The sequence below is a fragment of the Thamnophis elegans genome, chromosome 1 (genome assembly GCF_009769535.1).
Source record: "Thamnophis elegans isolate rThaEle1 chromosome 1, rThaEle1.pri, whole genome shotgun sequence".
Lineage (NCBI taxonomy): Eukaryota > Metazoa > Chordata > Lepidosauria > Squamata > Colubridae > Thamnophis > Thamnophis elegans.
This window is the reverse complement of record NC_045541.1, coordinates 68,404,197-68,517,449: the sequence shown is the minus strand read 5'-3', so window position 1 is coordinate 68,517,449 and position 113,253 is coordinate 68,404,197. Positions and strand designations below refer to the sequence as shown.

The following is a 113,253-nucleotide window of genomic DNA, read 5'->3' as shown; positions in this document are numbered from 1 at the left end:
TCCTTCACATCCCCTTGTTTAATTAAAGAACTACCGGTAGATTTAATTTTTGCTAGGAGGAAGGAGAAATATGTTGGGAGATTTAAATTGAATATATAAAGCCATTTCTAGGAATCTCATTTTTCTTTCCTTCTGTTAACATCCTTTGCTCTCTTTGACCTCACTACCTCATTACAAATATGCTGGCAAAATTTGTGATTTAAAACCATCTAATTTTCTTCTTTGTTGGTTCTAAACATCATAGAGAATTATAATCTGGCTTTTTTTGGAAACAATGGGGAAAAATAAGCAAAAGGATCATGGTTGGGAAAGATTTGCTCTTTGTTGCCTCGTCTTGCTTGCAAAAGAATAGTAAGGCTTTCAGCAATGTCTCTTGATCAATTTAGTGTAATATGGGAGAACCCTACTAAAATGACCCTGTAATTTCCTTCAAATAAAATTTGTGAGTGGGCATTTAACAGGGACAGAACAGTGTATGGGCAACTAGGCAGCAGCTTTTCATAGGATTCTGTTTTGAGCAAAAAGACAGGTGGGCATTTTCATCTCTTTCCACATCTATAGCTGATTTTGTTTTAGAGAAATCACAAAACTATCATAAAAATAGCTGGGATGAACTTCCCCCAATATTGTGGCCTTGATTTAAAAAAAAAACTATTTTTAACCAAAGAAAAGGGTTAGAAAATACTTTCAGGGACCTTCCCTATCATATTTGGTTATTGAAAAATTGATCGTTGAAAAAGTTTCTTTTATAGCACTTGAAAAGCAGATGGAGATGCTTGGGTTTACAATATTTAAAAGTTTTCTAATGGTTGATTCTATATTCTAAGAGACTTTTATGCTCCTAGCTTGTACAGAGCAGCTTGCTTCATCCCAAAATAAATATGTTCCATGAAGTAGAGAAATTGTTACACCAATTCCATGTGCAAACTGTTCTTCCTTGACTAATTGACTTAAAGGGTCAAAGAAGGTAGATTTAGCAACTGATGTATCTTATTCAACAGCCTTAAACATGGTTATTTATGCTCATTCTTGTATCCTTCATTAATTCAGATAGGAAGGGAGGAAGTAAAATAATAGAAATATAGTTTATTGCTGGATATAAGAGGAGAAAGAAGGAGTTGAGTTCCTTCCTGTTCCCTCTTGAGCAAGCTATTTAAGCAACTAGAAGGTTAATTCAAATTTATAATGACAAAACCAGTGATAGCCAATTGTGAACAGCAGTTGCTATACTTTTTGTAACAACTGTTGTAAATTGTTGAGAGTCTGCTTGGGCAGGGAGGGGTTTGTGCTAGGTGAACTATAAAAGCTGAATGAAAAGTAGTGCCTTCAGTGTTATAAAGCACTTATGGATGACAGTATCACTATGCTAGAAACTCTGGCGTTTTCTTTAGCATCTGCTATTTCACTTGCTGTGAAGTTGCTGTGAGAAAAAATGAGTAAGCATTGTTTATGAAATGAAAACTCGAAGTGGGTAAACATAAGTGAATTTAAGCAACACACCATGGTTAAATTTTCACTAGTTGAAAGAGTCCCTCCAGTTAAAATTCACCACTGAATTAGGTTGTTTATGGCAATCAGCATGTTGATGTGAATACTGTGCATTGCTGACACCTCACCTCCCCCAAATGTAAAGATAATGCTGGGAATAGCTGATTTGTGTGATCCAGAATGAAGCAGATGACCTGTCAGCAACCTAAGAGTTTCAGGTGCAAAACATTGATAAACTTATTGGGTCACTCAAAGGAAATTGCTATTAAGCTTGTCATTTCTCACAAGAATGTATGGGGCACATTGCTGTATTGGTGTTTTCCAGTATCAAAAGGTGTGTGCATGACAGATTCCTTGCAAGTTGAGGGAGAGATGAAAGCTTTGAGTTGTAATTTACTGGCAATTATCACATGAGAATAAAACTAAATTTCTTTACAGTTGATGAAACATGGGTCATCTTTAGGACCAGGATTTGCCGGGTCAATCCATGTAATATCATACCGGAGGTTCAAAATTTTAAATCCAGGCTTCAATAGGAAAGTTTATAGTACTGTGAACCACCCAGATCTGCTTAAGATGGGTGGCCATATAAATCTTTTTAAGAATTATCTTCTTACCCCTATGGATATGTCTTCCTCAATCTCAGGTTCTCTACCAGAGAGCTCTGATGTTGTTCATGGGGTCTGTTTGAGCCATTCTCTGGCCTTAGGAGTCACAATCTTGAGTGCTCTTACCATCCCTGGGGCCACTTTTGGCCCTTATTTTCCACATTATCTCTAGTTTCTTCTAAAGGCCTGGTACTTTTTCAGCTTCTCATACTCCTTCTGATGTTGCTGTCACTTAGCATTGCTACATCTATCACAGTGGTGGGATTCAGCCAGTTTGCACCACTTCGAGAGAACCGGTTGTTAAGTTTCTGAGCAGTTTGGCGAACTGGTTGTTGGTAGAAATCATTACTCAGTTGCCTCTTAGAACAAAAGCCATGCCGGTCAGAAGAAGGGTATAAGAAAATTTCCAAAGCATTGGATATACATGGAACACAGTGAAGACATTCAACAACAAGTAGAGAGAAAATGGCACAATGGTGATACTACCAAGAACTGACTGCCCCTCCAAAATTGATGAAAAACAAACAAAAAGAAAAATGGTCTGAGAGGCTGCCAAGAGACCAATAGCAATATTAAAGGAGACGCAGGAATTTCTGGAACATACTGGCTGTGTACTACATGCATCATACTCTTCACATGTCTGGTCTGTGAGGTAGAGTGGGAAGACGAAAGCCATTTCTTATAAATATCTTAACCTAGTTACATTTTGCAAAACTTCAAGCTTGATAAAAGCATGTGGGAAAATGTGTTATGGTCTGGTGAGTCCAAGTTTTTGACTAAATTCCAAAACTATGGCGCAAAAAGTTGCATCACCAAATGTACAATATACCCACAGTGAAGAATTGTGGTGGCAGCATTATATTTTAGGACAGCTTTTCTTCAACTAGAAATGGAAGTGCAGGAATTATGAACAGTTCCAAATAGTCCATTTAGGCACAAAATCTTCAGGCCTCTGCTAAAATGCTGAAGATGACAAATTTCACCTTTCAACAAGACAATGACCCAAAGCACACCTCCAAATCAACACAAGAATGGCTTCAATAAAAGATCAAAGTTTTGGAATGGCCAGCCAGAGCCTGGACCTGAACAATTGAAAATATATGGGTCACCTTAAGAGGGTTGTACATAGGATATGTCTTTGTAACCTGAGAGATTTGGGGTGCTTTTGCAAGGAATACTGCACAAAGATTCCCAAGGCAAGATGCACCATGCTAAGAGACTCCTACTGCCAAAGAATGAATGCTGTCATAAACCAAAAGGTGCTTCAACAAAGTTTAAGAGTGGTGCATCTTTATGCAGCCATCTTATTCTAGTTTCTTACTATTTTTCTCCCTAAAAAAAATCTGTTTGTCTTTCAATTTAATTGCTTATATTAAAGATGGAAAAAAATTTCTGATTTAACTTGGTCTGTTTTTTTTAAAATCTCAAAAACCTAGCATTTTAACAAGGGTGTGTAGACTTTCTATATCCAATGTTTGTGTATATACAGTATATGTATGTAATATTGATTGATAAAGAGATAAAGATACAGATACCAATGTCCTTCAATATGGCACATATTGGATTACTACATTTTTTAATTATTCAAAACATTACACCAGAGCTATTGTTGAGAAACTTACAAAAATGTGCTCACTCTCCTGTTAATTCACCTAGTTGGGAAAGCTATAATTGAAGTATGCACTAGGAAGTTATGCATAGTAATAGACTGGTAATAGAAAAAACAATTCTGAAGGTTATTATAAAAGCATGACAGTTACCGAAGTGTAATGTACTAGAACTATGTACCTAAATATTAGCAATGCTATAATTATTTTTAATAATGAGATCCTCTGCCAAATTTGTTAAGCCTAATAGCAGGTTACAGTAGTGCAAACTATGCAAATGATTTCCAACTCAGCAATATACCAGAACTGCCCTTTGAAATGGTTTCGCTAAAGTAATGGCGATTTCAATGTCTCTTGCAAAATAGCCTGACTTATTCACCAGGTATACTTTGATAGTCATGAAAGTTGCTGTGCTACTTACTGTACTTCATCAGCAAGCAGAACTTGGTTACACCTAGTGCAATCAAACCATTTTTCTCACTGGCTGGATTTCATTTTTTGTGATGTGATATACAGGTAGTCCTCGACCTACGACCACAATTGAGCCCAACATTTATGTTATTGAGGGAGACATTTGTTAAGTGAGTTTTGTCCCATTTTACGACTTTTCTTGCCTCAGTTGTTAAGTGAATCACTGCAGTTGATACATTAGTAACCCAGTTGTTAAGTGAATCTGGCTTCCCCATTGACTTTGCTGGTCAGAAGGTCACAAAAGGTGATCACAAGCTCATGGGACACAGCAAGTCATAAATATGAACCAGTTGCTAAGCATCTGAATTTTGATCAATGATGATGGGGATGCCACAAAGGTTGTAACTGTGAAAAAATGGCAATAAGTAGCTTTTTTCAGTGCCATTGCAACTTTGAACGGTCACTAAATGAACTATTGTAAGTCAAGGACTACCTGTACTTTTCACTCCCATTACTGTGTCTAGGCTGTTTGTGCTGAACTATCTAGCAAACGTACTTCTAGCTCATGAAAATATGTGCTGGAGTACAAGTACCTTTAAGTATATTAAAATATTGTAGTAAACATCTCTTAAGGTATATTATAATGTACATTCTCCATACAAATACTATTATGTATTTTACACAGGTACTATGCTATGATCAGCATATTTTCATGAGTTGCAATGCTGTGCTAATTTCAGAAAAGTGTTTCTTTTTCTCTTTAATCCATCGAATAACTTGACTACTTCCTTAGCACTCATCTTTTTTTGATGTGTCACAGACTGATAGGCAACCTAAGCTCTTAGAACAGTCAGAGCCATGCTGATTAGGCCCAGGAACCATTTTAAATAAACATCTTCTCTACTAATTACCAATCATTTGACTCAAAACTTCAGAAATGAATGACAAACAGCCATTTTCTTCTTCTTGTTCCTCAGCAAATGGCATTTAGTAGCACAAGGCCTCTGAGGAAAGAAAATGCATAGCAGTATTGATAAATTTACTCTTCGCTATCTAAAATAGTCATTTCTGGAACAATGAAATCCATATATTTAGCAATGCATAATATGATGGATAATTATATACTTTCAGAAACCATCCTTTCTGCTTAACATTTTCGATACTATTTTTGGTAGCCCTGTTCAATAGTTTAAGTAAAAGCAACCAAATGTCATCATAGTTTAAATATAGCCATTTTCCATTTTTATATAAGCATTACAATATTGGTCAATTTTTCTACCAACCCATTCCTAATTATTTTTGTCATGGATGTTGCCTTTTTTTATCCCTTTCTGGGTTGATCATTTTACTCAGGCTGTCATCAACAATTCCAGCTTTGCTTGCCTTTTGGGGATATATTGGTTCATATATCATCAATGAGTATATTCATGATGTATCATTTTAAATTTACATTTGATCATTTAACAGATTAGACAACTTGCACTTTTCCCTTTCTTCTGAACTCAGTAGCACCATCAGCCGCAAACGGAAAGCTTTGTTCCTTCAGCCATGTCGGGATGAATTAGATAGATCAGTGGTTCCCAAACTTGGCAACTTTAAGACTTGTGGACTTCAACTTTGGGAACCACTGAGATAGATGCTGTCTAGCTATGCTTGTCTATAGATGCTGCATAGGCAGCTTCTGTACTCTTTGTGAAAGAAGCTCACTTCATCTCTACCACAGACATACAATGGAATTATTATGATGTATAGTTTCTCCTGTGTCGTCTTCTTCTGATGATCTTATGCTTTCCTGTAGGAAAGAGTCAAAAAAGCAATGGCTATCAAATATTGAAATGTTTTCAGAATGCCACAGGCTTTACGTTGTGGGAAATTATTTTTGTATCATGGTCTTGTTAACACTTCTAGCTGCAATTTACTTTTAGGTAAATTTGACAGGACATTCATGACAATGAAAGAAAATATTCATTGAACACTCTGTGAAATTTCTAATGAGAAACATGTTTTTAACGCATCCAACTGTTAGTACTGTATTTTCAAATCAGAGAATATTATGAAGTGGGATGTTAATGTTGTTGGTTTTTTTTTTTTTGACAGAACTAAAGCTGACACAAGGCAGAAAAAACATCATATTCTCTGTGGTCTACCCTTTAATTTAAAGAAGAGACCCTAAGCCCGATATATTTTAATGAACTGCTCTATTATATCAGATGTTCTAATGAACATCTGTTATGATGTTTTGGATAAGCAAGAGATTGTAGCTGTTGAAAAGTTGTTTGAAGCTTTTATATGTATTTAAAACAAACTATTCTGGTTTCTACTTTTGGCTCTTTTGTTACATTTGGTGTATTTAATTTTTTGATCTTTGAAGACTTGTAATCTGTATTAGAAAACTCCTCAAATTTACAGATCAGTCCATTAAAATGATTTGAACCATTAAAAAAACCCTGAAAGGTTAGCAGAAGGATTTATGACTGGTCAAATACTTACCAGATGCTGAAAATATGACTTGACTGGCTTGTAAAAATGTACTTGTGTTGTCCAGATAGGTATCAGAGAATGCTAGCCATAAAAAACAACAACACTAAAGACAACTGTCTTGTGTGTCACAATATACTACTCAATTTTAAAAAGGAGTGAAACTGAAGTCAGGAACTATTTCTCAAATAAGATCAGCAGAAGGTGTTGGTTTTGGTGTCCCTATGGAGCTCCTAACCTTCTTACTTACTCATTAACAGTTTGATCATCTAGCCATAATTAAAAGGTTGGGAGTAATTCATGAAGAATGAATTAATGAATTATGAAATGAATTATGAATGAGTTAATGAAATGAAGACATTAATATAATTCCTCAGAATCAGGACTTGATTCTAGCAACAATATTAATTTCTTCATTTGGTTACAATAATATATCAAAATCATACATGTTATTCACTGTTTATAGCTTTCTTTAACACCATGGATGGCACTTTTTATACTTAAACTGTTCCAGAGGAAAAGATTAGCGGTATGTATAGCAACACTTCTATGTTTTTACTAATAAGCAAAGTGTGTCGTTGTGCTCCCCTCCAAAGTTTCAGTAGCATTCAGCTATATTTTATGTACATTCTATGCCCAATAGAGAAGGTAAGCAATAGTCAAAGCATGAAATTATCTGATAAACTGAAGAATTAAGAAGAGACACGAAACACAAAACACAAGTCATATAAATAGCAGTAGAAGAATATAGGTATCTTTAGCTTATCAAATTACTGTAAGGCAGGGACATGCAGAGATCTCTTTTGGCTAATGGACACATTTTATTTTGAAGGTGTGGCATGGTGATCTCACAAAATAATTGCCATAAAAGGAGGCATAGCTTGTTGCAGAAAGTTAACATGATCAATTGTGAGGACTCTCTGACCTCGAATTTCTTGCCCGTATTTGCACAGGTGGACACATTTCCAAACAGGACATTTGGGCTGTGGTCATCCATCATTTGTGTTGCTTAAGTGAGCATTTCTTAAACTTTTTTCCTCTCTGGGTTTTAGATCCATTCTTGTAAATGAAAATGCTTTATAGCCTGCCAACTACTCATTTCTTATGTTAATTTTAATTAAAAGAATCTACTGTCAGATAAAGCAGGCGCCAAGGGTGATGTCTGGAAACAGACTGATGCCCACAGGCACCACAATGCCTACTTCTGGAAACGCTGTGGGTAATGCTCACATAGCTGGCATAGCTGGTATAGCTGGCATTATCAAAGAAATAAACTTACAAGTAAAGAGAAATTTCCTTAAGGGGAAGAACCATTGAGCAATTTAACCAGTTGTTCAAGAAAGTTGGAGAACCTTAAATATAGCCAAGGAAATATTATACAAAAGAAAGTGTAACCCCAAATGCCAGCAGGCGCTTCAAGAGTTACAATATTGAAATTTATGTTATATAGAACCAGTTATGTACATACATTTAATGAAGGATTGATTTAATAGCCCTCTGTCCCAAAGAGACTTACAGTTTGCACAAATGCACACACGTAGCAAACAGAAAGGAGGTAGAGAACAAATGTGAAAGGATATGCCGTAATTTCCAGCATCTTTGACTTAGAAAGAAGAGACAAATCAGATATACCAAATCAGTCAGCCAGTAGTAGAGATGACCATTCCAAACAATGAAAGGAAGGCACATTCTGCAGGAAGGACTCACCATCATCTCCTGTCCTAACTTTGGGAAGAAATAGTATATATGTTTTGCTTTCCTGATGCCAACGTTGTATCCTCAATACGTGCATTCTGTTGAAATTGCACTGGTGCATCTTTTCACACACATTAGCAATTTAGGTCAATAATGTATTCATTTAGATATAGGCTGCTTTTTTTTTTCAAACCTAGGAAATCAGGTAAGTTAGCCATATGTCATATGGAAGCCTCCCACAGCAAACTGGCCTAAGAGGGAAAGCCAATAATGAATAAGTTTCAAAATTCAAAAGCGGTCTAAAGATTTCATGCACCTCTTAAGTGGCTCCATTTCCTGTAAGTCTGGATAAGATCTTCCTCTTCCTTCTCCTCCCCTTTACAGATTGCTGCCATGGGTTTATATCAGCTTTTTATGAAAGCATTAGAAAAGAGTGTCTACTTAATTTCCTTCACTTACTAGGTCCTTGTTCATCTTCTCCATTACTTTGCTTACTGGAGCTCCTCCCAACATGCCAGCATCATTTCAAAGCTTTAGTACACATTGATTGAGCACTGAACTTTTGTATTTTGTTCATGAAGACTTTCAGGCCTGGGCACAATATTGAAATAGCATTGACTGTACTTGTGGGTGACCTCTGGGAGCATGGGCTGGCCTTTCTTGAGTTGGTGGGTTTTGGTACCACTGGGCCTTCTGGACCAACTCAAGGGGTTGGGAATGAGGAGCATAGTATTTAATAACTCTCCTTCCCTTCTTCAAGATTACTTCCAATCTGGAGAATGGGAAAAAGATTGAGCCATAGATTGCTGATATATGGAGTGCCTCCATGAATGACATTCTTTGTATTTCCTATTTAACACATAGTTATGAAGCTTTTGGACAAGGTCAGGGATTGGGTTGGTATCATCAGCATCAGTAGTGGGTTGTCAATTTTTTTACTACTGGTTCAGGCATGCTCCTGCGTGTGTGCGTTTTGCACAAGCGCAAACCATCCGGGTGGGTGGGTGCAGCCTCCTGATGCTGCTAATACCGGTTCAGCTGATCCGGGCTGAACTGAGACCAACCCATCTCTGATCACCATACTGATGATTGCCAGTTGTTTATCTCAACTCATGTATGTATGTATGTATGTATGTATGTATGTATGTATGTATGTATTTATATCGTCACTTACCTCACTAATGCAACTATGGATAGCTAGTAAGTTTTAAAATACAATATAAAATTACCTATCATGACCAACTAAAGCACCTAGCTGCCAAAGATATTATATACCAATAGAGGCTGCCCTACTGTTCTGACCCCATGCCTGGGAAACAGCAAAATCTTCAAAGCTTTCCAACAGATGGTTGGAGTCAGGGCCAACCTACAGTATATGCTGGCAGTATGTTCCAGAAGGCTCAAGCAGTTCTGGATAAGGCATGCTTCCAGGGTCCAGCTATACAATCATCCCTTGATCGTAAGAATTCAGAGCATGCCTATCCTGTCCGAACTAATGGGATGGGTAGAAGCAAGGCAGTCTTCCAAGTCTCTTGGCATCATGCCATCTAGGGTTTTGTAGGTAGTAACCAGCACCCTAGCAGCATAGAGTTAACATAGCTCACAGAAAAATGGTGCAACATGGTGTAATGATTTTATACATGGCCATAGCATGGCTCATTCATAATTGTCCATGCAACCACATTTTGGACCAATTGCAGTTTCTGGATATTCTTCATGAGCAGATTTATGTATATGGCACTGCAGTAATTCACTTGGAAAGTGACCAGAGCATGAGTGACTAGACCCAGTGCCTCCTGATTCAGGAGGGATGCAATTAAGGTAGTTCAAATCCCTCCTGCCCTCCCCCCTTGCCATCACTATTCCCTACTCTTCAAACAGGAATTGTGAGCCAGGATAACCTGAAATTGTATACTGGTTCTGGAGTACTGCAACTATCCAGAACTACTATAAATATACAGTAGCAATAGATCAAATTCAAGAGGCCCTAAAATACAAAGCCATTCCATTTTGCTAGGGTTGAATTGAAGCCTGTTCTTCCTGATCCCCGTAGCCTCCAGTCACTGGAACCAAACCTTTACAGCAGAGGTGTCCAAATGTGGCAACTTTCAAAATTGTGGATTTCAGTTCCTAGAATTCTGGGACTTGAAATCCATAAATCTTAAAACTGCTGAAGCTTTACAGCATTTGACTAGCAAAAGACAGAGATGCATACAGAGCATTATCAACATATTGATGATTCCTTACCTACCCTTCATGTAGATGTGAGGATAGAGTCGATCTCTAAAGCATCCAACACAAGAGACCCATGGAGCAAATGCATCCTCCCCATCAACAACTGACTTCAAAGGAGAAGCAACATCATTGTGCCCCCAACTCCTAATCCTTGGAACCAGAAAGATGTCTATTGGTATCAAAATGCACTGAGACAAAGAAGAGCAAAGACAGCTGCACTTCCCCCATAGGTCATCCATGTGCTATTTTACTCTCATACTCTGGATTGAAACCAAGCTGAAACCGGTTTGGATAATCTGCTTCATCCATTGGTCTCTGAAGCTGCAAGATAGCCACCTTCTCAATAACTTTCCCTAAAAAGGGAAGGTTAATAACAGAAAATGAATCTACGGTCTCGGGATGGTTTCTGAAGAAAATAATGTAGGAACTGCCTCCTCGAGGATGCACCTCTCCTGGACAGCCTTGGCTAGCCAAGATCTATATTAATCTAATATCAAGGCGATTAAAGTTCAAGAAGTTGCATCAAGGTGGCTAAAGTTACAGCCCTTTAGCTAGGATATCCTTAATTCAACTCTATGGAGTCTGCACCAAAGCCAGAGTCCAATGTGAAATGAATTATCAGTATATGAATGCAGTGGCAGACTGAAAGAATCAAACAGGCTTAGGCTCAATACTAGAAAAGCCAAGTTGATTTTGGGGCTACCAGACTTCAGAGAGATTTTGTTAGTTCTAGATGAATATGTAATACCAAGACAGAATTTGTGCACAATTTAAGAGTCGTTATATATGCCTAGCTCCCATTTGTCAGCTTCTGTGCAAAATAATATTGTGCTTGTTCCTGGACTGGGGTATTGTATTTAGTCATTCACATCTTCAGTATTTTTCATTTAGTCTACTTCAACATGCTGTCTACGAGACTGTCCAGAATGCAGCAGAACAACTATTTATGAGTACATCTCTGTACATTCAGGTAACATTGCTACAGAGTTGCATTACCATGTTTCCCCGAAAATAAGGGGAAAATATTTTTTGTTCTAAGATGCATTAGGGCTTATTTTCCAGAAATACAGTACTAAATGCATCCATCTGAATGACGATTTTAACTGGGGCTTATTTTTGGGGTGGGGCTTATATTACAAACATCTTGAAAAGTCATGGTATGGCTTATTTTCCAGTTGGGTCTTATTTTGGGGGAAACACAGTATTTACCAATGGGCTTCTGGCTTCAGTTCAAGGTCTTAATAATCACCTATAAAACCCTGTTGGAACAGGATGGGCCATGAGTTTTTATGGGACTGCTTCTCCTGTAAGAAACAATGGGGTTTGCTTTCTGTAGATCCCATAAAAATACATTATGGGATCCAATAGGGGTGTTTTCTATGGCAGCTCCTTCTCTGAAATTCAGTTGTCTCAAACCTTGACAATCTTTAAAAAGGATCTTAAGTTCTGATTCACTGGCTCATTTGTAAATATATGAGTTGGGCATCTTGCCCCACCATTATATGCTTTATTTTTCCCTTTGTTAGATGTCTTTAACCCTTGCTGATCACTCAGCCACCTAGGAAGTGGACAGTCATATCAATGAAATAATAAATTAGCAATTTTTTATTGTTCTGAAAGACAGTTCAAACTGCTATATTAGAAGACAAAATATATAACAATTTTATTGAATTTTAATGATCTTAAAAATTTAATAGCTTTTACAACATCATCTACTTTCATAGTTCCGTTTCTCTAGCCTGTGACATGGTCCAGTGCATTAAATAGGGTGGAAGCATTTTTATTGATTCTTGGTCAATCAAATTATACATGCACATTCCCTTCCTCTATGTTTCTGCAATCATTCACCAAATCATTCAAGGAAAATTCATTCCATTTTAGCACTTTTCTCTGTCTCACATTACCTAGTTAATCACTTTTTAAAGATGTCTGGTGAATGAGGTTATACGACGTTTGATTAACTCAAGTTCACATTTTTAGTATTCTGAGTGAATTTGGCTCTCAACAGAAATTGTGCTTTCAAAACCTGTTTTTTCATTTGCAATGTATCATTAGTTAACCCTTGGTTCAGAACTAAGGTTAAATTACACTAATAATAAGAAATTCCTAATCAAAAGATTTGCATGTTTTTCCAGGTGTAAATAGCCACAGTGGAATCAAAAATATGTAAGGAAACCTAATTATTTTTTGTTTATGGCTCCAACAAAAATAGTTTAGCCCACACATTGTTTAAATTAGAAGGTAAAATCTCACTGGAGTCAGTGGGACGGCTATACAGGTGTACAGTTAAGTCCTTGTCTTATGATGGCAAGTGGGACCAGAATTTCTGTTGAACAATGCAGCTGTTAAAGTATGACATCACTTAGGGATGGAAATCCCTAGTCACAGCTGATGTCATTAACTGAATCCCATGATCATTAAGTGAGGCAACTTCCTGCCGGTTCCCACAACCAGTCAGTAGGAAATCTGGCAGGAAAGGAAGTTGCAAGTCTCAGGCCTGCAGGGTGGAGGAAGGTGCAAGAGAATGTGCAAGGATATGGAGAGTGGTTGGGGAAGATACACTAGAGTCATACATGTGGGTTGAGAACAGTGCATGAGTGGGTGAGAGGCACCCCGCAGATTGCATGTGCAAGAGGCACAGTGCTGATCATGGAGGGTGCATGGGGCACATCCAATGAGAGTCAAACAAGGGTGTGAAAGAATGCTAAGATGTGTTGTGGGTCAGAGAAGGTGCATGGGTTGAGACTTATCCCAGAGACTTTGGACCTTCCCTGTCAACTTCACGACTGGCTCACAACTAGCAGAGCAGCTTGCAAATAGCAATTATGTGATCATGGAGTGCTTGGCAACCAGTTGTAAATGTGAACGGGTTGACAAGCATCCAGATCATAAGAGCACAAATGGACGTGCTACTGACAGTCAGAACTCTACGGACTGGTTGAGGACTACTTGCAGTGTTTAAAGTGCCGCCACAGGATCAGAGAACTCCATACAGTATGCATTCATGTTCACCATCCATGAGCTGCCGTGGGGTGACTTTGGGACAAAACATTCACAAATTTGCTGGTGTGGATTCAGAGGAATGTAATACATATCACCTTGAGTTTCTGGAAAAAAGATAGGCCATAAAGCAAGAAAGTTTTCACTGGCACCAAAAAAATAGATTGGGGGAGAAATTATAGATTCTTCCATAATCTTTTTTTGCTTCTCCCCTTTTCTACTGGGGTTGCTTAGTTTTATCCTCAACTTGATTTGGATTTGAAAAAATGCTTTCTAACCTTATGTCACAAGAGATTTGTTATTTGAATGTGCCATAAGACTCTTTGGTATTATCTCATTTGTATTCTAAAGTCTCAAAAACTTACTTGGGTGAGCAAGGTTCCTCTCCTACATATAAATTAGCATTATATTTTCCTAACAGAAATAACCTCTAAATAGGATTAGAGTCTGAAGTGAGGTGACACCAGACTTAATAATAAATTAGAGAAGTATCTTGATCAGTGCTTGACAGGTTTCTCACTGGGAGTTAGAAAGGCATTTTTAGGCGTAGAGGGTGAATGGTCTTGTACCAAAGCTGCGTCCCCCAACCTAAATCCCTAATCATTATAATTAAGTGCTATGCTCTCTAGGGATGAATGTAATAAATCTAGAAGCACTAAGCTGGCAAAACGTATTACCTGAAAAATACCCATTAGGGGGCATAACCCCTGAGGCAATTAGAAACTAACTGAACCAAGATCTGTAATCTGGATTATAAATCCCAGGCTACATAATAATTGTGTAATTCTTGGGTTGTAAATGCTACAACGCATAGTCTTCACTTACCTGTTCAAGAAAACCATTTGAATTAGCAGAATGGTTGCAGTTAAAATGGCCAAACTCCAGAAGCTAGTGATCTACTGAACAATTCTGGGCCTACTGCTAGCAACACTGATGACCACCATCCACAATGTTCCAGTTAACAGAATAAAAACTACACAAGAATAGAGGAAGTGGCTCATTGTATTCTTTTATTCCTCATTTTAAAATGGCTAGTCATAATAAAAATAAAAGTGTGGCTTAACGGAGACCACAGTTTAGATATTGCCATAGAGAAAGATTCAGTAGAGACTTAGACTGTTGGATTCTTGGATTACTGATTTCTACTGACATGGGCTTTTACAAGTGATGAGAGATTTTTGGCATATGAAAAAATATTGCTTTTTGGTTAGTTTTTCTCTCTCTCTTCTTTCTCTTGCCCAGTTTGGGAATAAAGAACTGTGACACCACAAGTAATTCATATGGAGCATTTCATAAAAGCAAGGTAAAAAAACACAGGAAACCACTTGGGAGGATTTACCAAATGCAAATAATATCTCCACACAAGGGACTCAGGCCCATTGCTACCCTTTCATTTAGCACCTCAATCCAAGGCTGCAATGATACATAATGAGTATTTCACATGCTTCCTGGTTTAGAGAGAACAGTGTTTGCTCTCTGGGCATCATTCAAAAAGAGATCTGTCTGGATACTGAAAAAATATGAACCCAAATTCTCCCCTAGTTTTCCTAAATCTTCCGAAATCTTCAGGAAAAAAGAATATTTGTGGGAAAATTTTCAACACCAAAACCCAAAGATAATAGAAATGGTGCCTTCGTATGCTCCCTCCTGGAACAAATCCGGCTGAACATGCTTGGCCAGAGGCAGAGAAAACCAGGTCAGATCAAATGTTCTACTGGCATTTTTTCAGCCCTATTGGGGTAGTGGTTTTCCAGTGGCTTTCACTGAAAGTGAACCAAATGGCTATTCTGCTCTATCCCACCTGATTCTCTGGAACGTGGTTTAGACATGGTTTCCTCAGGCCCAGCTGATGAAGTTTTGACCAGGCTTGCCTCCCTTACTTATGGGTAGATATAATTTCTTTTTCTTTTTATATTTATATATTTATAGATATTTATATATACACACACCCAGTAACTCAGAAGAGGAAAAATATAGAATCCGTAGTAATAATAAAAAAAAATTAAAAATGATCAACCCCTACCGCACTAGGCGAGCGATTGCACAAGGTCCACAAGTTTTAACTGTTCTGTTGATAGCAAGACAGGCTACAGCCGGCACCCTCTTCTGTGCGAGGAGGCTGATACTAGGTCCTTCCCTTCACTCTCGGCAGTGTGCGACAAACTGCAGTCTCTTGGTGACTGAGAGGGAAGAGTGCAGGCTGTGGAGGTGAGCAAGGCCGAGATCCCATTGTAGTGTTTAGAAACTCTCTTTGATAGTTTAGTTTTAAAAGGTAATTTGTCCCCTCTGTTCTCCCCACCCACCGAAACCTGGATTTATTTCTTTATTTTTAAAAGTTCATGCATGTGATGGAGCAACCATTTGCTGAGCAACATCCATGTCTCCTGCTCATCAGGGACAGGATGCTTGGAAATCAGCCAAAGAGTAGACAGTGGGGAGATCAGCTCCTCATACAGAAATCTCATATGTGGTCCCCCCCACTCCAGAGACTTTCTTGACTCCTCCTCGAGTGGGACTGTTGAGAGGTGGCTGGCCAGGGATGGGTGAGGTTGAGCCCAGAGTCCTGGGCTGTCCATTAGACTTGCTGTAAGAGGGTCTCATCTGCACCTCGTCTCTGGGAAAAAGGAAGGATACAAGGGCATCAGGAAGTGAGCACTCATTCAATGGCAATGGAAATGGAGGATGCCTCACACACAGATAGCTTAAGGGAAGGAAAATTTGGAATACATATTGGCATTGCCTGGGGTGCAAAGGGAAATAAAATAGCAGCAGATTGTCAGTCCACAAAGAACTGACAAGGCAGTAGAAATATTTTAGCGTCCTAGGACGATGAAGCTAAACACAGAAGAGAATAGGACTCTACACACTTGGAATTCCACATGTAGCCAAAATGCAGCACTGTCTGGAAGGGATAAACGAAAGTATACTACAGACCAAGAAAGGGTTGCAGGAAAGGGCACATATATCAAAAGGACTATTTCTTATAACCTGTTCCATCTGCTTATTGAGTATGGTCTCAAAAGTATCATAAGAATACACAAGGAATAGGGAAGAGGAACACAGAAAAATAGGAAGATGGATTGTATCACTTATAGTGTTTTTATATATGAGGTAGTAATCAGGCAGGCAATATAAAGATTCAAGCATCTCATATGAAAGCCAATGACCATCTCACAGACCCACACAGCTCACAAAAAGGAATGTGATACTATGCAATGTACCCTGCATTATAGAGCTAAGGGTGAGGAAATGGATTGGTTCACACACTGGAGAATGGGAAGGAAAAGGGAGGGAAAGAAAGGGACAGACGAGAGCAGACACTATCTGTAGATCACTCCCAGCCGTTTCTTTCAGATGTTGCTGGAAGGAATCACAATTATCTTGGAATCCTTTGCCAGAGCAGTGGTGGGGCAGATCTAAATGTGGTTCATCCTCCACTAAGTCAAGGAACACTTAAAGAATGAGACAAGTGTCACTTGTACTTACTTTGGTGCCAGTAAAGGCTGCAAGGCCACCTCCTCAGTCTCTGGGACGACAGCCTGAAGCGACTGTTTTTGGCTGCTATAAGACATAGATCTGCCCATGTGGGAGGATGAAAGCTGGTCTGGTGAGCCCAGTGTGCGCACTCTAAGTGCATGTGGTGGTTCTGGTTTTCCAAAGCGAGGTGCCACTGGGCGGGTGAGTGGGTTTTTGCCCAAAGGTGAACGTTTTGAATCGTCCGAAGAGGAACTTGTTCGTGGGGCATTGCTGGACCCTGGTGTGGATTGTATCCCAGAGTCCCCTAGGCCTGTATCCTCCTCTTTGGCCAGGGGCGGTGGCATAGATGACTGCTGTAGCAACTTCTCCCGTTCCTGCATGGAAGCCACAATATGGCGTGAAAGATTGTCATAGCGGACGGGTGAAGAATCACGAGGCTGCTGGTGCTTGGGTGAACCAGAGCTTGGAAAACGACTGTGCAAGTCAGCCTCCCGCTGTTGAGCAATGCGGGCTGAAAGAAAAGGAGAAGTGTATCCCATGAGCGGGTCTGGCTCTGAACCTGCCTGCACCGACTCAAAATCAGGGCTATCAGATGGTGTGAGAAGACTGTCATACGACAAACTCCCATTGCGTGTCTGGTTCACCAAGCTCTTGTAAGATGTGGAAGTAGTGCCTTCGGAACGGATTGACTGAAGATGGCCCATTTCAAAGCCTGTGCCTTGAGCTGACTTGAGGCTGGAAGAGCGGGAACCACTGGATAGAGGATCAAAATGGAAACTCTTGCCAAAGGTGGGTGACCGAAAACTTTCTGGTTCCAAACTTGGTTCAGAGCGGTAGCTGGGGTTTCGGCTGCTTTCAACAATAGGTGTTGGCTCCTTCAAACTGTCTCCTCGACTTAGCTGTTATAGGGAACAAAAGATAAATAAAAGAATCATTCGATAGCTTCCTAGGCTCTGCGTAAGAACTGAAAAAGAAAGTATGTTATCTGCTTCTTCAAGGGATCCTATGGGCACATCAGAAGGAAAATAATTTTCTCAATATAGAGTTTGAAAATTTGCAAGTTATTGAAGCTACACATTATAATAATTCACTTACTGAAAACCAGCATAATGTGACACAAGCCTGAATATAGATCTAGGATACATATATTTAAATTCTACCTCAGCTATAAATGCTGTGGATGAGATGGGTTCGTTTATATTTCTAAGCCGAGTCTGCTATAATTATTTAATCAATTCATAGGGCATCCAAATTGTATGTTAAGCCAGAATGCAATAATTTTTTACAAAACTGTTAAAATACACAATAAATCATACAACAGCTTAACATATTTTGTTGTGGCCTGACAGATAGTGAGGAGTTTGGGGAGGAACATGGGCCAGTCCTGAGTCTGGAGAAGGCTTTGACAAGTGCTCTGCGTTGCAGGCAGAGATGGGGCCAGGGCTGTCTGACAGTTATCAGCTACTTTCAGAGTTGGACATCAGTGGGGCAGAAAAACAGCTGGAGCCTGTTCCCAGTGTGCTCATGCGCAGAGCTGACACGAGAAGTGAACAGCTAAGGAACAAGGGTCGACTCAGGAGTAAAGCCACAAGTAGACGGTGAATGGCTCCTCCCATAGGGAATAAAGAGGAGCAAAAGGAGAGTGGAGTTTGCAGGAGACAATTAGTTCAATTAATTAGGGTGATGTTCTGTTCCTGACTTCTTGCCAAGTATTGTCTGCTACAGAATGGCATTTGGAAGATATCGGCCGAGCAGCTCTCCAAGCCTGATAAAGGTCTGTAGTTGTGAAATCTCTTGAAATACTGTTGGCTGAGACTTTGCTGGAGAGGAATTAACTTTAAACTAAATAAAAGGGGCTTTATCGGGACGAGGAGTCAACTTCGTGCTTTTGAGAAGCCTAGGTCAGAACATATTTCAAATGTTTTACATAACTAATCTGAAGATGAGACATCCTATATTACCATTTGGGTGGAGGAGAAGATGGAAGAAAAGGGATGAGTGGACAATTAGAGGAGCAAAACTATGGAAAAATAAAATAGATTTTGGCTGCTACAGCCGAATTGCCTAATTTGGCTTTTGATGCAATCATGGTTAACATAAATTTAAACTTGAGAAGGCAATGATTCTATAGTTGACAACAGCTGAAATTTTGTTAGATTTGTTTGTTGGATTTCTATCCCACTTTCATTCAGAAGCTTGAGGCGGATAGACAAGGTTTCCTCTTCCTTGGAAGTAAACTGCTAGAATTTAGTAGAATTTCCTTTTGATTTGCAGGAGTCACTATAAAAAGACCAACTTTAACAATATCACAATATTCCTGCTATTTTTTTCCTGCACATGTTAATACAATTAACCTTCTTAAGGTTACTTATATGTAACACTTTGGGCAGTTTAGGTCACATGCAAGATACTGCAAACTAAAAATAGGAAGGAATGTTGGTAAATAGCTTCCCCATTGCCTTTACTTGTCAAAAGGATAGAAAAAATGATCACATGACCACAGAAGAATGCAACTGTCATAAAAATGAGTCAGTTGCTAAGCGTATGAATTTTGATCACGTGACCATGGGGATGCTGCAATGGTCATAAATGTGAAAAATGATCACAACTCACTCTTATGAGCCATGGGGGCACAGTGATTAGAGTGCAGTACTGCAATCTACTTATACTGACTGCCAGCTGCTCAGCCTTCCATCCTTCTGAGGTCAGTAAAATGAGGCCCCAGATTGTTGGGGGCAATAGGCTGACTCTGTAAACTGCTTAGAGAGGGCTGTAAAGCACTATGAAGCGGTATAAAAGTCTAAATGCTATTGCTATTTCAGGGCCATTGTTACTTTGAACGGTCATTAAATAAACTATTGTTAAGTTGAGGACTACTTGTAAATATTTTTTTAGAATTCTGTATTTCTGGCATAAGAGTAAGTATTTTATAGAGCAGCAATGAGCAAAAATATCTCTGGAAAATTTTAATGAATGCTTTCCAAAATCGAATGATTAAGCAAGTCTACTTCTCAGTTCTAATTAGATTAACAGTCCTGTTCTGAAATAAGAATCATATTTATATATGTAAAGTATTCCCCCCTATACATTATTCAACAGATGACTTTCGATTCCTTGATCCATCATTTTTTTCATCTGCTCCAATTAGTAGGTCTCAGAGCTCTAGTTTAAAGGCAGATCCAACAAGTCTGACACACACACACACACACACACACACCTTAGTAAAATGTACATCAATCCAATTAAGGCATTATAGTCTCAAACCAAATTCCCTTTCCAACACCTCCCCCTGTATATTCAGCTACCGCAGTCTATTCTTCCTGGTAAGCAAGCTTATTTACCTTGGCACTGGTGGAGTGAGGCATTGCAGCTGAAGCACTGCTGCTACTATAGCCAGGTCGATACTTATACATGGTTGGAGTTGGAGGGCTGTCCTTACTTAGCAAACTGCTATCTGTAAAGAGAAAGGGAAAACAATGTGGATGTCCCAGTTGTTTCAACGTCACCCTTGAATCCTTGTCTCAAGTGCCATAGATAGCAAATGATTGAACTGTGAGAACCAAGTTACAGTAATCTCTCCTGAAGGTTAAGGAATCAACCAGGAACTAAAACGTGCACAAAGAGTGAAGATAAAAACAGGGTAACAGGAACGTTTTCCTTTCTATGAGATCACATCATAGATTGCAATTATAATGCAAATGCATACATTTTCAAAACAACAACAACACATAAAGTGCTTGAAAACTGAAAAATTACAGGAGAAAAAAAACAAAGAATGTATGGCTATAATAACTAAATTTCACACACACAGAGACATTCTTTGGGTTATATAAATGCATTAGAAATATTTATTTGTTTATCTGTCATGCCCTTCAATATTATATTTCTCTCTGTCCCTCAGTTTTCAGCATTGCTGGATAGGAGGCAGTAATACTGATCTGAGAACTCAAATGAAAACCTGCAAAACAAAGTGATGAATACATCCACTCATATTTTCCTATATATTATTATTAAACACAGAGATGCATAATATAGACCAAATAACAACTAAGATCATATCTTCAATTTACTACAACAATTGAGCCCAGAATTTTTTTTTAAGTTATGTTATGTTGCTACCATGTTGCCCCAAAAATAAGACAGGGTCTTATTTTATTTTGACACCTGAAATCAGCATTTGGTCTTTTTTTCGGGGAAGTCTTATTATTTTTGAGGTGCAGGAGGCTGTGAGTGTGGTCACTTCATGGCTGCTACTGTGTTGCAATATTTTCGGGGAGGGCTTATTTCAGCACATGCACTTAAAAGCCCGATTTGGCTTATTGTCTGGGGAGGGTCTTATTTTCAGGAAAACAGGGTATGTTGTGTTATATAAATTGTTGTTGTCATAAATCAAATCTCCACCTGACTGAACTTGATTTTACATCTGGTTTTATGACAGTCGCTAAATGAATTAAATGGTAAATGGTTATTAAGCGAATCATGTGGCTGCTAGTATGAATTCAGATTGTCCAATAGGTGTTTTTTGATGGAAAATGGCAAAAAAGTCACAAAATGCAATGTGACCATGGGATCCTGCAATCTGTCATAAATGAGATGTTTGCTCTCAATCATCAATGCAATCATGTGACTGCAAGGGCGACAGTCATAGTTGAGGACATTTGAGGTCTTAATTCTTTTTCTTTTGAGAGTGGCTATTGGAATTTAATTTTCATGTGTGCCATTGTGTACACAGAAAAGTAACAATAAAGATTGTCTTGTCTTATCAGACCTTGCCTCAGCAGCATTATCAGCTGACCCACTAATTACTTCAAAACTAATCATTACATTTTAAGTTCAATAGCCTGGTTTTGCAGTGATGCAGACGGTATTTCCCTGATACAGACAATCACCCAGGCGCATAACTGACTGTGTCATTCAAGCAAATTCCTCTTACCCTCATTGGTGGCCAGGGTTAAATGTGTCCTCAAACCTGTGAAGCGGCTGAGGTCTGGTTTGGGTGGCGGTGGTGGTTCAGCATCAGCAGATTGGCTCTCTGTTACTTCAAGGCTTCCTTTGGACTGCGGATGAAAAAAAGGAAAGCACACTGGTACAATTGGAAAAATGGCAGGAATCAATGTTATGAATATTGTCCTTGGTTGGATATACGTGGAATGCTCTTAAAATGACTAATTACTCCTCCAGCATTTCCACAAATGTTTTTGTAAACTGTATATGTATCTGTTGCTGGATGAGAAGTGAAAAGCAAAAACTAAATGATCTAAGACACAACTTTTATGTTGTATTGGTTACACAAAAAGGAAATGTAAGTTCAAGTTCAATGCCTGGAAAAGCAGAAGTAAGGAGTGACATTACTAAGAAACAATGCCTAAAGTAATCATTTGATACCTATTCACACACTGCCGAAACCCTGAGAATAATTTGAAGCCACTGCTTGTGCAGCATTTTCATTTCTTCCTCACCTTTGTTCTCTTCAGTTCAGCCTGGATACCATTATCCATTATCTTCATAGCAACCTGTCCGTCTGATATTTCTGGCCGTAAGAATGGAGGCCTCACTAATACAGTCTGTTCTCCCTTTGGCCGCCCAAGATACCTAATAAAAAGTGAACAAGGATTTAAGTATAGTATAGTAAGATAGTGCTTTTAGTAAATTATTTATTTACCTGGCTTAGCAAGGCAATGTAATGTCAGAATAAGGTTTGAAATACATACATTTTGCAATTTGAAGACATTTGTATATAGGCAGACCAGTCATTTATCAACTATCAGAATTACAACAGCTGCCATAAAATGTGCCCAGCCCCAGGGCTTTTTGACAGTTCATGGCAAAAACTGCTTGTTTGGCAGATTGAGTTAACACTTGGCATCAGTGTTACCCACGCCCTGCTGTGCACACTCCATACCTCACCAGCCACCTGCAGAAAACTCTTGCTCCCTCTTCCACCCAATAGCAGCTCTTATCTACCTGCTGGCAAGTCACCTGGGACTTGCAATTTCCTCTTGGCTTCCCTTGGCTGAGTTTATTGTTTGAAGCTGGCAGAAAGTTGAGAGAAGATATTCACTTAAAGACCCATGATCTTTCTGTTGCCATCTTAATGATGGGATTGCTGTTGCTAAGTGATATGGTCACATGATATTGCCCTTATGACCGTATCACTTAGTGACAGAAATTTCAGTACAACTGCTATGGTAACTCGAGAATTATCTTAATATTGTTTTAAAGATGTAGAAAAATGATAGTAATCTATTAAATTTATATGCTGCCGGATTCCTAGTTGTACTGGTAGTTTACAGTTGTTAATTTTTTTAGAAACAAAGAATAGTACAAAAGCACAAAAACAAAGGAACCAAGGTAGGGAAAAAAAAAACAAAACCCACCCCGAAACTAAACTTCGCAGTTTCTAGAAGTAACTAGAAGTAATGAAGAAAGTAACAGATAAAATGCCTGCTATATAAAATTACCTTGTAATTCCAATAAAGGAATAACATACAAAACAGGATTACACAATAGGAAATGTGTTTTAACCTTTTGTCCTTCCTTCCTTTTGTAATTGATCTTCTGGAAATACATTGCTTTTCTGCACAATAGTTTATTTTAATATTTTATAAATGTGAAGAAATGAATACACGGAACTTTAGTATTGTTAGGTGGGGAAATGTAGTACCTGTAGATTCTGATTCAGTACAAAGTAGATGGGTGCAGAAAAATAATCTAAATACAGCTGCCCAGTTAAGCAACAAAATCATATGCCTACAGAAAGCTGCACTGTCCTAATATATTTTAGATAGTGACAGAGGTTGAAAGGGAAACTTGGTTTTATGGTAACTCATACAGTCTTCCTCTTTAATCATGCACAAAAATGTAACCAGTAAAAAAGCAAGTTGCAACTGGAGGCCTGAGTAATAATATCACATATTTTTTAATTTGGCGCTAATTAGTGTTCCTTATTATCTAAGGTGAGAGCCAGTGAATGCAGTTAAGGCATCAGGCGAAAAACTAAGAAGCTGAGTTCTAGTTCCATCTTAGGCACGAAGCTAGCTTGGTGATCTTCAGCCGGTCATCTTCTCTCAGCCTGAGGAAGCAACAGCAAACACTTCTGAAAAGCCTTGCCAAGAAAACTGCAGAGACTTATCCAGACAGTCTGGGAACTGGACATGACTGAATGGAGACTAATATAAATCAGAAAGGTATTTTTTCCCAAAGAAGCAGAATGCTCGGAGCAGCAATTCATCTTCTGCTCCAGGAAAGTCTTAGTTTAGATGACCAGAATTTAGTTCCATTCATTAATTTGGGAAACAGGCCACAGGCACTTTGAAAGAGATCACTCAGTCAGCCTTTATACCAAATTAACACTCCTACATCTTTAGATACTGATCAGCATGCACCCCTTGCAATCTATAAGGGAGAGGAAAAATACAGCTGCTCTGTCAAACATCAGTTTCCCCAGGGAGAACCAGAGATCCTAATTCAGGAAAACAAATATGTGATAGGCATCACTGAAACTTGGTTGGATAATGCTTATGATTCATGCACAACATGGGAAGGGTGTAATTTATTCAAAAGAAGCAGACTGAATAGAAAGGGTGGTGGGTGTTGCACTGTGCATGAAGAAAAAAAATACATTGAACAAAAATTTGGCAAAGAATGGAAATCCTATAAAAAGTATCTGGGTAACAATACAAAGAAAAAGAGAAAGAAAAGTGACACCACTGTGGGAGTTTTTCACAGACCACCTGGGTAGAGAGGAGAAATGGATGAGGCCTTTCCATATCAGATAATCAGGCTTTCACAAAGGCATGTAACAGGGATAATAGGGGGTTTCAATTAGGTCTAATAAATTCTTTTTATCTCTTGCTGATAATTTTGTCAAAAAGTAGAAGAAAGAGCAAGCTTCTTTCTGTTATTGTGGATTTAATCACAACCAACAGGAAGAATTGGTTGACAAGATGAAGGTAGCTGGTACCTCTTGTGAAAACAAACATGAAAATGGTAAGTGAGCACCTGTCTACCCTAGACAAGTTCAAATCACCAGGACCGGATGGATTACACCCCAGGGTTCTGAAGGAACTGGCAGATGAGATCTCAGAACTACTGAACTATATCTTTTAGAGATCCTGGAGCAGCGGGGAACTGCCAGAGGACTGGAAAAGAGCTGATGTGGTTCCCATCTTCAAAAAAAGGAAAGAAAAATAGATCCAAGAAACTACAGACTTATCAGCCTGACCTCAATACCAAGAAAGATTCTGGAAAAGATAATCAAGCAATGAATTAGCGAACACCTAGAAATAAACAAAGTAATAGCGAAAAGAAAACATGGGTTTGTCAAAAACAGATCATGCCAGACTAATCTTATTGCATTATTTCACAAAGTGACAAAATTAGTGGACCAGAAGAATGCCGTCAATATAGTTTACTTGGACTTCAGTAAGGCATTTGACAAGGTAGACCATAACCTACTACCAGATAAAGTAGAAGAATGTGGGTTAAACAGCATCACCACCAGATGGATTCGTAACTGGCTGATCAACCACACTCAACGTGTAGTCCTCAATGGAACTGCATCTACATGGAGGGAAGTATGCAGTGGAGTACCCCAAGGCTCTGTTTTAGGCCCAGTACTCTTCAACATCTTCATCAATGATTTGGATGTGGGAATAAATGAGGAACTCATCAAATTTGCAGAATTTGCCAAGCTGGCAGGAATAGCCAACACTCCAGAAAGGCTTAAGATACAGAAGGATCTTGACAAACTTGAACATTGGGCACTAATAAAATGAAATTCAATGGTGAAAAGAGTAAGGTTCTACATTTAGGCAAGAAAAACGAAATGCACAGGTACAGTATAGGTGGTACCTTGCTCAATAGTAGTAACTGTGAGAGGGATCTTGGAGTCCTAGTGGGCAACCATTTAAATATGAGCCAGCAGTGTGCAGCAGCTGCCAAAAAAGCCAATACAGTTCTAGGCTACATAAACAGAGGGACAGAATCAAGATCACGTGAAGTGTTAATACCACTTTATAATGCCTTGGTAAGGCTACACTTGGAATACTGCATTCAGTTTTGGTCACCACGATGTAGAAAAGATGTGGAGACTCTAGAAAGAGTGCAGAGAAGAGCAACAAAGATGATTAGGGGACTGGAGACTAAAACATATGAAGAACAGTTGCAGGAAGTGGGTATGTCTAGTTTAATGAAAAGAAGGACTAGGGGAAACATGATAGCAGTATTCCAATATCTCAGGGGTTGCCACAAAGAAGAGTCAAACTATTCTCCAAAGCACCTGAGGGTAGAACAAGAAGCAATGGGTGGAAACTAATCAAGGAGAGAAGCAACTTAGAACTGAGGAGAAATTTCCTGACAATTAGAACAATTAATCAGTGGAATAACTTGCCTCCAGAAGTTGTGAATGCTCCAACATTGGAAGTCTTTAAGAAGATGTTGGATAGCCATTTGTCTGAAATGGTATAGGGTTTCCTGCCTAGGCAGGGGGTTGGACTAGAAGCCCTCCAAGGTCCCTTCCAACTCTGCTATTGTATTGTATGTTATCCTTTATTTGTGATAGCCAGAAAAGAAAGAACTGAGAAGAGTCAGACTGCATACTATACCAAGGTATTAAATAAATTACAGGTAGTCTTTGACTTATGGCAATTGAATCCAAAATTTATGTAGCTAAATGAGACTGTTGTTAAGTGAGTTGTGTCCCATTTTACAACCTTTCTTGCCAGGGTTGTTAAGTGAGTCATTGCATTTGCTAAGTTAGTAACATGGTTGTTAAGCGAAACTGGCTTCCCCTTTGACTTTGCTTGTCAAAAGGTCACAAAAGGTGATCACATGACACTGCGACTGTCATAAATATATGCCAGTTGCCAAGCATACAAATTTTCATTACCTGACCATGGGGATGCTGCAACAGTCATAAGCGTGCAAAATAGTCATAAGTCACTTTTTTCAGTGCTGTTGTAACTTCAAATGGTCACTAAAGTGATTGTTGTGTTGTAAGTCAAGGATTACCTGTAGTGCAATGACTTCAAAACCATTTTCAACTCCTGGATGACCAGTGAGGTTCCAGAAAAGAGCAAAGGTTATCCTCAATTTCAAAAAAGAGGAAGGGGGGGCAGACTCACAAAATGACAAACTTGCCAATTTTAGCTCTGCTGGTTGCCAGATGGAGGTATTCCAGGCTGGAGGTGGCTGCTAGAGTGATGGCAGACTCCATCCCCCTGTTCTCTTGCTCTCTACCATCCCCTTTTTTTTGTTGCTTACCATATTGAGGTATTATTCTCATTTTGTTCCTTTGTCACTGCTTACCCATTGTTCTATCATTTTACTTCTCTTCTGTTTATTATTATAAGCTACCTAGAGTAGCCTCATGGCAGGGGAAGCGGCAAATAAATTAAGAAACAAATACAATTTGTCATCAATACTAGGCACATTTCTCAAGCAGATGATCAAATAGCATGTTATGGGGGGAGGTTAATAATTAACCAAAGCTGGCTTTGTTACAACAGATCATTCTGTACCAATCTCATATCCTTCCTTGACAGAATTACCACCTTTGCAGCTCAGGGAAATGCTATCAACATAGAATGGAAGCCAATCGAAAACCAATGCAGTGCTCAAACCTAAGATGCATTGTGGATCTTTGCTTTGGATGAATCAACCAAGGCTGAATCAATTGAAGCTTTCAAGTGGCAACTTTAAAAGCAACCCATGTTGTAATCTCGGTGAGAAATGGCAATGTCATGAATCACTGTAGTAAGATCCTCTTGCTCCAGTTAATGCTGCAACTGTTGTACCAGCTAAAGCTAGCCAAATGCTCTCCTGGCTTCCACCCACTCTTCAGGCAGAAATCACAGATCTGTTCCTTCAGGAGTACTTCTTTCAACTATCAGCGATACCGCTGGTATTGTCTGAGCATCCCAATGGATAAACAGTAACTTTGTTTTGCTAAAATTCAAGATTAGTTTGTTCTCTCCCATCCATATTGTGAAGGATGTGGAAAACAAAACCCTATGAAGAATATTAAAGGAGCTACAACAGGGGTGGGGTGCTGGGGGTTCACGGGGGTTCGGGAGAACGTCTAGCTAAGAGTCTGTGCAGTTTGGAGAATCTCCAAATCCCACTCCTGGCTGGCCCTGCCCACCCCTCCCCTCCCCTCCCCGGAGTCCCCACATGACCCATTTTGGATGCAGGTAAGTGCAGGGTGCACGCAGAGGCTTGGGGAGGGGAAAAAACGGACTACTAGAAGTTCAGGAAGGTCAGAAACGGGTCCATTTCTTGGCCTCCAAAGGGCCTCTGGAGCCTGGGGAGGCCATTTTTGCCCTCCCAGAGGTTGAGGAAAGCCTCCAGAGCCCGGGGAGGACAACCCCCCCCCTTGTGGTGCAGGAGTCTGACTAGGCCACACCTACCCAACCGGGCAGAGAACCCATTGCTAAAATACCTGAAGAGTTGTCATACAGAAGAAAGCCAGATTTCTTCTGTTGCCACGAGCTGGAGAATACAGGTAGCCCTTGGTTAACAACCACCTGTTCAGCAATGGTTTGAAGTTACAACAGCACTGAAGAGTGGTGGTTACAATCAGCCCTTGAAGTTCCAGTGGTTCCCAGCATTTAGCACTTAGGTGCTTACAGCATCTTGTGGTAATGTGATTGCAAATGGCAACTTTCCCTGCCAGTTTCCCACAAGCAAAGTTAATGGGGAAGTGGGCAGACAAGGTTGAAAGTTGATTGGGTAACTCCCCCACCCATGTACCTTCCCCCAGCCCTTCTGCAGTTATGCCTTCCAACCACCCACACACACTCACCTAGCTTTACTGTGCTTGTCGTCTTGTGCATCCTTGCATGCTCTTCCCAAGCCTTGCTGAGATTGTGCCTTTCTGGCCACTTGCACAACTATGTGTGCTCCCTCTCTCCCTGGCAGCAGCCACTTACCTGCCTGCCGGCTTGTTTACAAGATACCTGAGACTTACAACTTCCTGCCAGCTTCTCCACTAATTTTGGTTGCTGGAAGCCAGCAAGAAGTTGTGATGAGGCTATAGCTTAAGAAACCACAATTCTTGCTTAATTATGGCAACAAGAGACTGAAGAAATTGCTGTCACTGAAACTTAGTAACATGCAGTTGCACTTTATGACCACATCGCTTAGTGAAAGAAATTCCAATCTCAATTGCCATTGTAACTCATGGACTACCTGTATGTTTAAATTGCAAGGAAGGAGGTTCAACCTAGACAATATGAGGAAACTTTCTGCCCATACAAGATATCAGCCAACACATTGCCACATAGAATGGCGAGTCCTTCTTCAGAAGTCTTCAGATAAAGACTAGGTGGTCATATGTCAGAGATACTCTAAAACCTCCTGTACCAAGCAAGGAAATTACTTTGATGAATCCTACAGTTTCCCATTCTAAGAGTCTATGATTAAGAACTAAAATGATTGTTAGCAATTGCTTTCTGCAACCCAGCACCTCCTTGCCGAATCATTCATACAGTTAACCGTGTCTATGGAGATTCTCAGTCATCCAGATCATGGTTGCCCCAAAGGTGCTTTTTCAAGAGGCAACTAGACCAATTTCATTGTATTTAAGTACAATGACAATAAAGATTATACTTATACTTTCTGGTCCAGAAAGTCCAGTTGCCTCTTGAGAAAGCACCTTTGGGACAGTTAGCCGTAAGAAACTTCCTCTCAATTTTCACGGTAACAATGAAGACAGTAATTCTCATTTCTCCTCTTCACCATTGTACTTTGGTGGAACAGAATTTACCTGGGAGCTGGAGAGCTGCAGAGGACACGACTGACATTCTTACAGCAGCCATTGGTAAATGGGTTTACCCCACCTCGGAACTTGCCTGTAACCTACAAAGACGAAAAACTGGTTAGGCAAAATTCAGTGAAATGAACAACAAAACAAAATAGGAGATACATACTTGTTCATTGGTTGTGCGACCTCTGGCTACTAGTACCACATGGAATCCTGTAAGGCCAGCTACAGGAATAAAGAACAAACCAGCCACACACATCACGGCCATACTGCAGCAAAGTCAAGGAACAATACTGAAGGATCACAATTCATTTCTTATGTGGAGATTCATTTCCCACCTGATAGATGGCACTGTCTTAAGCAGATCTAGAAATTCCTTGCAGGGTTCATTTTTACCAAGGAGCTCCTTCTTTTTTTCATTTTTTTGGAAAAAATTAAAGGATACGTAACAGCCATGCGGATTCCAGAGAGCTCTTCTACTTGATATAGGACATACAGTAAACCGAAACCAAACACACCCATGATGTGCGCTGTAAGTGAGAGCAGGAACAGGAAGAAGTAGCGGTAATTGCGTCTTCCTATGCAGTTGTTCACCCATGGACAGTGATGGTCAAATTCCTTCCATAAAAAAAAAAATGTTAGGAGAATAATCTCTCTAAAAAAGCCAGTCTATAGTTTTACAGTCATAAAACCATTCTAAACTACAGCACATCTGACTACAATTCAAGTATTTATTTCCATTCATGATAGAATGTAAAACATAACTCCTGTAAAAATGGTATAACCACAATGAATTCGTAGATCTTGATCTGACTGACCTTATGCCTTTCCTCTTTTTTCATGTATTCTCTGTGTTTGTGTGTGTATGTGTGTACAGACAGACAGATGAGTTTTGACATAAAGAATGTCAGGATATGCATTCTTTTATAACCACTCTCTATATGGTTTGTAACATCTCACCAATTTCCCAGGCCTCACACCAGAAATAACAAAGTTACTGAACATGTTCCCAAACATTACTGTTGAATTGCTCAGCAGAGAAAATCCAATTCAATTAGTTTCCTTCATCTCAGATAACTTTTTCTTCCTTAACTCCAGAGTGGAATTCTGAAACATAACAATGTTCTGCCTACACTGACTAGGATGAAACAACCGGGGAAGAGTAGCCCCACTTTTTGTCAAAGCCTCTTGGAATGCTTCCCTCCTTGGCAGATGAATAACTTCCTTCAGACACCGTTTTAAGAACTGTATTCCCCTTCCCACCCACATATTAGCCAGTGAAAATATTAATGTCTCCCTAGGTTTATATTTGAGGGTTGCCATTTTCCATCTCTGTGTTTCCAATATGCCTTGGCAAGTCCCTCCCCATCATTTTGGCAAATGGATTTTTGCAACTCCTTCCAAGATGCTTTTAATCTTCAGAGTTACCCTGCTATGCACTTTTAAAACAATCCTTTTTTGGCCCTGCCAGTCTAAACGTACTCTGAACGTCCACAAATTCTCAATGCTATCATTCCTATCTTTAGAGTAGCCCCAGTATTTACAAGGAGCATCTTGTGGCATCCGAGAACTTTGGTGTTGAGCTTGGATAATTAATATGTGGTGGCCTATATGAATTGGGATTGCCTGAAGACAAGAAAAATAACCCTACATTCAATGACTGGTTATATGTATCCTGTGACTAAGGTGTAATCTGAAAACAGGTGAAACTCCAATTCTACTGAAGCTAAGCATGTCTAGGGCTGTTCAAACGCTGGGTGAGAGGAATCGGAAAAGCTTATTTCAAGAAAAAAGGTGACATAAAAGGAAAAAAGGAACAGCAGATTTAATACCACCACCCCTTCTGAAAGTCCTGTGAGTTCCCATATTCCCTTCTCCTTCCTTTTTTCTTTCTCAAGATTACATTATAAAACCTGACGCTCAATACTCAAGCTCTGGAATTAATCAAAAGGAGCCCAGGTTATGCCAAACAACATCCCATGTAGAATAAGCATTTCCAATCTCTTTAGTCGGGCTCTTTTTTCATTTTATCTTCTTACCTCTACACAGTTGTCACAGACACTACAATGGGAGCAGCGTGGGGGCCGGTAGAATCTGCATGTTGCACACCATTTCATGCGCACTTGAATACCCTTTATTTCCACAGTTTTGTATAAGGGAGCTCGGAAATCATCCTCCTTGTCCTCATCTTCTTCAGCTAAAGCAGAAGAAAGCCATAAAAGAGGGGAAAAAACCAAAAACCAGAATCAATATATTTCCAACTTCCAGGTTTGTAATGATAAATAAGTTATATTGATGGCAAGACAGATTTTTTTCAGAATGCTGAAACCAAAATTTATTACCGGTAGTCTTCTATTTATAACTGTTTAGTGACCATTCGAAGTTACAACAGCATTGAAAAAATTACTTGTCAGGTTCCGGTTTGGCAAACAAGGAATAAACAAACCAACACGTAGTTCAAAGTGTAGATTGTATTGTTCTCGATGCACCAGCACGTTCTAACCATCACCCAGTGAAACACCAGAGTGAATTGAATTCAGAGCTACTGCTTAGTGCTCCCCTCCACCTTTTAAGTGTTACTGCGGCTCTTCCCCACCACCCTGGCACGCCCCCAACAATGCCTGCAAGACTGAATGGAATGTAGGCTTGTCCCATGTGCAAACTCTGAGAGCAGCCCAATGTGCATCTCCGATCCCGGACAACAGTTCCAGCTATCAGCTGAAAAGCGGGCGTCTGGCCCGGCAGTAGATAGTAGTAACCTCCTCTGCTTGTGTGCAACGCTGGGGGGGATCAATTGACGAGCGCTCCTATGCAGGACATGGGAGATTGCTAGGCAGCGGGCCCTGCTCTGAATGATGTGGGCAAATGTTTGGTGGTGGGCCCTGGACTGGTGTGCAGGTACCCAATCACCTGTCATTGTTCCCCCCCCCCCCGAGTGAATGGCAGCCCCGCCTGGCACGGTAGGCTGACATGATTTATAGTTGGTTCTCACACTTATGAAGAGTGCAACATCTCTATGGTCACGTGATCAAAATTTGGGTGCTTAGCAACTGGCATGTATTTATGACTGCACTGTCCCAGGGTCATGTGACCAAAATCTGCAACCTTCCCAGCCAGCTTCTAATAAGTGAAGTCAATGGTGGAAGCCAGATTTGTTTAAGGTCTGCGTGATTCACTAAACAACTGTGGCAAAAAGGTTGTAAAATGGAAAGTAACTCGCTAAACAACTGCCTTCCTTAGCAATGGAAATGTTGGGCTCCCTTGTGGTCGTACATCGAAGACTAATTTTATAAGCTGTTGACTGAAACAGACAAGGCAACAGGGATTATATAATGTAAGCAATATACCAATAATCATAATCAAGACTGTAAGTCAGACTCCCTGGCAAAAGAAACCAGGCAATAAAGGAAAAGAGCAATGCTATGTGTTCACTGCTAAAACTGAGAAATTCCAACTTAGGCAAATATGGTCATGGAGTCTAATAATGCTGACCAAGTATTTAAAATTCTCAATATTCACTCTTGGGCTTATACTAGAAAGGCAAATATTTGCATTTTTACAGGTGGTAATTGTGTCACAGGTAACCCAATTTCCGTTACTAAGCAAGGCAGTTATTAGGTGAACTGCACCCAACTTTATGACCCTTTTGCCATATTTGTTAAGTGAATGATGGCAGTTGTAAATTGTGTGGTCATTAAGCAAATCCAGCTTCCCCCACTGACTTTGCTTGTCAGCTGTGAAAGTCACAAACGGTGATCATGTGACCTGGGGACACTGCTACCATCACAAATACATGCCAGTTGCCAAGCACCCATATTTTGATCATGAGACTGTGGGGAACGTCACAACAATCGTAAGTCTGAGGAACGGTTGTAAGTCACTTTTTTTTAGTGTCGTTATAACTTCTAACAAGTTATAAGTTGAAGACTACCTGTATTGTGATAAAAAAAAAATAGTATACAGATGTAAAATAGAAAATGCCTCACAGCTGAAAAATTGAAATAACCATAGTCATAATCCCCATTTTTAAATTTATGATTTGCTAGAAACCGGAACAATTTTTTTTGTTTTTTTTTGTTTGTATTTTTTGTATTTTTATTGGTCTTGTATGCCGCCCACTCCCGAAGATCAATGCTTACCTCTAGGGAATATGCCAGGATCCATGAAAGTGGCCATACTGAAGTTGGCCAGCACAAAAAGGAAGACCACAGCATTGTAAATGGGTATGATTGGGGAGATGTAAATGCTGAGTCCTGGACACCTGTACAAGAAAAAGCAATCCAAAACAAAAAGAATCACTCTCTCAACTTTATTAACTGCATTTGACATCCAAACCTTTTCCTTAAAAACTATATACTTGCACTTTGTCATTTCAAATTTGTTCAGAAGCTCATGGAACCAATTAGCAGTGAGAAAGTATTGTTCTACTCAAATTAAAAAAATTACCTAAATATGTAACATCTAATCTGAAAGAGAAGATGAATTACTTGAATTCAACCTCATTGGACAATTGTTAGATAACCTATCTCATAAGTGAACCTTCAAATTTATAGTAGACCTACAGTACATAGAGTAGACAATTTCAAGGTGATACTTCTTCAACATGCATTACTGGAATGTATATTACATCTACTCTCTTCTCTCATAAGAGAAGCTGTGTAGGAACACTATTTAGATTAACATAAATGTACTGCAGCAACCCTGAACATCAGGAAAAGGAAATAGAACATTTATACAACATCTTGCAACAAAATGGATCCCATGTAAATTTATTAAAAAGCGCCTAACCATTCAACCCTCTATAGCACAACCAACACAAGCTGTGAAAAAGATAGCACTGCTATACATCAAAAACATATGAGAAACAATCAACAAACTATTGCAACCACATGGCTTCATAGTAACACACCAACCAAATAAAGCCCTCCAAAATATTTTAAGTAAATCAAAAGACCCTGTAGCCAGAAGAACATGAATAATCTACAATCTAAGGATTGTAATACAGCCACTATGTAGGACAGACGGGCAGAAGACTAGCAGACTGCATCCATAACACCAGCTAGTAGTCAGAAGACATGATGAAAACTCCTTAATTGCACAACACATGAACAGTCTTAACCACAGTTTCAACTGGAAAACTATGATAATCCTAGACCAAGCTACCCCCACCCCGCCCCCAAAAAGCTAGAGAATTCCTGGAAGCCTGGTACTGAGACAAATCAGCCATCAGCAGGCACATAGAGATAAGCAATATTTACATATCAATCAAAAATGACAATCAAAAAGCTACAAAGGAAACAAAAGATCAAAAACACTTCACCAGCAACGGAACACTCAGATAGGCAGGGATTAATACCAAAATTAATAGCAGACCAACAGTCAAGAGGTAACCAATTCCCCAATCAAGGGACTACCAACTCAGACAAACAATCAAACAGTAAACAAGACCCACTTTTAGCATTGAAGATGTTGCTTGCTTGGCTAACAAAATTTCTGCAAAAAACAACAATTAAACACAGAGAGCACCAAGGATTCCTCAGTTCAATCCTGAGCTATAAATGTTCTCTTCTTAGTATTAAAAACCCCTTATCTGTATCTTTTCATAATATTTCATAATATTATAAAGTAACAATTTCCCACATACAGATTCAGATTCCTTAGTCATGAAAAGATCTCATGCAAAAATGCATTACCTACTGAGATAGTTCTTTATATCCAGATTTCTAAACTTAGTATTCATTCAGGGATGAGCATAAGAGAATGAAATGATTCTCTATTCCAACTGACAAAAAAGCTCCTTGATAATGCTGATGTTACATTCAGCTCAAAAGAGGAAATATCCATTTGCATTTTTTTTTTATTAAATGCAATTACATGCCATCATTGACAATAAATTTCTACAGAAGAATGTGCACCTTGGATGAGATGGATTGGGCTGCAAAAAATAATAAAGGTATTATACCCCACTGTCCCCATTCCTGGGAAGAGCCATTCTGATAATAGTGCCACCAGTCATTTTTTTTCTGGAGAAATCCCTTTGTCTTGGTTTACTCAGGAGGAGGAAAATAGCAACCTATTTATTACAGGAAGGGGGTATTCTAAACACTTCCCACAAAATAATTGTCTTAATTAGGTATAAAATTAGAACAAGGTTTATTGTAAAAACTGCAAAAGAAAGGAAAAAATGATTTCCTGAAAGATTGATTTCTGCCATTATCTCTTCACTCATCCCTTACCTGGTTCTATAATTCCCTATTTTTCTTCATGGATTTCTGGGTATTGGGGTTTCCTTTCTTACCTAGCTTTTTCAATATTCTCCTTTTAAATAAAAACCCATCTGATGGGCTCTTCCATAACTGATTAACTCAGGTCCCTATTTGGATTGATTAGTCAGTTCATTTTTCTTTGTGTACTTTTTCCTGCAAGTCTAGAACACAATAAATGTTGAACCAATCAATCTGACCTTCACGAAAACAGAGTTCCATCTCAGGAGTGCTTCTAAGAGACCACATCTTATATACCTGTGGTGGCGAACCTATGGCACGCATGCCACAGGTGGCATTCAGCACCCTCTCTGTGGGCACACGAGCCATCGCCCTAGTTCAGCTCCATCACGCATGCATGCACGCCTCCCGCCGGCCAGCCGTTGTTGGGTTGCTGGCGCACATGCATGGGGTGCGTGCACACATGCAGGGGGGGTCTGCACACGCAGAGGGTGGGGCTCATGCAGGAGGGGCCATGCACACATTGATTTTTGGGGATTTGTGCACGCACACTTTGGCACTTGCTCCGGAAAGGGTTAGCTATCACTGTTATATACATACCCACTAGGCTAACTTCACAGTGGAGAAGATCTGATGAAGACTACAGATCATTTCAAAAGGGGGTGTTATTCCAATTACACAGCATCAGAAATTGCAGTGAATGAGATAAATCCCATTCAAAGAAGTTCAGACACTGTCAGTTGAGCAAAAATTAGCTGATGTATAGATCCAGATAATGGCCAGAGACAATTGAAGCCTCAGAAAAATCAGAGGCTGAGAACCAACAAATGAGGTTTAACTTGAGCCGAAGACAGCCTCCATTTTCTTTCTGTCTCCTTTTCCTCTATCTCTCAGAAGAAGTGGAAGTATCTTTTCAAAAAGGTTGAATTGAAAAGCATTTTTAAAAAAGAAAAAGAAATACCAGTCCGTTGTGATGTGAGTTACAAATCAGGGAATTATACTGCATGCTAGAAGAATAATGAAAGCTAGAAGTAGATCAGATTATTCTATTGTTTGATAATGGTTTTCATTGCAGAACAGTGTCCCTGTGTGATTCTGATTGAAGGAACAAAAGCGAAAATCAATCTTTAAAAAAGTCATTCTTCATTTTTTTATTTTGTCTCTTTTCAATTTCTTCTTTAATCTGTATTATGTTAATGTACCATAACATATTCTTGAATTCTTAATGGATAGGTAAAATTAACTTTAGCACACATTTTTCCTTCCCCAGTCAAGCTAGGCAGTAGGGGAGCATTGCGGTCGTGGTGAAGCATCCGCATTTTTACTACAAGGCCCTGAAACGTCTTTAACGTCAAGGACTGTTTGAAACTACTATTTGTTCAGCACCATTGTAAATTCGAATGGTTACAGAATGAGTGGTTGTTAAGGGACTACATTCTTCCTCAACTTACTCAGTTCTGTGACACTGTGATCACTATTAATTTTTTAATGTAAAGAATAACACTTGGGTACCTAGTCAAAATATTTCATCTATAAGGCTGGATATCTTGAACTTTCTAAAAGCAACTGCAATTTGCTTTGTCAAGGAAGAGGACTTAGCAAGAAAGGAAAACAAGACAAGCTAGTCTGACTAGAGATGGATAGCAACAAGAGTGTTGCACTAAATATAATGCTAATGACTGGAAGAGAAGCATAGCAAAAGCTCACTTAGAATCAAGCTAGATAATCCTTAAATGTTTACTAATGTACTGAAGATATTAATGGAACAGAGATAAAACTATATTAGAGCTAACTCATTTTAATTTTTAATGGAACAGAAAAAAAACTCTCATGCTTTAATGAAATATGGGAATAGCCTCAGGATCCAAGCTACCTCAATGTAGATATAATGAATGAAATTTTATCATAGACAATGACTTCAGATTTATCGTTAATAATTAAGTTCAACATTGCTTCCCTCATAACTGAATATAAAGAACACCTGCCTGCTTTTGAAGCTGGTACAAATGATTCAACACAGGATGGTTGCACATAACTACTACCTTCTATAGTGAAAGGATGAAAAGGGTATAATTTTTCAAGCCTTCTAGTGCATAATAAATTTGGTTTAACAATTAAAAAAAATACAAAATAAGGATCTGCAGGTTATTATTCTAATTTAACTGGTTCAAAGTAAGAGTATGTTAATGAGTACAAAATATCAAGCAAGGATGAACAAATAACAACAAAGACTCAAATGTATTTAATGTTAATCATCTGGCATCATAACAGAGACTAGACCTCTTTGGGCTCACAGCTTCATCACAGAAATGGACAAGACCTAAGATAAACTTTAAATGATTAGCCTAGAAAATGACAGGAATTATACCTCAAAATAGTTCTGCAGCTAATTCTATGCACCAGTCTTGTTCTCAAGCCCATATAATAAAATTGTCATTACTTTACATCTTTGTATCAGATGAAATAAAGCTGAGATAATAGGCCAAGAGAAGTACCATTTTTTAAAATGCTGCCTTGGTATAAGACAGCAAACAATATTATTAAATACAACCTGATCAATCCTAGCAAAGTGTCAAAGAGATTTTCAGGCAACTTGGTAACTCAATAGCTATTTTATTACCCTTCCTATAAACTAGTGAATGCCTACAGAGGTTTGGCTTCAGTGGTGGGGCCTGTAGGTGCTTCTTCTCGTTGTAGTGCTGGTCCTTCTGAATTAATTCTCAGTGGGAATCAGGTTCATTCCCATTTTAACTGTCTAGAATTAGCTTAAAACAGATCTCTTCTCGAGGATGTTTGGATTATGATGTTTTAGCTGAAATTTACAGATTATTGACTGCTGGGGGTTCTTTGTGCTTTATTCATTTATGTCTTTTTATTTTAAACTCAGGGTGGATGTTTCATTTGTAATTGCACAATACCTGTGAACCAGTGAGAGCCCTTTAGGATTATCTCGAGTTACAAAGTAATAGTAAAAATGTTATGGTGGAACAACTGGAGAGGAAGGATCAAGCTGCCCTGGATCATGGGAGAAATGTCACTAATATTCTCATATGTTGGATAATTATGAAGAGATAGTAGACACATTTGATAATTAGTAAGAGATGGTAAATATGTCTTTAGAGACACCAATCTAATATAGTAATTACAAGAATGGTGTATGATCTTACAGTAGGGTCTCCCAAAGGTTGATAGGATTATTCAAAGGTTAATAAATGTCTGAGGGTCAAATGTGGGGGGGGGGCAGTAAATATCTGGGGATCAATAGGTGGTCAATAAATGACAGAAGTTTGATTGGGGTTAATTAATCTATTGGGTTTTCTGTAGAACGCCATGCTAGTCGCTCATCCTGAAGGTGAGATGACTAATGGCAATATAGTGTTTCTCAGGGTTAGATGGCCAGCTGCCAGTGACAACGGCTTTGAGTTGTCATTATTATCATAGTACTATTAAAGTAGCATTTATTATTTTCATATAATTGTTTGGGAGTTGATGAACAATCTGAAACTTCATGAAGGGATGGTTAGCTTACAATTTTGAGAACCCCTATGTTCCAGTGACCAATAGAGTTTAGATGGGAGTACAACTATGGGATGAAATATTATACCAGATTGGAAAGAAATATTTCTCTGGACCCAGAATTTCTTATGTTATTCATGGATGAGAGGCCTTGAATGAAATTGATTATTTCAATGCAATTTTTAATTTTGTTTGGAGATGGATAACTTTCAGCTGCTTGTCTATACAGGAATTGGAGAGTTATCCTAATCGACGCAAGAGTAAGATAGTCATCTATATTTCTCAATGATTCTATAGTTTTTCCAGGAGCTTCATTATGCTAATGACATAAGATTTAGTATAAATTCAACTCCCAAAGATCAGCTTTTTCTTTTTAATATTTAAATCAACTGTTTGAGGAAATCTCTTAGACCTTTTAAGTGTGTGACTCCTGTGAAATAATTACCATTCATATGTTTCAACATATAAAGAGCTAGATGAAAGTCAGCAAATTAAAATTTAATCAAAACAAGAAACAAATGTCTCTTAATTAGGAGAGGCCCCTTTTTCTCCATCTGGGGATAAAGATTTATCTCACTTTAGATGAAACAACTTTTCCTTGAAACAAAATTGTGTGAAATCCTGGATTTCCAGATAGCTATGATCAGGAAAAATTTTATGCAGTACATATTGATACATGCTAGTTGCATATCTTCTAGGACAGTGATGGCGAACCTTTTTTTGGCTCCCATGCCAAAAGCAGGGGGACTGCAGGGGGGCCGTGAGCAGGGGTGCCATAGCCATAATATTATGCATGCAATCCCCCCCCCCCCGCGTGCATGCATGTGTGACCGACACCCCTCCACTTTTGACACAGTTTTTTCGCCCTCCCCAGGCTCCAGAGGCTTTCTAGGAGCCCAGGGAGGGCAAAAACACCCTCAGGAGCTTCCCTGTAGGTGTCAGCCCTCAGGCTGCCATCCAGGGGGAACCTGTCCATCACCATGCCCGCTCGGCCATGCTTACATGCCACTAACGCTACTATGTTGAGGTTGCCTCTTGGATGTCGATTGAGCCTGTAGCTGCATGTGGCTCTTCTACTCGGGTGCAACTGCCTACTCTGATGTAACTTTTTTGCTCAGATACGGCTAACCAGGAAAGAGGCTATGATGACACTGAGTGGGGTTGTGGCTGAGGGTCATGGTGATTGGTGATGGTGGGTGGGTATCATCTGGGTGGAGTTGTGGGTGAAGCTGGGTGGGGTAATGGTATAATATATATGGGTGTTGGCGTTAACTTGGTTAGAATTGACTTGGATTTGATTACCATTGTATCATTGTCATTTAGTGCTGATTATCACGTAGTTTATTAGATAGAGATAAAAGTTTTTCACCAAACTGAATCTCTGTTTGTATGCAACGTGAACGCCGGAACGTGATAGTAGGCTCCAGAGGGCGAAAAAGGATCTACGGACAAACCGGAAGTCACTTCTGGTTTGCTCATAGGGCTGGTTTTTGCCCTCTGGAGCCTTTAAGGGAAGCCTCCTGAAGGCTCTTGAGGGCAAAAAAGGACCTATGGGGAAACCGAAAGTTCGGGAATTGTGACTTTCAGTTTGCTCGTAGGCCGGTTTTTGCCCTCCGGAGCCTTCAGGGGCCTTCAGGAGGCCTTCCTTGAAGCCTCCTGAAGGAACCTGAAGGCTCCAGAGGGTGAAAAATGGCCCTACGGCCAAACAGGAAGTCCGTTCCTGAACTTCTAGTTTGCCCGTAGGGCAGGGTTTTTTGCGCTCCGGAGGCTTGGAAGTCTCCTGAGTGTGAAAAACGACCTCAAAAGAAGGCCGAAGTCAGCTGGCCAGCGTATACATGCACAAATGTACGCATGCCATAGGTTCGCCATCATGGTTCTAGGAAGATCAGGCCTGGTCAATCAACATGTATCTTAGTTAGAAGCTGTACCACTTCTTTCAATGTGCTCTTTGGTGCTGTCTCATAAAAGACTCTAGAAATTTTAGAAATATCCAGATATGACAGTAAGAATTTCTGGAAGCACACAAGAACAATTCTCGTGTAGCTGTATTGCCCTCCACTTTATTTTCAGGTTCTTTTTATCATCTTAAATATTCTCTTTTTCCATGACAGCATTTTCATACAGCACAATTTCCCTTTTATTTCCACACCAAATCCCACACAAACCAGTCTGAAGCTGACCTTCAATTGTTTCAATTCTGCTATTCTTGAAACTGTGAAACAGTTAGGGAACAACTAATGAGCCAGTTTTGTTTCTAACTGACCAATAAAATGGGTCTCAAATAGCATCTCTCCCTGATCTGGCAGCCACAGCTGCTAAGTAAGAAACATTGCTTATTCTCCATCATACATAAAAATACTAAATGGTTTATTGTGCTCTGCTTCAGTTTTTCAATTTGAGTTGTAAAGTATCTGTCTGACTATTTGTAAAAAGAAAAAAAGGGCAATTGTAATGAGGAAACCATTATGTGGTGAAGATAACATCTTCTGCTTTTAATATAAGTCTGCTAGCAATACTGCTGAAAGAATACAGTAGAACCTCTGGTAACGAATACTTCTGACCACGACCAAATCGGGTTCCAACCAAAAAATTCATAATTTTTTTCCAAGACCAATTTCTCCTTCCCTGCCATTTTTTTGGGTAAACTCCAAATTTCCAAAATTAGGTTCAGGTCATGACCAAAGTTATGGAACAAATTATGGTCATGACCAGAGGTACTACCAGAGGTACACGGCGCCATTTTTGCAGCTTTTCACAATAGTTGTAAACATAGTTACAGTGGGGCAAAAAAGTATTTAGTCAGCCACCAATTGTGCAAGTTCTCCCACTTAAAAAGATGAGAGAGGCCTGTAATTGACATCATAGGTAGACCTTAATTATGAGAGACAAAATGAGAAAACAAATCCAGACAATCACATTGTCTGATTTGGAAAGAATTTTTTTGCAAATTATGGTGAAAAATAAGTATTTGGTCAATATCAAAAGTTCATCTCAATACTTTGTTATATATCCTTTGTTGGCAATGAAAGAGGTCAAACGTTTTCTGTAAGTCTTCACAAGGTTGGCACACATTGTTGCTGGTATGTTGGCCCATTCCTCCATGCAGATCTCCTCTAGAGCAGTGATGTTTTGGGGCTGTCGCTGGGCAACATAGACTTTTAATTCCCTCCAAAGATTTTCTATGGGGTTGAGATCTGGAGACTGGCTACGCCACTCCAGGACCTTGAAATGCTTCTTACAAAGCCACTCCTTTGTTACCTGGGCGGTGTGTTTGGGATCATTGTCTTGCTGAAAGACCCAGCCACGTTTCATCTTCAATGCCCTTGCTGATGGAAGGAGGTTTGCACTCAAAATCTCATGATACATGGCCCCATTCATTCTTTCCTGTACACGGATCAGTCGTCCGAGAAACAGCCCCAAAGCATGATGTTGCCACCCCCATGCTTCACAGTAGGTATGGTGTTCTTTGGATGCAACTCAGCATTCTCTCTCCTCCAAACACGACAAGTTGTGTTTCTACCAAACAGTTCTACTTTGGTTTCATCTGACCATATGACAGCCTCCCAATCCTCTTCTGGATCATCCAAATGCTCTCTAGCAAACTTCAGATGGGCCCGGCCATGTACTGGCTTAAACAGGGCGACACTTCTGGCACTGCAGGATCTGATGGCTTAGTGTGTTACTGATGGTAGCCTTTGTTACGTTGGTCCCAGCTCTCAGCAGGTCATTCACTAGGTCCCTCCGTGTAGTTCTGGGATTTTTGCTCACCGTTCTTGCGATCATTTTGACCCCACAGGGTGAGATCTTGCGTGGAGCCCCAGATCGAGGGAGATTATCAGTATGTCTTCCATTTTCTAATTATTGCTCCCACAGTTGATTTCTTCACACCAAGCTGCTTGCCTATTGCAGATTCAGTCTTCCCAGCCTGGTGCAGGTCTACAATTTTGTTTCTGGTGTCCTTCACAACTCTTTGGTCTTCACCATAGTGGAGTTTGGAGTGTGACTGTTTGAGGTTGTGGACAGGTGTCTTTTATACTGATAACAAGTTCAAACAGGTGCCATTAATACAGGTAATGAGTGGAGAACAGAGGAGCCTCTTAAGGAAGATGTTACAGGTCTGTGAGAGCCAGAAATCTTGCTTGTTTGTAGGTGACCAAATACTTATTTTCCACCATAATTTGCAAAAAAATTCTTTCCAAATCAGACAATGTGATTGTCTGGATTTGTTTTCTCATTTTGTCTCTCATAGTTGAGGTCTACCTATTATGTCAATTACAGGCCTCTCTCATCTTTTTAAGTGGGAGAACTTGCACAATTGGTGGCTGACTAAATACTTTTTTGCCCCACTGTATAGGCTGCAGTATAAGGCTTTTTATGTGGCTCTGGAAGTGGGCAAAGGGAAAGGGGTTTGCTCCAGTTTGCTTACTTGAGCCCAGAGATTAAGTGAAGAAAATGTCTGTATGCGGTATATATATCAACATGGAAATTATGCTGAACAATTGAATTTGTAAATTGTGGAACAGACTAGAGGAAATGTGATAGGATTACAACACTACTTATATAAGCAAGAAAATCAAGTTTCATTAGTAAGGTTTTTTTGAAGTCCTTTGCTAGGACAGTTAGTTTACATTAAGCACTGAATAAGAGCTTACTTGTGCTAAAAATTGGAAGGTATGATGAAACAAGAGCAAAGTCAATTTAAAAATAGCTTAGCAACCCCAGTATTGAAAAGAAAATCTAATTTTGTTTGGTTTTAGAAAAGGACCATTGGCTTACCTGAACGGTCGTTCTCGGGGCGCTGCGAGGAGAGTTAACACATGGGATAACACAGTCTATCTGTCCTAGGACTGAGTGAGTTTTTTCTCTCTTTGGCCACGCCTTCCTTTGCCTCCATAGTTTCAGTTTTAAAACGAAGAAGCAACAGTGCAGGAAGCCCGTTTCACAGTCATGTCCAGTCAATAGTCCCAATGCCAGAATCCGGATGGGATTGGACTCTCCTTGCAGCGCCCAAAGAACGACCATTCAGGTAAGCCAACGGTCCTTCTCCAGTGCGCTGCTTGGAGAGTCCAAGCGTGGGACATACCCATGCTATAATGTCCCAGGTGAGGCAGAGATCAGATTCTCTGGAGCCTCTGCTACCTTCTGTAGAATTCTCCTCCCAAAAGAGGCTTCGGCCGAGGCAAAGGTGTCAATTTTATAGTTCCTGACAAACGCAGTGGGAGATGCCCACATGGCCGCTCTACATATGTCGAGAATGGAAGCCTGGGTTGCCCAAACCGCCGAAGTCACTGCGCTCCTTGTTGAGTGCGCGGTCACGCGGCTCGGTGCAGTCTTGCCCTGATGTTCGTAAGCAAGCTTGATGCAGGCCCGCAACCAGCGACCAACTGTATGAGAAGACGCCTTGTGACCTAGCGACCCAGAGTGAAAAGACACAAAAATGATTCGGAACGCCAAAATTCCTTGGTTCTTTTGATATATATCCGAACCACATGTCGCACATCCAACTTGTGCCAATCACGCTCCCTGGGGTGTTTAGGTTTCAGACAGAAATTCGAGAGGATCACCTCCTGCGATCTATGAAAGATGGTGATGACCTTAGGGACAAACATGGGATCCAACCTCAGAATAACCCTGTCAGAATGAACAATGCAAAGATCTGCCTTGACAGACAAGGCCACCAACTCTGACACCCTCCAAGCAGACGTGATGGCCACGAGGAATGTCATCTTCAGAGTCAGATGGTGACGACTCGCTTGACGGAGAGGTCTGAACGGTGCCCCCGTTCAAGGCACAAAGCATCAGAGGCAAGTCCCAAGATGGGTAACAGTGAACTGGACGAGGGCTGACATTAGAGGCCCCCTTCAGGAAGCTCTTACCCTGCGGACGCTGATTCAAGGTACGGGAGGACCCCTTGCCGAGAATCGTGGACAAGGCAGCAACCTGGTGGTGGAGGGTGTTTGGAGCTAACCACTTGTCCAATCCCTCCTGCAGAAAGTCCAGCAACTCAGGGACAGATGCTGAAATGTCGTTCACACCTACCTTCCTGCACCAGGCTGAGAAGGCAGCCCAGGTGGCATCGTATATTCTGGTGGTGGACGGTCTCCTGGACGCCTGGATAGTACGGATGACCTTTTCTGAGAGCTTCTGCTTCCTCAGGAGCTCCCCCTCAAGTGCCAGGTGGCCAACTGCAATCGCTGGGGATCCGGCTGGCTGACGGCGCCCTGGCAGAGGGAGATCTGATCTCGAAGGATTATCCACCGTCTCTGTACCGAGGGACCTACCAGGTCCGCATACCAGGACCTCCTGGGCCAGTAGGGCACGACCAGGAGGACCTCCGCCCCCTCCACCAGGATCTTGGTTACAACCTGTGGAAGTAGCGGCAGAGGAGGGAACGCGTACAAAATTCCTGGGGGCCACCTGCACCTTAGTGCATCCATCCCCTCCGCCAAAGGTGAATGGTATCGGGCAAAGAACCATGGCAGATGAGTATTGGAATGTGTGGCAAAGAGGTCTACTTGCGGTTTGCCGAACCTCCTCATGATCTGCTGGAACAGGTCCGGATGCAGCTGCCATTCAGTGTGGTCGATCTGCTGTCTGCTCAGCCAATCCGCCTCTTGATTGCTGGTCCTGGAAATGTGGTCCACTCTTAAGGATGCCAGGTGGCGCTCTGCCCACCTTCCCAGCGCCTCTGCCTCTGCCATGAGCTTCCTGGAGTGAGTTCTGCCCTGCCTGTTCACGTGGGCTTTGGTGGCCACGTTGTCCGTCAGCAAGAGGACATGCTGACCCATGACTAGGTGGGAGAACCTTCATAACACGAGGCGGGAGGCCCTCAGCTCCAGCCAGTTGATGCTCTGGGTGGCCTTCCCCTGGCTCCACAGACCCTGAGCAAGCTGGCCCTGACAGTGGCCCCCCCAGCCAGCCAGACTGGTGTCCGTGGTCACCACGACCCTTTCAGGCTCCTTAAAAAGACTTCCCTACTTGACCGCCGTCATCCTCCACCAGGAGAGGGACTGGATGACCTTGGGGGGGAGGCTCACCTTTCTCGAGGAATTGCTGGTCTTGGCGCTCTGCATTGGCAAGAGGAACCACTGGAGTTCCCTGGCATGGAGACGTGCCCAGGGAACCACATTCAGGCAGCAGATCATGATCCCGAGAAGCTGTGAAAGTGAGACGATCAGGACGGATCTGGACCTTTGACACTGCAGCACCCTGCGCCTGAGGTTCTGCAGCCTTTCCGGAAAGAGGAAGACTTGACAAGCGACCGAGTCTATGACCGCGCCGAGATGCTGGAGGCACGTGATAGGGACCAGGTGGCTTTTCTCCATGTTCACGGAGAAGCCGTGCTGCTACAACGGGAGTATGGTAAACTGAACGTTCTGCCTGGATTGGCTCCAGCTGCTGGAATGTATGATTATGTCATCCAGATAGCACTCCAGACGGACGAGGTGGCCCGCCACCACAGCCAGGATCTTTGTGAACGTTCTAGGTGCGGATGAGAGGCCGAAGGGAAGGGCCCTGTACTGGTAGTGCCCCCCGTCGTAGAAGAACCTCAGGAACTGTCTGTGAGCCACGTGGATCGGAACCTGAAGGTAAGCCTCCTTCAGGTCTATTGACGTGAGTAGATCCCCCTGTCTGACACACCCCAGGATTGACTGGAGGGGCTGCATTTTGAATTTTCTGTAGGCCAGATGCCGTTTTAGCCTTTTCAGATCTAATATGGCACTCCACCTGCCGGAGTTTTTGGGCACCAGAAAGAGGATGGAGTAAAATCCCTGCCTCTCCTGCCCCTGGGGTACAGATTCCACGGCCCTGATCTGCAGAAGGTAGCGGATCTCTGCCTGCATGAGCTCCCTCTTCAGGCGGCTTTTTGGAGTGCGGCACCGAATGAATGATCTCTGGGGAAAAGACAGAAACTCTAACACTAGGCCCTTCCTGATCATGCTGAGGACCCAGGAGTCTGTGGTGATCTCCTCCCACATGTCGGTGTACACCTGGAGCCGACCCCCTATGCGAGGACCTCTGTGATGGTCATTTGCCCCTGCGGAGTCCCCCCCGTAGGGTTTCCGAAAGGACTGCTGTCTACCACGGGACCCGTAGGAGCCCCTGTCCTGATCCCTGTCCCCTCCTTCGGAATAGGGTCTATGGTAAGTAGACGAGGTAGATGGCTGGTTAGTCTCCTGGTTCCGAAAGGAACCAAAATTCTTATGCTTGTTCTTTTTCAAGGTGGCTGGGAGGACCTTCCGTTTGTCCTTCGTTTCGATGACAAACTCGTCCAGGGCGTCCCCAAAAAGCTGCCCCCCTTTAAACGGGGCCGAAGCTAGCTTCCACTTAGCCTTCATGTCGGCTTGCCAGGGCGAAGCCACAGCAGCCGCCGCGAAGTAACGTTGGATGCCAAAGCCCTAGAGGCAAACTTAGCAGCATTCAACGAGGCATCCGCCAAATACTCAACCGCGGTGATAATCTTGCTGAGGTCATGCTTCCACCAGGATCCCCTGGCGGGAGGCTTGGCTCTCAACTGTCTCAACCATAGAAAGGACGCCCTGATGAAGAAGGAAGCCGAGGTGGATCCCCTTATAGCCCAGGCGGCTGCCTGGTGTGTCTTGTGGCACGCCTTCTCAGATCGTTTATCCTCCGCCTTGAGGCCCTCAAGGAGGTCGGCTGGCAAATTAGATGTAGAAGTCAAGGAAACTATCGGGGCATCCACCTCGGGCAACTTCAACACATCCTCCATCTTACCCTCAACAGAGTGAAGGGATTTGTCTCCTCCACTAGGATTGGTCAATGTGCCAGGCTGGGCCCACTGACGTTGAACAACGTCCATAAATAGGTCCAGAACAGGAATGACCTCCTGAGTAGGAGTCGTTTCCTTGAACAGACCCTCCTTGGGGTCCCTGGAAGAGGAGGAAGGAGCCTTCGCGTCCTTGATGGCAGGGCCCAAATCAGTAGCCGTCCTGGCCTTATGCAAAATAGACTTAAACAAGGTCGGCTTGAAAAGGCCAGTGAAGGCTGGCTTGTCAGGGGGAAGATCCTCATCTTCCGATAACACAAAACCCTCAGATTCCTCCCCCTCCTCCGAAACCGATTCTTCCATGGCCACTGAGGTGCCCAGAGAAACTGGTGCCTGTACAGAGTCACAGTCTGGGGCCTGCTTAGCCTTGGATGAGCCAGACTTACTGGCCTCCCTGTGCTTCATGCCCTCGGCTATGCCCTGGGAAATAGCAATCAAAATGACCTCCCTCATTTCAGCTGACAGGGCAGGCCCCTTGCTCCTCCTGGCACGTGAGCCAGACCGAGCATGCTTGCTCCTGTGACTCCCAGCACTACTCCCCTCCTCATGTGGGAGCAGGCCCTGGAAGGGCTCCAGCTCCTCCCTGGGTGAAGAACTTGGGGGGTCCGTATATCCCCATGAGGCGTCTGGGGACGAGGCCCTGGACCCCTCCCCCATGGGAGATGGGGACCCGCTGTTCCAAGGGGAAGGGGAATCCTGTTCATCCCCCTGGGAGATGGGCAAGCCTGGCCCTTGCCCCGCTTGAACAGGGGATGGAGGCTGCTGTGGGGCCTTGGGCTCCACAGCTTCTTGTTTCTGGGGGCCCTCCCTGGTCTTGGTGGAGATCCCAGAAGGCCCCGGGGAGGCTTTCTTAGTGGCGCCCTTCCTCCCCTTACTGCCCTTGGGGGGAACCTCAATCCTGCTGCGCTTGGCAGAGGGCCCTGTCTGCACCTCCTGCGCCTCCTTTCCATCGTCTGCCATGCTTCTTCAATTGAATAATTTGCAGCGGATAGGCACCAGGTGCTTCGCCGGCCGGCAAAAGCACGCCCGTGGACACTCGGTGGAGGGAGAGCCACCCGAGGGCCGGAAAACTCCCTACCAGCTGCCCCTCAGGAAATCCGAGTATAGGAAGAAGGAAGGCAGGCCTGGCCGGCACCCCGGACTAGGCCTGAACTCCCTGGTGGCGATCCGCAGCTGAGAGGCTAATTCGAGCACTTCGCAATCCACGGCAAGCTCCCAACGATCAGCTCCGCACGAGGGAAAATGGCGGGAACTACCAAAATGGCCACCACCGACTTTGGACTAAGGAGCACCGCCGCAGCCGTGGGGCACTCAGCCACCCGCGCGGCTTCCAAAAGCAGCAGTGGGGGACCCACACGGATCAGGAAGCCTCCCGCCCGTCCCCTTGCTCGCCAGCCACCACCGGACAAGCTACTCAGTTTCCCGCCTCGCATGCAACCAGTGGGCGGCGAAACGAGCCGGCGCCTCCTTAGCAAATGCAAATCAATGGAAAACACAAAGGACTAGTAGATTAACTAAGGGGAAAAACCTTTTAGAGAGAAATTAAGCTTGGGGAGTCCAGCTATCTGCTCTAGGACTGGAACGCTCCCCAAAACAGTCTAAACGGGCGGACTGAGTTTTAAAACTGAAACTATGGAGGCAAAGGGAGGCGTGGCCAGAGAGAAAAAAACTCACTCAGTCCTAGGGCAGATAGACGGTGTTAACCCATGCTTGGACTCTCCAAGCAGTGCACTGGAGAACAGTATAGCACCAAAACAAAAATAAATTAAACTTTCAAACCAGTATCAAAGACATGGAAAGATCCAAAGTCAATCTGGAAGTGCACAGGGAGTAAATGCCATGAGCTTCTATTCCTTAAGATGCTATGGAGATAATAAGATTTTAAGGATAGAGGAGACAAGTCTGTGTATTTACTAATTTGATAGAACTGAGATAGCACTATGGAGACTGGGGGTAACTTCTTTTCCAGTTAAGAGGAATGAAAAACAATACTGTACATTAAAATAATGAAAGAAAATAATCAATTACAATAGATTTTGCACTAGAGGGATAAACATTTATCACACATGCTACAGCAGAAGGCCTCCATCCTCACAAATCATCACCACAACCCCTTTGTAACATCCAGGTCTTAATAACATAAGGACACAAGCAGGGGTATGTTGGATCAAACCTCTGACCCATTTAGTCCACAAGTCTGTTCTCACAATAGCAAACCAACTGCACAAGGGAGCTTGCTAGTTTCCAAGAAGATGGTGTTCAGAGGCAGCCACACCATCATCAAGTAGCCACTGATTCCTGTGATATCTGTGAATTGATTCAACCTTTTCTTGAAGCTAGTCAAGCTGGTACTCAGCAGATCTTGTGGAAGCAAATTTTAAAGTTCAATAATACACGATGTAAAAAAAAATCTCTTTGTCTATCCTGATTCTTCCAGTATTGAATGATCCTTATTTCTAGTATTTTAGGATAGGGAAAAGTTTCTCCTTGTCTATTTTATCCACACTTTGCATAATTTTGCACATCTCAATTTTGTTCCTTCTCGTTTCCCTTTCTAAAAAGCCCCAAGTATCACAACCTTTCCTCATAAGGAAGTTGCTTCAGCCCTTTGTTTATTTTAGTTGCCTTCCTCTGAACTTGTCCTAGCTTTACTACATCCTTTTCTGAAGCACTGCAATCAGATCTGCATACAATATTCCAGATGCAGTTGCATCAATGATTTACTGTACATAAGGCCATTAAGATATTGGCATCACTTTTTACTATACCATTTCTTATTAAAACCTAACATGCTGTTGGCCCCCTTTACAGCAGATTCACATTGTCTTGATAGCTTTTTAGAATATTAATAAGTCAAAGCTATTCTAATCTCAAATTGGAAACTGTTCCAAAGGGGGAGGAGGGATGTCTGAGAAGGCTCATCTCCAGGATTCCTACAAATCACATTCACTGAAAGAAGGATTCTGATTAGAGCCTATTCTTCCTGATCTTCTGAATGAGAATAAATCAGTGGGAGCCGGAGATCCCAAAAATATTCAGGCTCCAAGCTATGTAGGGCTTTATGATATATATGCTAGGCAGCATCTTGAATTTCATCTGAAACTAACTGGTAACCAGTACAGCCCCTAAAGCAAAGATGTTACATGAGGATGCTTAGTGGTAGCTGTTGTTATTGTGCTACAATATTCTGGACCATTTGAAGTTTCTGTATGATCTTCAAATGCAGCTCCATGTAGAATGCATTATAGTATTCCAAATAAGAAGTGACACAAGATGGAAATGATCATAAATAAGGCTTACATATCCAGATAAGGTCTTAACTGATGTAGCAACATGACCATCTTATGGTCTTATGGTCATGTGATCATATTTTGAGAGCTGTGCAGCCAGCTTGCATTTACAAATTTTTGCCATGTCACACAGTAATGTGACGGTGTTTTATAATGCTTTTTTGCCAGAAACTAATGTCTACTTCTGATTTCTGGCAAAAAGTGACCATTGGATACAATTGATTTGCTTGATGACTGTGGCATTTATTTAACAATCACAATGTTTGCTTTGCCACTGCAAAAACAGTCATAAAATCAGGTGCAATCACATGGTGACCGGCATAAAAACTGCCATGACTTACCACCATAATTCTGGGTTCAATTATGGTTGTAAATCAAGGATTACTTGTATATTAAATTCTATATAACAGCATAGTAAAATGCTACAAAATAATATGAGGGCACTACCCTAAGATTACCAAGAAAACTGCACAGATACAAACAACAGAGCTAAACTAGATTGAAGGTTGTCATTATTATTATTTTTTAGACCACCCGTTATGATGCCCCAAAGTCATAAGGAAGCATTGGGAAGGGGTGGGGATTTATGCAGTGGATTTTTAATGTTGTAAGGCATCTGGAGTCACCTGTGAGTTGGGCAACCATATACATTTGTATAATAAATAAAACATAAATAGAATCTGGGCTACAAAGCTTAATTAAAAGATGGGAGGTGTCAATTAAGACTGCCTTCTGAAATAATGAGATTTAACTGAGAACAGAACAAAACAAAACAAAGAAACAGGGGCTAGACAATTATCTGACAGGGATGATGGTGTTATAAGAGGGGAAGTGGAAGAAAGAGTTAAACAGATTTGCTGAGAAAACTTCCCAGGTATCTTTTAACTCTAAATATTGATGATAAAGTTCATTAAATAGTCCTTTCTGCAGAAAAGCCTGGGCTCAAAGGCCAGCAGTTTTTCTCCTTGAAGCTGATGGTATAATACCCTAATCTGCTTTGTTGCTGAGAATTTAATCCCACAGATTTAGGGCAGCATCTGTCCCTCCTTCCCAAGTCAGAGCATTCTATGATAAACAAATAAATTTATACAGCATGAGCCAACAGTCAAGAAGATAAATGTATAGGTGGCTTGACAAAATGACTTATGTAGCAAACTAGGTAATTTTTTTAAGTTGCTTCTAAAACTGATAGGGAATTAGCAACGGTTACGTAAATAATCAGCAGACTCCTACTTCTTTGCATCATAAGATTGTAAAAAAGACTCAAAAAGTTTCTGCCCTAATGTATGTATAGATTTATTAGTTCTGAATAACATTAGTTCACATGACAGAATTCTTATCAATTGCCACCCGCATATAACTTGCTAAAGAGGGCTTGATGAACCTTCTGCTTGAGAAAAATCAGTTTAAGCAGCTCCCAAAAGTGTGACATGAAAGTTGGATCAGAACCCCAAAAAACCTGTCCAACATATCACTATATTAGCAACGGGTATGAAACACTCCTCCCCATAGATTTTAAATTCTCCCCAGGATCAAACTATCTAGAAGGCAAATGCTAATTTGCTAATTCAATTCCATTTTTTGTTATGAGTCAGTGGGAGGCAGAAAGCAATGGCAGAAACAAAGTATATTTAGTTTCTGCAATATTTAGATATTGTAGTAATATATACTCTGAACATGTGTGACCAAGGTGCTTTGTACACCTCTCCTTGAGGTATTGAAGTATCTCTGGAGTATCATTCTAAATAGAAAAGAGACAGGAAAGGACCACAGAAACTTCCATCTTGATAAGTGAGAACAGCAAAATTTGAGTACCACATGTAATCATCAATCATGTTGTATTCTTTAAAAAAAAAATCAAACAAAGATGGAACTTAAAATACACCAAGAATGAAGGTGCAAAATTTTAAAAAACCCTATTGTTTTATCCACCATTTAAGCGACCTCTACATCTATTTAATGATAAAGACTTCAATCATAGAAAAATAAAAGAAAATGAAAAAGTAAGAAATGATAATGGCACATAACCTTCCAAAAACATTAATTACTGTCTAAACTAACTGTGTCCATTAGTAAAATAAATTTTGGGAAGTGAAGAACAAAGGCACTATCCGAAATATGTTTGCATTGATTACTAATACATATGAGAAAATTCATTTGCCAACCTTGGCATTCAACTTCTTTAGAATGCTGACAAGTACAGGTAGTCCTTGGTTTATGAGGACTTAATGACAGAAGTTACCAAAGTTATCACTTAGCAATCAAGGTTATTATGCCTAGGGGACTTATGACTGTTGAAGTTCCAACAGTCAGACCCCCACCACAGTCATGTGACCAAACTCTGGACACTTGGCAGCACGACTGCATTTATGGCTGTTTGCAACTGGGGCAAGGAAGGTTGCAAAATGAGGCAAAACTCACTTAACAACTGTCTCAGCTAAGCAACAAAAAAATTGACCTCAATTGTGGTCGTAAATATGTAAGGAGTCATTTATAGAAATTAGAAATATTTTTGAAATTCCTTCTTGTAAAGCCATCAAAAATTTGGTTCTCAATTGATTATATGTCGGTATTGAATTAAACGTTTGTGAGCTATTTAAAAATACCCACTGGATTAAAAAAAAACCTTTCAATTAATCTAAAAGCACTGTTCAGTTTTATAAGCAAGCAGTATAATAAAAATATACGCAAGTGATACAGTTGGTTCAAAATGCAAACACTGCCACAAACAATGCTATGATAAACTCTAACCAATAGAGTCAAGATAATAGTGAAAGTAAGTTAATAGTGAAAGTAAGTCTTCTAAGCTAAAGGTTTAATCTTTTAATACCAGACCTTTTTAAAAAAAAACTGTGGTCTTGGGCCTTTATAATGGAGTGAAACATTAAAAATCTTACATTGTAATGCATAAATGGAAAGTTTAACACTGTGGTTCAGCAGTGACATTATTACACAGCTGAAGTCACAAAAAAGCTATATGAACATATGTCTAATTTTTTTGTAAGTAACAGTAAGTTTAGATATAAATATTACTATGGAGTTTTGAAGCCTATTTGCATGCAGGATAACTGAAATTAAAAAGGTATACTGAACCAATCCATAAAACTAAATGGAGTTTTATTTCAATTACATATACACTGGTTTAATGTACAAACATCACCAAAAGGTAGATATTACACATTTTGAACTCTCCTTTATATCCTGCTTCATTCCATAGATCTATTCTTGGAAACTACAATTGATTTCTATTTAGAACTTGTGTTGGGGACAAAATTAATTCTGATCATTCATTTTGAGCTTAATGTAAAGGGGTTTATCTAACAAAAATATAATTTCTATTATGAAATGATAGATTTATCAATATTAATATTTTATTGGAAGGGTTACTTTACACATAATATAAAGGCATAACTAGAAAATATACTATTTTAAACTAGCCAACTCCATCATTGAACAGTCTGCTCATTTGAATATAAAATTCCTGAGCCAATAACTTTCTAAACTGTCTAGCCAGCCTAACCATGAAAGCTAAAATTAAACAACTATCAATACAGATTTCTACTAAATGGATACCCCATAGAAAGAATTTGTGTCTTGATAAATCAACCTCACATGTATGACAAATGTAAATAATTTGTTTAGACTTTTATCGTGATTTTTTTTCATATACAACTCAAGGCAGTGAACACTCCTTCCTCCTATTTTCTCTACAGCAGCCTGTGAAGTGATTTGGGCTGAAAAAGACTGGCCCAAAGTCACCCAGCTGGTTTTTTATGCCTAAGGCAAGATTAGAACTCACAATCTATTGGTTTCTATTCCAACACCTTAACCACTATATCAGTCTTTGTTAATGTAGGTGCCTATGGATTTTTGTGAATTCTTATCAATGTATATTCTAGCAAACCAGATCAAATGCACATGGCATTAATCTTCGCCATTTGCTTTTTCTTCATATCTTCCCTCCCTCATTCATTTATCTTTCATTCTTTTCATCTAACGTTTTATCTGACTACTCAATATGTTGTGTGCCTTGCTCAAAAACAGTAGCCCACTTTGTTTTTCCTTTATTTTCTCTCTTTCTTGCTTCTTTTGTACACCTTAAGAAAGTGTGAAGATTTTTCTTCAGGTTGGCACATCTTTTCCGATCTCCCTTAAATATCAAAAACCTTTTTACTGCTTAATGAGAATTGACAGTATAGGTCGTATCATCTATAGTACCAACTATCTTGAATGGGGAACACTTATGATGCCATATATTTTACCCGAGTTATACTGTAAAATTCATGCATTTTTTATCTGACACAAAATTATGTGGCTAAGGCCTTGAAAATGGAAAGAACATACGATTTTTCACATATTGAATATGACCTGGTGGCAACAGTTAGCAATTCTGACAACAGCATCACATGGGGGTCATATAAATCACCTTTTGCAAGCTTCTGACAAGCAAAGTCAATGGAAAAGCCAGATTCATTTACTACCATGTTAAATGAATCCGCAAGAAAGATTGTAAAATGGGGCAAAATTCACTTAACAAATATTTTACTTAGCAATAAAAATTTGGGGCTCAATTGTGGTCTTAAGTTAAGGACTACCTGCATAATCTTCCCTACCCCATGAATAAAACTCATGATTTAGCCTCGGGTGCCAAAAGCATGTGCACGCTATGGTGCATGCACACATGCCCATCCACATAATTTAATGCCCTGCACATGTGCGTGTGACCTCCCCCCGCTGCCCTGTGCACGGCTTTCTTGGAGCCTGGGGAGGGAGAAAACGGCCTCCCCCGCCCCTCTGGAGGCTGGAAACTGCCTGTTTTCCAACTTCCAGTGGGCCCAATAGGTCTGTTTTTCGCCGTCCCCAGGCTCCAGAGGCTTTCTAGGAGCCTGGGGAAGGTGAAAAAGGCCCCACATGTAAACCAGAAGTTCGAGAACAAACTTCCAGGTTGCCTGTTGGGCCATTTTTCTCCCTCCGGAGCTTCAGGAGTCTGTTCCAGAACTTCTGGTTTGCGTGTTGGGCTGCTTTTCGCCCAACGTGAAAAATCAAGGGCGAAAAATGGCCAAAAATCAGCTGGAGCTGACAGGGCAACGGCTCATGTGCCATCAGAAATGGCTCCGTGTTCCACCTGTAGCACGCGTGCCATAGGTTCACCATCACAGTACTATATTTTAACTATAGCTTCATGTTTGAATATGTGGGTTGATCCTGAAGACTGGTCCAGAAAGCGGCAGTGCAAACAGCGTGCCTATGTAACATTGTTGCACAAAGAGCACCGGTTACCATTTGGCTTCTGCATGCATTTCAGGGTCTTGGTAGTTATCCATTAAAGCTCCTTACAGTACACTATATAATTAAACTTAACACAGCTGCCCAATATTTATATTTATTCTGTAAGACTGGACAAGGAAAGGGATGCTTGAGTTCCATCAATTAAGCAATGTCATTGTATGGGCCTCAGAAGGCATGCTTTTTTTTGCTGTTGTCACTTGCCTTTTAGAACAGTATTTTCCCTGAGATCTGTACAGCCCTCTTTTTGCTGGCTTTTAGGAAGACAATTAATTAAGACCTGGTTCTTCCAAAGCCTCCTTGCAAAACATTGAGAATGTGAGGTGTTTGGGATTGATTGATTTTCCATTTTAGCACTGTCACCTTTTAAAATGTAATATTTGATTTTAATTGCTTTTAACTTTGTAAGCTGCCCAGAATTGTTTGGCAAGTGGCTGGCCTTAAAAGTGTATTAAATCAAATAAAATGATACTGTTTTAACAGCTTTTGAAAAAATGGATAAAAATGATGAACTTTACTAACATGTACACTTCTACAGACACCCCAGAAACAACAGACATTAGAAACCATGCCACGAAAATGCCAGAGTCAAATACATACTTTTGAGAGAATCCATACCTGATTTTTGAGGTCAGCGCTAACCAATTATCAGCATAAGCTTTTGTGAGCTACAATTCATCAGATACAGTGTGGCTAGATTGATGTAGGATTTAAATTGGGGAGAGATGGGGGGGAATTGAGGGAGGGGAAGAAGAGCTCTGTTAGCTACATGTGAAAAAGATTATCAATTAACAATTATAATGTGTTAAAAGTCAGAGTTTTTAACACAGTAATTGTTAAATAAGATGCTTTTAATCTGTCTCCGAGGTAACCTATACTTGCATAACTAACCTGTCTTACTCTCCCTTCCCCCATCTCATCCCAACTTAAATCCTAAATCAGTCTAGCCACTTGATGCATCTGAGGAAGTGAGCTGCAGCTCATGAAAGCTTATGTGTCTTAATAAAACTGTTAGTCAGAAGCTACCAGAGTCCTGTTCCCCTCCCCCAACAGACTAACACTGCTCTCCTCCAAGTGATTGTCTGTTATAATAGTTTGTAACACAATCAATAGATGGCAATTGTTATACTTAGCAGAAATTTTGTCCATTTCGCAAATACTTTAAACAAGTTTGTCTTCCAACTTCAGGTTGTTTGCAATATCTTGGTTTAAGAACCCTTCTTCTAAAGCTTAATATCCCTGGTTGTGCTTAAGTACCCGTAGTTTTCATCCCTCTCACGTTTGCTGAAAATACTGAAAAAGGGATTAGGTTATCTTTCTCTACAAAATAAACTACTGAATCAATTCAGGAAAAAAAAATCAGCAATTTTTTTACTAAAAATTCAATGGGGCAATGCATTCTACATTTAACCCTCTGAAAGTTTTTTAAAAATAAAATTCTGTAAAAGTTGCACTATGTAACTATCTATTATCTATAAAACACACTTTTTTGTCTCCCAAAAGGAGGTGAAATGTCTCTATGTCTTATAGACCGAATACTGCTGAAGCCCCGCCCACACATCAGCCCTTTTTTGTCTCTGCATGCCCCATTTTCGCCCCTTTTTTCAGAGCTTTTTTTGCCCCCTCCCCCCTTTTTTGGAAAAACGGGCCAAAAAAAGCCAAAAAGGGTGGGCAAAAAAGCCCCCAAAACAAGCCCAAAGGCCTCGAAAATGGATAGAAAAAAGGCTCAAAGGGTTAAATAAAAGGGCTGAAAATGTGGTGTGCAGAGGCCAAAAAGCTTTTTTGTTTGTTTTCCTCTTCTAAATTTAGGTGCATCTTATATTCAGGTGTGTCTTATAAGTCGAAAAATATGGTATTCACTAATATGCCTTTTCTTTTTCCTTGAAAGATGGGGGGGGGGGGAAGCCCCACCCCTGTAAACTTAACATGGAATAGCCAGAATTTCAGGATTACAACAGAAACAAGAATGATTCCAACATGAAACTATCTGTGACTGAAAAATATATTCTCAGAACTAGTAAAATTGTTTACTGGAAATATAATGATGTTCCGGTTTTCTCATGAGCTCTAAAGTTTGATCTATAATTCTAGGATAGGTGTTTTAATTTATCTTTTTTCATGATTATCCTGATTCACATATTCCACACCTTCCAGCCTGCTTTTTATTTTGTTAGAAACAAGAAATTCTTTCTATAAAAAACATAATTTGGAAAATAGCCCAAAGTTCTAAAATAAACCAGGAAGGCCAAAGCAGCAAAGTTGTCTAGAGTTCTTACAAAGGAATCACCATAACAAAGGGCATTAGGAAAACAGCTCATACTAGTTAAAGTATCTAACTGACCTCATACAGACTGTTGGACTGGCAAAACTTGTTTAAGCTGGGACTATGTTCAAAATGATTTGCATTTGTCTGAACTAATTAAAAAAAAAACAGCCACAGCAATATGAACAAAGCAGTAAAGGCACTCTTGCCCATTTCAGTCAGAATTTAATAGAGGCTTAAATTTAACTCAGGACAAACTCTTAAAGAGTATGGGATGAAAACGTTTTCTTTTCACAATATGGAAGTTTAAACAAGTTTTGGGGAAATGTGACACCCTACTATAATCAGCTATGAACTACTATGTTAAAGGTAAAGATCAAGGTTTTCCTCACATATATGTGCTAGTTATTCCCAACTCTAGGGGGCGGTATTCATCTCCGTTTCAAAGCCAAAGAGCCAGCACTTTCTGAAGACGTCTCCGTGGTCATGTGGCTGGCACGACTTAATGCCCTAGGTGCACAGAATGCTATTATCTTCCCAGCAAAGGTGGTTCCTATTTTTCTACTTGCATTTTTTTTTTGCATGCTTTCAAATTGCTAGGTCGGCAGAAGCTGGGACAAGTAACGGAAGCTCACTCCATTACATGGTAATAGGGATTCGAACTGCAAAACTGCTGACCTTTCTGATCAATAAGCTTAGCATCTTAGCCACTGAGTCACTGCGCCCCTTAATATGTATACAATACATATTATATACTATAAATATAAGGTGATACTAGTATATATTATATACTAGTATCACTTTAGGGGCACTACTTGTAATCTATCCATGCGAAGACTGCTTAACAACAGCATCTGGAATTGTCGAAACTGCCATTGTGGGCGTAATTATATAACATTGAGTTTCGTGTCCGTGTCATTTAGCAACAGAATTGCCAATCCCAATTACTGTCATTAAGATAGGATTATTGTACTTTAGTCTTATGTTGTCCCAATCAACGAATAGGTAGAGTTGAAATATTAGCAACCCAGATGGGTAATAAGTGTTCCTAGCCAGCTAGTAATAAGTGTTCTTATGCCTCCAGCAATAAAGATAGAGCCAGGGAAACTCTAGATTGCAAATCTCTTCTTCAAAAGTACTATATTATCAAAGAATCTACAATTATTCAACAATTGCCTCAGATTTACCGAAGATAAGAAAGGTACTTTGGATCTGGCATGGGCATGCTTGCTGTATCTGTCGGAGTGTATGTAAACAAATGTTTTTCTTGGGTTCACACAGTAGTATATTATTCTTGCCTATTATGTGAAACCAGAAAAACATGTAGTTTCTCCAAAGCAGGCACACTCAAGCCACATTTTAAAAATCTTTTCTGCTGTTAATTCAAATACCTACCCATGCCTTTAAGAGCTACCCTCTAATTCACAGGCCTAAGAATACCTTATAACATTTCTATCCTAAAATTTAATTTCAGATTAACTCTCATTCAGTCTGTTGCTTTTAATACCAGTTTAAGTCATTCTGATGTCATTAAGAAATAGGGCTAAATGTCATTAGCATCCTGGTATACTCTGCTCCAAATTACCCAGCGATGACAGCCAACAGCTTCATATAGAAATTAAATAGCATTGGAGACAAGATGGTGTCTGGGGCAGGGCAGTGTACAGAATGACTGCAGAGAGTCTGCCCTGCAAATGGAAGTAGAACTTCAGACACACCATAAAGGATGTATTTTAACAGTTTTGTGAATAATAGCAAATACTGTCTTTAATCTACAATTACCAGATTTACTGAGTTTGATACCAGACTTTATACAAGATTAGGTCATCCAATAATGGTAACTGGCAATCTATTGTAATTGCTAATTTATACACCTTTTTAAAAAGGATTACATAATCCCTGGAAGAACAAACTGAAGGACAGCACCCTCCATGTAGCTTGCTGGCTCTTACCGTTGAATGAAATGCAGCCTTTTACCAGGTTCGCCTGGTACGTTAGTTGCGCCCCTTCCTGGATCGGGATGCTCTGTGTACAGTCACTCATGCCCTCGTCCTTTCTCGCCTGGACTACTGCATGGGGCTGCCCTACATGGGGCTGCCCTTGAAGAGCACCCAGAGGCTTCAGATGGTCCAGAATGCGGCCACGTGGGTTATTATGGGGGCACCTAGGTGCTCCCATGTTACACCCCTTTTAAGCGGCCTGCACTGGTTGCCGGTTGTTTTCCAGGTGCGATTCAAGGTACTAATTATGATCTTTAAAGCGCTCCATGGCTTAGGCCCAGGGTACCTGTGAGACCACCTACTACCACCAGTAGCCTCCCACTGTCCAGTGCGATCCCACAGTTGGCCTCTTCAGGGTGCCGTCGGCCAGACAGTGTCGGCTAGTGATCCCCAGGGGGAGAACCTCCCCTGTGGGAGCGTATTCCCTCTGGAATGAGATGCCCCTGGAGCTTTGCATAATCGTCGACCTCCGGTCCTTCCAACGCGCCCTAAAAAGTTGGCTTTTCCAGCAAGCCGGCCTGGCCTCAACAGAATAAAATAAATGATTAATTTAATTGTTAATTTTAATCTAATTTTTAAAATTTTATTGTTAATATTAATTGGGTTTGTTTCTGGATACTTTATTTAATTTCCTTTTTAACTTTTGTAATATGTGTTTTTATTTTTTATGTTATACGCCGCCCTGAGTCCTTTGGGAGAAGGGCAGCATATAAATCCAAGAAAAATAAAAAAATAAAAAATAAATAAAATAAAATAGAAAAATGAATGCAAGGCTCCATGAATTACTCTAATCAGGCTGCACTTATATGTAGAAAAGGCAATTCTCCACAGAACAAAAAGGACTTAAGAATTTTTTTGAGTTTTTCTTCTAATGAGTCCATACTTATCACTATGCCTAAAACTAAAGATTTTAATTTTAAAATTGGAAATGAAGATGCTTTGCAACATGCTAATTCAGTCAAAGCATGTCCTTAGATGGACATGTAGGACCTAGGCTCCTACATAAATTTTCTTTCCTTGTTTGTAAATCTGTTCACTTGCACAGGAAAAAGCAAAGATAAGGTGGGAGTTGATAGCAAACCCCAAAGAACCAACAATCAAGCAAAAAAATTAGCTTTGCACATTCTCAGCAGCCATTGGATATGATTAAACCATTTATTGTGCACCAATACTGCAGCATGATTGCAGTATTGGGTTTATTCATAGTTTTGCAATTTCAAAATTAAATATTCATACTTTGTAGGGTACAATCTGATATAAGCTTTTACACACACACACACACACACACACAACTTGTGTATTCACAGTAGAGGAGCTACCTAGAAAGATACTTACATCAAAGCAGAAACTGAACAGTATTTTAACAAATATCTCTAAAAATTTAATTCAGATGTCAAATAATATAATTTGATGTTAAATTGTACATGAATTGCTTTATTTTTATGTTCTATTTTTAAATACATATATATCATTTTTAAATTTTGTTTAATGACTTTTTTCAGCTTTGAAAGCATTTTTTAAAATATGTATTTGACAAGTCACATACATTTTAAAATTTTTGATTTAATTTTAAATTTTTGAAGTTTGGAGATTGCCTATTCTAAAACTTAAAATACACATGAAAATAAAACCTGTAAGGCATATTCATATGGATGATGAGGTGATGAGCTGCCCAATCATAGGGCAGCATGGGTGAGGCAGCCATAGCCTGTAAAGCTAGTGAAACCACTTGCTATTAGTAAAGCTTTTCTTCAATATATGCACTATGCCAACAAGCAGTATATATCTAGCTATCAAGTAACATAATTTGTTAGAAGGCTGTGTCTCATCCATTCTCTTCAATTGTTATGCACTTAAGAAACAAGTTATGTAAACATGACTTCTAGAGTATATTTCTCAGCATAATCAGTTTTCAACAACTTTAACTTATGTGCAAGAGTGCATCACTCTTAATATTATATCATCATGCATCATGCATATATACACACCAATAATTCTTAAATGTTAGACTGGTACCAATGCAGCTTAAAACATTTGGGCTACATTAGAATATACTCAAAAGTTCATTAGAGATAAAGCGGCACATTAAACAATTGGACATTAAACAGGAAGTGGCTCATATTTCTAATTTCAAAGGTTAGTAGAAAGACCACTGTGATTTAAATTCAAAGGAAAACATACGTATCTACACTCATGCATCTCTTGACAACTTCTTTAAAAACACTGTTTCTCCTTGGATTCACAGTTACTGCAGTAGTAACCTCCCAAAAGATGTGCACAATTTAAAGGAGGGCAAATGTATATTCCATGTCTTTTTCCTTTGAATCCAAAAAGAATACACAGCCTCACTGTTTACATAAAAGATGGATAAATAAGGCTAGCTATAAATCTGAAATTGTCCCCATCTTGTATGACTAAAAATAAAGTTAAGATTAAAAATGTCACCATATTATTTAATTAAATGCACAGAAATAGTACAGAGTTATTCTTTTAATTATGCCATCCATTATTTAATTTAAAGGAAAAAGTCACAATATTAATAAATAATAATCAAGGACAAAACTGAAAAGGATCACATTTGCAGCAGTTTTGCACACTATTAAATCCAGCAGCAATTCTGTTCCAAATAAAATGAAAATATTCCCTGTATTCTTTAATTATATACAACAATACTACCAATGTGTTTATCACGTTTATCACACTTAGCACATTTTAGAATAAAATGGGCTCCTTTTCACTATTTATAGTCTTCAGTTACATTTTAAAGATAAGTGTCCTTGTAAAATTCTAGTAAAAACACTAATTATTATCCTAACAAGTTTCTTGTTGTTAGGACAGCACTTTTCCTACCAGAGGTTGCAGATAAAGATTTGTACCATGTGTTGCTGATTTTTGGCAAAGATTACCACCATTCTGCATTGCCTAAAACCACAAATCAAACATAAAGCCATCTAAGCACTATTACCAAAACTGGACTCTTTCATCCCTTACTACCAAAAGAAAGAATTTATGCTATACTGACATACATTTCAAAATTAATTTCTCTTACATAAACTTTATATTCTTCTATTCTGCTTCAATCCTATCCTTATTTCTGCAAAGTTAACGGAACAGGACACACCTCTGTTTTTAATTAATCTTGTAATGGATGCTCAAAAACAAAGACACCAATATCGCATCATTGTTCCCCAGTCCATTCCATTGCAGATCCCAGTAATAGATATTTCTGACTCACGTAAAAGCGAAGAAGAGAGTGGTGGCTCCTACTAAGAAGATTGCAGCAGCTGATACTGGGACATACTTGCTAGGTTTGAATCTCTTTCCAGATGCTGCTGGCATGTTGGAGCTCTGGTGGATGATCTGCCCTGCAGCATAGCCCAGGCCCAACAGGAGTCAAGAAGGGTAAGAAAATTAGGGAAAGCAGCTTTCTCAAAACACAAAACAAAACAAGAAATTAGGGGAAAGCTTAAAAGAGTATCCAAGTTCTCAAAGTTGTTTGTTAAGAGCCAGATCTTATTCACAATTATAAATCAAGATGGCATTGACAAAAAATAATAAATCTGGGTAGAATTATTAAATTAACAGAACAGGATCCAATCAGGAGAATAATAAACCTAATCCCAAGATTCCTTTTGAAAAATAACAATGTAAAATTAAATTCTGGAAAAAGTAATGGTCATGCAGCTTCTGGAGAATATCATCTTCTGAAGGTGAAAAAAATAGTTCAATAAGGCCGAAAACTGCAGCTGGATTGGAATTTTTAGTGCAAGAAGACAAGATGGATTTGACAAAAATTCCAAGGAAAATGATGTACCAGATATAAGCTTCCAATGGTTTTTGATGTATTATTACTTCATATTATTTTCAGAAATTGCACAATAATTTTCGAGGCAGAGTTTTTCTTCTCTAATCTGTTTTCAAGATAAAACAATGCATTGTGGGTTATGTTTGGGGATAGTTACATTATTAGCAAATACGTTAGATTAGAACACATGTTTTTCTGCCTCCAGAATGCTCTTTTCTCCCAGGGCTAGAACCCTGCCCCCTGATTTCATCAGGAACTAGGGATGAGTGGCAGTTGCTTGCATTTATTTTTCTCTTGAATGCTAAATCCCAGTAACAGCTGGTAGAAGGCTGAGCTGAAAATCCTTTTCGTTCAAGAGGAATTGTGAGGAGCAAACTGGAGGATTGGTCCCGTTTTAGTCTTCTTAAACCCTTTATAAATATAGTTTTTACTTTTTAAAATAGAAAGTAAGTTTTGCTTCTTTAAAGATGCATCAATTGTACACAGAGTAAATCCAGCCTGGGAACCTCACAATTTTCAAAAGTTGTCATAAAAATAAAAAAATTGACAGAAAACAAAAATGCTGTCTTCTTCCACACTTATGTCCTACAACATTTTGTCTGCTCCAGTCTGATTCATTGTCACCCATCTATCACATATATCAGTCTTCATGCATATTTGCTTCAATAATCTTCACATCATTTAAAAAAATTGACATCTGGAACTCTTCTCTTTATCTAGAAAAAAGAAAGAAAACATTTTTATTTGTAACATTTTTAAATGAAAGAATTATTTATGAACAACGCTCTTGTGCGATTTGGTTTCTGTAGCTACAAATCTGAAATAATTCTGACTTTGTGAGATATGACACATTTTGTTTTCAACCCTCAAACATCAATAATTATCTTAATTTGGCTAAGCTTAATGTTAATAAAAATACTAAGAGATTATGTTTAACATAAATGGAAGAACTTATTAAACTTCAAATCACTCATTTTTCACATGTTGAAGACTGAAATATAGTAAGCAATTATATAATACTACTCATCTGCACTTCCCCTCTTTCTTTCTCTCTATGTTGAAATCCAGTTTAAAAAGTTAAGGCTGTCACCCAAAGCAGATGTAAGGAATGTGCAGTAGGGAGTAGAAAGGAAAAATATTCTGCTAACTTCTTTCTTCTATTAGCAGGCAGAAAGCATTGGCTAAGCACTGTACTTCCAAACTACCTATTCAAAGAAAAACTAAAACCTTGTTGGTCAGAAATTCCATAACACATCTTGAAACATAAATTCATTGTTAAATCAACTTACTTTTGAAGCAGATGTGAATAATCTACTTCTTTCATCTGCTTCCTTTATATATACTTCCATATGCTTTCGGCAACTACTCTCCACAGTTTCCATACTATATTTTCAGTTATAAACTCTTTTTTCCTCTAATCGGATTGTCCAGAAGTATAGAACCAAGAGGTAAGGAAGTCTGTGAATCCTTTAGAATTATCCATATTTCTTTAATATCATATAAGTACAATATGATCAGAGATTCATTTAAGCCTTATTAATGAAGAGATTTTAACAAAACAAAAAACCCAAAGAGTTTAGTATCTTTATTGAACTCATGGAGCCACGAATTAGAAAAATATATAAACACCTAGATAATCAACTCTTTTAAGAGAATGAGTTGGATTAAATATTAATAAGATCAGATATTGGTGTGCCCCTCTCCAGAACAAAACCAGATTAAAAAAAAATCCCCACAGTAAAAGTTATGGAAATTAATCCTATCCTGATCAAAATAGGAGTTGCAGATATGAGGCCAGAAAAGACTATAAGACTACTGACAAAGATGTTGTCTTTCATCAATTCACGGTCCAGGAGAGTACAAAAATGGAAAAACGCAACACTGTTGCTACTCTTCCCAAAAATAGTCATCCAAAACCATTACCTTAAAAGAAAGTTATATAATACTACATGAATAAAGAAAAGGGGCTTGCAGGCCACTAAGTAATGGAACTTCATAGTTACAGCAAAGGAACTGCATTCTGCAGATCATTCTTAGAATGTCTCATGTCAAGAAAAACTAAAAAGAGAACATTTATGGGAGTAGCCAAGGATTCTGTCAAGTTTACTTGGCTAAACAGTAGGCTATGAATAAAGCTTTGAGGACAGTTGAAACAAATGTGCAAGTTGTTGGCATTAATGAGAAACGTTGTATTTGGAGAGAAAAAAACCCACTGCATTTCAACAAAAGTTCATCCCAATTATGACACATAATGGTAGGATTATCATCATTTGGAAGTACTTTGCAAGTTCAGGATCTAGATGACTTACAATGAATTCTGAATTTACCAAGACTACAGAAAAAAGTCAGAAAATATATAATATACAACACGATAAGCTTAAATATTGAGAGAACAGAATAAATATTGAGTTTTGGAAAGGCCGAGTCAAAGTTCTATCCTTAAAAGGTGAAATGTTGTAGAATATCCTAAAGCAAATAGTTCATGCATGAGAGATAAAAAAGATATGTCAGTTGAAGCAATTTTTCAAAGAGGAATGGGTCAAAATGGTAATGTGTGGGAGAAAATATTAGGCCCCTCCCCTCCATAGTCATGTAACTTTAGGCAGTTGGTAACTGATTTGCATTTACAGGTTTCTGGCAAAAATGCCCGTAGAGAACAAGGGGCTTGCTTAACAGCAGTGTTTGCTTAATGACCACCACATAAAAAAATTGTAAAATCGAGTGGTGGTCACATCGTGATCCAATTAAGGACTGTTGTGATTTGGGACCATAATTGCAGGATTAATTACAGTCATAAGTTGAAGACTTTATGTAATACTAAAAGAAGAGGTCTACCAATCACTAAATCTTAAACTACAGTTTCAGAAACACATAACATACAACTAATATTGGCTTAATGTTTTTATTTTGTTTTTTAAATCATGATACATTTTTTTGTACTTTTTAATCATATTTTTTTCATCTATTAATAGGCCTTAGATAAAGTTCAGATCATATTGCAGGTAAAAATACTGAAATATTATGGATAATTCTAAAGAATTCACAAACTTTCTTTCACCGCTGCAATCTGCCTTCTTGTCTTGCTCTTGCAGGTTTGACAATCAAATATATCAGGGGCCTTATAATTTTTATTTATTTGTATTGTGCCTTTATTTCTACAAATAACTCAAGGTCACTAACACATCCAACACACCTTCCTCCTCCTATTTTCCCCACAACAACAATCTGATGACATGGTTTGGGTTGAGAGAATATGACTGCCCCAAAGTCATCCAGTTCACTTTAATAACTTGTTAGCCAAATTCTAACAATAAAATCCTATTTATTTTCCGGAGGAAATCGCAGGATGAGCCAGGAATGAGTATTGTGATATCCAATTGGCCTTGAGACAGAGTTAAATGAAGCCACACCTTTGTGCTCCTTGCTTCTGGCTCCCAGTTTCAACTGCGTCTGGCCTAAGAAGGACAAGTTGCTTTTGGCGCCTGCAAATCCAATTCTCTATCCAGACCCATCCTGCATCCTCTTCCTCCCTGCCTTCTCTCACCTGCCTCCATCTGGTCTGCCTGAAAGCCTTCCTTCGATGTGGCTGCTCCCGGTCGCTAGTAAGGGTCCTGTGCTTCAGTGAGGGTTTTTTTTTTTGAGGCCGGACACCATTACGGTGGCCATTTTGGCCTCGTTTTGTCGGCCATGTGGAATGAAGACAGAGGCTGCTGTGGCGCCTAGCACTCATTCCGTCTTGTCTGGGGTGGGGGGCAGACTTATAGTGGCAGCAGCAGGTCTCTGTGGGCCCAGGGCCAGGCCAGGAAGCTTTGGAATGGTGTGGGATGCTTTGGAGCCATGCAGCGAGCCTTGTGGTGCCACATGGCAGCTGCAAGCATCGAAGTCTTGGAAAGGGACGGAAAGGTCTACCAGCGGCTTGCAGTGATATGTGGAGGCCATGAGTGCCGTTGGGAGTCTTTTATTTGACTGAGGTTGGGGGAAGCTGAGCCGGAGAAGCCCCGATGTTGAATCCAGTGCAGGGAGGCTTGTTGCTATGGTGGATGGCAAAGAGAGGCCCGATTCCCCCCATTGTCTCCAGGGGAGGGAAATTCCAGCAGGGCCGGATCCAGGCCCACAGCCTCTGCCAGATTGAGGAAGACCCTGGCTGCTAAGCCCTCCAGGGAGATGAGAAGAGGAGACACAGGGCCCTGGAGAAGCAAGTGTCCAGGGCTGAGCAGAGGGGGAGGCTTGACTCCTCTCATTTGAGATCTAGATCTCCCATTAGGTCTGCCTCTAGGCCTCCTTCTAGGGGGGATTCCTCAGAATATATTAGGGAATTTGCAATGGATATTCCCCCTTCTCCTTGCCTTCCCATGGTGGAGCAGAGTCCTTATTTAAGAGATCCATTCCAGTGCAGGGATGCTGTGGAGGATAGGGCATCCATCATGCCTGCCTTGGGTGACTGTGAGCCAGAAAGCGGGGAGGATTCCTTTCTTAGGGACATGGAGCAGCTTCCTTCAAGTATACAGAGGTTTATCTCTTCTGCAATTTCACATGAAATTGCGACTGGATTACAGCAGGGGGCTGCAGTCCTTATGCCCGTGGCGTAAGGGGGGGGGATCCATGGTCCAAACCAGGCCTAGGGCCCTTCTCCCAGAGGTGCGCAGGCCAGTGTCACCTTCCATAGCTAGCGAAGTTTCCATGGCTGGGGATCTGATGCAGAGAGAAGTAGATATGTCTGATGATGAAGATAGCTTGAAGCCTGAACCACCAACTTTCTCAGGGTTATTCCCCCCTGATTTATTCAAATCCCTGCTCCACAAGGCTAGGGCCATGGCACAGCTGGGTGACACAGAGGGCACCAAGGAAGGTACTAAGGAAGAAGTTCCGGAGACGAAGCCAGAGGGGCTAGTCTTCTCTGAACCCCCCGCAGTGAAGGAAGCAATCCCTGCCCCTAAGTTGTTCCTAGAGGTAGTAAAGAAGCAGTGGGAGAAGCCAGGGATGTTTCCTAACCCTAGCAGTAGTGATAGGAGATTCTTTAATATAGAACCGAGTTTTTCTGAGGCCTTGCAGGTGCCCATGGTAGACCAGCCAGTGGTGGCTTTGGCTTCCATGTCTACGGTGGTATTTGGTGATGTTGCTGATTACTCGAAAACCGATGACAAGAAGGCAGAGCAGACTCTTCGCAAGATGTTCCAGTCGACCGCATGAGCCATTAAGGCGGCAGCTTCAGCATCATTCTTCAGCCACACTGCGATCCTTTGGCTCCAACAGATGCAAGATTGTATCCCGCCAGAGGAGGTCCGTACCCACCAGCATCTCAGCAAACTGGTTGCTGTCGCACAATCGCTGCTGACGCCTCTTTGAATGCCATGAAGTATTCCTGGGCGATGGCTTTCTTGGTTACTTCCCACCGTCTCTTGTAGCTGTGGGGGTGGCAAGCTGACAACAAGGCGAAATGGAACCTGGCATCAGCACTGTATGTAGGGGATTCCCTCTTTGGGGCTTCCCTGGATCCAGCCCCAAGTGAAGAGGCCCTTTCGAGGAGGGAGTGGCGGTCCCTATTGCCGGAGACAGTAGGTCGGAGGCAACCCCACCCATAGGCAGCAGATTAGCGCTGTTTGCCGATGCCTGGGACAAAATTACTACAGATGCATGGGTACTTAACACCATTAGATTTAGCCTGCGGCTGGAGTTTCTTTCCATCCCACCGAACCATTTTTGGACTTTTTCTCTCCTTCTCCAAATGCAAGCTCATGAGACAGGCGATTCAACACCTTTTCAATATTAGGGCGGTGGAACCGGTTCTGCCACACCAGGTCAGATCGGGATTCTATTCCAACCTTTTTGTCATTCCAAAAAGGTCAGGGGGATGGAGGGCGATCCTGGACCTTAAGCTTTTGAATTTTCACTTGGTCTACAGGAGATTCAAGATGGCTTCCCAGAAGTCCATCTTGGCGGGGGTCAGACCCAATGACTACATGGCTTCCATTGAGCTTACAGAGGCCTATCTCCATATTCCCATCTTCCCTAGCAACCGCAAATACCTCAGGTTCTCCTACCTAGGTAGGCATTCCCAGTATATGGCCTTACCGTTTGGGCTGGCATCCGCACTGAGGACCTTTACTAAGGTGCTGGCGGCAGTGGTGGCTTCCCTCCGAGAGCACTCCGTCCGGGTCCAGTGCTATCTCGATGATATCCTAGTCTAGGCAGAGTCGTTCGAGCGGACAAGGGAGGACATTTCGTTGGTGGTGGTAACACTGCAATAGTTAGGATTTTCGGTTAATTTAGGGAAAAGTTCCCTGGTTCCCTCCACCAGGATCTTGCATCTAGGCACATCATAGATTCCTGCTTGGGGAAGGTGTTCCTGTCCCCTGACAGGTTAGTTTATAAAGTTAATTTGTTGACATTAGTTAGATGTCAGCGTTATGTTCCCGTAGCGGTGCTCTCTAGTCTGCTGGGAAATTTCATTTCTTGTATAGATGTGGTGCCATGTCCATGCCTGCCCACGAGAGCACTCCAATGGTGTCTGTTGCCGCATCAGAGGTCCAACTCCAGCAATTCCGAGGCAAAGGTTCCAGTGACATCGCAAGTCTGTCATTGAAGTGGTGGCTCTCCCCAGCTCTGCACAAGGGCTGCAAATTCAAGAAGCCAGAGCACCTCACCCTAATGACGGATGCAAGCTTATATGGGTGGGGGACTCTTTTGGAGTCTCAGACAACACAAGGCCGTTGGTCCTGGACAGACCTCCAGCACAATATCAATTAGCTGGAGCTGCAGGCAATACACTTGGTGCTGCGGCACTTCAAGGACAGCATTCAGGATGTTCTGGTGCTGACTGACAACGTAGCTACGAAAGCCCATGTCAACCGCCAAGGAGGCACGCATTCCAGGGCTCTTTGGAGTGAGGCGATGGCGCTTGGCGCCTGTGCGGAACATCACCTTTGATCACTTTGGGCGGAGCAGTCACGGGGGTGAACAACCACCAGGCCGAGTAGCTAAGTCGGACAATGGTCAACCATGGGGAGTGGAGTCTGCTGCCAGAGCTGTTCCTGATCATCTGCTCCAAGTTCGGCCATCCGGAAGTGGACCTGTTTGCCACACTGCAGAACACCCAGGTGGAGCGGTTCTTTTCCCGGTTTCTAGCTCAGGGGTCAGAGGGAGTCAACGCTCTTCCAATGCAGTGACTGGGCAGCCTGCTTTACGTTTTCCCTCCCCTACCCCTCCTCCCCGGGGTAGTTCAGAAGGTGGTCTTGGAGAGGGCAAAGCTAATCCTGGTGGCCCCTTACTGGCCACGGTGATCATGGTTCATGGACCTCATGTGGCTGACCATGGTGCACCCTTGGAGAATCCCGGGAGTGGGGAGATAGATCTCAGGCAGGAGGCCCCGATACACCTGAATCCACAGTGGCTGCAGTTGGCTGTGTGGAGATTGAGTGGGAACGTCTGAGGGACGCCCAGCTTTCTCAAAGGCTAATCTAGACTATTGAGGCCTCGCATAGGAGTTCAACCACTAGGATCTATTATTCTACCTGGGGGTCCTTTGTGTCATGGTGCCGCACGTTGGGGTCGGATCCCCGCACAGCTTCAGTATCACAGGTCTTGGAATTACTCCAAGACAGGTTAGATAAGGGGCTCTCACATGGCACGCTTAGGAGGTAGGTGGCAGCCCTGTTTACAGTGATTCTGGGGAAGGGGAACCAGCCGCTTTCTCAGCTTCCATTAGTTAGGAGGTTTCTGAAGGACGCAAGCAACCTTCACCCTCCAGTGGTGCATAGGTTCCCCATGTGGAGTCTCCCTACGGTCCTACAAGCGATGAAGGGGGCACCATTCGAATCACTGATGGTGAGCCTAAAGCTCATGACCTTAAAGGTGGTATTCCTAGTAGCGGTGACCTCAGCCCGTCTCATCTCCCAGCTGGGGGCTTTGTCCTCCAGGTCGGACCTTTGCGTATTCCATGAGAATTGGATTGTCCTACAACTGGACCCAACTTTCATCCCTAAGGTAAATTCCCTTTTTCACAGGTCCAAAGAAGTGATTTTACCAGATTTTTGCCCAGCTCTGTCCCAAGATGGGTAACGGCTTTGGCACCGGCTGGATGTCAAGCATGCTCTATGCATCTACTTGAGGCGCATGGAAGGTTTCGTGAAGTCTGAGGCACTTTTTGTTTTTTTTTACCCATCCTCCCTGGTAAAAAGGGTGTCCTCCTCCACGACCGGGAGGTGGATTAAATTGGCCATTGCGCTGGCCTATGAGGCTAAGCACCTTCCGGTACCACAGGGAACCATGGCTCATTCCATCAGAAGAGTAGCTACTTCGGCGGCCTGGGCTTCACAGGCTCCGATTGTAGATATTTGCAGGGCTGCGACCTGGGTTTCCCTGTCTCCCTTTAGCAGGCACTACGGGTTGGATGCCTACGCGTCTGCTGATGCATCCTTTGGTCACAGGGTGTTACAACAGGTAGCACATGAGGTACCCAGGACCAATAGTGCCCTCCCCCGAGGGATGCTAACTTGGTTATGTCCCATTCCTGGCTCATCCTGCGATTTTCTCCGGAAAATGACAGTTAGTCTTACCTGAATTATTTTAGGAGGGTCGCAGAATGAGCCAGGTTCCCACCCTAGGATTGGTTCATGGGGAAGGGGAAGTGATCCCAGGGGATAGGGGGTGACTTGTTTCAGGTGTTTCTCAGAGCAAGTGACTTGTTGAAACTGGGAGCCAGAAGCAAGGAGCACAGAGGCATGGCTTCAGTTTAACTCTGTCTCGAGGCCAATTGAACACCACAATACCCATTCCTGGCTCATCCTGTGACCCTCCTAAAATAACAGTTCAGGTAAGACCAATTGTTATTCCTCGAACGTGACTTTTTTAAAAAATTGCCCAATTTCCTTAAAAAATGCTATATAATACAGAAAGATGCAAGTTGTTTTGTAGGCTAATTTTCTCTTTTAAGACTGAATTTGTTAGAAACCCAAGCACATTTTTTTCTCTCTGTGTGTCTATAAATCACATTAAAATATAATCATGAATCAACTTTCTGTACAGTCCTGGAAGACCTGGAAATCAAGCTCTTGTTGGGTTCAAAATTAAAATAATGTATTTATAAGCCATATTTGCATCCGAAGGCAAGCATCAATCTGAACCAAATATCACTATGAAAATAATGTACATATACAATATAAATGATAAAAGCTGGATAAAAGCATCACCTACAACTTATACTGGAGATCAATCACAGTAGTTGTTAGAGCTAGACAATATTGCATGTTGTCATTCTATATGTCTAACATTGTATTACTGAGCAATGTGAGTGATCAATCTTGTAAATTATTCATTAAGAACAGCAGCTACTTCTGCTAGCAGAGATGATTAACTAGTACATGTAGAGTAATAGAACATTTTCTGAAAACCTAGCAATTTACACGAGCAGAAGCCAAAAGGCAGTGAACTATAAAGGAGAGCAGAATGAATGCAATTTCATTGCTAAGCCTTGTTATTACTGCAATTCTAGTCAGTTTCATATGCCCTCGTTTATCATTTTCCACTGCATCAAGCACAGAGTCAGTGTCAGTTTCAGTAATAACCTCTTCTATGAATTCACAAATATTTTTGAAATAAAATACAAATACAGAGGTTAAAATACAACATAAGGCAAAGAAAGTATCAGCATAAAACCATAAAATGTAAGTAAATGCTTTGCTGATTTAGGAATGTTCTCAACCAGAGTCTTGTAGGCATTTATGGTAATAACGTATGCTTTTGAAAGCCAGATTGTTGGAAGCTTGATTCTACTATAAACTTAAACTAAGAGCTTGTAGTGGTTATCAATTGATTGAAATTCCTTTTAAATTAGAACTACTAAAAGGGACACATATGAAAAAACAGATAAAAATTAAAGACAAAATTTCTAAAATTCTGTCTTCAGTTGTTCTATATTTTATATGATTTTATTAAAACTTTAAAAATGAGTTAAAAATAAATTTCCTAACTCCCTAAATAAGAAAAAGAAAGAAACTAAACAGAAAGCAAAAAGTACAAGGAAAAAACTTGAAGGAAAATAGAAAAGGAAAAAATTCAAGTGTCTTCTGATATTTTTCATAGCAGTTGTAAGTACAAATATATTTAATCTCTGTAAAGTTATAGCACAATATTCTTTTTGCCCTGTTCTGTGGTGGTCATTATGCAAATGCCACGATCATAAAGTGACCACCACAGGCAATAAGCAAACTTGGTTTGCTATTGGCTGGATTTATTTTTTTTAAAAAAATCCTAATACATTAAATGCTGGTTTTCAGCAAAATGTGGTTATGTGACTGTAGGATATTGCAAGTGGCCGTAAATGCAGGCCAGTTGCCAAGGGCCTGAAATGTGATCACGTGACTGTGAGAGGAAGAAAGGCGTTGGAACTTTAAAACTGGATTATAAGTAGGTATAAGTAGGTTAAGGAGGTTGTCCATAACTTCGAACAGCTGCTAAGTGACCAGTCATAAGTCGAGGATTATATGTAAACATCAAAGATATAAATTACAAGTTCATTTTTTTCATTTTTACACAAAATATTGAAGTATAAAAATCAATCTTACTCATTTAATGCAATTATCTCCAAGGTTCATATGTTACAAGACTCTAAACAAAAAAAAAACAATTCAAATTGTCAAAGACCTTCTCTGCATCTAAGAATATCAATTTAGCTTGTTTTTCAATATGTTGCTTTAAGGTTACAAAATATTCAAACACTTGTAATATTAACATGTAATTGTCTTTTAGGTAAAAACTCACATTAGACTGTAAAATTTTATCCTAAAAAAAATCAATAGAAAGAGGTCAGCAATCCAGAAGTGGGCTTCACATAATTTAACAACTGGTTCACCTAGTGCAGAACCGAAAATGAGAGCTTCACTCGTATGTGCGCCTTCCATGTTTGTGCACAGCTTCAAACACATGGCAATTTCCTGTGCGCGGCTTCCAGCACACCTTCTCGGGCAGCTGTGGTGAGTAGAGCAGCTGATGCGCAGAAATCAGCTGGGTTGCATGGGTGGGGCAAGGGAGCCAGAGAGTGAGATAGATAGGACAGGATGGGTCAGGTGGGTAGGCCCAGCTAGTGGTCAGAACTACTGGTTCACCCGAACCGGCAGCAATCTACCTGAACCAAATACCTTTTCTGTTTTAGTCTTTTTGATAGCTCCACACAGTGTTGTTATAAGTCTGTTGTGGCCCAGCAGGAGCTGTTGGAGCTGCAAACAGACTCCGATAGCGAGGGACCCTGAGTCGGCTCTGGAAGATGTGGAGGGACCAGAGAGGCTGGTTAGCCACCAGGAGGCGCCTGAGGCACGGAGCAGGGGTGAAAGCCAAAGGGAGTTGGTCCCTGATGTCAGGCACTGGAGCAGTGGGGAGGAGCTTAAGGGAGTTGGTCCCGGACGCCAGGCAAAGACGGGCAGATAAGTGCCAACAGCAACTACAGAGATATAGAAGATAATTGGGGCCAGGTGGTTGTGATTAGGCTCCTCCCAAGAGAGTATATAAGAAGAGACTTTGGGAGGAGGCTGTTTGCAGGACTCAACTATTATACTAAGGCTGGAGAAGCTCTGGTGTGTATTTCTTATCTCTGGAAGTCTGGGTTGCTGCCAAAGTCTTGTCGGTGTGTTAATTTACTGTGAATAAATTGTCTAGCAGTAATCTTGTGTCGGTGTGACCCACCGTACGGAGGGGGGTCAGAACCAAAGTCCATTCAAAGTTTGTGTCCGATGCTCTGTAATCTTCAGTAAATTCTCTTTATGAGAGTATTTAGCCACTTATTCTGAGAATTTTTTTTAATCTTTAACAAAGGTGTATAATACTAATGAAACTCTTTTTGCATATTTGCAAAAAACTGCAGTGCAATATTCCTTTATTGCAACTTTAATATCACTTTATTTTTTGTTTCCACAACTTATATCCCAACCATCTCCCAAGTTTATTTGATTGCAAGTTCAAATTTTTATTTTGCATAATCCATCTTTATTTCCATCTCTCTTACTGTTAACATAATTGCCTGCACAGCAGCTTAATTTGGTGAGTAATACTTGACATTCCCTGGGGATTTTAAAATTCCTTTTATCTCATCCAAAATCATTTTTCTTGCCTTTTCTTTTTAAATTCACTATTACATAATGTTAAATATTCTCTTACAAAAGCTTCATTTGTATACCAAACCACCCTCACTTTTGTGCCTTTATTATTAGTCTAGAAAAAATTCCCTCAACTTTTTACAATCCTCCAGCATTTTTTTTGTAACATCATATTATCAAATCTCCACTTAAAAGATCCATTTTCCTTTTAAAAGTTAAATCCTCTAGGTTGTAATCTGAAAGTCTTTGATAATGTCTGAATTTCATAAACCTCTCAGAAATCCAAATCATAACCATTCTTGAAAAGAATGCCTCTCAGAAAAATGTATTCTTTTGACTCACCATTTCTATATCTCCATATATCAACAAGCTCCTAATTATCCATTAAATAGATAAAAACCTTTGGTAATTTACCCTGTGTACTTTTAACTTTTTTCTCAGATGCTCTTTCTGTGGGGGAAATACTGCATTACAATTTCCCAGGAGTTTTAGAAATCTTAATATCTGTATTGCGCATCATGGTATCTTTTTAATGTCTTGTAACTGTTATGGCATTTGCTTGGTCATGTCCATTAATAGTTCTTCCAGTTTTATTTTTTTTTACCAAAATATTTCTTGCTTTCCATAGTTTTAGTCTCAATCACTCCTTCCAACCTAACCCATCTAAAATGAATTTTGTTTCTTCTGATTTGTTTGTCAAAAAATCCCCCTTCCTCTTGTGTATTCTAATTGGAATTATCAAGCCTCTATCTAGTATTAAAATGCTGCTATAAAACTTGGTCGATGGTCTTCTTTATGACAAACTGCAGAAAGACACTCCTTTCTTAATTAATTTCTAAATTAATTTCTTAATTTGGCAAAAATCATGTAAATTCTATAGACTTGATCAATCTCTGTTTCAGTGTCATCCTCTTCCCAGTCCAGGAAATTAAACAGAGTTCTAAGGCCCTTTATAGGAAACAGATCCAAGATACTGCATATCCTCCATGTCTGTTTTGGATGTACAAGCACACATATATAAACAATTGAACAAAGGTTGATAAACAGGTGTGGAAATTGACCGTTGGCTTACCTGAATGGTTGGTCTCTAGGCGCTGCGGGAGTGTGCAAGCATGGGTTAACTTCAGTTTGCTGCCCAAGGACTGAGTTTAAATCTTTAGTGTAGCCACGCCTCCTGCTTCCTTTGGAGGTCGTTTTGAAAAACAATGATGTGGAGTAAGAAGGTGAACTATGTTGTCAGGAGAGGTGACTCGGCTTCGCTAGATTACCCCAGGGTGGGGTTGGACACTCCTGCAGCGCCTAGAGAACGATCATTCAGGCTCCCTCTTCAAGGATTGAGAGCGCCTTGTCATAAAGACGGATGCCAGCCTGTATGGCTGGGGCGCCCATTTTCAGACTCACGTGGCACAGGGCAGATGGTCGCCAGCGGAGCTTGCTGTTTATAATGTAAAATATTATAAACAGAGGTAGAAAGCCCATTTTGCAACCAGGAAATACACTTTTAAAAATTCAGCTACTAAGGAATCCTGATTGAATGAATATTCCCATGAACAACTGAGGTAGAATATTTGCATAGAAGAATCCAAACAAGGGTTTAAGAGAAATTTTACTTTAAAAAAGTGCAAAGAAATCACAGCTGCTATTTAAAAGTTTAGGACTAAACCATTAAAAACAAACTTGGGTAGTTCTGGATGCTACAAAGAAAAGACAATGATAAAAGCTATAGTAAAGTTGTTTTTTTAATGTTTGTTTTTTCCTTTTACTGCCCTCTCTGACCTCTGGTGAATGATTTTGGTAAAGTGTCCCACTATTTCGAAGCACAAACATATGTGAAGATTTGGACACAACTATATAAGTAGGCATATTAAAGGAACCCCTTAAAAATTTCTTAAAAATCCAAACCCATCTGTGCCTATATACTTCTGCTTAATTAGTAATAACAGGATTTGCAAAATTATTTAGTGAGGTCCTAGGCAAGAATATGGGGCTTATACCTAATATACAGTTAGAGAAAATGCTGGATTTTATTACTTATGTTAATAAATGTTTTATATGAAACTTGTAACACTTAATAAAGAATCTATTGTATTTTTTTAAAAAGAGTGTTTTAGTGAATGACAGAAGCAGCTTATAATATGTTATTGCGAAAAACTATTGTTAACCTGTATTTTATTTTCAACAGAAAAAGAACCAAGACTCCTTTGCAACCTTAGGAGCAAAATATGAAAGCTTTAACTTTTGCTATATCACAGCCCCCTATCCATTGCTCTCAAAAAGCTTTAACATTTTATACCAGTTAATGGTATTTAGATGCTAGGCACGTGATTAATTGTATCTAAAAAATTATGCTTCATCAGCCATCAGTTTCAGACAACATGGTAATTCAGTACATGAATAACTCCTAAGTGACTCCAGCCTTTCTTACTAAATCATATATCAGAGCTGAAACTTCATAAATATCAGTACATTTTATAGATTGATTTTTTTATTTCTCATATCATAGTTCAGCATTTTTTTAAATAACATTGTTCTGAGGTATTACATTAATATTAATTCCAAAGGCATGCCTTAATTCCAAACTGAAGTTAACTTTAAGATACAATGTTTTCTCTTACATAAAATGGGGAGTTTCTTAAAACAATGTGCGCTGAGATGGGAAGCAGTACTCTGCCCATTCTCCCATTTTAGTTCTCAAGCCACAGCAAAGTTATTTCAACTGCTTATCTTCTTTTAATTATTTCAGTTAACACCAGTCTAACATAGTTAAAGAAAGGACAAGACCTGTTATTATCTTCCTTGGTGAAGAACATAGAGAAATGGTCTTAAATTATAGGAAAAGGGTGTATTAATACATTTTAGAAGACTGACAATAGGATTGAATCTGGGTTGCTGTATAAGCTATTACTCAATAATGTATTCAAACATAGTCCAAATGTGTTCATGCAAAGACTAGATCCCCATTTATTAAAGATGCTTCAATCTGGATTCCTGCATTAGATTCATTTTAAATCAGGGCTGTAAAACTTGCAGCCCACGGCCTGGATACATTACGCGCTGGCCACACCCATGCCCAGTTTAGCAAAGGGGGAAAAAGTCCTGATACGTCATGTGATGCCGCCATGATATCGTGAGTTTGACACCCCTGCTCTAAATGGCCTTATTCAAGTCTAAATAACTTGAGAAAAATAAAGTTTCAATTTTCTTCTTTTCTATTAAAGCTCCAGTTTTAAATATCCTTCTGCACATTCAGCTATTGTATTTTACCCTGAGGACACTTTTTGTCTTAATCTGAATCTTTTCCTGCAAGGGGCATACATAAGGTCATACAGGACAGCTTCCTGATGATATCTGACAGCTGAATGTCAGGAATGCCTTTTAAAGATCTTACTTCCCCAATGGGCACTTTTACACTCATACAAATTAATCACAAAAACATTATTTGTTTGTTCCAAGAAGTGTGACAAACAGCATTTCAGGACACTGTAGTGCACATCTCTTTAATGATTCTGAAAGAGTACCAAGATGCTATGTAGACATATTATTCACCAACTTTCATGTTCTTGTTCAAAACTGTAATTGTTTGAATTGATGCATTTCACACACACAGTTATATTTTCATTTTATATGCTGCTTGAAAGAAAAACTAAGAGCCAAGAAGGCAAGTTAATCTTCTTAAAAGGGAGAACTTGATGGTATAAAAGAATCTATACCTGATGATACAAAGGATCTGAAAACCTCATGGAATAATTATTAACGTGCCATTACACCAAGATTTCATTCTTGTGACAAATGTTATAGACAATTGTATCTGAAACTAAACCACCTATTTTTACATGAGTTATCTTGAAATTATGCCATATTCTGTTTTAGATTTCACACTCTTAAGTCCAACTACACCAGGTGTCTAGCATTGTCATTCTATAATACAGGTTGCAGTAGATGAGCAAAAAAATACTGATGCTTCTTATCATACAGCTTATCTTGCAATACATCATGCAAATTTTGAATTGTAAGTTGGTATTCAGAATGGGAAAAAAGAAACCAGATGCCACTTAAATTTGGAAGGGATAAATCACTAAAGTGACTGACCAGCAAGTTAAATTAAACTGAATTTGTAAAAATTTTAGTATAAAATACTGAAAAAGTATCAGAGTGCCTGTTCTTGTTCTAGGTGGAAAGCCTTCCTCATTACCAACTGGCTCAACAGCTAAGAACAAATTTACCTAAGAGCAATCACTATTAAAGGCTTATCCACAATTTGTGTTAAGTAACAGATTAATCCAGGTAGCCTAATCACTATAAGGCTCTAAACACATACTTTTGGAAGAGGTAAATATCATTCAAAATAAAGTGCAGGTATAGTTTTTCTCCCCCAAAGTTAGGCTGTATTCACATAACATAGTTAATCTGGTTTGATGCTATCCTGTGGTAAATATTTTGTCCTGGAATATGATGGCAGACAAATGACCAATAGAGCAGCCATCTTTGCAGGAAGTCCAGCTATGAGGAAAGTAGCTGGAAGGCTGTCACTTCTTACTTTATGTTTCTTAAGGAAAAAACAAAAACTTGATAACCTGATAAGGGCTGGTATAGAAAGGGAGATTATGTATCTGCTATTGTTCTAACTGCCCCCAATGGACAAAGGGGTGGGAAATGAAAAGAAGAAAGCTTTTACTTACAGGTGTCCCATTTTTGTGAAACCATTCTAGGCAATTTTCTTTAATAGCAGGGAAGTATCAACACTTTGTTACTTGTCCTTCCTATTTCATTCAACCTAGGATGGTTAGTTAATCCAAAACAACTTTCTCTAACAATAAACTGATTAGGTTATGGGTGGTTGCATTACATGTGAACTACTACTTGACTTAAACATTTCACTCAAACCTAAAATAGCTTTTATTTCTACTGTAACAATTTGGTTTTGTTTTACAAATAGCTACCAAAATCTTCCACTGCATCATGTCATTGTCTAAATACCTGCTTATTATCTATTCACTTTCTTATCGGCAGCAAAACAAGTTTCTCCTCATACATAGGCTTTTTATTACAAAAATCAGCTTATCGGCAAATGTCCTTATCTTGTCTGCCTTCTGTGCTATATGAGCCAAGGCCACCTAACAATTGGATGATAGCTAGGAAGTATATTCAAATATAACCTATTCCTTTACTTTATACTTTTCTTAGCCAAAACATCCTTTATAAACAAATTGTGTTGGTCTCAGTCTAAACACCATGCATATAAACTATTTAAATATATTTAATGTGTCTTCTAATGTGCAAAAGCAATATGAAATTCTTACATGTGTGGGCAACTTTAATTCATTAAAAATAAAATTAAAAAGATATTAGTGCAAAACAAATAACATGATCAGCAAAACCACTTCTGGGAATAGAAATTAGCGTAGCCCAAGAAGGTTGTCAAAGCATCCATCTTACCACAAATAAAAGCAATTGGAGAAAAATCTCTTAAAGATTCATACAATGAAGAGACATAACGTGGAAAATTGCAGAGAAATATGAATTCTGAACCAGAATTTGCCCTGAGTAATATTATTGTACTCAAAAAAGGGATAGTGGATACAGAATTAAAGCAAAAAGCATGACAAGAAAACAATGGTATAAAGAGTGAAAAATAACAGACTAACCAGGCATGTAGTGCACAAGAACATGTAATTTGGAAACAGAAAAAAAGGAATTAATACAATATGAACTAAGTTGGAGATTTCAGTTTTCAACATCAAAATGTAACTCTAAAATATTGTTGCATATCTAGTCTGTTCCAATTTCAATACTGAGCTGCTTTTTTAAGCAAAAGGTCAACAGGAAAGTCTTTTCTATCAATTACCAATATGACTTTTTGTGTAAAGCAATTGTTACAACACATTTCCCTGAATGCAGACTTCCTAGATGAAAACATGGGATCTACACTATTTAGTTAAGGAAAACAAAACAAAGCTTCTCCCAAACAACTCTAGGGAAGTAATAAACACTGTTCATTTTTATTTGAGAAGAAACTGAAACTGAGTTCCAATATGTGAGCAAAAGTAACAGCAATGACAATAAATTCTCCGACAAAGAGTACTCAACCTCTTTTCTTCTACATTAAACTGCTTATGGAAAAAGTTATTGCAAGATCTCTTTCTTATAAAGAGTGATCACACACTCCCAATGCAAAACGCAAAAGAGCTTGAAGGAGGAACCCGATTCCCTACCTGTCTACGCGATACCTGCACAGCCTACAACTATGACCTCCACGCTTTAATAGTCCCCATACGTGATTCTGGAGGAGGTGCAGCCTTGAGAGAGATCATTGGGTAAAGATCAAGGATTTTGAAGCGGAACTCGAAAGGAGGGAAGGGAGATCGGCACGGAGTTTGGAGGAGAATCCTGTCCACTCACCACCGGGTCCATCGGTGGGACAAGGCTACGAGGAGCCGTGAAACTCGGGGCGGGGAACTGGGGAGCCTTCCTAACTCAGCGGCACCGCAGCAGGAGGTGTCGGAGCCCATTCGGGGTGTGACAAAGAGCGGCGAAAGCAGCGAGGAAAGAGGTACGAGGCGGGGTCTTATTCGTGGCTGCTTAGCCGAGGCAGAAGTTACATTCGCGGAAGGAAGAGGGGGGGGAGTATGGGCGAAAGGGGGCGAGAACCTCCCTCGCCTCTCGCGCCTTTGGATCCCGAGGAAGAGCCCGAGAGCCGTTAGGCCCACGGAGCCCTGGCCCCACGGGCGAGGAAGGACCCCGCTCCACGTCCGCCGCTCCCTAGGGAGGAGACGGAGCTCTTCCTTCGCCGCCTCCGACCTTTAGCACCTACCCGCCAGCGCCGTCCCTGCCGTAGTCGCGCCTTAGCCGCCGCTCCGGGAAACCAAGTACTCGCTCGGCCCAAGCAGTCACAAGAAACACCAGCACGGGAAGTAGGGCGCGCATGCGCGTTCTCAAACCCGCTCGGGCTCGCCGGTTGGTTAGCCTGCTGCCTGTAGACGCGCGCGCAGTCCCCTTTCCACCGCACCCCTCCTCCTTCCTTTCCTTCCAGCGCTCCTGCGGGCATGCGCAGTAAGCTAGGTTTGGCGAAAAACGGGAACGGATTCGTTCGGGTAAAGGGGCGGAACTGCGCCGCTAATAAATCACGACTCGGGGAACGAGGAGCTCCAAAGCTGGAGCTAGAAAAGGAGTTATTCGCATGCGTGTGAGTGACGTTGGGCGTCTGGGAGCATCCGCACCAATCGTTTGCTTGATAAATGCGGGGGGCAGGGCTACACCACCAGAATGGGCATGCGTGAATCGTAGAAAGTTTGCGTGTTTTTTTTTTTTTAATTTTATGCTCGAGGGATTGAGGGTGGCTGTGAAGTCGCGTATCTTTGAAGAATTTGCAGATTCACCTCAGATTAAACTGTTCAGAATGTGTGGAGAAAAATCTTCGGTTTTATTTCTCGTAGAGGTTATATGTATAGAAATCTTGTTTCTAGATTCTAAAATGTCCAAGTAAGGAAGTTTACATAGAATACAATGGAGTAATCTGGGGATTAAGGGAATATAGGAGGCCTCCAGATTCAAGGTTCACAAATTACCTTTTAGCCTAACAATTGTTTTCCATAATAGTTCTACCCCATTTTCATATTTTGAAAATGCTGTTTTTTATATTATCTATAGATAGAACTTCCATCAAGTTATGGCTGGCTCATTTAGACCAAAGGTATGGATATGGCTCAGTGAGGATTTTGTTTAATACTAGCTGATTTTAAACTGTAATAGCAAAGTAATGATTTAAGCTTTCCCTTGGGAATTCAATCCTTGCAGTTTAGAAAGCTTAGTGCTACAAAATTGGTGCACACTTTGTCAGTATGAAGTGAACTAGTTGTAATAGAAGCTTTCAGAAAACTATTTTGTTCACAATAATGCTTTTAAAGATGGAGCCACATTGGAGATACAGAAATATGTAATGTTTGTTTGTTTATTGGATTTATATGCAATTAATAATAATGCAATTAATAATTACAAAGAATAAGAGGAAAGAAGAAATATTATTCTATAAAGTTTATATTCCTAATGCTCTTTGAAGTATATAAAGAAAAATGAATTAATCCAGGTTTTTTAATACATATTTTAACCATGGTGGGATTTCTAGTATGAACCATTGTATTAGTTTATTTGTGTCCATGTTAAACTAATTTTGTTTTTGCAAAGCCTCTTAACATTTTTTATCTGATAAGTGAAAAGATTTGAGCTGTAAGACAGTCTCCTAAAGGAGGAATTTAGCGTGTTATGAGGCTTTTGAAGCTTTAAATCAACTTAACTATAATATGAATCTTGGAACTTGCAGATTGGAAGTTGCCATACAGAATATTTTACAGATAGATGGCCGGGCTACTGGCCAGAAGACTTGTTTCAAGAGCCAAACCTAATACTTGCATTACAGCTTTTGTTAGTAAAAAATTGAGTCATGGGAAATAAAGTTACCAAGCCCATAACTGCAATTTCAGGCACTATGACAGGATTTCCTATTTAATAACCAATAAAATGATGACTGACAACCTACTTGCATACACACTATCATTTGAAAACTAGCTGGCATCAGACTTATTGCTCTACATCTTGAGATTCTACAGTGATCAGGCAAAGCAAATGTATTTGAAGACGCTATTCTGAGAGGTGGAGGAAGCAATAATGCAGAGAAAATTGCTTAGATATTCTCCAAAATTTGACAGATCCCTACAGAGGGAAACAGATGGAAGTGACGTCTGCAAGCTACCTGTCCAAATTCTAGCTGCAATGCTGGATCAGCAATCTCACACAATTTACTGGTCTCAAAGAACTCAGCTGAAAATTCAAATCAGACTCTAGTCACTTGAGAAGGAGATAAGCCTAGAGAGAGAAAATATATGAATTTGTGCATGAATATAATTACTAGAGTGACACTATAGAAGTACCCTCTTGTTTTTAATGCTTGGAACCAGCCGTTCTTACTATTGGGGACAAAACTTCCAGGACTAAATGAAGTAGGGTAACTTAACAAGGTGTGAAGATTTTGAAGTATAAATTGTATTACAGTATACCTACAAGTGAGCCATTCAGCAGTGAAAAGCATCAGCGAACTAATAGAAGGCAATATAGGATGCTAAAGCATTTTAATTCAGTTGAATTTGGGTAACATTTTAGTATGTAACTTTAGTCTCCAGAATCACAAAAGCTTGCTGGCTGAGGGAAACCAATGGTGCATATTAATTTGAACCAGCTGGATGAATTTCTCTGAACATCTGTCAATGGGCAAAGTACAACAGAAGACAGATTTCACATCAAACTTTTAAAAATAATTTTCATTGATGTTTAAAATTACAGTAACAAAAATATCAACTAAAACAATTTAAAAGGCCAAAGGAAAAAAAGAGAAAAAAATGGAGTTTGGAGAGCCGATCCATTCACTGGCTCCTCTTTCCATCACTGACATTGGCTCCGCTCTTTACAATAGTCTTCAGTCAGCCATTGCTTCTCCAGGGATCTCCAAAAAGGCTTCACCTAAATTCAGCACACCTAAGACTCTGAATTTATTTTGTCACCTAAATGAATATCCGGCATAATCATATTAGTTGTAGGACTGAAAAGGCATGATACAGAAAAACAAAAACAGTATCAGAATCCATACAGCATGGTGTTCTGGACTATACCCTCCATCTTTGTATTTTGTAAGTGTCATCAATATGAGAGGAACGAAGAGCAATCTTGTTTATAGGAGATAGTTCCATACACTTCCATAGAGCCATTTGAATTAAAGGAAAGTATTGATGTGCCTTAAAAATCAAGCTGGATTAACATTACACCAATTTAATGTTTATATTGTAGAAACTTTGTTCCAAAAAACTTGAATCAAAGTTTAACATGGCACTGTAATTATTGCACTGTAATCACTTTTGACATTAAATTCCCTAGAAACTAGGGAAGAGAAATATTCTTACATAGAGGGGTATGCTGTTGAGGGGATTATATTTTAATAAAGGAGACTGTGACTATCCCCAAGTTAAAGTTGTTTATTTGCTGGATTTCCCTCCCACTTGTCTAGTTAAATAAAGTTATCTTAGCCAACAAATAGTGAGTTTTATCTAATGAGATCTGGGAAGAAGAAGCATTTTGTCAAGAGTTGTTTTAAAGGTGCTGAAGTTCAGTAAATAAGAATTACCAGTGAATCAGCAGGAACTCCTGAATCATCTGATGATGAAAGGATTTTTGTTATTAAGAAAGGGAGATATAGGAGTATCTTGGCTACTTGAATACTGTGAAATCTGTATTTTCATGTTTTTCGCTGTGAAATTTTCTCTTTGCACTAATATAGTGTAAAGGCAAAATAACTTGCAAGATTGTAAGATCTTTTTTTGTAAATTCAGTTCTTGCAGGACCTAGACATTATAGTGTTACATACAGAGGGCCACAAATATGATACTAATATTTTTGTGATTTATTGAAAGATTGATTTAAAAATGATCTGTAATATAAAAGGAACTGGAATCACAAACTGCTCCAGTTTCTTCAAAGTGATGGGGAATAACAGAATGCAAATATATCTATTCTTAAAACATTCTCCATCAATATGGGAAGGTCATTGATAGAGGGATCATTCAAAATGTACATTGCTACTTCCATGCTTACACATTTATGATGGATGCCTAATGATGAACATATTAGGCAGAAGCCCAGTTTCAGGAAAAGACTCAAGGAAAAATGCAAACCAAATAATTTGTTAGTCTGCAACTCTTTTATCTATTATAGTTCTTCATGAGCCAAAATCTATGAATCTTCTCAGATTCATGTTTGAGAATTCTAATGACGGATACAAAATTAGAACTGACTCTTTTCCTTTCAAATGACTTCAACTGCTACTGTACTCAATTCTTATGCCTCTTTTTTGTCATCTTCATTCTGTATGGTAATTATTCCATTTAAAAATGTAATTTTGTTTGTAAAAGAGCTCCTGAGAACTTGGTGGAGCTTTTCCAGTCTGGACACTACTTGAGATCCATGAAACGAATGTCCATGATGAGCAGGAAATTCTTTGGCAATGGGCGTGGTGCTGGTGAAAGCACTGTGAACACTTGGCGTTCCAAGTCTACTCCAGTTACCACAATGAAACCAGCCACACTGGTCTCAGAGATGTTCTCATCAGTGCCATCAGCAGTGCTAACACTTAATAGATGATGAACCATGTCACGGCCAGGTGTAACTGGGACTAGCTTGAGTTGATTGTCTTCCTGTGACATGCCCAGAGGCAGACATGAGTCAGGGATAGTGGGAGCTCCCACTTTATATATCTTAACATCAGAGAACTTGACATCAAAAGCATGTGGATAGAAGCATCCTCGGAAACCATAGAAGTATTCACGTATGCGGTCATCACGAAACTCCCGACGGAAATCTTTAGAGCGCTCTACCACTCCACCTGATTTGGGAAGTAGCACAGTTCGAACAAAATGAGGCAGGTCTCGTTTCAGTTCATTGTAGAGACGTTCTTGATCCAACACTACAACAACATCAACTTCAAAAGCAGAAGCAGCATGTACAAGTGCCTGATATCCAGATCCCTTCACCCAGCCACAAGTATTGATGATACAGCCACTGATTGAAGCTCTGCGGTTCACTTCACAGCGTTGATTAAACACATCAGCCAAGCGAGATGTGATCTACAGAAAAATAAAAAATAGAAGCATATAATTAACAGGAAACTACAAAACTCATGGCATAAAACGCCTAGGACATGATGTGAAACTGATCCTTTTTGGAAGGCTCAGCCCTTCAAAAGTTCATACTTGTAAGAGAGGGTTTTTTAAAAATTATGAAACTGCCCTTAGACAAAGACCATTAATTTGTCACCATAGCCCATCAGGGCCTAGTTTGGTTTCTTCAGCCTTCATGTTATCCACAATACTTTAGCCAACTACTAAAACTCATGAGTTAAAATACCTTCCCATTAAGTTATAATCCTTTCACTATTCTTAACAGTTTTAAATAGCTGCTACCACGAAGACCCTGAAAACACCATATTTCAAATCTTTACTCATTATGTAACCTATTTCTCAACCTGATAAATCTTGAATATATCCTAATAAATCTTGGATAAATCACTACTCTGCATCCTGATTCAGGGTCATCAAGTCTGCATTCCTAATCTTTATCATGAGAGTTGCAAGACTTAATCTACAGCCATGATGGTGAATCTATGGCACACGTGCCACAGCTGGCATGCGGAGCCATCTGTCAGGGCACAATTTTGGCCTTTTGAAGCCATTTTTTGCCCTCCGGAGCGCGAAAAACCAGCCCTACGGGCAAAACACAACCTCAGGAATAGACTTCCGGTTTGCTCACAGGGCCAGTTTTAGCCCTCTGGAGCCTTCAGGAGGCTTCCCTGAAGGGCAAAAAACGATCCTACGAGCAAACTGGAAGTCGCTTCCGTGTTGCTCATAAGGCCGGTTTTAGCCCTCCGGAGGCTTCCCTGAAAGCCCTTGAAGGCTCTGGAGGACAAAAAATGGCCCTATGAGCAAATCGGAAGTCTGTTCCCGAACTTCCGGTTTACCCGTAGGGTCAGTTTTTCGTGCTCCTGAGGCTCCCATGAAGCCTCTTTATTTATAATTATCATATCTTTTCTCCATGTAAAGAAAACAGGAAAAGCTATTCCACAAAGGTCCAAAGAAACCAGACAATGGTGTAGTTAAAAATAGTGCCTCAAATTTCCATCCCAAAGTTCTATTCTGAGATCATTTATGGAGCCAAACTTTATGCAAAGGTCCACCTTCTCATTGCTCATTTCATCACGCAATACTTACTTTGTTATAGAGTTTGATGTTTGTGCCTGGTGTGGTGGACCCAAAATGATAAACTAGGGGGGCTTGAACAGAGAATCCTTCTTCAACATCTGCAGGTCGCTCAATATAGAGTGCTCCCATAGTGCCTGGGATTGAAATTGAGCCCTGGCCTACATCTAGTTCCACAAATGTGGGTCGGCGTCCAAGACGCACAGCATAATTTAATAGCAGGCGGCAGACTGTAGACTTGCCTACATCTGTGGGGCCCACCACCATCACCCGAGGTCCCCGCTCATCTTCACGCTCAGCCTGCCACCGCATCTGCTCCAGAGCTGTGTGTGTGTTGAGGTAGAGAAGCATGGGCGTATCTTTGGAGACATAGGCTACTTCAGTCCGACCAGTTAGTTGCACAGAACAACCATGCCAAGTAAATACAGCAACTTTAGCACCAGCATCAAAGGTAAATTTCTTGTTTCGGGTCAGCTCAGTTCCAAAGATTTCAGCCATGCCTGTCATAAGTTCCAACTGGACAGTTTGTGAGGCCTCAACTTCAAAGCGGAGTTCAGTCTCTCTCTCCAGCTCAAACTTGGCAACCAGTTTCTTTTCATCTCCAGTCTCCTCTGCCATCTTGTTTTATTCACAAATTCTATGAGGACAAAGCATAATTTAACAAAATCATTTTTAAAAGTTTGTTGTTGGATGCCAGACTTACGGAAAAAAATCATTTTTTCTTTTTATATGAAACAGCGAGAATTCCTCCCTTATATATGTTCTCCAAAAAGATGAACTCATTTTGATTTCGTATTTATGGTCTAAGTAACTGTTCCTAAGTTGGATCTCTCTTTGTATATTGGATTATCTTTAGTAACAAATACTACTGTTGCTGATTAAAACTCATGGGAACTTTAGTCTCAATATCTAAGAGAACCCAATTTCCAAGGATTTAGGATAATTGAGTATAGTTGGAAATACACAATACTTTTCCAGAGAGACCAACCATTTTTGGGTAGCCATGATGTTGGCATAAACCACTTTGATTGCTTCAGAATGCTAATTCCTTCTAATGTAATGACCATATGAACAAAAAGTCATTCCTATTTCTTTTTGTAGCACGTAGTAAAATGGAGACTGTACACTGAAAGTGTGAGTACATATCTGTTATTACTATTATTATTATTATTATTATTATTATTATTATTATTATTATTATTAGAGATACTCTTCAGAGACAGTGTAGTCTTAAATTACAATTGGATAGCTGCCCCTTTAAATGTACAGCTCTAGTTTCTGAGGTTCCAGTTAAAGTTCTTGCTGATGACTTGACAAAAATGCAGAAATATAGCCTCTTTAACAACACTAGGATTTTGTTATGATTCCCCATCAAAGTCAGCATCACGAACGATCGTACTCGGCTTTTCAAAACTAGTTGGGGTTTGCCACGCAGCTAACAGTCAGATGAAAATTGCACTGTATAAGTTCTAGTTAGTCATATTTTTATTGCTTCAGCATTATAAAAACTCATCTATGAAATCTTACCTATGTGCTCGCTAGGAGCAAACCACAACTTGATGGCAGTGTAATCAATCAATCAATCATGAAAATCACTGAAGAATGTTAAGGATTTATAGTGTGAGCTGATTAAAGGAAAGAGATGCTTCTCCCAAAGGGATTTCAATTCCATCATCCCAAAGATGATGAGAGCTGTAAGTTCCTCCACCTGTGCTCTGGATCCGTGTCCCTCATGGCTGGTTGTTAACTGCAGTGAGGTGACACGAGGCTGGATCCAGGCGGTTGTAACCGCCTCCCTTCGGGAGGGGAACTTCCCCGCCGCACTGAAAGCGGCGGTGGTGAGACCCCTCCTGAAGAAACCATCCTTGGATCCAGCTGTCCTCAATAGTTATCGCCCGGTCTCCAACCTTCCCTTCTTGGGGAAGGTTGTTGAGAAGGTGGTGGCCTTCCAGCTCCAACGGTCCTTGGAGGAAGCAAACTATCTAGACCCCTTCCAGTCAGGCTTCAGACCCGGTTACAGCACAGAAACCGCGTTGGTCGCATTGATGGATGATCTTTGGAGAGCCAGAGATGAAGGACATCCCTCCATCCTGGTCCTCCTTGACCTCTCAGCGGCTTTCGATACCATCGACCATGGTATCCTTCTGCGACGACTGCGGGAGGTGGGAGTGGGAGGCACCGTGCTACGGTGGTTCTCCTCCTACCTCTCGGACAGGTCGCAGTCGGTGTTAGTGGGAGGGGAGAGATCGTCCCCAAGGCCCCTAAATTATGGGGTGCCGCAGGGTTCGGTCTTATCCCCCCTACTATTCAACATCTACATGAAACCGCTGGGAGAGATCATCCGCAGGCACGGGATTAGATACCATCAATATGCGGACGATACTCAACTGTATCTGTCCGCCCCGTGCCAAATCAATGAAGCGGTTGACGTGATGGGCCGGGGTCTTGAGGCCGTTATGGACTGGATGAGGGTTAACAAGCTTGTGCTCAACCCAGAAAAGACCGAGTGGCTGTTGTGTTTCCCTCCCAAAGATTTGGCAAACATTCCAACACTCAGGCTGGGGGGTCAAATTCTACACCCCTCAGAGAGGGTGCGCAACTTGGGAGTCCTCCTGGATCCACAGCTGTCATTCGACCACCATTTAACGGCTGTGACCAGGGGGGCATTCGCCCAGGTACGCCTGGTGCGCCAGTTGCGACCCTACCTGGACCAGGAGGCCCTCACAACAGTCACTCGGGCCCTTGTGATCTCTAGGCTGGAATACTGCAATGTGCTCTACATGGGGCTGCCCTTGAGGAGCATCCGGCGACTTCAGCTAGTGCAGAACGCAGCCGCGCGAGTGATTGCGGGTGTCCCCCGATTCACCCGCATAACACCTATCCTCCGCGAGCTGCGCTGGCTACCTGTCGATCTCCGGATGCGCTTCAAGGTGCTATTAATCACCCATAAAGCCCTACATGGCAGTGGATCTGGATACTTGAGAGACCGCCTTCTGCCAATTACCTCCCTACGACCTATAAGATCCCATAGACTAGGCCTCCTCCGCATTCCATCGGCCAGCCAGTGTCGGCTGGCAACTACAAGGAGGAGGGCCTTCTCAGCAGTAGCCCCGACCCTTTGGAACGAGCTCCCCGTGGAGATTCGTACCCTCTCCACCGTCCAGGCCTTCCGCATAGCCTTGAAGAACTGGCTCGCCCGTCAGGCCTGGGGATAAGAATTGCTACCCCGCCCGAATGATGAATGAATGTTGCTTACTATTTTTATTATATGTTGTTGTCTTAATATTGTATTCCCCTCTCCCTGGTTTTCTGTGAGCCGCCCTGAGTCCCCTCAGGGAAAAGGGCGGCCTACAAATGCTAATAAACCACTAAACCAATAATAAACCAAAGAGATTTCAATTCCATTGTTTCATCAACTACCAAAACAACTCATGGAAAACAGCAAGACTAAGGACCAAAAATGACATGTTCCCAAGAAAGAAAGAGAAGAGCCGCCTGGTGGACGGAACAGCTTAAAAGTTGAGCCATCCCTATAGTAACAGAGTTGGAACTGTGAAGAAAGCAGCAGAAATCCACCCACTGATTAAATCCACAGGGATCCAACAACTCTAGTCTCAAATTAACTTGACAACAGATGTGCCCATTACTCCGGAAGTGAGGGAAGCAATTAGACAGGCACTTGATAGCTACGTTTTTCAAAGCAGCCTCCTTGCTCAGTGGCACAAGGGAAATGTAGTTTGTTGGTGAGTACAAATCAAAAGACGTGTGAGGAAATCCTGTTTGCCTGCTTCTGGGAAACTTAGTTTTATGTCAAAGCCATAAAGAGCGCTTCCAGATATCTGTTCCTTAGATATTTTAATATAACGATGAAATAAAAAAATCCTTTTCTCACCATATGAGAAGTGCAATGGTTGGTGGATTGTCACTGGAGTCAAATTGGGGTATTTCCGAGAAAGGGAGAATGTTTCTAACTCCACACTTCTACATACAATAGTTTCTTCAGCTTAATACAATTTGGTGGTTTGATCTTTGCAAAAGGGATACTTATTTCTCTGTATTGCTACATTACTACTATGTTTTTGAAGGGAGCTGACAAACCTTCAAGTTCTCAGTACTAAAAGTGACCCTACCTGCTGCTTTCTGTTCTAGGGAGCAGCAGTAGAAAAAATATGCAAAAGTGAACTAACTGTCCAGCAAGGAGTTTCCAATTTTAATTTTACTGCAGTTCTATTCCACAGCATAAACTTTTAGTGTTTTGCTTGGTACCAACAGCAGGACATAAGATGCCGCAAGGATACTACTTAAAGCAAAATCTGATGTTCATTCATGATGACGATGCTATCTGTTCAGTTGTTTCCAGAATTTTTGATCCTGCATAGTTTTTTCCCCAATATTTTTGTGCTCTGGCTAATTTGAGATTTGATAGTATCTAGCCACTCTGTTTTTTGATGACCTCATTTCATTACCGCTGACCATTATGAGCCTAACTGCCTTTTCCAGTGAGTTTGATTATATGGCATGACTGAAATAAGTAAGCCAGAATTTTGTGATCTTTGCCTTCCAGCGATATGACTGGTTTTATATGGTCCAATGCATGCATTACTTTGATCAATCTGCAATCCTAAGAAAGTGAATTCTTGTATGCATCTGATCTCTTCACTCTCAACTGTTAGACATTTTCATTACTCACAGTGATCATGAACTTGGTCTTTTTGATGTTCAGGAAGAGACCAGCATTCTTGTTTGCATCTTTAATGCTTTTTTATCAGATGTTTCTGAGAGTTGTATCATCAATTTATCAAAGATTGTTGATCGTCCTTCCTCCAATTTTAACTTCAAGTTTTGAGTCTTCAGGTTCTAGCTTTCTATGATTACTTCAGCACAGAAATTGAATAAAGGTGAAAGCATGCAGTCTTGCCACACTTTTTTCTATACTGAAAAACTGCAAAAAAATATCAATTTGGAATCAGAATTTGCACTGACTAATATCATTATTTGTGCTCAGAAAAGGGGTAATATAGGGTTAAAGCAAAAAGCATGAAAAACAATGAAATATAGAGAATGAAAAATAACAGACTAACCAGTCACATAGTGCACAAGACCATGTATGTAACTTGGGAACAGGAAAGTGTAACTAATAAAATATGAACTAAAAGTAGACTAAGAGATTTCAGTTTTCAACATCAAAATTTAACTAAAATATTTTTTGCATATCTATTCTGTTCTAATTTCAATTACAGACAGACCTGCTTTTTTAAGCAAAAGGTCTACAGGAAAGTTTTTTCTATTAGAATTAGAATTCTTTATTGGCCAAAGAATTTGTCTCCGGTGCATAAGCTCTCAGTGTATATACAATAGCGATAGATCATTATCAAAATCATTATAAAAATACATTCATCATTAAACATTAGATATAACACTTAGTGATAGTCAAGGATACTAAATAAGCAGTGGTGGGATTTTTTTTTTTTTTTACTACCGGTTCTGTGGGCATGGCATGGCTTGGTGAGCATGGCTGGGGAAGGATACTGTAAAATCTCCATTTCCACCCCACTCCAGGGGAAGGTTACTGCAAAATCCCTTTTTCCTCCCAATCAGCTAGGACTCAGGAGACAGAGAATAGATGGGAGGCGGAGCCAGTCAGAAGTGGTATTTTACTGGTTCTCCAAACTACTCAAAATTTCCACTACCGGTTCGGTCAGAACCTGCTGAATATCACCTCTGTAAATAAGCAATCAACATAAATCATACTAGGATACTAAGTAAACAATATAAACCATAAGATACAAGATACAAAGTTATAGTCATAAGAAGATAAAGATATAGGCAATAGGGAAGTTGAGAATAATGATGGTAATACTGCCTTTCTAGATAGTTTGACAGTGTTGTGGGAATTAGTTGTTTAGCAGTGCTGGCATGGGTAGAAAAACTGTCTTTGTGTCTAGTTGTTCTGATGTGCAGTGCTCTATAGCATCGTTTTGAGGGTAGAAGTTGAAACAGTTTATGTCCAGGGTGTGAGGGGTCTGTAGATATTTTCATAGCCCTCTTTCTGGCTCGTGCAGAATATTGGTCTTCAATGAAATGCAGGTTGGTAGCTATTGTTTTTTCTGCAGTTGTAATTATCAGGTGAAGTCTGTGTTTATCTTGATTGGTTGCAGTGCCAAACCAGACAGTTAGAGGTGCAGATGACACTCAATAATTCTTCTTAGAACTGTATCAGCAGCTCCTTGGGCAGCCTGAGCTTTCTGAGTTGGCGCAGGAAGAACATTCTTTGTTGTGCTTTTTTAATGATGTATTTGATATTAGGTGTCCATTTTAAATCTTGAGATATTATAGAACCCAGAAGCTTGATTGTCTCTACTGTGTTATCTAGTATTGTGAGTGGTGGTAGTGTAGGAGGGCTTCTTCTAAAATCTACTATCATTTCTACAGTTTTAGGGTGTTCAGTTCAAGAATGTTCTGGCCACATCACAAGGCTACTTGTTCAACCTCCATCTGTATGCAGATTCATTGTTGTCTTGATTGAGACCAATCACTGTTGTATCATCTGCAAACGTCTATACTTTTAATAGAGGGATCCTTTGAGATGCAGTCATTGGTATAGAGCAAGGATGTCAAACTTGATTGCGTCATGGGCCAAATCGTGATGTATTGTGACGTTTTTGCCTTTGCGGAGCCGGGGTGGGCGTGGCTTGCATGGGCTGCATCCGGCCCAGGGGCCCCAAGTTTGACAGGCATAGTATAGAGAAGTGGAGAGAGCACATATTCCTAGGGGCCCTGTGCTAATTGTACAGGTGTCGGATGTGATTCTGCCTAAATTCACCTGCTGCTTCCTGTCTGTTAGAAAGCTTATGATCCATTTACAAGTGTGATCAGGCACAGGTAGCTGGTTTAGTTTAGTTAGAATATCTGGAATGATTATATGGAATGCCCAGCTGAAGTCTACAAAAAAGACCCTGGCATATGTATTTGGAGTTTCAAAATATTGTAGGATGTAGTGCCAGCCAATTACCAATATCAATTACCAATATGACTTTTTGTGTAAAGAAATTGTTACAACACATTTCCCTGAATGCAGACTTCCTAGATGAAAACATGGGATCTACACTATTCAGTTAAAGAAAACAAAATAAAGCTTCTCCCAAACAACTCTAGGGAAGTAATAAACACTGTTCATTTTTATTTGAGAAGAAACTGAAACTGAGTTCCAATATGGAAGACTGAGCAAAAGTAACAGCAATGACAATAAATTCTCCGACAAAGAGTACTCAACCTCTTTTCTTCTACATTAAACTGCTTATGGAAAAAGTTATTGCAAGATCTCTTTCTTATAAAGAGTGATCACACACTCCCAATGCAAAACGCAAAAGAGCTTGAAGGAGGAACCCGATTCCCTACCTGTCTACGCGATACCTGCACAGCCTACAACTATAACCTCCACGCTTTAATAGTCCCCATACGTGATTCTGGAGGAGGTGCAGCCTTGAGAGAGATCATTGGGTAAAGATCAAGGATTTTGAAGCAGAACTCGAAAGGAGGGAAGGGAGATCGGCACGGAGTTTGGAGGAGAATCCTGTCCACTCACCACCGGGTCCATCGGTGGGACAAGGCTACGAGGAGCCGTGAAACTCGGGGCGGGGAACTGGGGAGCCTTCCTAACTCAGCGGCACCGCAGCAGGAGGTGTCGGAGCCCATTCGGGGTGTGACAAAGAGCGGCGAAAGCAGCGAGGAAAGAGGTACGAGGCGGGGTCTTATTCGTGGCTGCTTAGCCGAGGCAGAAGTTACATTCGCGGAAGGAAGAGGGGGGGGGAGTATGGGCGAAAGGGGGCGAGAACCTCCCTCGCCTCTCGCGCCTTTGGATCCCGAGGAAGAGCCCGAGAGCCGTTAGGCCCACGGAGCCCTGGCCCCACGGGCGAGGAAGGACCCCGCTCCACGTCCGCCGCTCCCTAGGGAGGAGACGGAGCTCTTCCTTCGCCGCCTCCGACCTTTAGCACCTACCCGCCAGCGCCGTCCCTGCCGTAGCCGCGCCTTAGCCGCCGCTCCGGGAAACCAAGTACTCGCTCGGCCCAAGCAGTCACAAGAAACACCAGCACGATAAGTAGGGCGCGCATGCGCGTTCTCAAACCCGCTCAGGCTCGCCGGTTGGTTAGCCTGCTGCCTGTAGACGCGCGCGCAGTCCCCTTTCCTCCTTCCTTTCCTTCCAGCGCTCCTGCGGGCATGCGCAGTAAGCTAGGTTTGGCGAAAAACGGGAACGGATTCGTTCGGGTAAAGGGGCGGAACTGCGCCGCTAATAAATCACGACTCGGGGAACGAGGAGCTCCAAAGCTGGAGATTTTAAAAGGAATGATTGAAATACCGGTTTCGTTACCAGGTTTGCTGAAGATGTTCGCCAGCTTGGTAACGAAACGTTCGGAAACCAACCCACAAACTCGGAAAAGGAACCTTCACCCTCGAAGTAGTTATTCGCATGCGCGTGACTGACGTTAGGCGTCTGGAAGCATTTGGAACAGAAGAAGCTTCAAAGAAAAAACAAAATCCAGTCGCCTCTTTTGAAGAATTTGCAAAAAAAGATTCCTTTGCAGATTAAACTGTTTGGAATGTCTTGAGCAGAATCTTCCGTTTTATTTTTGATAGAGAATATCATATATATATAGAAATCATATTTCTAGCTTCTATAAGGTCCAACATACTTTTGTATAGTTCTGCTACCGATATGAATGAAAAGAAATATCTCTGGCGTCTGGTAGTCCCATGGTTGTAATTTAAGAGTTTTTAATTCTGTATAACTTTTGAAAAACTGTACTATAGTTAGTATTGGTCTAATATGCCTAAAAAGTATGATTATTCCACTTACACTTTTGGCAAGTTCTTTCTAATCGACTATGAACATTCAAATATTTGCATTCTGATTTTCTGCACTAGAAAAACTCACAGAAAGCTAAGAAAGGAAATATGTGGAATGATTGCTTGGTTCTCTCTAAAACTACTGTAAAATTATTCTCCTTTGAGGCTACCTATAGAACTGTTATTAATGTGATTCTGCACGTACACGTAGCTGAAAATTTTTGTTGCTAAGTGAAAAATTGGTTAAGTGATTTTTGCCCAGGTTTATGCTCTTTCTTGCCACAGTTGTTAAGTTAATCACTGCAGTTCACTTAGTAACATGATTGTTAAGTGAATTTGACTTCCCCATTTATTTTGCATTTCACCAGATTGCAAGAGGTGGTCACATGACTTTGGGATAGTGAACAAGTTGGCAAACATCTGAATTTTGATCACATGATCATGAAGATGCTACAATGGTTGTGTGAAAAACGGCCATAAGTCACTTTTGCCACTTTAACTTTAAACAGTTACTAAATGAACTGTTGTAAGCTGAGGTCTACCCGTATGGAGAATTTTGCTGTTACCAACATGAAACTGACGGACATTTACCATGGCTACAGGCTTTTCTTCCTCCACCTAATACAAATAAATTTGTATTTCCTAATGTATTTTTCTTTTTGAAGGAAAATTTAATTTTTTTTCATGGGCTCATAAGCAGGATTTAAATTACAATTATAGTTTTTAAGAGTTGGAATCTCAATGCCAAAATACTCAATACTTTCCCAAAGAGGCCAATCATTTTTTTAGCCATGATATGGGCCTAAACCTCTTTGATTGCTTCATAATGCTAACTCCTTCTAATGTAATGACCATTGAACAAAAAGTCATTCTTTTTGTAGCACATAGTACAATCGAGAATGCATACTGAAAGTGTGTGTTCATATCTGTTATTAATATTATTATTAAAAGATAAACTACAGAGACACCGTGATCTTAAATTACAATTGGATAGCTGCTCTTTTCAATGTACAGCTCTAGTTTCTGAGGTTCCAGTTAAAATTCTTGCTGATGATTTGACAAAAATACAGAAATAGTTTCCTAATTGAGGTTTTCCAGCTTTACAGCCTCTTTGACAACATTAAGATTTTGTTTTGGTTCTTCATCCAAATTGTCATCCGGAACAATCATGCTCGGCTTTTCAAAACTAGTTGGGGTTTGCCATACAACTAACAGTCAGATTAAAACTGCACTGTATGTTAGTTCTAATTAGTCCCATTTTTATTGCTTCAGTGTCATAAAAACTCATCTATGAAATCTTATCTATGTACTCGCTAGGATCTGATCACGACTAGATGGTAGTGTAATCAATCAATCATGAAAATCACTGAAAAATGTTAAGGATTTATAGTGTGATCTGATTAAAGGAAAGAGATGCCTCTCCCAAAGGGATTTCAATCCCATCATTTCATCAACTACTAAAACAACACATGGAAAACAGCAAGACTAAAGACCAAAAATAACATGTTCCCAAGAAAGAAAGAGAAGAGCCGCCTGGTGGACGGAACAGCTTAAAAGTTGAGCCATCCCTATAATAACAGAGTTGGAATCGAGAAAGCAGCAGAAATCCACAGGGATCCAACCTCTCTAGTCTCGAATTGACTTGACAACAGAAGTGCCAATTACTCCGGAAGTGAGGTAAGCATGACAATTAGACAGCCACTTGATAGTCACTTGTTTCAAGGCAGCCTCCTTGCCCAGTGGCACAAGGGAAATGTAGTTTGGCATACAAATCAAAAGGCGAGTGAGGAAATCCTGTTTTCCTGCTTCTGGGAAATGTAGTTTTATGACAAATGATTAGGACAACTGTCAGCCTGTTTCTTTTTGTTAACGCCATGAAAAGGGCTTCAGATATCTTTTTTTTTCTTAGATATTTTAATATAACGATGGACTAAGAAAATCCTTTTCTCACCATGTGAGAAGTGCGATGGTTGGTGGATTGTCACTGGAGTCAAATTGGGGTATTTCCAGGAAAGGGATAATGTTTTTAACTCCACACTTCTACATACAATAGTTTCTTCAGCTTAATACAATTTGGTCATTTCATCCTTGCAAAAGGCATACTTTTTTCTGTGTATTTTTGAAGGGAGGAGGTTCTAAACTTTCAAGTTCTCACTACTAAAAGTGACTCTACCTGCTGCTTTCTGTTCTAAGGAGAAGCAGTAGAAAAAATATGCAAAAGTGAAGTAATTGTCCAGCAAGGAGTTTTCAGTTTTTATTCTGCTGTCGTTCTACTCCATAGCAGAAGCGTTTAGAGTTATGTTTAACGTCAACAGCAGCACAGAAGACATGATGCCACAAATGTACTACTTACAGTAAAATCTGATGATCACTCATGATGATGATGCTATCTATTCAGTCATGTCTTATTCTCATTGATTCAAGGGACCAACTGTTTCCAGAGTTTTTGATCTTGCATAGCTTTTTTTCAATATTTTTGTGCTCTGGCTGTGAGATTTGATGGTGTCTAGCCACTATTTTTTGATGACCTCATTTCATTACCCCTGACCATTACAAGCCTAACTGCCTTTTCCAGTGAGTTTGATTACATGGCATGACTGAAATAAGTAAGCCAGAATTTTGTGATTTTTTTTTCCTTCCAGTGATATGACTGGTTTTATATGTCCAATGCATGCCTTGCTTTGATCAATCTGCAATCCTAAAAAAGTGAATTCTTGCATGCATCTGATCTCTTCACTCTCAACTGTTATTTTTGACATATCTATTCCCTATAGTGATCATGAGATTGGTGTTTTTGATGTTCAGGAAGAGGCCAGATTTCTCATTTCCATCTTTAATCAGATGATTCTGGCCTTCTTTGGTTTCTGTGAGAAGACTCGTGTCATGAGCATATCAAAGATTGTTGATGTCCCTTCCTTCAATCTTAACACCGAATTTGATTCTTTTAAGTTCTAGCTTTCTATGATTACTTCAGCATATAAGTTGAATAGGAAAGATGAAAGTATGCAATCTTGTCACATTTTTTTTCTATATTGAATCAATGTTTGCAGAGGCTTCCAGATCTAGCGACTGCACCAATTAATCAAATGTGTTGGTGCCCCTAGATCTTCTAGGGTTCTTCATAGCTTGTTCTGATTGGCACAATCAAAGTCCTTCTTGTAGTCAATAAAACAGATGTAGATATTATTTAGATGTTCTTGAGAAGATTGCTAATATGAACGATGAGGGCAATTGTGCAGTAATTGGAACCACCCATTTTTGGCAGTGGAATAAACGCTGATTTTTCCCCAATCTTTTGCCATGTGTTAGAACTGTTAAAACAATTACTGCCAACCTCCCTTCCATTGAGGACCTGTACACTGCACGAGTTCAGGCTGTGAAAATATTTACAGACCCCTCACATCTTGGACATAAATTGTTTCAACTTCTACCCTCAAAACTATGCTATAGAGCACTGCACACCAAGACAATTGCTTATTTGTACCCTATGACTATCATTAAGTGTTGCACATTATGATTCTTGACGAATGTATATAGTCTTTTTATGTATACTGAGAGCATATGCACCAAAGACAAATTCCTTGTGTGTCCAATCACACTTGGCCAATAAAGAATTCTATTCTGTTCTATTCTATTTCCCAAATTTTTTGGTACAAGTCTGTGATGGTTGTGAGTGGTACAGGGTTCAGATATTCTGCACGAATGGTAACACCTAGGATCTAACAAAGATGACTTCTTCCTGAAGGATGACTATTTATGCTTCCCTTTCCTCATGATCCTGAGGAAGTGGGCCTCTGTTGTTGGCAGGCAGTCCTTATGTATATTCTTGCAATCTGTTTTTGATGCTTTGTTGGTCAGGCAATTCTTTCCCTTTATTGCAATGATGCTTTTATGAGCAGTAATGGTGTTTGAATCTTTTTGACTTGTACAAATGCATTCCCGCATTTCACTCAAAAGTAAGTAGATTGAGTATAATAGGGATTACAAATCAGTGAGAATAAGATTGCAGTTTTATGTCATATTCTCTTTTTCATATAATCATGGCACCAATATACTGGTGAAATATAGCTTGACTGTTACTTTCATTTTGGCCTAATGTGAATTAGATAAATTTAAGCTGTCCATTACTGTATTGCTATACAAATGACCCTTATTTAGTGACAATTGGGATCAGCAACTTGTTGTTAACCAAAGCAATCACTAAATGAAACCATAGCTGTGTTTATTATCTTATTACTGTTTTCCTTTGCTTTCCAGATGGACTGGTCACAAAGATACTTTCTCATCAGTCATAAGAGCAAATGATTGCTGCATGAAGAAATCACTAAATGAGGATTGTAGGTAATAGAGCTACTGTTTAATGGAAATTGACAATAGGAACAGCAAACTTCCTATTGAGTGAATGTAAAGGAAGGGAATATAAGGGAAGGGAAAACTACTAGTCTAGGACTGGGAATATGGATTATAGAATAGAATAGAATATTTCTATATTCTATTCATTTCCAGTTTTAGCTGCAACTTCCCTTTTGGATTAGAGCAAATACCTCACCATTCTGTTCTATCCTTCCACTAGCCATCCAAATGTTTCTGGGAAATGTGTTAGTGCCCTTTAATTCATGCTAGCTAGTCATTAGTATTCCTGTAATGGTAGCCACTAATCTTATCCCTCATGAATTTGTCTAGATTCATTTTAATGCCATCAAATTACGCATCATTACCTCAAAGATGCAATTTTCATCTTATCTACGGTATATGTTCAAAACATTTTCTTTAATCCCTATCCTCCATCATTATCACCAATTTTAGTTCTCATTTACAGTATCTTCTTTATTCCATGTACTCATTTTGATAAAGTTGCAACTCACAAAATTTATCCCTTTTAAAAACTATTAATCTATCAGATTCCTTCTGTTTTTTTTTTGTTTTTCATGTATTTTCTGCTTGCCTGTCTTTCTCTCTACCATATATAAAATAATAGCCTATATTATAACATCATATATATAACTTATCCTCATTTTAGATTGAAAAGCCCCAAATATAATTTCTCTTCTCGGGAAAACTGTTCCTAGATAAATGGACTTGTCGTATTCTGCACCTTTTCCAATTCTGCATTAGTTTTTAAGTGTGGTAAGCAGAACTGTAAACTATAGTCAGTGAATGGTTGCAGTCACTCATATGTATAAAGATATTTCTATTTTCATTTTAGTTCTTTTGTTAATGATCTCTGACAATAGGATAGACACCCTTTGTGACAAGTAGGGGAAGGAGTGCTTTGACTGTAAGGTAAGTTGAAATAAACCAAAGAGGTTGTAGAGTTAAAAAAAACGTTTGGGAGCAAAGAAACGAAGTATAAGATAACACAAGAGATTTATTTAAATTCATCAAATTTAGATACTGCCATCTCACTCACTCCTTTGTCATAGCCTTGTTATATCCAGCAAAAATGAAGTCATTTTTGATACACTTGCCAGTGTCAGAGATAATTGTTCCTGCGGTCATAAAGGGAGGATGGAAAGTTGTATAGCTTCCAAATGTTTCCAAGTCCAGCATAACTGATGAAGGCCCTGAAGAAAATTTAACCAATTTGGAATGGCAGTCCAAATATTGGACTAGTGATTGTAATAACAATCTATTCCCAAAATAATAATTTCCACTTTCCATTTTTTTCTAAATGTGAATTACTAATTAGAAGTTAGTACTGGTGAAAGTAGCATGATGCACACTAGTCAAATTCTAAATGCAATAACAGTCCAATAGAAGTACCGCAAAGGTTTCAAAGGCACATTTCCTTCCAATCTTAAAATTAGGGCAGACTGAGCTGTCTGCAATTTAGTGAATTATAGGGTAATCCTAGAATATTATCTAATGTAGCAATTTAGGACTAGGCTTACTTACATGAGTTTCAGCCTCTGGCCATCAAGGTTTCTAATAAATTGTTATTGGTTCCAAGGTGTGCTGTCATGGTTTTCAGTGCTAGACATAATGATAGCCTCTCAAGACAATGCAAGAATTGCATATGACAAATAGATTTGCTGATTGTAGAAGCCTTTAAAATTATCAAACCTATCTTGAGGACCTGTATTTTGAGGTAGAACCTGCATATATTTAAGCCAACATGAGCTGCTCAGTTATAACATTCCCTAGGGAAAAGCTATTTAATATTTTGTGCCATGCTTGCAGGGGGGCAGGCCTGGGTTGGGGATTTTTTGATATACATTTGTTGATAACTGAAGGAAGGTTTATTCATCTTTCTAATGGATCGAGTTTTTCCTTCTGCTGTTTAGAAACTAAACGATTGCAATTCAGTCAGTGCCTACAGATGTCAACACCTGAACTGTGCGATTTTATGGGGCCAAAATCAAGCCATTATTTACTTTCTAACTCCCACATCTGGAAATATGTTCTCCTTTGGAGAACATATATGTTCTCTCATGAACCCGCGGACCTAGCCATGAGGGGATGTCGTTTTGGAGGACGCGAGGAGAGGGTTGAGCAATGGCGAGGCTAGCAGGAATTCGTAATGCGAGGAAGACCAAATTTTGGGGCTTCGGGCTTTCACACGCGGGAGCCCGGAGAAGGAGGCAGCGAGGATCCCGGGAGCATTTGCCGAAGGAGTGGATATGTTGGGGTCTGGGGCTGGTCTGGAGGGAGCGCCTCGAAAAGCGAGATTGCAGCTTTTCAGCCGGCGGTGACCCTTACGCTGCGTCTCTCTCCCTGCGTCAGAGTTTGCCCCAGGCAGCCACTAAGGGGAGAGCGATCCCTAAGCGCCTTTCTCCCAGTCAGGGCTCCGGTCCACCCGTCTTCTCTCAGCTGCCTCTTCGCCCCCGGCGCCCCATGCCGTCTTTCTACCCCAGAGTGCCGCATGTCCTGCCTGGGCGCCCTCGCTCCCCCACAGCCTCCCAGTCGAGGTGACTCCAGCTTGTCCCCTTCTTCCTTGATTCGTGTCTCCGACCCCGCTCTGACGTAGCGGGAGACCGAAGGGGGGGTGGAGAGGAGGAGGAAGAGGAGGAGGGATGGATGACTCACAATGTTATGATGCGGTTCCACAACACACCGCCACATTCGGCTACAGACGGTGCACAAAAACAGCCCCCGGGCTGCTCTGAAGCTGCTGCTGCTGCTGCTGCTGCTGCTGCTGCTGTCCCCTTGCTGCGACCCCGCGCGGAGCCCCAGCCGGAGTAAGCAGCGGCGGAGAAGAATCCCCCGGGAAGCAGGTTTCAAGGTGAGCAGCGGAGAGGGCAGAGCAGCCGCCGCCGAAACTTTCCCTCCCCTCCCGCGGCGCCTGGCCGTCCCTTAGCCTGGCCTAAGAGCCATCTTTCACTAGGCAGCGGAGGGAGAGAAAAGCCGTCAACCGGTCCGCCCTTCCATCCTCTCACCGATATCCCCGCCAGGAGCGAGTCCCGCGGGGAACTTCCCCACGCCGCCTTTATTTTCTTTCCGCGCAGGCAGCCACGTGAGTCAGACTCTGCGGTGATTAACGCGGTCGGTCTTCGTGCTCCTCCCACTTTCACTTATTTTCTCGCCCCCTCCTCCTTCCTTTCTCTCCCCCCCCCGCTCCGTTTGTTGCTTCTTCTAAGAAAGGAGGAATAGGAGGGGGGGTGTAGAGAATGACAAGCGACGCAATACAAGTTGCAACCGGGCGTAGCGAGACGATTCTTTTTTTTTTTTTACTGCATTAATCGAAAGCCGAGCGGCTAGGAACCTGGAGTCGCTGACAGGCTCGACCCCCTTCCTACGTGTGATTCGCTGCGGGACGGAATGAGGGTTCCGAATCGCAAGGAGACAAACGCGCAGACAGGGGGAGGGGGCCTTCCGAAAAGTCAGCTTACTGAGGTGTAATGCCTGTTTCTTACCGGCAGAGAGCGAGCTCGAGGGGGTGGAAGCTGTCAGAACTGGGGAGTAGGCGACTTTGAATGAATGTGCACGGTGTGCCGTATTATTGAGTCCCTGGAAGAGGACTTTCTAAAGCACGGATGATGGGTGGGGGGCATTTAATAAGTAGGAATGCGTTGGGGAAAGATGCATTATCGGTAGCTAGCAGCTACTCAGGAGACCTTTAAGAAAGAGGTCTGTGCATTACAGTAATTAAACTGAATGCTGGCTTGTCATACTAGAAATAATATAATGAAATATTACTCAACGATAGCTTTTGGCAGGTTGCATTTTTATGTACGACAAGAACGTCTTCAAATTATATGGCTGTCTGTCTCAACATCATGACTGATGATATTGATGATACTGGGTTACTGACATGTCTTACAGTATATGAGTGTTACTGTGTTAAAGGACAAAACAAACAAAAACTGTTTCTAAATCAGCTGGACGATTAAGATAATAAGAGTAATGCTTTTATTTCAGGTAAGGGATCTGGTTCAGCCCAAATTTTCAGTATTAAGCACACTTACTTAAGAAAAACATAGTTGAAGAAGTTTGGAAAATATTTTTAAAAAGCATAATTTATTGTTTTTACACTCATTGACAGGGAAATAATTCATCATTATTACGGCAGTTGAGCATCTATTAGAAGGGATCTATTAGAAGGGCCAGGGAAAAATGAAATCTAAACTTCTGTAGTTTTCTTCATCTTGAAAGAATTCATGAAACTGGTTTGTAGAACAATAATGTGACTTGAGGATCTCCATTCAAACAGCTGAAATCACTGGAAAGAGTTTTGTTTGGTGCACCATCAACTTTAATGCTTGTTTTGAACATGCATGACAAGTCCATTCCTTCCTTTCATTTCCCAGCCTCCAATGGTCCAAGGTTTGCATTGCTCCTTTGCTTATTCCTTTCCCCTTTCTCTCACTAGGTGTCTCCCCTTTCGGTCTGGATCTCATCTGGGGGGGCCCTGGTAGTGCAGCCCCCCCAAACTTCACTTTTTTGAAAAACGGCTCTAGCCAACCTGCTTCGCTGCTTCACTTGTGATCGCTTATGTGGGGGCTGCACAGCACCAGCTCCCCCACCTCGACAAGGCATCGCTCTCCAGCCTGTCATGCCCAGCTGTGAGCCAGTGCCACCAGCCGCCTGTCTCCCTACCAAAACTTTCCGCAGTTACCTGCCCCGGTGCCACCGGACTTACAGCTGTGTCCACTGCAGGGCACACTTGGCCAAACATGATGAGCTTATCTCCAAGGTACGTGTGCTCTCAGAATCACAATGACAAGCTTAGTTATACCTATCATTTACCTATGGCCCAACCAGACTCTGGCATTATGCTTCCTCACAGCATTGCCTATTCTGGGATATCTAACTGCAGCTTCTGGGATCCCACAGCAGTATCAGTCTGTCTAGGGACAGCTTGATCTTTCTTACAACCTGGGATCCCTACTGAGCGGTTGGGTTTGGGAAGGGGATTCAATTATCTTATAAGGGAGAGGACATAACTTTTATACTTTATTTCCACAGTCCTTCCAGGGAAGTCATGGTCGTGCCTATCTTTTCAATTCTGTGTGAGTGTCCTCCTGCAATTGGTTTTATTTGGTGGGAATGGGATACAGGTGAGGAGCATGCAAAGTGGAAGCAGGCAAACATACGGTTTTTGCCTTGCAATGGAAGAAAATAGTTTTTTTGCAAAAGAGAATTTTAAGTATTGGGAGATCTATATAAATATATATAAAAGTAAAGCTATTGGAGTGAGATGTATAATTCAGTATTCCTCCAAATAACCTGCATGACATATATCTGTCATATCTCACTCAGTATCCTCTGTACTGGTACAGTCTTACAGTTGTCGCTCATCTGCCTCCTTCGGTCACAATTTGACTGAATCGTGAAATAGAAATAGGGAATAACACACACTATAAATAGGCTTTCCAGCAATACATTTGCACATTTCTGTCTTATTTTTGCTTTTGATATGTTACCGTTGTCATTCTTTAACTTGGCAATGGACCTCCAATATCATAGCATTTATTAAACTTTATAAATGTAATCCAACCTATTGCACTCTATCATTGGAATTTTCTCTCAGCTCCACCACCCAGATACATTCTTGGTTTTAAAGGATGGTCTACTCCTGATTCTAATTATTGGAGATAACATCTCCCCTTTCCCTATGATCTATGCATTAATCAGTTCCTAGAAAGTGGTATCTTTCTTAACAATGTCTTTTTCCTCAAGTATAACTCCCATTCCTCTGTTCCTTAAAAGGATCAAATTAATTCCCAATTCACATACAAAGTTTGATACAATGATTACTGAAGTTCCATTATACAGAGATTTGAAAATTACTGATTAGCCTCCTGATTTATACGGCAATACAAATGTTTGTAATGTATACCAGGGGTCTTGAAACTTGGCAACTTTTAAGAATTGTGGACTTCCAATTCCCAGAATTCCTTACCAGCACGGCTGGTTGAGGAATTATGGTTATTGAAATCCACAAATCTTAAAAAGTTACCAAATTTGAAGACCTTGATGTTTACAAATAGAGCTTACAATACAGGTGGTTTTGACAAATGTATCATTTTCATTCTCTTTATTTCCAATTGGCCTTCAGCAGAAGAAAGTTCAAGTACAACTCAGTGAGACTGAGTCAGAGATGCAACATACCTCTGACATGGATAGTGATCCCAGCCAAGCAAATTGTTCTGGAGCAGATTCCTTTGGCTCCAGAAATAACCACTCTTCTTGAAGTGAAAGGAATATAGAGATTGACTATATTGACTATAGCAAAAGATCTGTTTGACCACCTCTGTTGGAAATTACGAACTACCCATATATTCTTATTTGGCAGTCCCGATGAGTTTTCTCCATTAGTTATTCAAGAGCTGACTAGTAAGTAAGTGATGGTTACATTGCTCCTGTGATAATCCTTATCTGCTTTTGCCTTCAAATGTGATAGTGTGAAATTAATCAAAATAGAATACTATTTTTTCCTGGTTGATTTTCAAATAGTTGCACTGCAAAACCTCCATCCTTATTACATAGCTCTGCATAACAGTAGTTAGAAATAAAATGGTACCTTTCACCTCAGGAAGGGGAGATTGATAATGTAATAGAACCCAAATAATTGTAAGATCAAGTTAAACAATATCTAACTTCTTTTTTCTTTTTAGCAGAATGTCCCGACTCCATTTTACAGAATAATTTATCTACCTTCTTGATATGTATTAATTTAAACCAAACCATTAGTTTGAAATGTTTAAATAGGCATGCATGAAAATGTGGACATTTTCATGTAGAGCTTTTTGTTTTTAGCCAAATTCACAAAACAGTCAGGAAAACGAGAAATGGAAATGCACAAAATTAGTAATTCCCTTGTTTCAGTAGATTAAATAGAATTATCCAAATTGTCTCTGCCTAGACACTTGTAATCAATAGAGTACTATTGATGTGGTCCAATTGTTAATATTCTGAGCACAACATACTGCCTGTAGACCCTTCTTTTTGCCACTGGAGGCTGCTCTGAGATTAAATTTAGAATCCATTTTCTATTTCTTGTGTTGGGTTTTCAAATTTCCTGGCAAAATGTTTATTTTTTCTTTATACAGTGTAAATAATTATTGTAAAATGCCCACACTGTAAAATCTATTCATTGCATTGTCATCTGAAACTGAAACTACTAAACTATTATAGCCAAGAAAGTAAATCATAGTCCAACTAACATATATTCATAAGAGTTACTTGAAAAAAGTACTTTTGTGTTTTAAAAAACTTTCTTCTATATGATCACTTCCGATATCATAGGACAGAGATATTCTTCATCCTAGTTTTTTTTGCAAGCTATTGGCAGGACAGAATTGGGGCCATATTCATGGTAAAAACAAAATGAGATGTTGACTTTTGATTTGATTACAGGGTTAATGTGGGCTGTGGTCCAGCAGAGCAACGTCTTCTGCTCACTGGTCTCCATTCAGTTGCTGATATATTTTGTGAAAGCTGCAAGACTACACTGGGATGGAAATATGTGAGTAAATTCCCTTCAGAAATGTAATTCTAGCAATCAAGTTTTTGGAAAGCGCCCAAGGGAGATTCAGGAAAGCAATATTTAAAGGAAAATATTTGTAGCTTGCAATTGAAATGAGGGGTCCTTGGTGCACTTGGAACTTGGTTATTTTCTTGCAGATGTTTCATTACCCAAACTAGGTAACATAATCAGCACTATCAAAGCAATCCTTGTGATCCTATCCAATTGGGAAGACTAGTGCAAATATACTAGCATTTGTATGACCACTCTCAAAACCATGGTGCTCTGAATTTATGAATGCCAGTAGTTGCTTGTCACACCGTTCCAATGGAAATATGATTCTTCAAGCTTTGCTATATTTCTCCTACTATTTAATCACATAGAGATAGCAAAGTTATATTTTTGCTAGTTTTAGAGAGGGAGAGGCATTCTCTAAAGTAGGTGGACTCATGGCTAATAGGAGACAATATTTGTAGGTGGGGCTGAGCTGTGGAATCCTTGATGTTGAGCTTGGTGTTTGTTTGCAGACCTTTCATTACCCAACTCAGTAACATCAGTTTTTAGTGCTGCATTTGTATCTCCTATTTCCTTCTTTGCCAGGAACAAGCCTTTGAGACCAGCCAGAAGTACAAAGAAGGGAAGTACATCATTGAGATGTCACATATGGTGAAGGACAATGGCTGGGACTGAGAAAGAAGTCTGGGTTCATGCCCTCCTGCGTAGCATGCCGTGCCCTTTCGTAACCCCATTGCCACAAGTGGCACCCCAGCACAACCAACCCAGCTACCCTTCCATCAATCTCCTGCACAGCATCATCCAGGGGAATGGAGCTTCCAGGATCTTTCTCCCAAAGCTTCTTTCTGAAATGCTGGACTCACTGTTTGGAGGACTCTACCTGTCCCCTAGACCAGAAGAGGAAACATGCAGGTGGTAGAGTGTGGGAGATTTCGGATTGGTTTCCCCTTGGCCTGTATAGGTTATGTTACATCCTGTTAGCACTTGTCGGCATAATACTGTGGCATCCAGAACTGAGAACCTGGAATCAGGCGTGAATTTTGCAGTCCATTGTGTAAGAAAAAACAAAATACTTAATGCAATGTGACATAAAATATGCTTTGGAGGCGGGTCAACAGATCAGTTTGATGCATAAAAGCCAAAGAGATCATATCCAGTATCTCTAGCTTAAATAAAGAAGGGCTGTGACAGGACTTCCACTACTGGCATGGCCCTAGATAACTGTGGACAGATAATGTTGATAGCATTGAACTGGATAGGGCAGTGATTCTGTGCATTATAAGGCACTTTCCTGTTCTCCTTTCTGAGGAGAAATTAAGAGTTGTACATCAGCCTACTGATATTGGGAACTGAAGGTTGGATGACGTAGATCACATGGGGAGATAAAAGATATCCTGAAGTAGGGGACAGAGGAACAGTCTCTCCAAATGGCAGTTGCCGGTCCCTTTCCCAGACTCTGCAATGGTATTTTCCTTAGGTTTATTTTATGGAGTCCGTTAATTTAGGTGTGAACCACCGTGTGCTTGTAATCCCTGAGCACTATGCCCCGCTTCCTCAACTCCCTTACCATACAAAAAGGATGGGCAGTGGGGGGGGGGGGGGACAACACTTTAGCACTGTCACCAGCGCAGGAATTTTTTTGTATAATAAAATTGTTTTATATTTTAAAACAAGCAATCCATACTATCAATAGTTTCTGTCATCCCGCTTCCTTTGCAGGTTTAGTACAAAGCCAGAAGTTCTGTTGATGGCTTTCTGCTGGTTAAAGTTTCCAACAGGCACAGAATCCAGGAATATTATCCAACTGCATAAATTTGAAATATTCATACCAAATCATACAAAAAACCCAAACCAGTTATGTTTATCCCCTCAGACAAAACTGCATACTCAAAATTATCATAATCTTCAAATCGGCTCAGATTATGCCTGGATCTTGTTTTATGAATAGAGTTATTTCCTTTTCCATAATCTTTAACCATCGTCTAGAGCACAAAGGATACCCAATATATGTGAGCAATCAACATTCGATGGTAGGTTGCTATATTATCTCAAAACAGACAACAGAGAAATGACCAATATTTCAGTTGCTGCTCGAATACCAAATGTTGGTATCCAATTTATCCAAACCCAGCAACTGAAAACTCCTCTGAAAGGAGCGAATAGATAGCTCTCATCGTAGAAACCACTGTTCTAGCAGGACAAAATGGTTTTTTTCTCTCTCTCTCTCCATTATGCCTCTTGTAACAAGTCTCCATGCCTGGCCTTTCATCTTTACCATCAATGGAAGTATAAAGAATTCATGCTGCTGTGGCCACCAACCCAATGCCCTTTTTACATTGCACTGCTTGGTCGGTCTCAGTAGCACAATGTGAAAAGAGCCTCGGGCAGAGGCCGTGCCCAGTGCATCCGAAGGCCCTTTGCTTTGTCCACAGGAACAAGAGAGTTACCTTCTCATAATCTCACTGAAGGGTGAAAAGGATCACACGACAACTGTGATTTATTTTATCAATGTACTTTTTTTAGTACGAGCTTCTATAGAATACTGGGCTGCTGCACGGTACACATTAATCAAACCATTCTCTTTAGTCTTCATCCAGCAGGAGTATCCAGTTTTATGTTTCAAGAAGACTGTTCGAGAATTCAACCTAGAAAAGGGAGGGTAAAATAAAGGGAAA

The 113,253-nt window shown here is 40.4% G+C and overlaps 3 protein-coding genes and 1 long non-coding RNA gene across 8 annotated transcripts; 2 read left to right on the top strand and 2 right to left on the bottom strand.

Annotated features, from left to right (window-relative positions):
- Positions 1 to 12,421: 12,421 nt before the first annotated feature.
- Positions 12,422 to 83,935, bottom strand: ZDHHC5 (zinc finger DHHC-type palmitoyltransferase 5). Of its 2 annotated transcripts, XM_032219102.1 has the most exons (12): positions 83,832 to 83,935; positions 64,365 to 65,650; positions 33,902 to 34,023; positions 31,802 to 31,959; positions 30,208 to 30,380; positions 29,929 to 30,031; positions 29,766 to 29,857; positions 22,459 to 22,591; positions 21,933 to 22,056; positions 20,341 to 20,453; positions 17,009 to 17,898; positions 14,507 to 16,136 (listed from the first exon to the last, which is right to left on the bottom strand). In XM_032219102.1, the coding sequence occupies exons 2-12, from the start codon at positions 64,466 to 64,468 to the stop codon at positions 15,971 to 15,973; spliced, it is 2,178 nt and encodes a 725-aa protein (XP_032074993.1). In that variant the 5' UTR covers positions 64,469 to 65,650; positions 83,832 to 83,935; the 3' UTR covers positions 14,507 to 15,970. The 2 variants fall into 2 exon arrangements, with proteins under 2 accessions (XP_032075001.1, XP_032074993.1); XM_032219110.1 differs by lacking the exons at positions 64,365 to 65,650; positions 83,832 to 83,935 and adding an exon at positions 61,082 to 61,100 and having other exon boundaries at positions 12,422 to 16,136.
- A 183-nt stretch (positions 83,936 to 84,118) lies between these two features.
- LOC116509876 lies at positions 84,119 to 90,954 on the top strand. The gene is made up of 3 exons (XR_004255563.1): positions 84,119 to 84,203; positions 84,668 to 84,710; positions 90,913 to 90,954. It is a non-coding gene; the product is annotated as an uncharacterized LOC116509876 (long non-coding RNA).
- On the bottom strand, positions 87,442 to 97,896 carry CLP1 (cleavage factor polyribonucleotide kinase subunit 1). 2 transcript variants are annotated; one of them, XM_032219125.1, is made up of 4 exons: positions 97,810 to 97,896; positions 94,502 to 94,753; positions 89,824 to 90,448; positions 87,442 to 88,683 (listed from the first exon to the last, which is right to left on the bottom strand). In XM_032219125.1, the coding sequence occupies exons 3-4, from the start codon at positions 90,427 to 90,429 to the stop codon at positions 88,012 to 88,014; spliced, it is 1,278 nt and encodes a 425-aa protein (XP_032075016.1). In that variant the 5' UTR covers positions 90,430 to 90,448; positions 94,502 to 94,753; positions 97,810 to 97,896; the 3' UTR covers positions 87,442 to 88,011. The 2 variants fall into 2 exon arrangements, with proteins under 2 accessions (XP_032075016.1, XP_032075013.1); XM_032219122.1 differs by lacking the exon at positions 94,502 to 94,753.
- Positions 97,897 to 102,912: 5,016 nt separating this feature from the next.
- Positions 102,913 to 112,459, top strand: YPEL4 (yippee like 4). 3 transcript variants are annotated; one of them, XM_032219130.1, is made up of 5 exons: positions 102,913 to 102,996; positions 107,465 to 107,788; positions 108,061 to 108,104; positions 110,455 to 110,563; positions 111,164 to 112,459. In XM_032219130.1, exons 2-5 carry the CDS (start codon positions 107,648 to 107,650, stop codon positions 111,251 to 111,253), a joined length of 384 nt encoding a protein of 127 aa, XP_032075021.1. In that variant the 5' UTR covers positions 102,913 to 102,996; positions 107,465 to 107,647; the 3' UTR covers positions 111,254 to 112,459. The 3 variants fall into 3 exon arrangements, with proteins under 3 accessions (XP_032075021.1, XP_032075018.1, XP_032075019.1); XM_032219127.1 differs by lacking the exon at positions 102,913 to 102,996 and adding an exon at positions 104,304 to 105,877; XM_032219128.1 differs by lacking the exon at positions 102,913 to 102,996 and having other exon boundaries at positions 106,191 to 107,788.
- Positions 112,460 to 113,253: the final 794 nt, after the last annotated feature.

What these genes read in the sequence shown, in the direction of transcription:
- ZDHHC5 (XM_032219102.1), bottom strand. Translation starts at nt 64,468, where the DNA reads ATGCCAGCAGCATCTGGAAAGAGATTCAAACCTAGCAAGTATGTCCCA. An exon ending in GTCGCACAACCAATGAACAA is followed by an intron (nt 29,858 to 29,928) that starts GTATGTATCTCC and finishes TCGTCTTTGTAG; the next exon opens with GTTACAGGCAAGTTCCGAGG. An exon ending in CTCACTCCACCAGTGCCAAG is followed by an intron (nt 17,899 to 20,340) that starts GTAAATAAGCTT and finishes TCCCTATAACAG; the next exon opens with CTAAGTCGAGGAGACAGTTT.
- CLP1 (XM_032219125.1), bottom strand. Translation starts at nt 90,429, where the DNA reads ATGGCAGAGGAGACTGGAGATGAAAAGAAACTGGTTGCCAAGTTTGAG. An exon ending in ACATCAAACTCTATAACAAA is followed by an intron (nt 88,684 to 89,823) that starts GTAAGTATTGCG and finishes ATTTTTCTGTAG; the next exon opens with ATCACATCTCGCTTGGCTGA.
- YPEL4 (XM_032219130.1), top strand. Translation starts at nt 107,648, where the DNA reads ATGCCCAGCTGTGAGCCAGTGCCACCAGCCGCCTGTCTCCCTACCAAA. An exon ending in ATGATGAGCTTATCTCCAAG is followed by an intron (nt 107,789 to 108,060) that starts GTACGTGTGCTC and finishes TTATTTCCACAG; the next exon opens with TCCTTCCAGGGAAGTCATGG. An exon ending in GCCTATCTTTTCAATTCTGT is followed by an intron (nt 108,105 to 110,454) that starts GTGAGTGTCCTC and finishes ATTTGATTACAG; the next exon opens with GGTTAATGTGGGCTGTGGTC.